General features: G+C 46.9%; 1 protein-coding gene across 1 annotated transcript; it reads right to left on the bottom strand.

The window, feature by feature from the left end:
- Positions 1-3,763: 3,763 nt before the first annotated feature.
- Positions 3,764-94,818, bottom strand: LOC119453980 (uncharacterized). Its single transcript, XM_037716002.2, has 21 exons — positions 94,779-94,818; positions 94,236-94,403; positions 92,723-92,755; positions 90,842-90,865; positions 78,614-78,652; positions 77,797-77,835; positions 69,957-69,989; positions 67,903-67,932; positions 66,582-66,599; positions 65,840-65,884; positions 57,904-57,925; positions 56,382-56,467; positions 53,654-53,674; positions 44,578-44,789; positions 42,788-42,991; positions 41,930-42,048; positions 36,789-36,924; positions 25,359-25,640; positions 15,355-15,545; positions 8,086-8,162; positions 3,764-3,924 (listed from the first exon to the last, which is right to left on the bottom strand). The coding sequence occupies exons 1-21, from the start codon at positions 94,816-94,818 to the stop codon at positions 3,764-3,766; spliced, it is 1,980 nt and encodes a 659-aa protein (XP_037571930.2).
- Between the last annotated feature and the right edge of the window lie 49,361 nt (positions 94,819-144,179).

Raw genomic sequence — 144,179 nt, forward strand, 5'->3', positions numbered from 1 at the left:
TTCCTCTTTTTTTTTTTTAAATCGTGCTGCGTGATAGCTGGACACCCTGTATATAATGTACACCCGTGAGCAAAAGTATACAGACCAGGGGTTGCGCGACAAATCGGATTTTTTTTCTCGGCCTTTGAACGCAACTTGAAATTGAGGACTGCAGTCCAAATTTGGCATTGCGAACTTTTCAGTGTACTCGTCAGTTCCAGTTTAAGCTTGTTAATTACGAAGAAAATCAGTTTTTTCGGCGACCCCGTGGACCGTATACTTTTGCTCACGGGTGTACAGTATATACAGCGCTTATATAGCCCTTGTGTAGCGCAGCGCCCCTAGCTACGGACGAGAGAGAGAGAGAGAGAGAGAGCGTCGGGAACGAGGGAGAAAGAGAAAGAGAGCACAGCTGCGCCTCTAGCGGGAGCGGTGAGCACTATATAGCGTGGCTACGACGGCGCGACAAGGGCGAAAGCTCGACCCTAAGGAGCTTCGCCCCTAAAACGTGACGTCAGGTTCTCTCCTAACACCGTTCCATGTTTCAGCAACGCCTCCTTATTCGATGGCGTGATTCGAGAACTTGACTCAAAATCTTCTCCCTTTTCCTCCTCTCCGACAGTGCCGGCTGCGGTCTCAGATTGCGGTGAACGCTTGAAAACAAAATCACACGCTCTTTTTCGCCATTATTACTATCACATCTGCTAGCATTACGCAAGCGACGAGCGAGGGATGGGATGCCAATGATATCTAGCCTCTTAAAGTTTATATAAATGAGGTTATGTTTCGGTGCATTTGAACTAAAGAAATAGAGTAAGGTGGAAAGCTGGGCGAGTTAAAATTGATGCATTCTTTTCCTTTCCATTCTTTTTCCGCGATGTTCCTAAGAATAAAAAATTGAATTTCACTTTCAATCAGAATGCTGCGTTCCCAAAGTTTAAATTCCCGAGCACGCCGGCAGTATAGGCTAGGTGGGCTTGATAGAATGCAGGTCTGTGTGCTGACATGGAGGCAACCTGGTACGGTTAAGGCTGCTCGGCTACAAGCCCCCATCTCACGACTAGAGGAACCGCCGCTCAAGTTGAACGACAAACGATGCGGCAGAGAACTAGTAAAATGAGGTATTGATACCAGCTAGTATAGCAACAAGTAATACCCGCTACATGTATCTTATTGCATGTGTTGGCGAAGCGACAAACGGGGCTAGTATTGGGTGCACATTCATGGTTCACAACACGTCCTTGCCATTGTCCGTTTACACGCAGGGCAAGAACACTGCGAGTAATATTGGGGTATAGGCAGTCCGTATATCTCAGTGAAATACTGTTCCACAGTAGCATTACTTGGCGTGAAATGCAGTCAACTACACGGATTCTCAACTTCGCTGAAACGCACTCACCGGAAGAATGTTTTCTTTGAGATGAGGAATCGGATCTGTGAGCATCTTTTCCGAAAGTAAAACTGGAACAGAGCACACAAGTTCTTTCACGTACACATAAATTGCATCATCATACACATAAAAGCGCATAAATTCAGTAAGAACATTCACGGAGAGACCAAACGGCAATCAGAACCTGTACAAGTTATGTTCTACGTTCCGCCTACATGCTACATTGGCAGCTACTTACCAACTGGAAATTCATTTTCGAACACGTGCCATCCTTAGATCGTGTTACATGGACACACAGTAGCTTCCGTGCAAAATATCACAGGCCTCTTCGGTTTGAAGGCACTTCCTGCACTATAGTTCAGGGAGTGCAGCACTTAATCGTTTTTCAAATGCAGCGCTCGCCATCTGCACTTTCCTATTTCCTTTGCGAGAGTGCACGCCGAGTTCTCGGCGAGTTTACGTCCAGCCAGCACTTGCTCGGATAGGAGGTGCAACCAAGGTGCAGCAAAATGTCCGCGCAGCAGCCGGGCCTGGCCGAGCTTCGAGCAGACGACAGCTTGAGGCTTTGTATCAACCGCGTTCGGCGAGATGATTTTGCTCTCCGCGACGCCCACAGCTCGGTTCTAGTCGCGGGGATGTATTTTTTTATAGTCCGGCGCTTCGAGCGTGCCAAGCAGCGGCCAGCGAAGTTGAATACGTTACGCCGGTGACGCCAGGATTGCCGAACATTTGGCGCCTGTGTAGTTCAGCGTGTTGGGCGTGGCAAGCAGCACTGCGGCGATGAGCTGTTGCCGCAGCGCATGCGCACACGTGAGCGGCAAGCGAGCATTTCTGTGTGTGTGTGTTTTAGCGTAGGCGCAAACTTCACGTAATCTCTTCAGTGCACCCGAACTGCAGGCCAGCGTGCTGCCGGCCACCCAAGCTAGCGCGTGATGCAGTCTGGTCTAACGACACTCGCGAGGTACCGCAACCGAACCAATTGAGCAGGCGCCACCAAATCGAAGAGACCTTACATTTAAAATGTACGATTAGATGCGTCACGAAGAGTTCGCAAGAATAGATGTTCTTACTTCAGAAACTGAGCAGAGAGAGAAACTACATAAAAAACGCCATCGTTACCGCTCACCGGAAATAACGCATAACCTGCAGAACGTTGAGGACAAGGGCGGCTTTTTCGCATGACATCCAAGATTTAGCTGCACCTGCGGTTGCCCGTGACGCACTGAAAAATCTCGGGGTCGACAGGCTTGGATACATGCGTCATAACCACTAACCACCAGGTACACGTGTCGTCAGCTTAGGTGCTATTTAAAAGCTACTAATAAGAAAATTAGATAATTACCAGCCCTGCAGCATTGCCAAGATTTCTTTAATAGTATATAGTGTACTCACGTATCAGTTAGCCAAATTAGTCAAAGAAAGATTTCATTGTCATTGCCCTTTAAATCGCACCCTATAATAGCAATATGTTAAACGCCCTGAACACCTCAGCAACACTCTGGAATGAGTATGATGCCATCAATGAAAGGAATACATTACCGAAGAAATCTTTAAAGAGGAGATATAATATGAAAGCGATAGTTAACGAGTGCAATGCTTACTTTCCCTGTTCTTGACTAAAAAGTATTGAATTCTGTTTTTTTACGTGCCATGGCCACGATCTAATTATGAGGCACACTGCCTAGGGGTAGTCCGGATTAATTTCGGCCACCTGGAGTTCTTTAACGTAGACCTAAATCTAAGACCGTTATTTTGGTTAGCCTTCAAGCAGCCGCCGTGGCCGTAATCGGACCCGTCTCCTTGAGCTCAGCAGCAGAACATGGCAGTCACTACACCACTGATCAGTGCAGCCCATCTGTACTGATAGAAAATACACTATCGGCCCGAACTGCGCAGTAAAAATCTATAACGTCACGGCTCAACGTACAATGCTCCTGTTTTGCCTATCATTTAGGTGCTAGTTCAATGGGAATCCTGTGCTTTGCTATACCATCGTATTGCTGTATTGCTTTGTTGAACGTAAGTGTAAGACACACTGTGCAAACAGCAGTGAAATGTCTTCCAATCAAGGAGACAGGCCGTCGCACGTCACCGAAACCAATCGCCGAAACTCATGACGTAACATTGTTTACAAATAGGGCCTGCACTGATGACTACATTGAGAGGTGCTGCGCTTTCCAATACGTCACTCACACAAACTTGAAAAATACATAAAATGCCTTCTAGGCTGAATTACCTATTGATACTGATGACCCCTATGAGCTCACAGCAATGGAATATAAACCAGTTATTTTGAGTTATTTGGTCAGTACCCTTTTAAGGATTTAAGGCCTATGTTGTTGTTGCTGAGTATCCGATCCTTTAGACAGACGGTGTCGACAACGCGCTCGTCGCTCACCCTTGGGCACCCTGGCGGCTGCAAAGATGGAGGCGATGAAGCGGCCAGTACGCATAGATGACTCTCATCGCCTGGGGCTCGCGCGCGTCCGCCGACGTCTCGAACTCGTACAGGCGAAGGCTTTTGTAGAATGACAGGTTCACCGGCGCCAGGCAGTCTGGAACAGGGTTGCCAACAAGTAGAACATTGTTTGACCGGCCAAGCCTCAAATGACTGATTAACTGCCTGCTTTCCAACGCCACGTTAGGGCTCTAAAGAAGGCCGTCGCTTACCGAATGGCCGTCGACTATATAATCTTTGGCGACTTGCTGTTCATTAATCATCATCATGATCATCAGTGGCATATATTTATATTCTCTGCATGAGAAAGGCATCTACCAGAGATCTCGAGTCACCACCGTCATATCAATTCTACCATACGTTAAAGCTTTTTATGTTCGACGAATTTTGCATAACCCGGCCAGGTGTAGGAGTAGACACCAGCCTTACCACCACGGCTGATTAATCTCCGGAGAAAAGGTCACGCGCGCAAATGAGCACAGCGTCTGTGGCTGCCGACGAACTGCGTCACTGACACGGCGTTTTGTGTGTACGGTGCACTGAACTTGTAAAGTTAGCTACACGACAAAGTTCTCAATGAAAATTCAACGACACAGAATTATCATTCCGAGTTTGACATATCTATCAAACGCTGCGCAGTGAACGAATCATAAAAGTGATGACTTTTTCTGCCCGTATCCGCGGTCCCATCACAAAATGCTGTCATTCTCCTCTCCGGCATATATATTCGCAGAAATTCGTAAACATATAGTGCAGGGCACTAAGTAGCACGGAAAGCTCAACGATATCACAAATACAATATCAAGCTAAGTAGAGACAGCTGTTTGCTGAGCGCAAGTGGAGCACGTGCACGCCTATTAACTGAAATCTACACAGTCATGCAACGATAGCGATAGCTGGCTGACGTGCGTTCAACCTTCTCGTTCCGGAAGCCCTTCGTGGCTTTCCGCACACGTTCCAGATGCCTCAGCAATACTGTGCTGCCTCCGAAACGGGCGTGCAGCTGCAATATCGACAGTGAGCGGTGGGAATGCCCGTCAGAGAATAACTTTATTCTCCTAAAAGCAATTTGGTCAGCTTGGCCAACGTAAAAAAAGGCCTCAAGACAGCGGTAGTGAGTAAATGGATTTTACGTTGACGAGGAACGAACTTCAAGTGATTCGTCCGCGGTCGCGTTCCTGGCGTCGACCAAGCTTTAGGTTGACCACAGATATAGCAAAGTAAGGAGTATACAGCTGCAGTTTTGTGGTACTATACAGAGTGTTCCATCTAACGTATACCAAGGTTTCAGAAAACTAGGTGTGCGCTGCGCGAATGCAACCAATTTGGTATTCATGACTGTCGCCTTGAGAGAAATTATTTTTCGTTATACGAGCAAAAGTCACAAATTACTACATATAAATAACCAACTATAAGAGCAGTGAGTTAAGCGTGAAGAGTCGGTAGATGTGCACCAATATTGAGAAATACAGATTGCATTCTTCCCATGAAGGTTTGATTTTTTGTGCCTCCTAGGAAAGTGCAAAATCTGTAAATGTGCTGTGACTAGGCAATCGCGTGCGGCGACGTTAGTGGCCTCAAGCGTGCTTCCAGCGAACGACCAATGCTGCACGTACAAGCGAATGTAGACGGTACGCGAAAATGAGGGAGGCTAGGCGCCGGCCACGAGTCGGCAATGTTTCGCCATCCGCCGACATGCCCACCCAGTCTATCGATTGTAAGAAAACTGACAGGGCTTCAATGATCGCCCCCATCGATGTGCGGCCGCGGCGGTTGGGATTCGATCCCGCGACCTCGTGCTTAGCCGTTAAGGCACCGCGGCGGGTCAAAAAATAAACTGCTAAAGAGACAAACTATTTCCTAGCTGCATGTGCTGACGTTTCGGTATATGCTAAACTCTAGGTACATTCCCATGTAGCCGATATTCTAGTTGACATTAAGTGAAAAAAGTGGAGCTGGGCAGGCCATGTAATGCGTAGGACGGATAACGGGGGGACCATCACAGTTGCAGAATGGATACCAAGAGAAGGGAAGCGCAATCGAGGACGGCAGAAAACTAGGAAGTTAGGAAATTTGCAGGCGCAAGTTGGAATCAGCTAGCACAAGACAGGGGTAATTGGAAGTCGCAGGGAGAGGCATTCGTCCTGCAGTGGACATAAATACATGATGATGATGATGATGATGATGATGATTATTATTATGATGATGATGATGACATTCCCACGCAAATTATTTACGCGTCCTACACTACGGGGATCCGCATGGTGCTCATCAAAACCTGTCTTGCCCTGTCCAAACCTGTCGAAGCCAATAGAATGCACCAAAAGCCAACGGGATTTCTTCTCTCTTTTTTTTTTGTATGCGCAACTTTTCTACCCATCACCGTAATGTGTTGGGGCAGCGGTGGCACTGTTGGCGAAAGGGAACTCGTCGGCCTATGTTTTCGACATGCGCGCCATGCCTGAGACTCACAGGTAGGGTCTGGCTTGTGCACGACATCGGCCGGGTATGGCGGAAGCTCCTGGCTCCGCGCCACAGCAAGGCTCAGCCAGGACAGCAGGAGCAGGCACGACACCACCAATACTCGAAGCCCGCACCGCCATCGAGACCTCACCCGATGCACGGCGACTACCATGAATGTCGGGAAGCTCCACCACTGACCTGGAAGGCGCCCTACCAGCCCAGGACGCCGAAACAATGTAAGCCCAACGTCGGACCACATTGTCCCTATGCAATGTAGTGCAGTGAGGTCCAGTGTTAGCAGCAAGCATTACACCTCTGGAGCTCCTGTCTGTAAATACGTGGGACATCGTTCCGCTCGGCACCGATTTTGATGAGGTTTGCAGCATACACAAGGAAAAGTTCACTCACTGCAGGACGCAACTTTTAAAGCGAAGCTTTCTCGTCGCATTACCATCTGAACTAACCAGGAGTCTGGCAGATTGTAGTGCGAGGACAAATAATATATGTACATATAAGTCAAGCGAAATTCTTCAGGCTACCTTTCAAACTTATAGAACTTGAGCAATGCTTCAAGGTAAACAGAACAAGTATTTAACATCAAGTGCCGACCGGTCTACAGGTCAAAACTGTTCAAAATTAAAAACTTATTCTGTTTACCTTGTAGCATTGCATGCGCAAGTTCTTTACGTTTGAAAGGTAGGTTGAGCTTGAAGAATTATATATAATTGAGAATTTAGAAGAATTATATATAAAAATACATATATACTGACGCGTGTACATTGTTTTTTCGGTGACCATTTCTCATCAGCGAGCCACTGTTACAACAATAATGGTGGACCAGCCTTTGACGATGAGTTAGGGTCTGAGTTGGTTGACCCCCCCCCTGTTGGTGCGGCCCTGAGTGAGATCATTTTTGCGTCTCATTTGTAAAGTCAAAGCCTCCACCCACAGGGCTTTTTATGGTAAGGAGCCCGCGATGACAACATCTATTCTTGAGCCCTTCACTGCGGCGTGTCATATCAAAGGCGCTGCCTTAGGGCTTTTCAACACAAGCATTTCACATGTTTTCCACATGATTGTGTACACTACTGCTTCCATAAAGCCACCAGGTCGTTCGAGGAGAATTATTGCACCTTTTTCTTCTGTTTCCATCCGTGCAGCGACAAACCCTGAAAGAGGCGTCACACTCGAAGCAGTATATGCCTGCCGACCAGGCTAAACGCACCTGTTCCGACATTATCACCATTAACCAATGAATCGATGTCAGGTAGAGCAAATCAATCATTAGTGGTGCTGAAATAAAATGAATTCAATTTAATATCAGTGAGCAACGCTGAGTACAAGAACGCCACTCTCACCCTCGTCTTGTGGCCGCACAGCTTGCCAGCTTTCAAGGAATGATGTGCAGCGGAATTGTCGAATGCTCATTGCAGTCGTAAAATTAACGGGAACAAAAAATGCAAATCTCACAACGTCGATAGTGTTGGGTATTGCTACTGGCAGCTGAATGCTGACGCCACGTTCAATAATGGCACATAGCAGGCCTGGCCTGAGTCTCGTGACGTGTTCTGTTCTCAATCGTCAACTTGCGTGGTGATGCGCGTCTATACATCCGAATTGATAACAGCTAGAAATCTCGGCATATATGAGCGTGTATACCAAACACGGCGAAGAACCTCGCGTGCAGTCTATGTTGATCAACCTTCACCCTGCGCGCCTAGGTGAGCGACGCCTATTGTCTCCTTGGGCTACTGACACCTCACCAAAAATGAGCGACGTTAGCAACATTTCGCACCTGCACTCTGCTGGGATGTCGATTCTTTGGCTCGAAGGGCTGGTCGGGGCAGTTTGGGCGTTGTTGTTGCTGTTCCTCTGCACAAATGGCACATACCCACCACGGGGGATCGGCCAAGACGTGGGCGGTTTGGAGAAAATGGATGAAAAATGTTTACAAAAAGAAACATACTAGGGGAAGACGAATTCTGCTCGATAGTTAAAGAGGAACAATCATCATGCTAAAGTGGATCGTAAAATAGGTAAATAATTATTGTAATTTACTGTTTTAGGAAGGCAGCCGATTGGTGTCAAGAATAAAGTCTTTCATCGCTGTGCAAGCGTTCTGGTTGCATGCTGTACCCTAACGTGGAAGCTCCAAACGAAAGCAAGACGGGGACGTTCATGCTGAGGCCAAGCTGTTTATGGGGACCTCGAGCACCCTTCTTACCGAGGGAAATCGTCGGTATGCAAGGAGAAAGTGGTCAATTGTTTCCGGTTCCCCGCACTGATACACAAAGGAGATGCCGCCAGACCAGCCCTGTGTGTATAGAAATTTAATGTCGGGATGCAGCAGCGTAGCCTCGTTAATATAGCGTCTAAATTGTGTGTTGGGCAGAATTTTCGGTTCTCGGGCAATAGTAGGGGGTGGTAGTCAGAATGCAAGCCCATGCTAGATTTATATATCTCGTTCCTCATTGTTAATCTCCTAAACTTAGCGGCAGTGATATAGGTGGTTGGGGGAACAGCAGCAACTAAAGGGCCACCCGGGGAAGCTTTTTCTAATGAGTCGGCAAACTCAAAGGCAAACCTTTGTGCCCAGGCACCCAAATGAAACGAAGGAAACGTAAATGAAACGGAGCCAATAGATATAATGCTTGCAAAATGTTTGAGTCACTACACTTTGTAAGCGATGAACATAGAGTCAGTCGATGTTAAAATATCTCAGCCATTCCACTATTGAATGTGGGCTACCAGATGAGCTGTTCTTCGGCAGTACGCACTACATGCGGCCTCCCCACACCAGCGCACGCAACATACTGCCTATTCGGTTCTTTGTGCACGCGCGGAAATCTAGCAGGTGGCTTGTTAGCAACCACCTGACACACCAACTGATCGATGCGCGCTACGGCCATTAGCGCTCCCTCGGCGCAGCCAAACCAAGCAGCTGGCTAAGTCAGGAGGTGGGGTCAAAACTGCATCACGTTCACGCTTCGCGACGTCTCGAACGTTACCAATCACCATCAAATCGTTCTCGAACCAGTCGGTCGCACACCGCACAATTGAAATCGAAATTTCTGTCCCTCTGAAATTTCGCATACGCACCCTTGTGCTCGTCCAATTTATTGGCGTGGAGCCTGCGTCGCTTCGCCGCATTCGCGACAACCGTCTTCCTGTCGAGCCCATCGCTTACGGGCAGCCTCTCGGGCAGAACCTCCGCTGCTACTCACCGCCCGTTTCCCAGCTTTCCTCTTGCTTTTCCAGGTGTCAGCACATGCCTTACTTGTTTGCTCCACCGCCTCATAGAGGGCAGCGTTACGCAGTATTGGGTAGAGTTCCCTGAAGGGACCCCAAAATTCTATCTTATCTATCCAAAGGCGACTATAATTCAAAATGTGCGAGGACAAATAATATATGTACTTATAAGTAAAGCGAAATTCTTCAGGCTACCTTTCAAACTTATAGAACTTGAGCAATGCTTCAAGGTAAACAGAACAAGTATTTAACATTTAACATCATATTGCGACACAGATCCAGCTGATCGGCATCATATTCTATGGGGTTGCGGGAATAATCCTCCCCCAAGAAATCTGCTGCGCCGAGCTCCCTCACAGGAGCCGTGGGACTCCGTACTAAAATCTACTAACCCTCAAACCCAAGCCGGGCTGGCGGACTGGGTGGCGAAGGTCGCGGCCAGCTGGACGCCACTCTAGTCCCCTCTGCCTGACCTCGGCTCCCCCCTCCCCCTCCCCTTGTCTTCAATAAAGTTTATTTCCTCCTCCTCCCTGAAGGGAGCCTATACAGTAACTGTAGTATTGGGTGCTTTCTTAGCTTTCCTCTTGCTACGCCAAGTGTCAGCACATGCCTTACTGGTTTGCTTTGCCTCTTCATAGAAGGCGCGTGAGCTTCGACGCACGGACATTGAAAAATCTATGGGAGGGTAGACTCTATGGGAGGGTAGATATAGCTACGCTGTAATAGCTACTGACGAATGAGAGGGGTTCAATCTACGCAGTGCTAAGCTACAGCTATATATGAATTCTGCTAGATAGATATGAGTAAAATCAGGAACTCTACTGAAATAGGACCAACCTAGCGAACGAGAAAAAGAATCCTACACCTGCCCAGCTAGCCCGTAGACAGCTGTGCTAGTTGGTTGTGAATATCATGATGAAACATCCTTCCAGCGCACAAAATAAACACGGACGAGCAGACGGCAAGAACGCCGGTTGTCTGTCGCTATTACAGCGTTGGTCTGAATATCACTCAAAGTGATCATCCAGCAAGTTATTGAGAATTCGGGAAGATAAACATTTTGCGTTATTTGGGAAGATGTTATCGAAAATAATTTCTAGAGAGATGGTAATAGAATTCACTGGAGTTATAGATCTTAACATTCAAGGGCTCGAGTAGTGCCTTCGCAAAAACCACCTGTGGCGTATGAAAACGGGGTCAATGTACATTAAAAATAAAGTGAGCTGAAACAGTAAACACAGATTGGTGTCGTCTAGAATGGGGTTCATGCAGTCGCAGAAAGATTTCGACTGTTAGAAGTAGAAATCTGGCCATTAACGAAGGCACTCGCGCTTCCATCTACAGTACAGCCTTCGCTACGAATTTGGGAAGGCAAAGGCAAAGGCGAAGCGCATCCCGTTCTGTTAGAACAAGGGGACGAATACTATAAGTGGCATCTCCAGAGAACATAGCATGCCCAAATTCTAATATTGGCCTCACATACATACTTGGTATCATTAGCAGCGCGTCTCTTCGCATTCCTGACCGATTATTGATGACGGTGACAAGAACCTTTATTGGTCCTGAGATACTGGCCAGGGGGAGCCGTTATAATATTTCGAAAGCATGGCTCTCTCTTGCAGCAACATATTCAATATCCAGTAGTCAATGGCGTTTGCTATCATAAATCCCCCGGAGGTACTTGGTTTCATCAACGTCGGGGGATGAATTTGTTCTGATAACAGAGATATATACACTGGACTCCTTAGCGGAAAGGCCAAAACAGCAGTTTTGTTAACGTTGAGAGACAGGTGAATTCATTCCAGCCTTCGTTGACTGGTGGTGAGATAATCGTGCAATGTCCCGTAAAAAGACTGAATTTCATCCGCAGAAGCAAAGAACGGAATATCATCTACATAAACATATGTGTTTACGTCACGATGACAAGGGGTATCGCTATGTAATATACTGAAAAACAGTGGAGACAAAACGGCCCCTTCAGGTACACCTCACGTCTGTCGTTGTTGTTGTTGTTGTAGCCTATCACGCCTGTGGCTCCTACCCACGGAGGGGGATTGGCCAAGAAATGGGTGGATTATTCCAAATTAATATGGAGGATACATTTCCGAATATCTATGAAATTAGTATTGAACAGCGTAGAGTTATATGTTAAAGTAAATCAATAAAGTCATATCGAACGAGTAATCATTAATTTGAAAGTACAAAAAAAGGATAGAATTTAGCAGGGTATTCGTTTGGAGTCTGTTAGGAACGTTTGGACGGCGAAGCAAGCATCCCTGTGGCTGAATCCCAAAGTGGACGCCCCGAACGAAATAACATTAGGTTCTGTTAAGTCCAGGCCAAGCCTTCGAAAAGGTATTTCCAACAATCGTTTTCTTGCCGCAGTAAAACGGCGACAAGATAGTAGAAAGTGGTGTATCGTCTCTTCCTCATTACAAAACGGGCAGAGGGGGGAGGGAACCAAACCCGACCTGTGTAAGTAGAAATTTAGGGAGGGTATACGGCAACGTAATTTGGTGAGAGAGACCTCAAGCATCTTTGTGTTACAGGTTTCGCTACGCCAGGGAAGTATCAGGTGCTTATAATCTGGAGAAGCAGTCAGAACTGGGTTTGATAAGGCTTTTCTAATTGATCGCATCCGAAATCTAGCCGCCGTGATGTGTGCAGTCACTGGTAGAATGGGAAGAACAGGGCCGGAAAGTGAGGTCTTAGCCAGTGAATCGGCAGTTTCATTAAAAAACAACCCTTTATGACCAGGTACCCAAATCAAATGAACACATTGCACATGGGCAGGAACTAGCAAGTAAAATAGTTTTAGCATAGGTGAATCATTAGTGGCGGTAAGGGAAGAGCATACAGAAAGGGAGTCAGTAAGGATAGCAGCTGTTGTAGTCGTTTGGTCTAATTTACGTAAAGCTAGGATTACTGCTAAAAACTCGGCCAGAAAAATAGGCACAAAATCAGGCAATCTTAAAGAAAAAGACCAGTCGAGTGCAGGACAAAATATCCCAATGCCAGTCTTTTCCTCGCTCTGCGATGCATCTGTTGCAATGATAATATTTGTTCCTAGGGAGCTCAGGTTGTCTTGTAACATGGCGTTTAAGATGCTGTAAGGTAGTTGTTTTGCGTGGTTTGGGAAAATATCGTCGAGCCTGATATCCAGGTAATTTGAATGCGTATTGTTAGGAAGCACATCGGGAATTTGCACATTTAGTGGTTCAAGTAATTTTTGCACAAATATAATCTGTGGTGTATGAAACCTGGGCCAATGAACGGGAAAAAATAATTGTGGATCGGAGATGAAAATTATTTGAGGACGGGCTTAATGGTGATTCATATAGTCGTAAGAAAGTCTGAACGGTCAGAAGGTGAAATCGGCATAGAATAGGTGGGATTCTCGCTTCCAGATATAATACGGCATTTGCGACGTATTTTGGAAGGCCTAAGCACAGACGTAGCGCCTCTCGCTCTAATAAAACTAGCGGTCGAAGCTTGTATGACGGAACACCTGAGAATAAAACACAGCCAAATTCTAATACTGGACGAACGTACATTTTATATACCATCAAAAGGGATTTTCTTCGCAGACATGTTCTTCGATTGCTTAACTTGCGCAAAATGCCCATTGTACGTGCTCCTTTTGTTGCAAGATATTCAATATGCGGCCGCCAGTTAAGATTTCCGTTATAGATAACTCCAAGGTACTGCAGTGACTGTACTTGTGGGATATCTTCGAGATGATAGTTAAGCGATATGTATACTGGGTCTTTAACGGGAAAAACAAGGATAGCACACTTATTAGCATTCAGGTTTAAGTGTAAACTATCCAGCCAGCCTTCCAGTTTCTTTAGATAGGACTGCAAAATTTCGTAAAGGGAGTATAGGTCACTAGCCACACCAAAAAAGGCAATGTCGTCAGCATAAACGTAGGTACTGACACCTGGGTGAACGGGGATTCCGCTCAGTAAAATATTAAATAATATTGGTGAAAGTACCGATCCCTGAGGCACACCTCTTGTTTGCTTGTGTTTACCAGATGAATAGCCGCTTCGAAAACAAAAGAATTCCCTGTCTTTCAAAAATTCATGCACCCATGCTACAATATATCCTGGAAAGCCATGGCCCTGTAACCGATTTGTTAAAATTGCATGTTCAACGTTGTCATAGGCTTTACATATATCTAAAGTAACTAACGCCGCATATTGTTTTTTCTGTCTGGCGATGTTAATGCGACTTTCAAGGTCTACATGCGCGTGCCCTATTGAATAGCCAGATCTAAATCCAATTTGACAAGGACTCAACAATTGATTTTCATCAATAAACTTCGTTATATGCCCGTGAAGCACTCTTTCAATAAGTTTTGCTATGTTTGATGTCAACACAATTGGTCTGATGTTGTCGATAGTATACCCTGCCCCTTGCTTTTTAAGTAACGGAATAATTTTGGCGATCTTCCATTCATGTGGAATCCATGCATTGCTAATAGAGTAATTTAGCAACTTAAGAAGCTCACGTGGGGCTTCTTGGAAGAAAATTTTTAACATTGCACTTGTTATTCCATCCGGGCCAGGCGCTGTAGTTGGTAACCGTAACATTACCTGTGCTAGTTCCGAATAGAATATCTCTTTGTAGTCCGAGAAAAACTGTCTAAACTGTCTAAACCGGCAATGCTTTACAACTCTCTTCTTCCTTCTCGGTTTCCCACGGCCGATGGCATGTACCCTTTATGGGTGATTGGTCCGATGGAATGAGAAAAAAAAAGTCGCAATTTCGCCCGCAAGGCGAAGCATCGATTGTGACAGCAAATTAGTAGACAGTTATACGAAGTAATCGGCCGTATAAACTTATAAACATTCGCTAACTAACTAAATTAAGAAACGTGGTGTACTGCGCGCACAAGCAAACATGAACACATCTCATACGATGACCGTGCATACGTGCTTTGTCAAAACGCTGGAGTGAGAAAGCGCGGCGGCAGCAGCGAACGAATTGACCTTCGTGCCGCCTCTCGCTACAACGCGAACTAAGCAGCGAGAGCACAGCGCACACGAAGCTATCAGCAATCGGCGCACTCTGTCCCCATCGCAGATTGCTTTCAAGGCTCGCGCGGCCGCGCCATACGCAGCTGCAGCCGGAGTAGAACCCCCCCCCCCCCCCGTAGAGCCGCGCACGTAGCTCTACGATTCGCTTCTTCAGCAGCGGTTCGTACTTTGCGAGGAGACGCCATAACGTGTGCCGAAGAGGTATCCAGAATATGTGGCGCACATCTCACATCGGAATCGCGTTGATTGCGCGCCTCGTCTGCATCGCATCTCGTCGTCTGCGCCTGCGCACGCTGCGTTTGAAGGCGCCTTACCTAGATGGCGCCACCATACTAGCGGAGGTTCGGGTCGGCTGAGCCTGCGCGCCTGCCTAGGAAGCGTTTATAGTGCATTTCTCCGCTGACCGATAGCAAGCGCTTGCGTGGCTCAGTGGTAAGAGTATCCCAGCGGGAACCGGGTACTTTTTTCGCATTTCCGGCGACAGCGGTTACGGTCAGCTGCGGCGGAGGCGGCAGACACCATCGCGAACCGAAACGGCTATTGGAATGAGCCAATAACAGCTTACGCTGTAAAATGCAATTATCGCCTTAATGGGAAGCGACTTATCGGGAAGCGGTTTCTATGCTGCCAGGCGACCAATTGGGGCCGAATTCAGTTTTTGTTGCAGAGGTGTCCAGCATCAGAATTGGCCGATTTTTTTTAAAGCAATTCTAGCATAAGGCCTTTTTGTAAATACAGGCCCCAGTTTTCAAACTGTTTTTTTTTTTTATTACTCTCGCTTTATTGATGCCATCAAGCTTTTCACTTTCTTGACGCGCTTCATAGGTTCGGGTGACTGTTTAATTTCGAAGGGTTTGTCCGGGGTAGCAGTCGCAGGGATTTGCAAGTTGCAGGTCCAGTAGACGTCCCGGTGTACATCAAACAGGCACCAGCCGTCCGAACTGGAGGGCAGGTACCTCTCCATCTGCAACAGCAACAGATCGAGAGGGTTACAAACACACGCACACGATAAGGAGCAGACTTGTGCAATTTCGCAGAAGCAATGCCTGATTCTAGCGAAGAAAGTTACATTAAGAATGAACTGCCTGTAAATAAAGCACACACTTCAATACCTTGCCCGCATTCATGTATTTATGTAGTTGTATTCGTCTATTCTTAATGCCAGCATGCATGTGTGCAGGCGGGCTCGGGGGGGAGGCCGTGGGTCTTGGATCGGATGCCTCACTGGCGTTGGAAGGAGGGGGGGGGGTGAGGGGGGTGAGGGGGGGGGGGGGCGTGCGAGGGCTGGCACGCGTAGGCACGCGCCATAGCCGGGAGGGCGCACGTGCCCTCCTGCGACAGTCTGGACCATTTTTTTAGATGCGAGAGCATCTTGTGCTCGGGGCAGTGTCCGTTCTGCGGCGTCCGCACCCATACTGCGCATGCGCAACTCTCCCTCATTCTTCTCTCCTACGCAGGTGTGTGCTCTCCTTCTACTCCCCCTCTCCGCCACAGGTTCGGGCGCAGCAAATCATTGCATATAACTCTCTCCCTCTCTCTCTCTAAGGGTACGCCGGTAGGCGGCGCAAGTGTCGCGGCGCAGTATAAAGCGCGCTGTGCTTCCGTTATTCTCTCTCTGTGCAACGATGTGCGAAACGTCATGAACAACGTCGGCGCTAGTTGCAGCGGCAGCGCCACCCCCGCGGAGCAGAGGAAGGCTCGGGAAGCCGAACGTAAACGTCAGCGTCGGCAAGCGGACCCCGAACTTCGGGCCAGGGAACGTAAGCGTAAACACGGGCTCGGCACGCCGAAGTGGAACGTCAGCGTTATCAAGCGACCCCGAACTTCGGGCTCGGAAAGTCGAAGCGCAACGGCTTCAAGATACCGCGCGCACCGACGCTAAGAATCACGTACGTTCTCTAAATAAAGACGCAACAACCCCGTACAAACGTCTCCTCTCTTCTCAATACATTCTCTCACTCTAACTTTCATTGGGTTGTGTTGCCAAGTGAAACGAAACGGAAACTCGATGCGCACACCCCGCGATGCTTTCGCATCCCACCATGGTTGCCCGTAGGGTGAGATGATATGACTTTTATTGGTTTTTGTTTGGTTGCCCTTCTGTCTTTCTTTTCTTTCCCACAACGTTCGTGATATTTAATGCAGAACAAGAATGATTGTGCCCTTGTCTGAATCATTCATCTTTATTTGTATAATTGCATGGATCCATAACTAGCGTATGGCTAATGATCCAGACCTTGTCGCATAACAGTCTTGTATATCAATTGTTGTTGTTGTTGTTGTTGTTGTTGTTGTTGTTGTTGTTGTTGTTGTTGTTGTTGTTGTTGTTGTTGTTGTTGTTGTTGTTGTTGTTGTTGTTGTTGTTGTTGTTGTTGTTGTTGTTGTTGTTGTTGTTGTTGTTGTTGTTGTTGTTGTTGTTGTTGTTGTTGTTGTTGTTGTTGTTGTTGTTGTTGTTAGCATTTAAGCGTCTGAACGACCGGTCTATGTGGCCAATGGGATGCCTGTTCAAGCTGTTCCGTGGGGTGCTACACGACGGCATGCTTCATGCTTCCGAGAAAACCCCAAAAGATCAAAGTGGTGTGTAATCTGGACATTTTCTACCAAAACATTCGTGGACTTCGCACCAAGGCACGTGAATTCTTCGCCAATGTCATTTCGTCCGCTTTTCCCGTTTTTCGCAGTGACCGAGACTTCAGAGAGAGAGAGAGAGAGATAAATGAGATGGGAAAGGCAGGGAGGTTAACTGGGAGGTAGATATCCAGTTTGCTACCCTGCACTGGCGAAGGGGTAAGGGGAGACAGAAAGTTAAAGAAAAATGCACACACATAGAAAGAGAGAAGCGTAACAGACACACACGCACACACACAATAGGACTACAGCGGAATTGAACAAAAAGGTGGTGGTGTACTTATTGCTGTGGACAGTTCACTGAGATGTGTAAGGCGCAAAACATAGAAAGTGTACAGGAGTCGATTTGACTTGAAGTCAGCCTAGCGCACTGTGAAAAATTGTTAATCGGAACTTTCTATGTGCCACCAAATATTTCTTGTCTTGTTCTTGGTCAGGTGATCACTTCTATTGAAAGTGCCTTATCCTCCCATATCAAGCACAGAGTAATCCTTCTTGGTGATTTTAACACACCAGTAATTCATTAGAACACGCTTATACATTCTCATTACAATCATTGCGTAGAGAACAAATGCCGTCTGTTGTTGGACTTTCTGGCCTTCTGTTCTCTTCAGCAGCACAACTTGATCGCCAATTCCTGTGGCATCGTTTTAGACCTTTGCCTCTCAAATGCTCAAGTTATAGATGTCTCCCGTTCTGACATTTCGCTTGTGCGTCCCGATAAATTTCACCCTTCACTTAACTCGTTTCCTACCATGGGGAAAATAAGTATTTTTTGCATGTAACGGCAGATGTTTTTTTTTTTCTGATGGAATTACTGCACTCAATTTTTAATGTAATACATAAACAGAAAGCAAAATGAATGCACTCTTCACGCATAAACGTTTTATTAACGAGATGCATGTAATAAAATATTTAAATTGTTAAAATCAAGATTGTGCGATAAAATTGAACAAAGTTTGTAGAGACACGCTTCCACTAAGAAAAAATGTTACAAAAATTATGAGATATATAAAATGTATTGCCGTCTATTAGGCCCTATCTTCGGGAAAATCAAACTTTTTCATTGAACAGGTATTTCGCTACAAAAATTTAACTGCAAGCATGCAGTTGGGCGTGCCGGGCTGCGGCCGCCGATGTTGCGGGCGGGTTTGCGTCGTCGTCGCTCTCAGACTCAAAGTCCGACGAAAAGTCAGCATCCTCTGACTCGCTGCTATTCGATGTATCGATAAGATCAGCCGCAGAGGCAGCGGAATCGCGATATCTGTGATCTACCGAAGCGCGCGCGCCATTTCCGGAGCCGGAAAATTTTGGGTTCTGCTTTGACGATCGCGAAACTTTGGAGCGTGTTTAAAAATCACCGCCTCGCGGGGAAAAAAAACGAACTGCTTAGAAAACTAAAATATATTTCTCCTACTTCAAGTCTGATAGCGCAGTATGTCCGTGAGCGGCGCGGAAGGTCTCTAGAACGGCGTTTCAAACCATCGATAGAGGGCTAACCATGTCCAATGAGCGCGGTACGGAAATACTTTAGATAACTGCCTCTGTGTCAGCCTTGAGGCAGAGCTCCTCCCTTGGCATTATTGAATCAATGTTCACCAAATATATCAGTTTACGAAGTTTGTTTTGAGCAGTATGCGCAAATACATTCCTCAGTACAGTCCTAAACGGTCTAAATATCCCCTCTGGTTCTCATATGAACGTGTAACTGCCCTGAAGTATAAAGATCGCGTGCACCGTAAATCTAGAAGTCCTGTGCCTAATGAGTGGAGAGAAGAATTCCGATTTTTTCGAACTCTCTCCAAACGCCTCTATAAGCGGGATCACGACTCATATATTGCATTCTTGGAGAAGAGCGCCTCCGACCGGCCGGCAGAATTTTGGAAGTATATCCGCAAGCACTCTAGTAATCGCGGAGAGAGTTTTCGCCTTCTCGACTTCCCTATCCTGCGGCCCCGATGGCATCCCTTAGGCAATTTTAAAAGCTTACGGCAGTATATTTGCCCCAGTATTGACATCTATATTTAATAACTCTATGAGTACTTCCACTTTCCCTCGCATGTGGAAAACTGCTCATGTTTCTCCTGTATAACAGCGAAGCTGTTTAAGCCAGCCGTAATTTGTGGTGCGTATTAATAAACTACCAAGAAAGAAAATAAAACAAACTTTCTTGCCGATGCGGGATTCGAGCCCGCGTGGTACCTGTCCCAGAGCGAGCGTCGTAACCACTAGACTACACAGCCACTCTTGCAGAACATGCATTTATGCGAACCATACGATTGCGTTCGAGCGTAGTCGTCTTCGTCGACAGCTGGCGCGTTCGTATACGCTCGTGCTCTGCGAGGTGAAGAGGTTTTGCGCGCTATGAGAGCGAAAGAGAGAGAGCCATTCACCGAGCGGGTCTCCTGGAACGCGGTGTCGGCATTGGAACGTGGTGTCGGTGTTGCAAGATGCGCTATGCAACTCGCAGTGACGGCTAAGTCCGAGACGCGCGAAAAGAAATTATCATCATCATGAGTAACAAGATTAAAATTTCGCGTGCACTTCCGGAAAATGCTGGGCTACGATCGCCCAGCTTCACTGTTTCGAGCGTTGCGCGGCCGAGTGCAAGGTTAAGCGTTTTTTTAAGTCTGGCTGTAAAATTGATATCTCAAATTATCGCTCCATTTCTCTTCTTGTGCCACGTCTGAAATTTTTGAGCTTGCTCTTCACAACATATTGTCTTTTACTGTAAAGAACGCACTGATCCCGAATCAGCATAGATTCCTCACCGGCCGCTCCACTATCACAAATCTCGCAAGTTTCATGACACAGATCTCCTCGTCAGTACTCCAAAGGGGGCAAGTTGACACCATTTATTATTGCGATAGCAATTATATGGACACTTCAACCGGATTTCTGCCGTCGTCGTCGCCGTCGCCGTCGCCGTGAGGTTCCCTATAGATAAAATCTCCGCGCGCCGTATGCCCGAGCGGAAGCGTGCGGGGACGCGCGCTGTCACGGAGAGCGAACGCACTCAATCACCCACGCGCAAGCAAGGAAGCGGGAAGCCAGCGCCGGAGGGAGCACGGAGGGAGCGCGGAGGGAGGGGGGGGGGGCGCACTTCTACTCTGCCAACAACCGCGCTCGTCGCTCGCTCGCCCGCACCGTCTCTTATCTCCACATGGCTCTGACCTTTATGCGCCGTGCATTCGCCGCTCAGTTTCCGTTGAAGCGATAGACCGCACGTACCTTCGCCCGCGGCGGCGTATGCGCTCGCTGCCAGCGTTTTGACAGTCGTTGTCTGCAGTCATTCAGTGTGATCTATTCATGTTTGTTTGTGCGCGCTCACACCACGCTTGTTCATTCAGTTAGTAATAGTCGGGCCACATTTTCCAACGCACACTACACATGCAATGCTGCCCGGATCGGCAGTGCAGCACTACAGGTGTGTCCCTTCGCACGCGCTGCCCACGGGAAGCGCTTCTCATCAACACCACCGTTTCACACGCGCCTTCTCGTGGTCATCGAGTCTCTCTTCATGTCGGTCTACTTACGCCGCAGCACACCTGCTTACTTAATCAGCTCATGTTTACTACAATTCATATTGCTGCCAAAGCCACTCACCTTACTTCGTATGACATTGCTGTGTTGCTATCGTATTCATTGCTTCGCCCTTAGGGCGAAACTGTGACATTTTTGTCACCTCAGCAAAGCTTTTGATGTGGTCAACCACTCACTGCTCCTGATCAAGCTTACACACTTTGCGTTGAACCAGCAATCGTAAATCTCTCGCGGAGTTATCTTATTGATAGATCATGTTATGTTAACGTCAATGGCCAAACGTCTTCTTCTTACATGGCAACTAGCAGCGTCCCTCAAGGATCAGTGTTAGGATCACTTCTTTTTGAAATTTTTATGAATGGCGTTCTTTCCGCCATTTGCATTCTTCATTCCTTGTATATGCCGATGACGAAGATTTTTAGGGCAATTTACACTGTTGATGGTTGTCGCATCCTGCAGTCTGACCTGTTTTCTATTTATAAATGGTGCACCTTGAATGCTGCTAAGACCAAAGTCATGACTTTCACCCGCAAAACACCAAGCATTTCTTTTTCTTATTCGGTAGATTCTGTAGCATTGTGTAAGGTCCGTGAGATCAATGATCTGGGTGTACTTTTTGATACAACCTTACACTTTTCAGCTCACACAAAGACTATCGAGAGAATCCAATTCTCCTACACCGTTCCGCAAGTTGTACACAACTATCTGTCTTCCTAAACTCGAATGCGCGTCGGTCGTCTGGAACGGCATCTCTAGATCCAACGGTGACATATTATAGATCGGGTCCAGAAAAAGTTTCTAAGCATATATCATCACCGCTTTGCTAACACGGACCCTGGGTCTTGCTCTAGCACTGTTGGATTATTAAAGACGATAGTCTTTCTTGGGGAACTTAAACGCTGAAAATTTGGTCTGTCTGTCTGTCTGTCACCCGATTGAGCCACCCGGCCAAAATTGGACCACTTGCTTACCGCCCACACTACTTAAACTGGTACGGCTGTTCATACTTGTGAACGTTATCGATCACAAAGTAAATATTACGCATATCTGAGGCGCAACATCACTAGGTAAGTATTAGGAGGTGTGTTCCTTTAATAGAAAATACATAGATACGTAACTCTAAAGACCCTAGTTTCTTAAGCTGCGCTGAAAACGCCATGCTATGCGCGTTTTATTTGCAGCCCGTCGCTGCAGCCTCACGTGCAAGCTCGCGCGAGCAAACGCCGCTGGCGCGCAGCGAAGCATAGACCGCTGCATATAGACGGAACGCACGGAGTAATACATTTTAATGGTCGTACTTCTTGCGCAGCTTTTACAGCGTTGTACCTGGCTGATGTATGAAACGGAGTATAGGATGGCTAATTTAGCAGTATAGAGTTTGGAGGCACATAACCGTAATCCGTAGCGTTCATTTAATTAGGAATACATATTGTACTGGTTTTTGCGTTAGTAAATGAAATATCAATGCGTTAGAAATGGCGTCGAATGCGTTAGAAATGGTGTAGGAAACGCTACGCGTTAAAAGAAGCCGACTGAAGCCGCGGCTCTGCAGCCGGCTTTAAGTCAACGGTAATAAAAGGTCCCAACAGATGGCGCGAGAGCAGGGCGAACGCGGTAAATTTGAATTGAATTCAGCAAAATCTCCATTGCATCCATCATGGGAGGAGTGAGAGGGGAGGGGAAGAGCGTGAGGGGTGGGAGGGTGGACAAGAGAGGGTGTTACTTATCAGGGGTGGCAGAAGACTATCGTCTTTCGATGTCATTTGCAGCGAAGCAAGCAGATATGCGGCCAACTTTTTGTCATTGCCCTTACTTCGCTGCCGACGTAATTGCGCTGACCTGCTTTTCCTTTTCAAACTCCTTCACGGTATCCTCATGTGCCCCGAACTCCTCAGTTGTATCATGTTTCGTATTACGTGCAAGATCACCAGAGAACACAGACCTTTCCATGTTGCTGCCTGTCACCAACAACACTCAACCGTCCACAAAATACAGAGTCTTTATAACGCCCACTTTCATGACCTTGATATTTTTCACAACTCTGTCTTTGTTCTGCTCTGAGCTTTCCGTTGTTGTGTCTTAGTTTCACCATATTGTTCAACTTCCCTTCTCCTCCTGTTTCTTATGTATGCATTTTGCGCCTACGGTTACACGTATGTACACTTTTCTTTTCAAGATTGTTATTTTTATTCATTGATTCTATGTGTACGCGTGCCAGTACCTAGACCTCACGGTTGTTCCTGGGCATGATCAATAAATGATTGATTGATTGATTGATTATTATTATTATTCATTATTCAGTCATGATGCGGACCCCTCCCCCCCTCCCCGCTTTTGTGACAATTTTAACTCTGGCTCGCATTTAGTTTTCTCGGGACAAACGAAAACCATGCGTATGACGCTTGCATAACTCTGAAATCATAAACCAAGCACATTTTAATATTGCATCCATATCACCGTGATGCTCCTCTATTTTCTCCAAATCTCAACTCGGTGTCAGCTATGGTTATCTCAGTATAAAGGGCTAAATTGTACGTGATTCGTAAAACTAGTAAAGTGTAGTAGTCGTAAGCGATCGAAGCATTCTAAAACACTTTAAAAACCAGCAAGTCATCCAGAAAACGTGGCCACGTGGTTGCACCAGACGGGCAAATTTAGCGTCCCTGTGGGCATCACTGAGTGTCACTTTGGAGGCGCGCAGCTACACGAGAAAGAAAAAGTGTGCTTTTGAATTGATGCCAGTGGCAATAGAATTATCAGTATAGGTACAACATATAATTCTTATTTTAAGCATTGTTTTGAAAATAACAGTGTGTTGTAGTAACGAACAGGATATATTTTACCACAAATTAAATAATTCATTGCAACCGCAATAACGCAATCGATCATCACGAGCCAGGACAAGAGAGCGTCGCATCCAAGGTGCCCAAGGCGAGCCGAGGAAAAATGGCGTATTCCGTTGCAGACGGCACAAAAAGAGACCGCGAGCATTTGTAGTGTTATGGCAGCGCTTATTTATCACTTACGGAACACTTCAAGACTCCGCTGGCCTTTCACGCACTCGGACTATACAGAGAATAACTATGTCCATTTTGCATATTCAAGAGCACCTGTGCTAAAGACGCAAGCGACGCGAAGTCGGATATAGCTCGTAAAACGACAAACGTTCAATGGACACACGCTGACGCTCTGCGAGATTTATTCGGCAGCTGAGAAATATATTTGTTTTAAAAGAACTGTTTGTTGACCTAGTTGGTGTTTGCTGAAGGAGATGCTTTTTGCCGCAAATTAAACGCACATAAAAGGAACAAACAGACGACGGCGCGGGCGGCCCTTCCAACTGATTTATTTTGGGTGCTGACTCAGGAATTTATAGACATGCACGCATGCGCAGGCTATTGACAAACCTGTGATATCCAGTATTCACACAATCTCGTTTTGAGGAGATTTCGGTAGAAGCAGAAATCAGACAGAACGTGAGCTAGGGGAAGCTTATTATATAAAAAAGGAAAGCTCAGGCTGTATAGCGATACGTTTGTTATCCTTTACCAATCGGAAACGAGAATGTTCGACAACTGGATATCATAGGTTTGTGAATAGCCTGCGCATGCGTGTATGTCTATATATTCCTGGGTCAGCACCCAAAATAAATCAGTTTGAAATGCCGCCCCTACCATCGTCTATGTTTCTTCGTTTTGCGAGTGTCTTAATTCGCGGCAAAAAACATCTCCTTCAGCTGGGCAAGAGCAGCGTTCCAACTTGACGCGCACTAAACGAAAGATTGCGCAGTTTACTCGCAACAGTCCAGCTATACGGTAGGAGCTTGATTTGGGCGAGCTTGTCTAGCATACTTGAAGAAAAAAACAGCGCAAAAGAGATCAGGACGAAAAGAAGACAGGTACAACAGACGGGCGCTAAAGACCGGAAAGAGCCCAGTGTAGAAGAAATCTGAATCAGCAGGAGTATGTTACACCAACTCGTCCACATCAAGCTCCTGCTGCTTCAGATTTCTTCTACACTGGGCTCTTTCCGGTCTTCACAAGTTCAACCATGTCCCATCGTAGCGCCCGTCTGTTGTACTTGTCTTCTTTTCGTCCTCGTCTCTTTTGCGTTGTTTTTTCTTCAAGCAGCTATACGGCGTTTTTGTACCACAACGACGAACGTGTCACCATCCTAAACGGCGAGAAGCGGTACTATCGAGGCACCCCACGTATGCCTTAGTCTCTTCGTCCGACCATGTCGCCATTAATGCACTACTTCCGTCCATTAAGCTCGGAACAAACGACGGCAGCTGCACAGGTGAGGTGGATGGCACAGGCATACACACGCATAAACAACTGCGCGGTCATTACACCTGAACAGCATGAGATCGCGGATAGTAAGTTAAATTTTGCAGTATAGCACATATTCTTCGCTTATAGCATTTCCAATCACAAAAAAGTGGCTTAATATTACTATCGAATCTGCTTTCAATATTAGTTATATATAAGCGCTCCCGTGTGACAGCCTGCGAAAGACACTAGTGGTCAAGCCATATCTATGCCAGCTCTCGGTGGAAAACACGCGGTCCAGCTAACCCCTACAGGGAATGCGCAGCTAAACCCACCTTCATCGTGAGCGACTTCTCATCTTCGAAGGAGAACAGGTACATGCCCTTCTTCTCAGTGGCGTACGATGCTAGGTCGCTTTCATCGAGCTTCTTCTCCAACTCGGGGTCGCAAGTGACGTCATAGTCACCCATGTTCCACGTTGAGCACGGCTGCCGGAAACGTTGAATAAACTGGCCCTGCATCTGCTTGTACACCATGACGCCCATGGTGGAGGAGAACACGATGCGAAACTTGTCTCCTAAGCTGCGACTCAAGTTCAGCGCGTGCTCGGCCACCTCCTGCGAACGATCACGCGCTTTCTTGGCCTCCGAGATCGGGTGGCAAGCGTCGACCAAGTTCCAAACAACATTTAATATATAGGTGGGGGCTATAGTGTCTGCAGGGACTGCACATGTGGCCGTTCAGCCAGTATCGGACTACACGATATTGATCAACCTGGTTTTGTCCTGCTTTCAAACGACTTTGGGACACTGCGAATTGATTTTCAACAAACTTTTGCGTTGTAAAGGCCACAATTCTCAATGGTTACGCACGTGCGAAGATATTAATGGGATTAATGTGTTTGGATATTTAAAAACCAAAAAGCTCATCCCTTTTGAATTGTGCAAATCAAACGCACATTTTGGAATCTATGTCACCTTTTTTTTTATCGTTGTCCTATTCGTTTGCTGGCATAGCATTACAAAGTCCCCCGTATAGCTTGCTCATGGAGTCTATGCGAAGCCAGGCTTTCTGAATCTTTTAATGAAATGCTATAAACTTGTGCCGTTTCATTCGTGCTTTTTTAATTGGCGTAAATGGCTCGCGAGCGTGTGCTCTCGCGCACCCATGGTATACGCAGTGCGACAACTATTACGCATTTATTCTTATCACGCTTTATGTGCACCGGCTGCTGCATGGTCAATCCCCCGTTGTTGTGGGTACCATAGTACAAAAATCATAACCAACGCGCGCGGTATCGAAGAGCTAGTTGGCCCCAGCAGAAACTTGGTTCGAGCTATAGTTGGTGGGTCTTCATTCGAAGAAATTCACGGCGCACGAGGACAAAGAACACACCGACAAGACGGGCGCCCGCCCTGTCGTTGTCTTCGTCAGGTTTGCGCCATCAATTTCTTTCAGCTAGTTGGCGTTGGTAGGATAGGAGTGTGATTGGGGTCTAATGGTTAGAGCATCGATTTGCTTTGCATGGGGGCCGAGTTCCAATCCTTTTATGTATGAGCTATTCGGCGAGACAGCTGGCAGCTACCATGCCACGGTCAGGCCGATTCGCAAAATAAAGAAGATCTTTCGCAGATTTATGCCAGTCTGAGTAAATGATACATGAACGACAGCGATAAGCGACTTCTCATACTGTACGGAAGTGCTTAACATCTGCCTGATGGCTGCTGTTCATCACTGACGTCCGGGTCATTCGGCCGCTTGGGGGCTCCCATGTAGGCGGCTTTACATCAGCCGTACCTACAGCTCGAAACGAGGTGAAGTGCGGCTCGAGAAAGAGCCATTACGAATTACTGGCTAGATGTATTCTATTAAATTACGCGAGATAATTGTCAGTATATAATCATTAATACCTACGTTTTAAAGAAAATTCGTAGTGACGCCCCCACGCAGGCTGCATTGCAGCAGCGTGGCACTTATATTCGGCAGCACTTTTGCCGCCGCCGTACAAACTCAGATTACCTCCAATGTGGAGCCCATATAACGCCATGTAAACAATGCGGATTACTCGCTAAAAAAAGTCGCGCATATAACTTATTGAAATGACTGTGGAGCGTATATGCGAGACAGATGCGACGAAACATCTGTTGGGTTCTGGGAGTGATCCCTTTTTTCTTTATTTTTATTTCACGGGTCATTGTAGGCGCGCCACTTGGATGCTCGAACCTGTGGGGTCTCACATGTGCTCTTGGGACAAACGAGCGACAACACAGTAGTGCAAACAATCAAAAGGGCATTTATTGCACCTTTCGTACACTAATACACACTAGCCGAATTACAACCAATAGAACATTCACACGGGCGCGCGACAAATCAAGGAAGTCCGACTCACCGCGACCCGATAGCGAGCGAATACGTTCGCCCCATGCTATGACACCATCGCCTAGTCATTCACGTGTACAGTCACGCGAACGGTGGCACGCTCGAACGATCCGTGTTCGTCCATACCGGTGTCCTGCTCTTAGCCTCGCGCGACGGTCGCGCGAAGCGGGCCGGGCACGCGCGAAGCGTTCGTGCGTGTTCGTCGCCGATCCTAAGCCAAAAAGAGAGCGCCTTCGACCTTTTTCTCCCAAGTGACCCCGCCGTTCGGCGGCGCTAGCATCGCGACACTCGTGCCATCTCCCGCAATGCGCCGCAACCACCACGATCGCTGCCGGGATTAGCCACGCGGAGAAGCCGGACTACAGGAGACATGCGGGGAAAACAACGTCAGGGGACGCGTGAGAGTCGCGCATCCCCACATCCCCCCAACTTTAAATCACTATACATACTCCGGCGAAAAATGTCCACGCGCTTTCCATAACATGCGAGCCGACATTGTCTCTGGGGTTCACCGCTGGCGTCCGTTGGTCCCAGCACCAGCTCTGCAGATTCGATGACACGACTCCAGCACAGGACTCCGGAAACGGCGACGCAGAAGTCGGCACGAGCAAGCGTCGCTTGCGCCGACGCGCCCTGCTGACGAGAGCCGCAGTAGCCGTTGGTGACTGCCGGCTCTTTTCCCAGCCGCCGAGCGTTGCAAGCCTGACATAGGCGGCCGCCGAAGTCGCTGCGCCGAACTGGCCACAGGCATCTCCATTGCCAGGGGTGGCTCGTTCGTGGGCCGGGGCAGCAGCGCAGATGATGTGCAGGTGACAGCAAACCAGGGGTGACTCCGCTCACGCTGCGTACACTCAACGCACTCGACAAACACTAAAGCAGTGCAAGGGAGAGGAATTCGGCACACGCATCGCCCACGTGGTACGATGTTCAATTCGGCTAGCGAAATTTCGGTCGGCATTCTAGATGCTAAGTTCAGGTGAACAAAGCTTGCTTTCTTGAGTCGAACGAGTAATTTCAATTCGTGGGAGGCTAACTAGAATGAGGGAAGCAAAGTGCGACACCTCAACACCACGGTCCACCAGGTTGTGTCCCTCCACGTGCGACAGGCGGCTTCGTAAAGCCTTAGGCCTAATGAGTCGCTACCCTGACAACAACCGGCATCCAAAAAAAAAAAAAAACATCACCCAAAATGGGCACAACAGGCAGCCGCGCGGAGACGTTAGCTCTGTGAGGCAGTCCTACCCCGCTCGGCATACACAGCATCCGAGTTGACGGCGCCCACCGTCCCAGACGGTGTCGGAGCGCCCGGTGCCAGGCCGCAATACCAGTCAGCCCGTAGCGGCACCCGTGGCCCGCGGCCACCCGGCTCCCTGAGCCGCGACTTCCGAAGTCAAAGAGATAGAAGAAGCTATTTACATAGGAAATTCGGACCACCCACAAGGCTTCCGTACTCACTCGCTTCAGGCTTGCCAATGCTCCGCGGGCGCTAGGCCTCGCTCTCCCAGGATGCAGACCACGTGGCTCTCGTACCGACGAGTGTACTTCAAAACACTCGCGAAAAGGCTTAGCATGTTGAAAAGTTCAAACACGCTACAGCAACTGTCGCCTCGCTCAAGAAAGCACACCGCCGACACTAGCGATCAAAATCCACGCTAGGACTACGCTTCGGTTTAAACATCTCTAACCGAGCAAAACTGTTAAAATTATCGTCCGATGCCCCAAGAGGTCCACGTTGGGCAGCCAGATGTGGGGTCTCACATGTGCTCTTGGGACAAAGGAGCGACAACACAGTAGTGCAAACAATCAAAAGGGCATTTATTGCACCTTTCGTACACTAATACACACTAGCCGAATTACAACCAATAGAACATTCACATGGGCGCGCGACAAATCAAGGAAGTCCGACTCACCGCGACCCGATAGCGAGCGAATACGTTCGCCCCATGCTATGACACCATCGCCTAGTCGTTCACGTGTACAGTCACGCGAACGGTGGCACGCTCGAACGATCCGTGTTCGTCCATATCGGTGTCCTGCTCTTAGCCTCGCGCGACGGGCGCGCGATGCGGGCCGGGCACGCGCGAAGCGTTCGTGCGCGTGTTCGTCGCCGATCCTAAGCCAAAAAATATCACAGCATATCCACGGGGTGAATGATGATGAGTGGGCGAAGCTCCGGAGGGAATCATCGGATCTCCAGCTTAAGGGGACGCTAGCACAAACGCGTTAGAAACGTGCAGTACTCTCTAGTAAGGGGGAGCGGCCACAGCGTCTTACGCAGCCATTTACACATGCCGGAACGTGCACCGCGTTTGCCGACGCCATCACATGACTGCTGAGAGAGTATACCCCCCGTATTCATAAACGCTCCTCGACTTGAACTTGACTTGCCACCGCCTTGGGCAGCGCGTTCGAAACGCGTTGAAGGTAAGGCGGAGAGGCCACAGCGTCTTACACCAGCTTCTTACACGGGCCGTAACGCGCTAGCACAAACGCGTTAGAAACGCGCTAGAAACGCGGCCTTTCGTTAATGTTGGGTATTTATTGCCATCGTGGTGCGCGTGTCTATGTGCGCTTCGTGGCGTAGTGGGCTAACGCCGCGCGCTTGGAAGCGATGGGTCCCTGGTTCGATTCCGCGCTACGGACACAACTTCGGAATTTTTTTTCTCATTTTCTCAGACTGGTTACACACTACTACTACGACGACGGGGACGGAACGGGTGCCGCTATAAGGAGCTTCGCTCCTAAAAGAGAGCGCCTTCGACCTTTTTATCCCAAGTCACCCCGCCGTTCGGCGGCGACATACATCGCGACACTCGCGCCATCTCCCGCAATGCGCCGCAACCACCACGATCGCTGCCGGGCTTAGCCACGCGGAGAAGCCGGACTACAGGAGACATGCGGGGAAAACAACATCAGGGGACGCGTGAGAGTCGCGCATCCCCACAAACCGTACGATCACCGGTCACTCCGATGGCGCTTCCACTACAGGGCTACTAAGGTACCTATAGATAAAACAAGTTTCATCTGGGGACCTTAAGGGCTACAGGTGAGCGGGTGTTGGCAGCCTTGGCATGGTGATAGTGGCCTTTGATGTCAATGATGACAACATCGAACCTATGGTCAGGTTTGCGGAACTTCTTGGGCACGTTGCCAAAGTGCACATGCAAGCACCCACGGTCGCGTACACTCATCCCAGAACACTTGCAGCACGATGCACAACTGCCGGGATGATGGGCAACATGGTGAAGTGCGTTGAAAAGCTGCTGCGTTGGAAAGTCTCCGGGTACTTGTGGAAGTATAGCAGACGACGTCATCAAGTACCACATTATCTTCGAACCCCAGTGACGTAGCAGATGAGCGGAGTTGAGGGAAATCGGACACTCTTCGCAGCTTTCTGCGAAGCGAGTGTCCGCACGTGGAGCGGAGCCGGATATCTGATGGTGAAGTCACGGCGTCCGCAAGGCATCAGCACGCCTTATGGTCGCTGTTGAGGTGTCGGATGTCGTTAGCAAACTTGCATATACATGAAAGATAGCGGACCTATCGAGGCGCATATGTTGGCGATGGTCTGTCAAGCGTAAGCGTCAGGGGCTTGTGAGGATGGTCATGATTTTTTACAGCGAAGCTGTTATCCTCTAGTTAGTGGGGATTTTTCGCATCCAAAATCACCAGCCCTTCCCCTGTAGAGAAAATGGGGGTAAGCGAAGCTTGCCGTGTGTGACCTTCGAAACGATTTTTTTCTTTGTTTCTCTCTCTCTCTTTCTCTCCTTCTTTCTTTCTCTTTATTTTTTTCTGTCGTTTTTTCTCTCTTTCGTTCCTTCTCTCTCTTTCTCTCCTTGTCTCTCTCGTTCTCTCCTTCTCTCTATCCCTCTCTTTATTTCTTTCTTTCTCTCTGTCTCTCTTTTTCTTTCTTTTTCTCTCTCTCTTTCTTTCTTTTCTCTCTTCTTTTTTGTCTCGGGTATGTGCCATTGATCTTGGACCCTTTCGGCACTATCGCGAGAATCGGCCCACTTTTCAGCGTGACCCCGCTGCCGCCATCACCACCGCCGACACTTGTGAGCCTATAAAGCTTCGCTTAAAAGAAAACCTTCAGCGATTGAAGCGAAAAGTGCATACATTCTTTGGTATCACGCCTATGACATACAGCACAGCATTCGTTTCAATAAAGAACAAGCCCACAACAAACATTCAAACAACATAATTGATAAGACGATCCTGCTAACGATTCGAAGCACGTAGCGCTCCCCGCATACGTCACTGTTTCTCAAGATGCCGCGGTGACGGCAGCTTGGGACGTGGGGGGTGACGTCACTAGCCGTTCATATATCAAAAAACGAGCCTAGCAACGGATTCTAGTTGCAGCACCGCTATGGGTCGGTAACGCAAAGTTAGGACTCCCGAGGAGCAGCGTGAATACGAGGAGCAGCAAAGGGAAAAGAAACGGCAATACGACCAGCGACGGCCTGCTGCCGCTGGTCATATTGCCGTGGTATTCCGGCACAGGGCTGGAGTGAGCAATAAAGCATTGCATGCCCCCCTCAGCAGTTGTTGCTTCGCTGGACATCCACCTTCGTAAGGCCTTGGTGGCGTTTCGTATTGAAGCTCACATTGCACTTCCGCCCCATCTGTCACCCGGCATAATTGTGAAATCGGCCTCCTCTAAATAGGTGGCAAATACCAGTAGCATCAGAGTGCGTGCGCAGGCAGACTTTTTGCATTTATACTTTCTTGTGTGCAATAACCCAGTCAGGTTCAGCGCCCGTCCTGTGTGCTTCCCTGTCTTGTTCTGCCATTATTTTTGCGCTGCTTTTACAATTCAGCTGTATCCGTGCCGCAAAACTTGGGCCTGACGCGAAACGCCTTGACAGCCTCCCACGTGCAAGCGTACAGTGAAAAGGGCACATGCAGTGAGAATATAAAATCGCCAACCAACACAACCAGCAGCGCAAACAACCGCCGCCAGCGTGCTCATATCACCACTGCAGTGTACTAGAAGGCTTTGTAGTGGGCTCAGAGGAGGGCGCGGGCTTAAGCGCTGCATGTTGCCTGCCGAGAGGGGTCATGGCAGACGTTCCACCTATACAACTAATCAATACAGCTAATCAAAAACCTCGGTCCAAAAAGCAAGGCACTGCTGGCTAATGCCATAGAGCAAGTGATTAGAACAAAGAAAATTCCCTTTGGATGGCATGAAAGCAAGATGAACCTTATCTATAAAGGCAAAGGAGATAAGGAAAAGACGAGCTCGTACAGGTCAGTTACAGTAACGTCAGTGATATATGGAATGGCAATGCAAGCCATAAAATTAGAACTGTCGAAGTGGGCGGAGAAAAACAAGGTATTGGGGGAACTACAGAATGGGTTCAAGCCAGGCAGACGCTTAGAGGATAATATGTTTGTACTAACTCAGTGCATAGAGATTTCAGTAGCTCAGAAAAGACCCTTATCGATAGCATTTCTAGATATTAAAGGAGCTTATGACAACGTAGACAGGGAATTGTTATGGGATATTCTTCAGCGCGAAGGCATAGATGACGCTTTCGTGGAGCTGTTGAGGGAGATATATAGTGACAACCAAGTACAAGTAGTATGGGAAGGTCGAAAAGATAATGAAATGTTGGGAATTCACCAAGGAATGAAGCAAGGATGCCCTTGGTCACCATTGTTGTTCACGCTTTACGTTAAGGGTATAGAAAGACGACTGGAAAACAGCGAATTAGGTTTTGATTTATTTGATGAGTGTAATGGACAAATGGTGCAACAGAAGGTCCCTGGACTGATGTACCCAGACGACATTGTGCTACTAGCGGACAATACAAGAGATTTGCAGGCACTTGCGAATATCAGTGGCAATACACCGACAAATCTAGGCCTTAAGTTTAGCACAGATAAATCAAGAATTATGATATTTAATGAAGAGACGAGTAACTTCGTGGTGTCAATTCAACGGCAAGTAATACCCATATTGAAGCAATATAAGTACCTCGGCGTACACATAAACGAAGGAAAGAATTACTCAAACAACCACCAAGATAATCTGAAAATAAAGGGGAAGCGGAATGCAGCAATAATGAAACACAGAGCACTGTGGGGCCACAATAAGTATGAGGTGGTGCGTGGAATCTGGAAAGGAGTAATGGTGCCAGCGCTAACATTCGCAAATGCCATTCTATGCTTAAAATCAGATATCTTGTCGGGTTTGGAAGTTAACCTAAGATCAGTAGGCCGGTTGGCTTTGGGAGCCCACGGTAATACCACAAATGAGGCAGTGCAGGGTGACATGGGTTGGGCCTCTTTTGAAGTCAGAAAAGCACAGAGCAAAATTAGTCTTGAAGAAAAGCTCAGGAACATGGATGAACATGGTCAAGGAAGTTGTCAACCAAGCACAGGATAATCGAAACTGCAAATAGACAACCAGGAGTCATCAGAAAGAAAGTGAGAGAAATAGAGACCGTGAATTGGATGCAAACAATGGAAACAAAAAAGGACAATGGAGATTTACAAGCATGAGAAGAAAGAAATGAGAACGGAAAATCTGTACGATAATACAAAGGGCAGTGCCTTGCTATTTGAGGCTCGAGCCGGTTGCCTAAGGACCAAAACATACCGGAGCAAATATTCGAACTAGATGAGGCATGTGTATGCTGCAGTAAAGATCCAGAGACCACTCAGCACATCCTGATGGAATGCGACGGGATCCACCCAGCGAGAACCGTAGGTAACGTGCAACTCCCAGAAGCGCTTGGGTTTAAAGTGGAAGGGAACATCAACAGATCAGCCGTAGAGATAAGCAAGAGACGTTTAGAGTACTAGTGGAAAAAGCAGGGAAAAGCTGGATACGACCTGATCTCTTAAAATCATAGGTAGCGCTACAAGGTAATTTTTTGAGGAAAAAAATGAATGAAAGGTATACAAAAATACTAGATAAAGAACATGTATAGTATACCTGGTTAAATCAAGCAGGCTAGGTGACTATTTGTCGCCGCCCCGTTTCGAAGGCGATACCAAAAAAATCATCACCTAAAGCAAGATACACCAAGGACGAAGACGCATGTACGTGCTTGCTGTGGTAAAGCTAGAGAAATGGTGGAACGTGTTTTATTAGAATGTGAAGAAATTACCCAGCTAGGCTCCTCTGACCTCCTTGAAGCCCTTGGGTTCAGGGATAGCAGGGGCAAAGTAAACATGTCCGCTATAGAGATTAGTAAGAGGCGGTTGGAGGTTTGGTGTCAGAAAAGTAGGGAGACCACAAACAATGGAGACGTACAGAGACAGAGTTCCCAGTAATTGTTCAAAAAGGTTAATGCTTGGAATTCTTTGTATTTGTGTGTTTGTAAAAAAATAAATGTAGGAAATTAGGCAAAATAATAACAAGAGCTTGGTGGCGCCACCCACCAACCCGTTTCAAAGGGGACGCTCATAGCATCCATCCATCCATCCTGAAGCTTCGCTCTGGGACAAGGCAGCTGCCGAGCGGGCGGAGTTACTTATACCATTTCACTACGAAGTAAACTGACGGTTTCTGCACTACCAACCGGACAATTATTTGTAGGACAAAAAAGTGCAGACCGCTCGGGGAATATTTCATGTCGTTCCCGCGATGATGGTTGAATGCCTGCGCAGTTTTTTCTTACAATCATTCCGCTTCCGCCGGACGTTTAATTTGCCTATGTCACTGCCACAGCCTAATCGTACGCAAATGGTTGACCTTTGTCATGCCCTTTGCTCTAACCGCATCGGGTTTGATTGTTAAACTGCCGTGGTACACTACGCTGCGGCCAAGCGCTCGCATAGGCTCGGAGGCCAATTTGCTCAGTAATTATAGATATGCAATCCCAATTGATTTATCTACGGGACTCGTGCATGCTGGCTTTTACAGGACCACTCCCTTACACTATAAAGCGTAAGAGTAAATGTGCCGAAACAAACAAGCAGTTTTCACAGCATGTATAAACACGTCTTTTACAGTAACAAATACAACATATTGATCAGGCGCATCTTGCAAAAATGTAGCAGAACAGCATGCAGAAGGTAATCAGCATACCAAACAACCACTCAACCCAAGTACGTAATTCTTGTTAAAATCTGAACGCAGATTTTCTCTTGCTTCAGCCTGTTTATTAAACTGGGTCAATAAATGTACGCAACTTCCTACTTGATCAAACTTCCTACTTGATTGATGCCAGAAATCGGCTAATAGCAGCCATGTAAGGGAATATGCTACATGACGAAATATAGCGCCCGAAAAGTGAGGAGAAGGCTTTTGTTGAAAAGAGAGTGCTTGAGAAAAACGTGACTTCGCGCTCCGCTTGCGAGCTCCATACGCCGCGCACGACTGCAAACTTTGGCTGAGATGTTCACAGCAGCGTATGCTATCCAAGGACAGTTTTTTCATCAAGCCAGAGGGGTGGTTCAGGACTGTGCATCAGGACAAGGACTTCGGAGAGGCACATAAACCTAACACACGATGGCAACAACCTATAACAGCTCCATTTGCAGCTCAGCCTACCATGTATGCACAGCACTCGACGTGACCGAATAATTCAAAAAGGGATAAAGCGACAATTTCAATATGTTGTGCAAATAGGGACTTACAAACAAGACGAGCCTGACGGAATCACAAGTGATCCTTCAAAGAGGACGCAATAGTTTGTTGAGTAATTGCTTAAAACAGCTTAGGTGTAATTTTATATTGGGATATGGATTCGTTAAGTGCATACGGACACTAATTTGTGCTCTAGATGTGAATTTAGGCGCCAAAGGGCATCCGTTGGTGTTCACGCCATGCAGGAATAGCAATGACATGTCTCAATGAATAAATTACACCGGTGTAAGACACACTGACCGAATGTGAAAAGGAAAATTAGCACAGCTTTCTCACGTTGGAACTGGCCTCTTTCGCCATGTGATCCGCTCATTTGAAGTGAATTGGAAAACTTATCACAAAAGAATACTAGTTGCAGGCAAGCTTATAAAAAAAACATGCAAAAATTACGGACGATGACTGTCGATGTAAGCGAATAGCCAGAAGTCTATAGGATAAATATAGAATAAAGGCATGATGCGCTTGAAAGCATATATTTGTGCCAGTGAGGATATCTACACGGAGCTTGTGTTTTCATCGTGTACTTGCGTAGAGAACAGATCCATTAACAAACACGTCTGTAGCGGCGTGTTCGACATGTGTGTTGCCCCCAAGGCTCCTCTACCACCAACGGAGGGTCCTTCCCGCATCGAAACACAGCATCCAGCGACAGCAGTTCGGCGACCAGCGCGCCGCTGCGCGAGAGTCGCCGCCTTTGTATCGGCGGGGAGAGTCCACCATATTAAAAGGGACCGTCCAAGAAAGCTTTCACGCAGCTATATTTGTGGTGGCCGGAACTCACCAGCCTGGGCACGGTGTTGTTGGCGAGGTTCTTGATGCCAACGGCGCTGATCGGGTAGGTGTGGCAATCTGTGTGGCCTCCGAGATGCGCCTCCCTGAGCGTGATGTGCGTTTGCAGGACGAGGGTGCCGATCTCGCTGCGGTCAGGGAGCAACACCGCTAAGCCACTTCGATGGGTCGGAGCAAGTACGAGATGCAAGCATGCCACCGAGTAAGAAAGCTAGTGAGTGAGCGAATGCAGTATGTTGCGCATATACATGCGTAAGCAGGGCTACTTCCCTCAGAAATCTGTCCGTCCGCGTGTAACGAGTGACACGCGAACCATAGAACCTGTACAGGAATACGTTTATCTAGGTTTATTACTCGTAGAGGACCCTGATCATGAGAAGGAAATTTACAGAAGCATTATAAGGGATCGGAGTGCATACTGCAGGCATTGCCAAATCCTGACTGGTAGCTTGCCACTGTCGTTGAAAAGAAAAGTGTGCAATCATTACATTCTACCGGTGCTAACATGTGCGGCAGAAACTTGAAGGTTAACAAAGCAGTTCGCGAACACGGACCACACAAAGAGCGATGGAACGAAAAATGTTAGACCTAACGTTAAGAGACAGGAAGAGAGTTATGGAGCGCTCCATAGGTATTCACGGGGCCCTATGGGGGTTACATATGGCAATTCCTAATGACTACGTATGATTGCAGAGTTTTATAATCATGACTATAAAATATCTACAGTTACAGTAGGCATAGAAGGAAAGTAGTACGCTACAGTCGGCGCCACAAGTAATGCTACCATGTTTCCCCAAAAACACAAAGCCGGTGTAAGACCAGCAGATTAAAAGATTTCATTTGGTTTCACTTAGGAAAGCATATCGAACACCTACAGTTGCCGCAACCATCAGCGCAAAAAGAAAGCAGGCAATACAGTTGCCAGAACAAGTAACTATACAACGCTGAATGAAAGCAGGCTACTACAGTTGCCACAACAAGTAAATATCATACTGTTAGCGCGTAAAGAAAGTAGGTCACTACAGTTGCCACCACAAGTATACCATGCAGTCCGTGCAGAAAGAAAGCTGATCACTACAGCTGCCGCAATAAGTATGCCATACAGTCGACCATACCATACAGTCGGTATAGAAAGAAAGCAGGCCCCTACAAATGCCACAACAAGTAACTATAACTTACAGTTAGTGCAAAAAATAACTTCTTCTTGGGCGAGTTGGTGTTTACTGAACGTGATACTTAGTAGCGCAACACTCGAAATAGAAGACAACAGTGAAAGTCGAGAGGAAAGGAGCGCTCGTCTTTCCTTTCCTCTCGTCTTTCACTGTTGTCTTTTATTTCTAGTTTTGCGCTACTAAGTATCATGTTAGGTCACTGCATTTGCCGCAGCAAGTATACCGTACAGTCGGCCATACCATATACACAGTCGGTGCAAAAAGAAAGCAGGGCACTACAGTTGCCATGACAAATAACTATATCATACAGTTAGTGCAAAAAAAATTAAGCCACTATAGCTGCCGCAACAACTACACCATACAGTCGGCCATACCATCCAGTCAGTGTTGAAATAAATCACGTCACTACAGCTGCCGCAACAATTCATCATCATCATACGCCTATTTTCATGTCCACTGCAGAACGAAAACCTCTCCCTGCGATCTCCAATTACCCCCGTCTCACGCTAGCTGATTCCAATTTCCACCTGCAAATTTCCTAATTTCAGCACCCCACCTAGTTTTCTGCCGTCCTCGACTACGCTTCTCTTCTCTTGACACCCATTCTGTCTGTAATGGTCCAGCGGTTATCCCCGTTTGCTCTCTGATCCACACCACTCTCTTCCTGTCTCTTAACGTTAGGTCTAACATTTTTCGTTCCATCGCTCTTTGTGTGATCCGTGTTCGCGAACTGCTTTGTTAACCTTCAAGTTTCTGCCGCACATGTTAGCACCGGTAGAATGTAATGATTGCACACTTTTCTTTTCAACGACAGTGGCAAGCTACCAGTCAGGATTTGGCAATGCCTGCAGTATGCACTCCGATCCCTTATAATGCTTCTGTAAGTTTCCTTCTCATGATCAGGGTCCTCTGCGAGTAATAAACCTAGATAAACGTATTCCTGTACAGGTTCTAGAGGCTGACTGGCGATCCTCAATTCTTGTTCTCTTGCCAGGCTGTTGAACATTATCTTTGTCTTCTTCATATGGACCTTCAACCCAATTCTTACACTTTCTTTGTTAAGGTCCTGAATCGTTTGTTCTAATTCGTCCCCATTGTTGCTGAATAGGACAATGTCGTCTGCAAACCAAAAGTTGCCGAGATATTCGCCGGTGATCCTCACTCCTAAGCATTCCCAGTCTAATGGCTTGAATACTAAGCATGCAGCGAATAGCATTGGAGAGATTGTCTCTTTGCCTGACCCATTTCTTGATAGGTAACTTTCTACTTTTCTTGTGGAGAACCAAGGTAGCTGTGGAATCTGTGGATATTTGCCAAGATATTCCCGTATGCCGCCTGTACTCCAAATGATTACGCAATGCTTCTATGACTGCAGGTATCTCTACTGAATCAAATGCATTTTCACAATCTATGAAAGCCATATAGAGAGGTTGATTATACTCCGCAGATTTCTCGATTACCTAATTGATGACATGGATGTGATCCATCGTAGAATATCCGTTCCTGAAGCCAGCCAGTTCTCTTGGTTTACTCAAGTGTTGCGCTGATTCTATTGGAAATTATCTTGGTGACTGTTTTAGACAATACAGAAAGCAAGCTAATAGGCATATAATTATTCGACTTCTCCAAGTAGTTGGTTAAGCCTAATTAAAGAAGTATTGAAGCCTAGACAAGCTTAGTAAACGATACTTAGTATAATTAAACTTAATTTCGGTTAACTAACATTAAGATGATTAGGAATAATCAGTATTGTTCAAGGGTAATTAAGATGACGTATAATTGCAGATAATTAAGAATAGTGAGGCTAATAGAATATAATTTAGGCTTAATAATTAGGCTAATAAAATAATAAAGGCAATATAATTAACCTAATCATGATTAATTAAGGGTGCTCAATTTAAGCCTAATTTAGAAAAATTAACGCTAAGTTGATTAAGACTACTGAATAATTAAGGCTACTTAAGATGACCAGAGCCTAATTATAGCTCATCACTTTAAATAATTATTTAAGATTCATTAACAGAAAACTCTTAACCTTGCACTGGGCCCCGCAACGCTCGAAACAGTGAAGCTGGGCGATCGTAGCCCAGCATTTTCCGGAAGTGCGCGCGAACTTTTCATCTTATTACTCATGATGATAATTTCTTTTCGCGCGTCACGGACTTACGGCCGTCACTGCGCGTTGCATAGCGCAGCTTTCAACACCGACACCGCGTTTCAGGAGACCCGCTCCGTGTATGAGTCTCTCGCTCTCATAGCGCTCAAAACCTCTTCAGCCGCCGCGGCACACGCACGCTGGCTGCAGGCTAGCGCACTAGGCTATAGAGCCACGCTTGCAGAACATGCCTTTATGCGAACCATATGATTGCGTTCGAGCGTTGTCGCCTTCGTCCACAGCTGGAGCGTTCGTACGCTCGTGCTCTGCGAAGTGAGAGAGAAGAGATTACAGTTGGAAAGGGTGAAAGAATTCGCTGCCCCTTCTTTCATCCGTTCCAACTGTAATCTCTTCTCTCTCACTTCGCAGAGCACGAGCGTACGAACGCTCCAGCTGTGGACGAAGGCGACAACGCTCGAACGCAATCATATGGTTCGCATAAAGGCATGTTCTGCAAGCGTGGCTCTATAGCCTAGTGTGCTAGCCTGCAGCCAGCGTGCGGGTGCCGAGGCAGCTGACCTTCTGCATAACCTCTGCTTGCATTTTTGTATTGCTTGCGTTTTGCAGGTTCCGGCTTTGTAATGGCTGGTGCAAATGAGCCGCAGTTTCAAGGTCTCTCCAAATACATCAACACTGTTACCCAAACAGGCCGTGCCAACATTGCCAAGGCCACTTACTTAGTTATAGGAACCATAGGTTTATTTTACTGGGCGAAGTCCAGTGGTGGGTCTGCAAAGTAGATGCCTTAGGACAAGCCACAAGAAAGGGTACGGGACACCTTGGCCCTGCTCGCTGCTACCGTTCACGCGAGCATGCATGTGTAACCATTTCCGCATTAATCCAGAGGCCACCATGCTTGCGGACTTAGTGTCAACCACAAAGAAAAATAATGTGATGAGAGTGGCAATGTTTAACATACATTGTTGTATTAAATAAAAAAAAAGGCTCTCTAGCCTAGTGGTTACGACTCTCGCTTTGGAACCGGGGGTACGCGGGTTCGAATTCCGCCTCGGCAGGAAATTTTATGCTTTCTTGGTAGTTTCTTCATACGCACCACAAATTACGGCTGGCTTAAACAGCTTCGCTGTTCAGAAAACGAGCACACGTCGCCGTCATATTACCAGACGCGTTCGGATAGGTATGAGCGACTGGACAGAATGCTTACGCACTTCTGACAACTAGTTATAAGGAGTTTCTGTTATGTCTTTTTTTTTTTACTTTTTTTTTAATTTCCTGCTTTCTAGGGTCGGTCTTGCACATACATATCTTCCTGTATATCTGGCCCTGTTAGACTCCTGCATAAGTAGTTAATGAACAAGCTGTTTCTTAACCTATATGTTTTATGCTTGTTTTTTTTTTTTCAACAATGTCAGTGCATGATGTTAATGATGTGACCGCTGATGTCGCAGCCATCAAGGACGGCAAATTGATGGCGACCGACTGACTAAATTGAGCGACTGAAAACAGAGTGATTGGGTGCTTCAGTAAGGGGACTCGAAGGCTATAAATTACTGTGATGAGCGCTAGGTGAGGGGTTTCGTTGCCATTCACGACCGCAGCGTTCGCTTTGGTATATAAGGGCGGAGTGCATAAATGCCCGTGCACCGTACACTTAGGGTGCTCGTTAAAGCACCTCGGCTGGCAAGTATTCCAGAGCCGTCGACTACGGCGTCTCCGCTTGCTTTTTGACATTTCACAACAAACTCAACACATGCTAGCGATATGATCGCAATGCACGAGTGCGATTTGCAAGCTGGTTCTGTCCATAATCGTGATGTGAAAAAGAGAACGTACAAAAGTGCTCACAGTATTTCTGAGACCTCAGAGATGAATGAGTCGGCAATTACGTTGGTGGCAAGGATGACGCCAAGGTAGACCATCGAATGCGGATTAATCCCCAGCGGCGGCAGCGTCTTGTTGAGGTACTGCGACGCATCAAAAATGACCACGGAAACTTTTGACGAGTTGGATGGCACAGTTGAAGATATACAGGCGTTACTAGCAACCAAAAAACTTGTATTGCATACGTTAAAAAGTATGTAATAGGTGAAAGTGGGAGCCAAAGCCAGGATAATAAAATCTACAATAGAAACAAAAACGCATGCAGAATTAGTTGGGGTTCTGCAAAACGGCACTAAATGGACCAACGGGATTAGGGTTTGTAAGAAACTGTGTTTGTGGTGATAGCAGTAATACGACAACGGTGATGGCATGACTACAGAATGTTTCTTGCACAGTCCTGCTACGACTTGAGTCGATCCCGACGGCACGACGTCGCACAGCGTTTATGTCGCCTTAGCTGCTACAAACAAAGTAGTAGTCATAGTGTGCCAACGTGCGTCACGTCGTCCTTGGCAAACCATAATTGTGCGTGCGAGCATCGGACTGTTGGAAGACTCGATCATATCATCCAACAGTGGAATTATTTATTTTGCCCCAGACAGTGCGATACGGGGACCCAACTAGAGTGAGCCATTCGTCTCAACCTCTGCATGGCGAGCACCGAGGAAGCTACGTCAAGCCCCAAATCTCGAAGGTCCTTCCAATTCATGTGTGCAGCAATGGCTTGTTTCAGTCAAGTGGACCACTGAAGAGCTTCGAATCGCAAATTAGGGCGGCGGGGGGGAGGCGTTGCTTTCTTCACTGAGTGCGTCGAAGGCTCACCTTGAAAAAGTTCTTCAACTTAGGGAGCGGAACGCCGGCGGTGGGTTCGTAGTCGAACGTGCCCAAGGCTAGCATCCCCTGGGTGACGTACGCCTTGACTATGTAGTCCCGGTCCTCGATTACATCGAATGTGCTGTTTGGCCCGATGCCTTCGGATAGCGAGAAGCTGATGCCACCGGTGCATCCTGTAGCTGTTGAGAGCGCCTGCAAGCATCGTCATCACCATCGGCATCATAAGCCTGGTTTCATGTCCACTGCAGGAGAAATGCCTCTCCCAGCGATCTCCAATCACTCTTGTCTTGCGCTAGCTGATTCCAACTTGCGCATGCAAATTTCCTCGACTACGCTTCCCTTCCCTTGGCACCGTTTAAGTAACTCTAATGGTCCACCGGTTGTTATCCATCCTACGCATACATGGCCTGCCCAGCTGCATTTTGTTTCTCCTAACCTCAACTGTTAGCGTACATGAGCACAAAACTTTTTTTTTATTTCGGTCAACACTGCAAACCGAGGAAGATTAAGGTAAATGCAACAGCTGACGAAGGTCCAGCCTCCCCTCGTTAGTTCAACCATATATGCAGCTCCAGCATAGGACTTGGGAAATGGTATACATAATTGTGTTTACAACGACAGTGGCATTCGAACCTGTTCTGTCCTATGATAATAATAAGAAAAATGCAAAACTAACATGTACTAGCTACAATACACAGGGTGTTCATTTTTAAATATTACGGAATTTTTATAAATCGCCTGTGGCAGGTAGCATAATTCTTATCGTTGAGCTGGGTTAGTCGAAGAGGCGGACATCAGTAGCACGAGAAATCGAAACACATATTCAACTAATTAACAAAAGTTGAGTGATGAACTTCTTAGTTAATTACTTTACGAATTGTAGCCGGTGAGCTTGCAAGACGCATCCACTTGAAATGAATTTCAAGAATGGCACCAGATAGCATGCGACCGTCAACGGCCGCTGCTATCTACACTGCTCGCAGTAGCGTGCGAGTGATTGCAGGGGAACAGCGTTAGGAAGAACATGGCAGCCAGAATGAGCGCCGCCCAATCAGATTCATCGGCGGTGCTTCAAAGCTTGTCGTTACTTAAAAAAAGCAAAAAATATCTAGGAACTTTAGCTTGGTCGGGTTTTTCGGGGCGTCGTCCTCACGGGAAAAAAAAAAGGGTACATTCAGCGATTGAAGCGAAAAGAGCATTGGTATCACGCATACATCATACAGAACAGCATTCGTGTCAACAAGCATCAAAACCACATGGTTGATGACAAGGCGCTCCTGCTAACATTGCCAAGTACGTCCTCACAAACGTTTCCCGGTGCAGAACTGTTGCCGCGACGACGGCAGCTTCCGGAGGAGGAAATGAGCGACAAAGCATTGCATTGTGGCGGTGATTTCCAACAGCTTCGCTGGACATCCGCTTTCGCTAGGCCGGAATGGTGAGTCAATGCTCTTATATTTTTTTTAGACCAGCACGTAAAGCAATCGATTTCTTTAAGGTTCATCAAAACCGAAGGCATGCTCACACACATGCTGTCCATAGGCGCAATCTCGACGGCTTCTATTATCTCCTGCGTGATGTTACGCTTTTTGCTCACCATAGTACGTTTCTGAAACTATTTCTCAGACACGCTCCGGCCAGTCCCCTAGTCACTAGTGCAGCTGCAGGAAATCAGCGGTGGTCTATAAATCAACTCTTGCAGAATAGCCCCCTCCCCCCTTCAGGTAACTTTCATACCGTCACCGCCTTCTAGCACGAAACCCAAGCACATGACTCACGGTTATGTAGGCATTCCAGCTTCGCAGACCGTAGAGGGGATAGAACGTCGCGTTGTGGGCGATCAAGTCCGAGTAGATCAAATAGTCGCACGGAACGGCATTCAAGTCCTTTTCGTCCTCGAAGTTGTAGCCCAGGGTGCAAAACAGCAGAGGCGGCCGCAAGTTGAGATTCACTTTTTTCACCGGCTTCGGAGTCGTGATTACTTTCACCGCTGCAGCAAGGCAGAGTTTCAAAGGCACACGCATTAAAGGACAACTTTCCTGCGCTCTTCATTAATGCGTTAGCATTAGGAGTGAAAACAGTGTATATGTGAAGTGTGGGTAGCCGGTCACGTGGCAGAGGTCCATACTGGCACGTGTTTATCCTTTTGACCGCATTTCACCCGCTGACCACGTATCGCTCGGTTCAAGACGCGACTGCATGATTTGGAACTTACTCGAAAGTTATTGTTGATTCTTTGTCCTCGCTGAAGCTTGCGTAATCAGATTGTGGGCGCGACGGCAATAGTGTTGTACTGTCTGGAAAGTATGCGAGCCCCAGCAGTTACGCTGGTAACTTCGACGTGTCATGTGTAAAAGCCGATGCGTTTGACCCGCCGATTAGATTTCAACGATCGCCGAGTGTGCTCGCCGCTATCGTTGTGCTTTGAGTGACACTTGTTTTTCTAGGCACTGGTTCGCTAAATAAAAAGTGAACGTTTTGAAGTCATGCTTGTGACAGTGTCTTATTCTACGCTGTCACGACAACGTGATATATATATATATATATATATATATATATATTATATATATATATATATATATATATATATATAGTGTGTGTGTGTGTGTGTGTGTGTGTGTGTGTGTGTGTGTGTGTGTGTGTGTGTGTGTGTGGTGTGTGTGTGTGTGTGTGTGTGTGTGTGTGTGTGTGTGTGTGTGTGTGTGTGTGTGTGTGTGTGTGTGTGTGTGTGTGTGTGTGTGTGTGTGTGTGTGTGTGTGTGTGTGTGTGTGTGTGTGTGTGTGTGTGTGTGTGTGTGGTGTGTGTGTGTGTGTGTGTGTGTGTGTGTGTGGTGTGTGTGTGTGTGTGTGTGTGTGTGTGTGTGTGTGTGTGTGTGTGTGTGTGTGTGTGTGTGTGTGTGTGTGTGTGTGTGTGTGTGTGTGTGTGTGTGTTGTTACGTAGGCCCTGCTTGTCATGTTGTCACATATATTGTCACGTTGTTGAACAGCACGTTCGATGAACATCTCACCCGACTACGAAGTGTCCTTGCCGCAATACGCAAGGCAAACCTCACCATCAAGCCTGAAAAATGTTACTTTGGCTTCCAGGAACTCAAGTTTTTAGGCCACGTGGTCAGGTCCCAAGGAGTACGACTAGACCCAGAAAAGCTCGCTGCCGTTGCCAAATTTCCTCCCCCTAAAGACAAGAAGGCTGTTCAGTCCCACCCATCAAGCCTGCCGGCCTCCTTCAGCCTTTGGATCCGCCTCCGGCGCCGTTCCAGCAAGTGGAAATGGACGTTCTTGGTCCGTTCCCCACGTCTTCCTTGCAAAAAAAGTGGACAATCGTGGCAACCGATTATTTAACTCGCTATGCGGAGACAAAAGCTGTGCCGCGGGGAACTGCTGCTATAGTCGCCAGCTTCTTCGTCCACAACATCGTGCTTCGTCACGGTGCACCCGCTGTGCTCATTACTGACCGCGGTGCAGCGTTTACAGCGAAGTTGTTGCAACAAGTCGTCACGCTGACGCATACCGACCACCGATGGAACCACAGCCTATCATCCCCAGACTAACGGCTTGACAGAGCGCCTGAACAGAACATTGGCCGACATGCTAGCCATGTACATTGATGTGGAACACAAGACATGGGATGAAATTTTGCCATACGTGGCATTTGCTTACAATACCGCTGTGCAGGAGACCACCGAGTTTACACCATTCGAGCTCGTTTACGGACGTCGCATTACAACCCCCTTAGACGCCATGCTCCCGGTAGACCACGGAACCACAAGGAATGACACCACTGAAGAGTTCGTCGAGAAAGCAGAGGAGGCTCTCCAGCTTGCTCGGAATCGCATCCGCACCCTGCAGGATACCAACGCCTGCCTTTACAACCGTACCCGACGGAACGTCCAGTACTCGCCAGGCGACCACGTGTGGGCATGGACACCTATCCGACACCGTGGGCTCTCGGAGAAATTGTTGCGCCACTATTTCGGCCCCTACGAAGTTGTACGCCACCTCAGTGATGTGAACTATGAGGGGGTGCCTCAAAGCTCTGATCCTAGTTCGAACCGACGCCGTCCCCGTGCTAAGTCGTCCACGTAGTACGGTTGAAGCCGTACCACGCACGCGAGGGATAAGCAACCCTCACAACCCGCTTCAGCATTGTGCACATTCCTGTATGTCTTTTTTCATATTGGCACTCTTGCCCATAGTGCTCACCCGCTGCCCTTGAAGCGACCGGGTCGGTCGCTTTTGAGAGGGGAGCAATGACGCGAATTAAGTTGGCACGGGGTGACACTGGCCCCTTGAGGCGAGAACGACGAAGTTCGTGGTTGCGCGCGCGCTCTCCGAAGTCCAGCCATGATTACAAGTGTTTTTTTTTTTTTTTTGCCTATCTGTTGCTGGTCAACTATTCTAGCTGTACTAGCTGGGTGACAATATATATATATATATATATATATATATATATATATATATATATATATAAGCATATCATAATGAGCCAACAAACAATGACACCAAGGAAAACATAGGGGAAAATTACTTGTACTTAATAATTGAATTAAAGAAATGATAAATTAATGAAAATGAAAATGGATGAAACAACAACTGTCCGCAGGTGGGGAACGAACCCACGTCTTCGCATTACGCGTGCGATGCTCTCACCATTGAGCTACCGTGGAACCATTTTCCCATCCACTTTCTGGGGTATTTATGTTTTACAACTAGAACTAACCCTGGGAGTGTTAGCCAGCGCCACCACTCACAAGCCATAGGGTGGATGTGGAACATCCTTTCTGCCGCAGGCGTCACGAGCGCGTGATCTTTTTGGGTGATGGCAACTGGTCAATAAACCCACATATGCTACCTGAAGGCATCAGGTAGCATATATATATATATGAACGAGAAGAATGGGAACCGAGGGGCTCGATTTTTAATAATCACATCATAGAAGCCAACAGACACCAAGGACAACATAGGGTAAATTACTTGTACTTACTAATTGAATTAACTAAATTGTAAATTAATGGAAATGAAAGTGGATGGAAAAAACTTGCCGCAGGTGGGGAATCATCTCACGTCTTCGCAAAAGTTGTTTTCTCTTCCACTTTCATTCCCATTAATTTATGGAGACAACAGTCAGAGGACGGTGACGGCTTGCTGGGCGCCCTTGCTACATCGGACTTGGTCAGGCGGCAGCGTGACGACGCCGAAATTCGACCTCTCATCAGCCACAACCATACCACGCCATCTATGTCGCGTATTGACGTCCGATCTATTGATAAAATACATCGCAAGAGCTTGACTTACGCAACGCTATAATGCAGGTAACAGTGCATGCATATTAGCGCGACGAGAAAAACGCTTAAACAGGAGGGAGTAGGAAGCTTTATTCGGAGCGCGAAGTCGAAGAAGACCGGAGGCATGCAAACTCTGGGTCGGATACTTGTGTCGCCGCGAGCGACGACAAGGAGAGGTCGGCGAGACTTGTCATGGTGTTGATGCGGTTCAGAGCGTCAGCTGCACTGTTGAGGCTGCCTATGACACCGTGTCTGTCTGTCGTGAATTCAGCGAGGAAAGCAAGATGATGGCGCCCTCGGTGGCGGTGAAGGAACGTATGGCGGAAGCGAGAGGCTTGGTGTCGATAAGGATGACAAATTCTCGACCTTCGAGGAAATGCTTCACTGCAATGTAGGTGGCAAGCAGCTTCCGTCTGAAAGTGCTATATTGGCGCTCACTGTGGTGAAACTTCCGGGCGAAGAAGGAGATGCGAACCCATGCAACGTTAAGCCACTGATGATGAGCGGCTCCTACGGTTGCTGAAGAAGCGTCCACCATATAAGGGCTAGTGGCAGCAGTCTGGGAAGGGTGGTGCAGGAGTGTGGCTTGGCAGGAGTGTGGCTTGACAGCGGAAAAGGCCTGATCGGCGACAGAATCCAAAGGAAGAGCGGCGGACTTGCCTTTGAAGTGGAAAGCAGCGCTTCAAGAGGCTGCAGTAGTGTAGAGCATGTAGGAATGAAACGGCGGTAAAAATTGACGAGACCGACAAAACGACGACGCCTGCATAGTATGGACGTCGGAGGCGGATAATCGGTGACGCCCTGTTGCACCTTGTCAAGCAGCAGAGTGCTGCCTTGCTTGGTGATGCGATGTGCTAGAAAATTGATCTCCGAAACTCCGAACTAACATTTGTGAGCACTGACGACCAGATCATATTCACGCAGGAGAGCAAACAGTTGACGTAGATGTGCTTTGTGCGCCTCCGCACCATTACTAGCGACAAGGCGATCATCAATGTAAGCAAATCAAAACGATAAACCTTGGTGACTTCGTCTATAAATCTCTGGAATGTTTGGGCGGAATTACGCACGCCAAAAGGCATGCGCCAGAACTCGGAGAGACCAAACGGAGCATTTTGGGCAAATCAGATGGTTCAACAGGGATGCGACAATAAACCTTCACGAGGTCTGTCGTCGAATCTATCATAGCCCTAGATAAGGGCAGTGCAGTCCCATATGTTGGGTAGAGGGTAGCGCTCAAGGACCGTGACCGCGGTCAGTGCGTCGTAGTCGCCGCCGGGTCGCCAATCACTGTTTCATTTAGGCAACATGTGAAGTGCCGAGGACCAAGAGCTTGATGACGGACGAATGATATTTAGCTGCAGCATAGGCTCGAACTTGTTGCGAGAAACACGGGGCTTGTCAGGACCGAGTCGGCGCGAGCGACAGAGCAACACGTGGACCTGTGACGACAATGCAGTGCGTCACGGTGTGGTTTAAGACGCTTGTTCATCGGGGTCTGATTTCAGGAAACTCGGTCTGTAGAACTGTATACGCAGAGGCAGGTGTTTGACGAAAGCTGGCTTTAGATCCATAGCAGCCGACACGAAAACCATTGACAGTCAGACCGTGGTGATGCTATCAGCCAGGCGACAGCGCTTCATGTCCACGGGCAGCTGGAAATGTCTCTTAAAATCGGCTCCTAAGACTGCATAGCGGACCTCGTCTATCCAGAATAGCCATTTAAACCATCTTTTCAGGCCGAAGTCAATAGTGAGATACTTCTGACCGTAGGTTGCGATGACCGATAACCTGAGCCTGAAGGGAGGGGGGGGGGGGGGGGGGGGTGACTTTGCACTGAGACGCCGATCAGTTTCGGACCGGTGTCAACAAGCAAGCGCAAACCAGTGATATACGGTCGGGGATGTAAAGAAAGGCGGCTTACGGAATGACCGTGGTCGCCCACCGCTGTTACTGATGACCGGCCGCAGCGTTTGCGCAAAAGGCCTGATCGATGACAGAATCCCAAGGCAGAGTGGCGGACTTGCCTTTCGAAGTCGAAAGCAGCGCTTCAGGAGAAAACATGAGACACGAGATGCTCTACTGTTTGCTGGAGGGAATCGACCTCTGACACCAGAGATCTACGCCGGCAGCGTTTATGGCTGCCAGCGCAACGTCCATCATGTCATCGGCCAGTTCTGACAGTGAACCTATAATGAGCATAGACGATAGTCAGTCAAACCTTATCCAGAAGATGCCGCAGGAACAATCACGTATAGTACGGCCGTGTTGAGGGAATCTGCCGTGTCGCCGAGCAGGTGCTGAAAGTGACGCAGAAACTGGGTTGGACGTCTGTCACCGAGCTCCTCGGAGCTGCTGCATACGGCGATGTGCAGGCGGTGCGAGGCGGCGAAGAAGAGCCACTTTGATTTTCGTGTACGGAGCTACGCCAAGCGGCAGCACGAGGATGTCACGTACCTCGGCCATTGTCTGTGGTGGCGGCGTTTGAAGAAGCATCGCCTACTTGCGAAATTCTGGGGTGAGGCGACTCATGCGGAACTTTTTCTCAGCTGAATGAACCACAATGCTGAATCGGCGACCCACAAGTGCGGTATACGTTAGCTGTAGCTCCTATCACACTAGCGGAAGGTTTAGAATCGGTTTCAGAGGTGGTACGAGCGGAGTTGCTGGCCTCTGTGGTTCCCCGTTGATCCATTGCAGGTCTTGTTCGGCTGGGCCACCACTAACTGCTGCTACTAAGCACAGTTCAAAACTTGGCGACGTTATTTTTATTGCGACAGGAATTATATGGACACTCCAAGACCATTTCTGTCGTCGTTGTCGCCGTCTTCGTCGCCGTGATTTTCCGTATAAAGTCCAAACCCGATAACATAGTCGCCGCGCGCCGTACATGTATGTGCGAGTGAAAGCTCGTGAGGTGGAGCAGCCGACGATCGCGGCTCAATATCGCGCGCGGGACGGAGGAAGGCGGGGTGGAAGCGCGCCGTATTCTTTCGCGCACCAGGCACGGGGGGGAGGCGATGGAGAGGGGGGGAGGGTCTCTCCGGCGACTGCTGCTTACGGCGCGTCCGCGTGGGCGCCGTATACCTTGAAAGCGATCTGCGTCGGTGAGAAAGTGCACCGACGACCGGTAGCTTCGTATGCGCTGTGCTTTCGACGTGTAGTTCGCGTTGAAGTGAGACAGCACGAAGTTCAATTCGTTCGCTGCTGCTGACGCGCTTCCTCACTCCAGCGTTTTCACAGCGAGTTTCCGCGGTCATCGTGCGAGACATGTTCATGAATGTGTCCAAGTTTATAGAGCTGATAAATCTACTATCCTTACTTCGTATCATCATCAGCCTATATTTATGTCCACTGCAGGACGAAGGCCTCTCCCTGTGATCTAGCTGATTCTAATTTGCGCCTGCAAATTTCCTAACTTCATCACACCACCTAGTTTTCTGCCGTCCTTGACTGCGCTTCCCTTCTCTTGTTATCAATTCTGTAACTCTAATGGTCCACCGGTTATCCATCCTACGCATTACTTGACCTGCCCAGCTCCATTTTTTCCGCTTAATGTCAACTAGAATATCGGCTATTCCCGTTTGTTCTCTGATCCACGCCGCTCTCGTCCTGTCTCTTAACGTTAGGCCTAACATTTTTCGTTCCATCGCTCTTTGTGTGGTCCTTAACTTGTTCTCGAGCTTCTTTGTTAACGTCCAAGTTTGTGCCCCATATGTCAGCACCAATAGAATGCAGTGATTGTACACTATTGTTTTCAACGACAGTGGTAAGCTCCCAGTCAGGCTTGGGCAATGCCTGCCGTATGCACTCCAACCCAGTTTTATTCTTTCTCATGAACAGGGTCCCCTGTGAGTAATTGACCTAGACAAACGTACTCCTTTACCGATTTTAGAGGCTGACTGGCGATCTTGAATTCTTGTTCCCTTGCCAGGCTATTGAACATTATGTTTGTCTTCTGCATGTTCATCTTCAATCCTACTCTTACACTTTCTCGGTTAAGGTCCTCAATCATTTTCTGTATTTCGTCCCCATTGTTGACATGAGTCATAATATGACTCCTTACTTCGTATAGATATCTACTAATTTGCTATCGCAATCGATGATTCGCCTTTAGCGCGATACTGTGACTCATTAGAGGCCCAACCGGCCCAACTTCGGATACACCTGCCGTCTTCTTTCTTGCCTATCTTTGCACCAGATCACGTGGTTGACAAGGGTCGCGCCAATAGAAGAAGAAAGACGCGCCACAAGAGCATGCGTACTTCGTAATTTTCGCCATTCGGACAATCTTGCCTCGTGATAAGCGATCGAAAGCGTCACGATGGAAAGGCGTCCGCCACTCGTTATTAGTCTGTCTGTTCTGGCGCTGCTGCCAACTCTCGAAAAGCCCAGAGTTTCACTCGTGTATGGCGCAGAGGTCGCGCAGAAATGCACTGCTGGTTGCCTATAGGAATCTCAATTTTTACATAGGGCATCCAATTTTTTTTTTCGAAAAACTTCGTAACTGTGCACCAAACAGTTGTGTAAAGTACATCTTTCAAAGAAATTGGACGTTTAAGTTGCAGTCACGTGAAACTGTTAGAATCTTTACGAAAGATTTCGCGCCACCGGTAATATCTCGGAGATTCGCACGCTCGCCGCTAGATGACGCATTTTCTTCAGACACAGAAGCCCGGCTGAAGTGCATACATGGGGCGTTTCAGTGGTGGCACTTTCACTTCTGAATGAATCTCCCACCACCTAATTACATGGCAACACCACTTAAATACGAATCGAACTAACCGCGATAAACGTCTACCAAGGGATGGGATCTGCCTGAAATTTTATTGGAAAGGGATGACCTAAATAAAAAATCTGCTCCCTACAGCTGGTAGATCTTTAACCTTTTCTTTTAAATGCAACTAATTTCTCACGTGCAGCGAATGCCGAACAAAACGATTTGTGTATGTCTACGTATTTAGATAGATGTCTCTCGAATTGTAACCTGATTTAGCTCATTCTAAAGAAATTTTGAAACGCTGGTTAACAGATTTCAGAGGTATGTGCTCCTGAAGCCAAGTCATTGGTTGTAGTATCTTTTAAACATCTACACTTCTTTACTGACTATTTTTAAGACTGCCCTTGACCGTTTCGCTAAGAGACTTTATTCAATGTTTGACCTGTCACTGTTTTCCTTATAGCTATTACTATAAACGACTCTGTTCACGTTAAACCTTTTTGTGAACCTTTGTGAACCTGAATCACTGTGTCAGCGACGCTGAGGACGCAAAGATGCGTGGAGCTGTCTTCGCGCTTCATCGACTTGGCGGCCAAATCATGGCGACAATGAGGTGTTTCCGGCTCCTGCAATCGTTTCCGGCGCATGCAGCTCCCAAAACCACAGCCTATGAGAACTGTTTCTAGCTGTTCCTTCGAAGAAGCAGTCATCGGAAGCTGGATTTGGACGCTACCTATTTAGAAGACATTTACACTCGCGATATCCGAGGATAACCCGTGCGCTCAGGAGCCCTCGTGGCAAATTATGCGCAGACGACGAGAATCGCTAGCGCGCAGTTTCATCCACTTACCACCCTCTGTCCTCTTGAGAACTACAGAGAAGAAGAAAAAAAATAGAGAACAAGTAATTACCGAAGTCCGATATTCACAAGACGGAGCAGTCACGTGACAGACACCACAGTAAATGAAACTACAGAGACCTGGCACTCAGGATTGGGTGATTGTCAGCAGATAAAACAATAGACTTATCGAGTTTTTCGTTCGTCATAGCTGCGTCAGTGGCGCCAACCAGCTAGTTTTGTGCTAAGCAATCGCATGAATGGCTACAATAATAAAATACACATTAGCAGCGTAGAAATAAACGACAAAATTCCGCGCGACTGGCCGGTCGAGGCACTTTGCGTGTATTCGCGGGCTGCTTTCACGCTCGGAAAAACACTTATGTATAGCACGTATTGAGCAACAGAAAGCTGTATCGGGAGTTAGCTGCTAAATGACTCAATAGGAAGTGATGCCCGCCCGTGTTGCGAATCTTGTGCTGCAGAAAGTACGTATTATTCTGTCTTCGAATCGCCTATTTTTATTATTTAGACACAGACGTTGCCTATAAAGGCCAACTGGAACAAATTTTAAATTCGGCTAAATTGATTATAGGTGAGGGAGCATACACCGTTAGAGCAATTTTAGCAAAGCTGCAGGACTTGTATTTGCGTGATTTTCTTATCAGTGGAGACGACGCGTGCGGAGCCACGCGCTCTATGCCATGCGTCACTTCAGACAAGCCGTAATGGCGTTTTTTCTTTGTTTTTTTTTGTTTTTTTTTAGGGGCGAAACTCCTTAGGGTGTGGGTCTGTCCCTCCTCTGTAGTATGTAGTAGTAGTAGTAGTAGTAGTAGTAGTAGTAGTAGTAGTAGTAGTAGTAGTAGTAGTAGTAGTAGTAGTAGTAGTCGTAGTAGTAGGTAGCCACGTCTACTTTTATGAAAAAAAAAACACCGCATATCCACGGGGTGAATGATGATGAGTGGGCGAAGCTCCGTAGGGAATCATCGGTAAACCGTGAATCTTCCGTGTAATTCGCCCAGTCTCGCCGCACTAAATTGAACGATTGACTTCCACCAATGACACGCGCCATATGTGACGTCATTCCTATTTTATAACAGCACCTTTCATTATAATTGCACCATCTCCCGCTTAAGGGGACGCTAGCACAAACGCGTTAGAAACGTGCAGTACTCTAAGAGGAAGAGGCCACAGCGTCTTACGCAGCCGTTTACACATGCCGGAACGTGCACCGCGTTTGCCCACGCCATCACATGACTGCTGAGAGAGTATAACCCCCGTATTCATAAACGCTCCTCGACTTGAACTTGACTTGCCACCGCCTTGAACGCGTTTCGAACGCGCTGCCCAAGGCGGTGGCAAGTCAAGTTCGAGTCGAGGAGCGTTTATGAATACGGGGGTAAGGCGGAGAGGCCACAGCGTCTTACACCAGCTTCTTACACGGGCCGTAACGCGCTAGCACAAACGCGTTAGAAACGCGCAGTCTTTCGTTAATGTTGGTTATTTATTGTCATCGTGGTGCGTGTGTCCATGTGCGCTTCGTGGCGTAGTGGTTAGCGCCGCGCGTTCGGAAGCGAGGGGTCCCTGGTTCGATTCCGCACTACGGACACAACTTTCGGAATTTTTTTTTTCATAAAAGTAGACGTGGCTACCTACTACTACGACGACTACTACTACAGAGGAGGGACAGACCCACACCCTAAAGAGCTTCGCCCATAAAAAAATTCCGCAAGTTGTGTCCGTAGTGCGGAATCGAACCAGGGACCCCTCGCTTCCGAACGCGCGGCGCTAACCACTACGCCACGAAGCGCACATGGACACACGCACCACGATGACAATAAATAACCAACATTAACGAAAGACTGCGCGTTTCTAACGCGTTTGTGCTAGCGCGTTACGGCCCGTGTAAGAAGCTGGTGTAAGACGCTGTGGCCTCTCCGCCTTACCCCCGTATTCATAAACGCTCCTCGACTTGAACTTGACTTGCCACCGCCTTGGGCAGCGCGTTCGAAACGCGTTCAAGACGGTGGCAAGTCAAGTTCAAGTCGAGGAGCGTTTGTGAATACGGGGGTTATACTCTCTCAGCAGTCATGTGATGGCGTCGGCAAACGCGGTGCACGTTCCGGCATGTGTAAACGGCTGCGTAAGACGCTGTGGCCTCTCCCCCTTACTAGAGAGTACTGCACGTTTCTAACGCGTTTGTGTTAGCGTCCCCTTAAGCGGGAGATGGTGCAATTATAATGAAGGGCGCTGTTATAAAATAGGAATGACGTCACATATGGCGCGTGTCATTGGTGGAAGTCAATCGTTCGATTTAGTGCGGCGAGACTGGGCGAATTACTCGGAAGATTCACGGTTTACCGATGATTCCCTCCGGAGCTTCGCCCACTCATCATCATTCACCCCGTGGATATGCGATGTTTTTTTTTTTTTTCCTTTTTGTTTTCCTTCATTTTTTTTTTGTCTTGTGTGTGTTTTTCGTTTTTTTTTTGGTTTTTCTTCTTGGTTTCTTTTTTTTTTTGTTCTTGTTCTGTTTCCTTTTTTTAAGTTTCGCTATCAAAAAAAAAACTAGTTTAGCGAACTGTCTGAGACGCATCCATGTGTATTGCAAACGTAAATATCGCGCGAAAGCTCCTTTATATCTGCGCCATGCGAAACTAGGCTTTATTACGTGATCCATAATTTCGTTGTAGTTGGCCGGCTTGGAGTAGGCGGGTCGCGTACAGCAAAAGCAACTCACGCAAAAGCTTAGCGGCGATGACCAGAATGATGCCGATGAAGACAACCGTAGCGCCGCCCAGCATGAGGGTGAAGGCCCGCTTCGCACTGCGCGCACGAAACACAGTCGAGGCTTATTTAAATGCGGCCACTGCAGTTACTATATCTTCCTGAGACCCGAACACAGCTATGGGACATAATCGCACTTCAGGGTTGTTTTTATTGTCTACTGTTATGTTATGAACATAAAAAACAATTTTCAAGATTTAAATACCACAGTTAGACGCCAAAAGCTGCGTCTCCATGTACGTGAAAAAAAAAAAAACATCTCCATCATCCCTTATGTTTGCTATGGTAAGAATTGCATTCCATTGCTTAAACACAGAGATGAAGATGGAACTATGTGCTGCATCGTCCAGTATTTTCAAGCAATCTCAGCGATTTCGAAACACCTCAAAATTGCTTTCGGCCGTTTGGGACGACACAGAGGTATAGACTGAGTGTCAAAATTCTTCGAAAGCGGATGGCAAGCATACGAGTAAACCACTTCTTTGCAGTTACACTTGCACCACACTTAATACCCAAAACGAATATTTTGCGTAACCACTTCCGAGGGAATTTCGAAAAAAAATGGTGAAGGCAATGTGCAATGTATTGTACAAGAAGTAATTAGCAGGAGACCATCGATGACTGACTAAGTAGTCTAACTGACTGAATAAGTAAGGAGTCTCATATCCTGCTAAATGAGCCGATGGTCTCCACTGCATTTGATTAATGGACGGACCACGTTAACGTGACGCGGTTTTCAAGCAAAAAAAGTTAAAGCAGAAAAAAAAAATATCGCTACGCCACGCTCGGTTCCCGCAAAAGTGTGCACCGACAAAGGCCGAAGTTTTCCATCGGCACAAAGCTTTCACTTTCGCGAGATTTCGCGGGATGCTGTCGCCCATCTAGGGGCGACACCATTCCAGGCGCATTATTGTTTGTATGGCGCCATATTTGAAAGAAACTAGCGTAGCTTGCATTGGAGGAGCAATGCTAAAGAGACAGCGCAGCTGATGGGCACATAGCTAGTAATGGCTTTTAGGCTAGGCTAAGCACTACCAAGTCATTCCCATAATTTCCCGGAATTTATTGATTATTGATCCATTATCTATTAGCTATTGATTAGCCATCAATTGGCTATCGATGACTGACTAAGTAGTCTAACTGACTGACTAAGTAAGGAGTCTAACCACCCATGCTTATCTAGACTAAGCCAGGCTCAGCTTCGCTAGTTCACAGGTTTATGTGCCATTGCGCTTGTACCCTTTCTGCACTGCCGCCAGGATCGACCCACATTTTTTGTGGATGACTAACGGAATAACGGCCGGCTTAAACAGGTCCGCTGTTAAAGGGGCCCTGAACCACTTTTTATCGAAGTGAAGAAATACATTTGAAGTTAAAATAAGCTATTTCATAAATACTTTGCGGCAAAAAGTACTGCAATGCTTTCCGCAGAAGCGGAGTTATTGGCAATCAAACACGGCCTACGCTGTGCTCACCTTCCTCCTTCAATGCCTTGCACTGCGAAGGATACGGCGGAGTGGGGCGGGGCCGCAACGCTCCGTCTCCGAAATGTCACCGTGGCGCGCAGTTCAAATTTCGTCTTGGATGTTAACGTAGACGCCAGGACTTCCGATTTTGGTGGATACGACGCACTAAGCGTAAGCCGTGCGTCGTATTACGCGTGCTTTATTACGTAATAAAGCACATAAAAGAGAGTGAGAATCATGGCTTCTGTTTAAACGAGGGCGTTTAAGAGAAAGGTAACTTCGCGCTCCGCTTGCGAGCTCTGCGAATAGCCTTTGACAGCAAAACTTGGCTGAGATGTTCACAGCAGTGTATGCTACCCGCGGACTAACCAAGCCCGAGGGGTGCTTCAGGGCCCCTTTAAAATATAGGAGGCTCCCATCTAAATACATGGCAACGAAGAAGTTAACTCGGTGTCTATTGCACCGAGTTCGACGAGTTGTAGATTATTCAAGCAACATTTTTGTTAAGCACGAATTATCACCTAATTGTGAAAAGGAACCGAAACCCTAAATCAGTTTTATTTCCTACAGTCGGTATAATTTCATTTTTTTTTCATTTTTTTTTCTTAAATGCAACTTGATTCAAATCAGTTCAGCGGTTATGTGATGAGAGCATTGTTGCGTTTTCACATCTATTCATCCATTTTAATACGGAAGTCGTAGTTGTCACAAGGGTAAAATTTCCTCCTATTAAGTCTCATAATACGGTGAACGCTGTAATTATATTTATTAAAACTTGCAACTTGCCCGCTAGCTGCTGGCGCTGAAAAAAAGAAAAGAAAGAAAGAAGAGCATTGTTGGCGTGCTAAAGCGCGGGGCTATGAGAGGCGTCACACTGTGTTCTCCCGCACACGAACCTCTGTAGACGACATTTCTCAGGGCTTATTTACACGGGCACTCGCAGAGGTCGTGCGACTAAGTTGGTCGCAAATATTTGAATACACTCAAGTCGCAAATAGTCGCATTTTGATCGTCGCTCGCTGCTCAATTTTCCACGTCGCGCCACTGGAAAGTCGAGCAGTGAGCGCTTTGCGATTAAAGTGGCCATTTGCGAGCCGTCGCTTTGCGACATGAGCATACTACAATATTTGGTCACGCGACCTCTGCGAGTCGCCGCTGTGAACATGTCCTTACGCTCGCTCCCGTTGGAATGCATTCCGAGGCATTGTACAGCATGGGAATCGAATCCGCGACCTCGCGCTCACAACAGCACAGCGATTGAGCCACTGCTGTGAATATCCTCTGTTTAGCCAAATGCGGACAACTCGGCATTACTTTCCAAGGTTGGCATCGACAGAGCCCTTTTACCACTTCATTTTATATTGAACTCTCGTAAGGACTGTGCAATGCGGTGTGCTAGTGTATTCAAGTTTGTTTTTTCCCGACACCATTTCTCTGTGGAGAATGCACGCAAACCTTACGTGAATGCACGCAAAGTGCCTCGATCGGTCAGTCGCGCGGCAATTTTGCGTGTATTCACGGGCTTCTTTCACGACTGGAAAAACACTTTTATGTAGCACGTATTGAGCAACAGAAAGCTGCATCTGCATGTTGCTGTAAAATTTTCTCAATTATACTTTTCATCTAGTTAAAATACTTGAGAAGTTGATTGATTAATTAAGACTAGTTATGTAATTGGGTGCAAGGAAAATTGCGATAGCAAATTAGTAGAGAGCTATAAGGAGTAGGTATAGAAGTTTTATCGGCTGCATAAACATGACACATTCGCTTACTAACTGAATTAACAAGCGTAGTGTCAGCGCGCACAAGCAAACATGAATAGATCACACGCGATGACCGCAGACAACCACTGTCAAAAGGCTGGCGTGGGGAAGCGCGGCCGCCGCAGCGAGCAAAGGTTCGTGCGGTCTATCGCTTCAACAGAAACTTAGTGGTGAATGCAAAGCGCATACAAAGGTCAGAGCCGTGTGGAGATCGCTTTCAAGATACGGTGCGCGCGACAACATCGACAGCCTGCACCAGCGCAAAGTACAAGAACGCATTCGTTGGCAGAGTAGAAGCCCCCCTCCCGCTCTGTCTTCCCGCTTTGCTCATTTCGCGTGGGAGATTGCGTCGCCAGTGCCCCTTGCGCCCGGTTGCAAGATACGCATTTGGTGCCGCAGCCCAGCGTCGCCCCCTCCCTCCCATACCCCGCCGTCCCCCCCGCGCTTTCACTCGCACATACCGCGCGCGACGACGGCGACGCCGATGGCAGAAATCCGCTTGAAGTGTTCGCAATAAAATCTATCTCCAAGCGACGGCAAGCAACGTTATCTTGGTTCTGCCCAGCTACATGGCATTTGCATATTTTTAACGTTTGGCCCAAGGTAAGTGAAACATCCTGTATACGGGCTTGTTGGTATTGCAACCTTCTATTCGTTGTAGCGCAAGCTGAACGACAAGGACAACAGAAAGTTTGAACGAGAACAGGAAATAAATATGTTGTTGAAAGTTAGCCCTGAGCGGTTGTCAAATGTGCATTTCTGCTGTACCTGTCGTTCAGCTTGCGTTACGACGAAACAGAAGGCACCTCTTCGCAATGGCGTGCGTTGAAGAGTCTGCAGCGCAGCGGTGGAACACACTAACCTCGACATGATCACATGTTGGACCGACTTTTCTTGGCTTCAATGTTATCGCCTTAAGCTCCCTTGTAGTTCTTTCATTTATTCTTGTCCTTACTAGTAAGGTCTATAGAAATCTGCCATTGGCCATGGTGTTCGTCAGTGCGCTTTTACAAGCACCAATAGATTTCAGGAACGTCAAGAAAGAAGCAGAAATTCCTCAGCAGAATTGCGCGTTTTCCTGCCTCTAGTCCCGAAATAATATTTGGTTCGAATGGTCGGGCGGTCTTGTGACTAAGCAGGTATATTTATCTTCCAAAGGGATTCGCCGCGGTGGCTATCTGGCGTCGCGCTGCTGAACTCGAGGTCTCGGCTTTGATCGCGGCCAATGCGTGTCAATGGGTTGAAGAAGCTCAAAATTAATCTGGAGCGGCGTGCCTCATAATCAGATCGTGGTGGGGTCACGTAACCCTATTAGGTTCAGAGCTGGGCCGATTTCGCGCTTTCTTGTGAAGGGTAAGAGACGGGGAAATTTTATTGGCTTTGCTTCCTGCCAAATCCGCTTGAATCGCTGAGCGTGAATCGAACAAACCAAATAGAAGCAGCACAATTCATGTATAATAATATTTTTCGTACATCGTTTAATGGCGATCGACGAACATTTAATGATACAACTGGCCTCACATGCGAATGATTGTCACCGTGACTCATCAAAGCCCTCTCAAGGGTTGGCTTCGGAGCATCACTTCTCTCGTGTCGTCTACCTTTTAATCATTTTCTTCTGCAAAAACAACAAAGCATGGTCTCCATCTGAAGGCCAACATAACTTAACAGCGAAAGCTTATAGTTGCAAGTAGCAGATCATGGGAGGATATAAGCTGATGTCCGTAAGCAATAAAGATGTATAAAGTCAATGTACAGCTTACCTACAACTATTGCTGGTGATTCAACGCCTGAAATAAAAAGATTATGATTATGTTTCTTTTATCTCGTTTTCGGCATGCCTTCGTGAGGCATCGTGAGGCATCGCGAGTAGCCAAAGAAACGGACCATCTGTTAAGTTCGAAAAAATCTCAGCACCACATCTTGATCATCACAAACAACATTAAGGGGACGCTGTACCTCTGGCCTCACTCCAATTCGCCTATTTAGTTGCATGTGAAATGTAGCAATAGTTTCTAAATAATTTAAATGCAATATGTTGCATGTAGGAAAAGAAACCGAATTATACCAACATAACTGTCAATTTTTAGCCACGCATTCTTTACAAAAAATTGTCGTAAGTTGTTAAGTTTCCAAGAACTGGAAGCACGAAGTTTACAAATCCGTAATTCCGCATACACCATCGCTACCGCAACTCAGGAAATTGAATTTCTTTTACAGCATTTGAAGCGCGCAAATTTTATATACAAATTTACAGCTTCCGCGAAATTGTAATGCTTACGAGCTATGTTCATAGCTGTGTAATTACATCTATTTTGTTCGATTTAGAGATGTCCCAATAGCCACGTTTTATAGAATTCTGATAGTTTCTTTTTTTTAATACGGCTAGTTGCAGTATTCTTTTTTTGTAAAAGACTGATGGCCGCAATAAAAAATCTGCCTATTAAACTTGGCAGATGTCTTTTTTCTCTTAAATGCAGCAAACCTAATCAAAGTTGGTACAGCAAATGCCAAACAAAACAATATTTGGATTCCGGTACATTTACACAGGAGAGTATCCGATGTGAATCTCGCTCTCAAATATAATATATACTGCTCTCAAATACAATGGTTATGCTTAGCGGAGGTGCCGCCATGTTGATATTAGTACCAGTGTAGAAAACTTATGCATACGCCCGCGTGCTTAATATGCTTGTATGCTTTATATATAGTTATAATGTCTCAGCACTGCAGAAGTATACAATACAGAAAACTTAACAATACGTTTCACAGCTACCGTTAAAGCTCTTACTTCTCGAAACTTATGCTACCCCTTCAAGCAATTCTCTATGTCCCATATCGAGTAGTTTAATTTGAACATATGCCGGTGCCACATCAAAACAGCTATGTTTCCATATATAATATCCCACAAAGATTGTAAAAAAGTTGTACTTTGAGTACTGGTTGACTTGAGTTCTCCAATTAGAACATGCCGCCTACAGGTCATTAGAAATTAATTTAATGAATTCTATTGACAATTGTTTGGCAATTACCGTAAAAATTCACGTAGCATTACTGCATGAACGTTGTTCAAAAAAAAGTTTTCATTTTTCCTCTAATCTCCTATATTTGATAATATTAGTCTGTCACTGCAGAAACAGTAGTGGGCTAAATATGATTCCTTCCGAATAGACCTGGCTGCCTTACTGCCACGCCTACTCCAATTGAACATGTGCCCTTGGGCTTCACACAACAGGGTAGTTTGTGCAACTTAATTACCTGATTGACCATCATGTTCTACCTTTAACATATTTATTCCTTATTTTGCTTTTTTTTAAGAAACGTTGGCGTCTCCAAAAAATTCACCATAAAAAGCCACGCCACGGAGTGGCTTTTTTCCCCCAAGGTTGTTCGGAATAAAATACGCACGCACGCTCTCACGCACATACACGCATACATTTTTTTTCGCACGAAAAAGCATGATAGGAAGTTTCAGTGCTAAGTGAGTTTCTTACTTCCAGCCCCTCTCCCTGAAAACAAACAAATACAAGCAAGAATCAATCAATGAGCGTCAACAACTAGTGGGCTGCAAAGCCCACAGCGCCACGCCACGCTACGCTAAATGTCTTACAAATCGGCAGTGTACGCAGGAAAATGAACGTTACGCTAGTCATAGAAGACATTTTTTAAAAAGTCGCAGTTTTGCTTCAAAGGCGAAGCATATTGATTGCGATAGAAAACAATAGACTGGCGCACGAAGTAAGCTTAGAAGCTTTGTCGGCCGTGTGAACTGCTCCAAACGTTCGCTTACCAACTAAATTAACAAGCACGGTGTCACGCGCGCACAGGCAAACGTGAACACATCTCCCTCGATGGCCACATACACTTGCTGTCAGAACGCTGACGCGATGAAGAGCGGCAGCAGCGGTGAGCGAATGCCCCTTCGTGCTGCCTCGCGCTTCAGGGCGAACTAGGCACGCAAGAACACAGCGCGCACGAAACCATCAGCTATCTCGGGTCTGCTAACCTTCGAACCCACCTCGGATTACCTCCAAGATGGTGCGCGAGCGGCCGCGGCCGGAGTAGAAGCGGAAACGCCCCCCTCGTAGCGCACGTACATCACCCCGCTCCCTCTCTAGCACGCGCGAATTCGGCTCGCCCCCTCCCCGCCTACATCCCTCGCGTTGGCGAGAAGGCGCCGCCGCATTAAGCCACCATCCTTCTCAGCTCACCCTCGCATCTACAGCATACGAAGCACGGCAATCTTACGCACTTTATGCGGAACCTCACGGCAACGACGCCGCCCACGGCTACGGCGGAAATTCGCTTGTGATGTTCATATCATTGACATCGCGATAACAGTAATCAAAAGGCTTTTCACAAATCCAACCAAAGCGACGTGCGATACGAAGCTCTTGCACACGGTGCACATGAGGTATGTGCTCACTAATGAGAACGCTGTATAAATACCGCGAGGTCGAGCTACAGCTGGCAGCAGTGTCGCCGCGTTAATATATAGGCGGTCGACGGCACGCAGTGAAATGGACGCGGCGGCGCTTCGCTGTGAGCCATTTGGCCCAATTTTCTAGTGAGAAAACACCCCGATTACAGTGAACTGATCATATATAGCCCTCCAATGCCATCTTTTTTTTTTCATGAACAGAACACTCCTATTTGCTTGAAAGGAGCACCGTCATTCGACGGGGGACTGGCACTCAGCCACACAGTCCCTGCTTCGGCACTTCCCTAGTGCTTTTTGTGGATGTCTCGCTGCGAAAATTACCGCATTATCTGCGAATCTTGCACTGGAAAAACATTTGTGTGTTCCTGTACAGCGAACTTAAAATAGCAAGTTAATGGCGCACTCTGCTTCACCAATTCTACGCATATACATATCCGTTTCATTTTCTATATAATAATTTGCTGGGAAATGCAGACAGCCAATAAATTCAACAAACTAGGCCACTGTGAGTAAGAGCACGTTAGTAGGATCGTCAGGTGTCCTCAAACGAGATTATTTGTATTGTCGTATCCCTAAAAACGGATCATCTAAGCCCAACGATGCTCTTGCACGGCTACGCGAACGACAGCGATGCGACAAAGTTCCAAGCTTTAAGGGCTAAAACAATGAGGTTGTTTTAGTTCAGCTAATAATGACCATGGCCTTCCATCATGCTAATGCCACAACGAAGAGCGAAATGAAATTATAATAGCCGCGTTTCAACTCAGTGTTGTGACATCCTGCGTCAAGAAACTCCCGTGTCATGCCTGATCCTCGTATAACTCATTTCAGCTTTCTTTTTGTGGCCGTGAATCAAAGTACAAAAGCTCACAATTATACTGCGACGCAAAATTAATTCACCGTAGGGGCATTAGAGCCACATACTAAACGGACACCTCAGGCATATAGCTAATTAAGGCTTGTCGTGTCTAAGCGAGAGTCACGCCATAATGCGGTTGTCATGAGTAGAGTTTAAGAATGTGATGCGTTATGGTCTGAGTACATGGTTACGGCTCTCTTTCCTACTGCTGAGTGATGTTCACGACACTTCGTTCCTGTTTCGTGGTGTCAAAGAAATTGCGCAATGATCAACACATCGTGACAAGTCACTAAGGCGCGGCATAAACGTCTCGCTACGACCATTTCATTTGTTTAAACCCAGCACAAATGCTTTCTGTGACGTACTCGAAACATGAAGTCCGCCGTTCTTTTAAAACTCTCAAACCTCATAAAAATCGGCTTTGTCCGCGACGAGAAAAAAAAATATTTTCTGTTTTCCCGTATTTGGGTGGGAACTCCCGAGATTATAATTGTATTCAAGGAGATAGATATTCCCCTTGTTGAATACTTGTCAGATAAAATATCGGCTATCCAAAAAAAATATTTTTTTTTTTTCAGCTGGGCACTCCTCGCTCTCTCGCACTGCTGAAACAGTGAAGGCGGACAGTATTGAAACTTATTTGGAGGAACGCTAAACGACGGGACAAGGAAAAATAACACAAGGGGGCATACAAAAACTGCACACAATAGCAGTTTTTGTTTGGGGTATACTGAAAAAACATCCGTCTTTTGGTACCATATGTTCCTCCATGTAAGAAACGTCTGCATCCGTGAGTTGTTATTCATTGTGCCGTCGTTTAGCGCTCCTCCAAATAAGTTGTATGAACAAGCTCAATTTTCGCCACTTCTGTGGACAGTATACCTGTTGTGCTCACTCCAGTCCGTGATGAAGAAGTCGGGTGCGTAGCTGCAAGTACAAATACATCCTTAGAAATGCAATCAACGCGTGGCGCAGTAAGGCAGAGCACACCACAAACGATGGGAACAGCACACTCCCCAGACCCCATGTCTCTACCCTTGCAGACATCAGTTTCTATTTTTGCATTTTAACAGCGGAGCTGTTTAAGCTTGGCAAAATTCCGGTGTGCAACACCAAAGCTAGTTGAGCGAGCCGCGCGCTCCTCCTCTCTCGCGTGCATAGTGCTAGCGAGAGAGGGGCCTGGTCATTGACGTCATAGCTGCGCCGAGCAAGTGTTCAGCAGAGTCACATGACCACGCTAATGATAGCATGCGCGTGGCGGCGCCCGGGCATTTCTCCGCTCTACCGAGATATGGCTCGAGCTAAGTGCACCTTGACGCCGGAAGAAGAGGCTGCCCGACGAGCGAAGCGCCTTCAAGCCACGCGGGAAAGGAATCGCCGATCAAGCCTACCTCGCCAACAAAGCCGCCGACATGCGACGTCGCCGAGCCGATTTTGGATTTCGCCGAGGGCGAAATGCAAAAAAAAAAAAAAAAAAAAAAAAAAAAAACGGGTTTCATGTATTGGGGGCACGTTAAAGATCCCCTGGTGGTCAAGATTAATACGGAGTCCCCCGCCTATACGGCGTGCCTCGTAATCAAATCGTGCTTTTGGCGCCTAAACCCGCAGGATTCATTCAACTCACCTGTCGTCATCTCGCTCACTGGAACAAGAAGGAGGGAAAACAGTTGCCACGCATTAAACACGGAGAAAATCTCGCACGCACATACGCAAACCACGATTCGACATCCACTGAAACCGAGAACTATGGGGACAAGCACCAGCGACGCAGAACTCGATCACAGTCGAGAAACACCGCCACAGAAAGCAGCCGGCAGAATTACTGCTTTGCCATCGACTTCACAGGTAATCGTGAGAGCTCCAGTAGAAGTTCAGTTTATTTACATCGCAATGATGTGTGAGCTAAAATTGAACAAATGTCACTTGAAAGCGGCCAAGCCGGTTCTCGGTTTACAACATGAACAATTTGCATTCAATTTCGGCACAATACACAGTGAACATACAACAAACTCAAATAAGTATTGCAAGTACAAAATATTTCGGGGCCCAGTAGATAAGTATGCGTATAGAAAATACCCTCAAATACCGTGCATGCTACATTCTTCAAAAAGATGTTCCTAGACATCGCTTTATTTAATAAACGCAGGACAGTGTGACGTAACATTTGGTGCCAGTATAAATAAAGACAAAATGGAGCACACCATTATGTTTCTATACGGCTGCACGTTCGCTGATGCTGATATGCAGCAGCCCCGGCAAATTCAAATTACGCGATTATGGCATGTGGATGGCAGACTAACACATATTGCAATATTATTTACAGAAGTCAAGAAGATTGTATAATCAGTTTCATGCGCATGCATGGTGGGACACAGTGGTTTAATGACTCGACGCTTATTCGGCATGCAATCGCTTCCTCGATCAGCCGTGATAATTTTCATGTCATCTGGACATTTTGCGGTAACACAATGTAATAACGCGTTACAGTGTCAAACGCAGTTCTTAATTTCGATTCTCGATTCTTATTTTCTAACTTATTTCAGAAAAATATTGTGCACCGATTAACCTGCTTTGCAAGCCTGTCTTTTAATGATACTGGTTCACAGTGCACATTTCGTTCTTTTGTTCTTCCTCACTAGTTACGCGGCAATTATTAGTTTTATTTCTTTTTTCTATTTGTAGTGCCGAAACTTCTGAATATGCATATTTATATAAATTTCCATTTCTGAGCCTGTAAGGCATAATTAGTTCAAGTAATTAGAAATCAGATTTTGCAGGATTATTGCGGGAACTGTTGGATCACACCCTCCCCCACTCACACGCGCGCACACACGCACGCCCACCACCCCAACAGAAGCATTTCTGCGCTCATCGAGTTATTTAAATAGAAAAATCAGTTCACTTCAAGCTACATGTTAAAAAATTAAAACCTCCAGTGCACTCACCGCCAGTAACGCCGTGCGTCGTCATACCAGCTGAAAAAAAAAAAAAACGGCAATAGCATACGGGCCGTAAGTTGCCACGAAAGCCGTACAGGTCTACCAATAAGTGCGTTGCACGTGGACCTCAGGTCAGCTGCACAACTTAGTCATTTCGAAGTAAACGGGCGGCAGCTCTAGTAGTAGTTACAGTGGTAGCTATAGTAGCTACAGCAGCAGTAGCAGTAGTGCGAGTAGTAGTAATATAATAGTAGCATAGTATAATAGTAGTAGCAGTGCGAGTATAGTAGCCCAGTAGTAGTAGAAGCAGAAGCAACAGTAGTTGTAGTAGTAGTAGTAGTAGTACAATAGTAGTAGCAGCAGTTTAATAGTACAGTAGAACGCCTCTACAGCGAAATGGCCTTTATAACGAAGGATTGATTATTGCCAATGCGATAATCTGCGCCAATGCTCATCTCGTCTCTTCTTTGTGGTTTGTCCTGGTTGTCTGCGCCTAATTTTTTTTCACCTTAAAATACTATGTACCAACTAGCCCCAACCGAAGTTTTATTGATTATGTCTCGGCGGAATTCCTATACTTCCATATGTGTTGTGAACGCCTCTACAACGAAGACCACTGCAACGAATTAGCCTCTACAACGAAGGAATTTAGGCGTCACCTACGGCCGATTTGTAGCTTTACAATGAATGCCACGTAGCGGTGACGCCAATGCCCTCTGAAGAAGTCGCCAAGGTGCGCTTGCGCTCACGGCAGCTACAGCGACCCATCAGTAGCAGTCCTGCTGCTCTGCTCCAGGAATCGCTCAGCTCGTACTAAGCTGCTCATTGTAAGGCACCAGGGGGTGCGACGGCTGACGAGTACGTCAAAGTTGATGATGAAGAGATTATGCAATCGCAACTGACGACCAACGACGTCTCCAAAGTCATCTAAAGCGCAAAGGACGCGAATGTCAACGAATACAACAGTGATGAATATTCTTCAAGCGACCCAAGAATCTTGACGTCAAGGGAGGCGACAGAAGAAATCAACGATCTGGCGCTTGATGCGTAGCTCCGGCGTTTCACCCTGGAGCATGCTATAAACCTCGCTGAAATAACACATTCGGTGTGCACAAAACAAAAAAAAAAAAAAAAGGCGACGCCTCTACATTGAAGTGCACTGTATACGAAGAATATTTGAGGTCCCTAGCATTTCGTTATAAAGGCGTTTGACTGTATAATAGTAGTAGCAGTATAGTAGCACACTAGTAGAATCAGTAGTAATAACAGTAGTAACCGTAGTTAGTAATAATAGTAGTAGCAGTAGTTACTAATAATAGTTTATATATATACATACATTGTATTAGCTAATATTGCATATAAGTTATTGAAATCATGTAACGATTCTCCTCAATAAGCCTCTAGGCCGGAAAATATTACCAGGGTCCTCGTATTACCAAGATAAACTATGCCGCGGTGGCTTTCTGTAGTTCTAGCTGGTTATTACTTATTTGTGGCAACGCATTACTAGAGGGGGAGGACATCAGTATAGCAACGACGAATTTAGGAAATAAAGATCTTGCTGATTACCTGTTTAATTAGGGCAGATGCTGCAAAGTCTTGGGCCAGTTTCCAGATACGCTTAAAGGCTTACGGGAAAATGAAGCTGGCGTTGAAGTCAAAATTTTCTTAAAGAGTATCCTTCACTCAATACAGGGCAATTATCAGTAGAAGATCAACGTGTATTGTGACAATGGATGAGGATAAACGCATCTAAACTGGCACTAGAGAATATTAGCACCAAATGGACAGGCCTTTAGACCTGACTGACTTCAATTTCACAGTCACGGCAAATCTGCTATAAAGCAGGTAATTAAGAACCCAGTCAGTAAAACTTAATTAGAACCCAGTTTTATTCGCCCGTTTACAGAGGCTCACCACAAATACAGCGTTCCCGAAAAGGCATCTTTACCTCCCACTTTACAATGCGGCTCTTCACACTTGCAACAGGTGCCATAAGGAGCAAAGGCGCACCTGCTCGCGGTATCTCCTGGTGTGCTAGGTAAAACAGCAACACTTACATTGTGACTCGTACTCTCCGCCTCCTAGCTGCGCTGCAATAAAGAACGTACTTGCAGTAAGATAACTGCACGTCAAACTGTATCATATGAAATCCAATTTATTGAACACCTCAAGGATGTCGAGGGACGCAGACAAGAAGCCTGTGCACAGGCTTGAATAATGATATATACACAACAGCTGCCATGCGATTTACACACACTGTAGAAGAACCATGCAGCAAATATATTTGAGGACCCTCTCATGCGGTCAAAACCGCATGGGAGGGTCCTCAAATGCGCACAGCAGGAGGCCACTTCATAACCCCGACGGGGCGATGCACTGCGCGAGTGGCATGGTCACACCTACCCTGTGAACGTCATCATCCTACAGCATTGCTCTCGCGACGTAATCCTCGGGATGGACTTCCTAAACGAAAACGGTGCGGTGATCGACCTACAGACCAAAACCATAACACTGACGACAAAACAGTCAGAAACAATGCAAAGCAATCATTATCATCGCGCCGCATTCACCATCCTCGACGATCAAGTGAGCATCCCGCCAAATGCGAGCGTCATGGCAGTTGTCGAAACAGACGCGTTCTCAAGCGGCGATGCAATTGTCAAAGCGAACTTGCAGCTGCTAACGACAAATTTGCGTCGCACGCGGTGTCGTCCATCTCCGTGAAGGCAGAGCGGCTGTGCTAATAACCAATTTCAGCACGGCGGTCACTTTACACGACGGTCACTTTCTTGGAGGAGTTCGCCGAAATAAGCGACGCCTTATAGCGCTCTCCGACTCGTCCCATGAGGCGTCGTCGACGGTGACTGATGAGGTGAACTTCGAACCTTAATCCCAACCTGCCTCAACAAAAGCAATAAAAACTACGATATTCCGAATATTTTCAAAGTCATCGAAGATCCGGCAAACGCAGTTAGCGAAGCATCGCATTATAACCGATGAATCGGCTTGTCCGGTCCGCCGAAGTCCCTACCGTGTTTCTGCGCGAGAACGTGAAACAATCCAGACACAAGTTGAAGAAATGCTTCGCGACGACGTTATTCAGCCGTCCAAGAGCCCGTGGTCTTCACCCGTGGTGCTCGTAAAGAATAAAGACGGTACCCTACGATTTTGCGTCGATTATAGGCGTCTCAACAGCGTCACGAAAAAAGACGTCTACCCGCCTCCGAGAATCGACGACACGTTAGATCAACTGTGCGGTGTCAAGTATTTTTCGCAGATGGACCTCCGGAGCGGCTACTGGCAGATTGAGATCGACGAGAGGGACCGTGAGAAGACTGCCTTCATCACGCCGGACTGTTTTTACGGATTTAAAGTTATGACATTCGGACTATGCTCAGCGCCAGCGACATTTCACCGTGTCATGGACACCGTGTTGTCTGGGTTGAAATGGCAGATATGTCTCGTACATCTCTACGACGTAGTCGTTTTCGCACCCACCTTCGACGAGCACCTTAACAGGCTGCAGACAGTGCTAGAGGCACTTAAGGCGTCGGGATTCACTCTGAAACCAGAGAAATGTCCTTTCGCCTACGAAGAGCTGCTGTTCTTCGGCCACGTAGTTATTCGCGAAGGCGTGCGTCCGGACCCCAAAAAGACGGCAGCCATCGAAAGTTTCCCGATACCCAGTGAAAAGAAAGCTGTTCGTAGATTCTTGGGACTCGATGCGTATTACAGGCGTTTTGTCCAAGATTTATCACGAATCTTCGAGCCTCTCACTCGTCTTACGAAAGCCGACGTGCAGTTTACATGACAAAAGCTACAAGAAGACGCTTTTCGCGAATTTCAAAGACGCTTGCTGTCACCGCCAGTACTCGGCCATTTCGACGAGAGCGCTGACACCGAGATCCACACGGATGCAAGCGGCTTAGTACTCGGTGCTGTGTTTATTCAAAAGAAGAACGGCCTCGAGCGAGCCATCGCCTACGCGAGCAGATCCCTCTCGAAAGCCGAATTGAACTATTCGACAACCGAAAAGGAATGCCTTGCTGTCGTTTGGGTGGTCACAAAATTTCGGCCGTATCTTTACGGGAAGCACTTCAAGGTCATCAGTGACCACCACACTCTGTGCTGGCTCCCTAACCTGAAAGACCCGTCAGGTCGCCTCGCTCGTTGGAGCCTGCGACTACAGGAGTTCGACGTCACTGTCGTTTATAAGTCAGGCCGAGAGCACACAGACGCTGACTGCCTTTCGAGAGCCCCTGTTGAATCCGCCCCGCCCTGCGACGATGCCTTCCTTGGGCCCATAAGCTCTAAAACCTTCGCACAAGATCAACGTTCCGATCCTGATGTACGCTGTGTCGTACATCAGGCAAGACCGATTCGGCGCCAAAGGCATTCATGCGCACGCTTTCGTCGCTGTGCCTACGCGACAACGTGCTTGTGGAGAAAAACTTCGCGCCGTACAAAGCGGCATACCTACTCGTCGTGCCAGTCAAGCTACGGCAAGATATTTTAGAAGCGGCTCACGATGAGCCGACAGCAGGGCATCTGGGATTCACTCGAACTCTGAGAAGAATCCAAGAAAAGTACTACTGTTCTGGCCTGAACGCAGACGTCGCACGCTACGTGAAAACCTGCCGAGATTGCCAACGTCGGGAAACACCGCCTACAAGGCCAGCCGGCCTCCTGCAACCAATCGAGCCCCCACGGAAACCATTCCAGCAGATATGGATGGATCTGCTTGGCCCCTTCCCGACGTCTACTTGCGGGAACAGGTGGATAGTGGTAGCAACGGACTACGTTATGCGATATGCCGAGACAACGGCTTTACTATCGGTAAATGCAATCGAGGTCGCCAGATTCTTCGTAAAGAACATCGTTCTCCGTCATGGTGCGCCCGAGATCCTGATTACCGACAGAGGTACGGCATTCACAGCAGAACTCACGCAACAGATTCTGCACTTGAGCCACACGAGCCATCGGTGCACTACAGCATACCACCCGCAGACAAACGGCTTCACGGAGCACTTAAATAAAACCCTCGCCGACATGCTCGCCATGTATTTCGAGGTCGGGCATAAGACTTGGTACGAAGTCCTTCCGTACGTGACGTTCGCATACAACACCGCGCCACAAGAGACAACGCAGATGACGCCATTCCAGCTTGTCTTCTGTCGCCAAGTCGCGCCACCATGCTGGATGCGGTGTTGCCTCACGTCGAAGACAACATCCCTGCAGACGTTGCCGGATTCCTTCAACGCGCCGATGAAGCTCGCCAGCTTGCCCGAATGCGTATTATAGAGCAGCAAAACATCGACGCCCGACTCTACAACCTACGACGATGAGAGTACGCACTTTGCGACCGCGTTATGGTGTGGACACCGATTCGTCGCCGCGGGCTTAGTGCCTGCGCCGTTACTTCGGGCCCTCAAGATCAACTGGACGACTTGGACCGCTAGTCTACGAGGTTGTTCCCGATGGAGTGACACAGTCACAGCGACGTCGCGCGCCTCAAAAAGTTCTTTGAGCGACTAACGGACATTTTTGTTTTAGGGGCGAAGCTCCTTAGGGTGTGGGTCTGTCACTCCTATGTAGTATGTAGTAGTAGTAGTAGTAGTAGTAGTAGTCGTCGTCGTAGTAGGTAGCCACGTCTAGTTTTATGAAAAATAAAAACACCGCATATCCACGGGGTGAATGATGATGAGTGGGTGAAGCTCCGGAGGGAATCATCGGTAAACCGTGAATCTTCCGTGTAATTCGCCCAGTCTCGCCGCACTAAATCGAACGATTGACTTCCACCAATGACACGCGCCATGTGTGACGTCATTCCTATTTTATAACAGCGCCCTTGATTATAATTGCACCATCTCCCGCTTAAGGGGACGCTAGCACAAACGCGTTAGAAACGTGCAGTACTCTCTAGTAAGCGGGAGAGGCCACAGCGTCTTACGCAGCCGTTTACACATGCCAAACGTGCACCGCGTTTGCCGACGCCATCACATGACTGCTGAGAGAGTATAACCCCCGTATTCATAAACGCTCCTCGACTTGAACTTGACTTGCCACCGCCTTGAACGCGTTTCGAACGCGCTGCCCAAGGCGGTGGCAAGTCAAGCTCAAGTCGAGGAGCGTTTATGAATACGGGGGTAAGGCGGAGAGGCCACAGCGTCTTACACCAGCTTCTTACACGGGCCGTAACGCGCTAGCACAAACGCATTAGAAATGCGCAGTCTTTCGTTAATGTTGGGTATTTATTGTCATCGTGGTGCGTGTGTCCATGTGCGCTTCGCGGCGTAGTGGTTAGCGCCGCGCGTTCGGAAGCGAGGGGTCCTTGGTTCGATTCCGCGCTACGGACACAACTTTAGGAATTTTTTTTCATAAAAGTAGACGTGGCTACCTACTACGACGACGACGACTTCTACTACTACTACTACTACTACTACGACATACGACAGAGGAGGGACAGACCCACACCCTAAGGAGCTTCGCCCCTAAAAAAAATTTCGAAAGTTGTGTCCGTAGCGCGGAATCGAACTAGGGACCCCTCGCTTCCGAACGCGCGGCGCTAACCACTACGCCGCGAAGCGCACATGGACACACGTACCACGATGACAATAAATACCCAACATTAACGAAAGACAGCGCGTTTCTAACGCGTTTGTGCTAGCGCGTTACGGCCCGTGTAAGAAGCTGGTGTAAGACGCTGTGGCCTCTCCGCCTTACCCCCGTATTCATAAACGCTCCTCGACTTGAACTTGACTTGCCACCGCCTTGGGCAGCGCGTTCGAAACGCGTTGAAGGCGGTGGCAAGTCAAGTTCAAGTCGAGGAGCGTTTATGAATACGGGGGTTATACTCTCTCAGCAGTCATGTGATGGCGTCGGCAAACGCGGTGCACGTTCCGGCATGTGTAAACGGCTGCGTAAGACGCTGTGGCCTCTCCCCCTTACTAGAGAGTACTGCACGTTTCTAACGCGTTTGTGTTAGCGTCCCCTTAAGCGGGAGATGGTGCAATTATACTGAAGGACGCGTCACATATGGCGCGTGTCATTGGTGGAAGTCAATCGTTCGATTTAGTGCGGCGACGTACGCTAGGGGAGCGTTGTAATAAAACCCGCTCGCTGTTGGCGCGCTTTCACTTTCGCTCGGAGTCACCGGATGGAGGCAGACAAGGCTGCGGAGCGGCGAGCGCACAAGGCGGCGGCAGCGCGCGCTCGCAGACAGAATCCCGAGGTGCGAGCCCGTGATGCAGAAGCGCGTCGTGAAGCTGCGCGACGCCGCCGCCAAGATGCTGCCGTACGAGAGCGGGCATACTCGTACGGCAAGAGGAGCGGGAGAACAAATTAAAGTTGATTTTGTATATATACACACACAGTGTTTCTCACGTCTTTACATGATGATCGACTGGGCGAATTACACGGAAGATTCACGGTTTACCGATGATTCCCTCCGGAGCTTCGCCCACTCATCATCATTCACCCCGTGGATATGCTGCGATTTTTTTTTCGTTTTCCATGTTCGATTGCATGTTTACAAGTTTCTTGTTTTGTTTAGCATCAGGACGATGCTTTTTCACCCGGGGGCGGAAGGGGGGGTAATGCCGCGTGCGTTTATTTTGGCTTGCAGAGACGCGAGCGACGCAGCACGCGTCGCTTGACGCGTTTCGATCTTGGACGCAAAAGGTATAAATACGGGACCACCACTTGCGCTGGCTCAGCCCGACGAACGCCGTAGGCGCGGTTCCTGCTTTTGATGATACCGAGTTGTTCGCTTGCTCTAGGGCACAAGTTCGCCCAATAACTCTCTTTAAGATTACCGCCGACGTAGTGTATGCCAGGCAGCTCACCGTCACCCACGTGACATTATATAATATATGTATTGTGAGACGTCTACCGATTCCATGCCTTTATTTCCGAGCAGCCGCCCGCAGCAGAGACGAAGCACCGCGCGAGACAAAAGATGATAATGAGTCGTATGTACAGATGACGACGACGATATGCACAAACAGCGCTCACACAAGATGATGAGTTGTTTGTACAGATGACGACGACGATATGCACAAACAGCGCTCACACAAGATGATGAGTTGTTTGTACAGATGACGACGATGATATGCCCAAAATTCGCTCACAATATATATATATATATATATCAACACACACTCTGTACGCGGTAAACAATTGCATTGCAAAACGGAATAAACACAAACAGTAATCCTGGTGCTTTTTCTTAATATCGCGCACAGTGGTAAGCGCAAGAGGCTAATCATTGGGCCATCTTTGCCGACCACAGTAAGTACAAGTTATGATAAGAATCACTGACTGCCGATGCGACTGTCGTGTTCATGGTTTCTATTTCTCAAATTTGCCAACATCCGAATAAATAAGTTGCCTCCCGGTCACCCCTAATTTGTACTTGCTTAGTAGTATGTCATTATATAGGCCTGTGATTGAAATTATGTCGAGGGTGAGAAAAGCCTGTGCGGTATGAGCATCGTAAGGAAAACGGAGAATATGGCGAATAACACGCTTCTCAATTATGTTACATAGTTGTGTCATGTTACTAAATGTGGCAGTGCTCCAAACTAAGAAATAATAACTGAGTAAAGAAGAGCATTATATAGCAACTTTTTAATGTTTTGATGCAAAACGTATGTCAAGCTTGATAATATATCCGATACTTCTGGCACCTTGTCGGCAATTTGTACATGGTCATTCCAAGATAAATGTTCTTCAAAAAAACAAGCCAAGGTTCTTCACAACAGGAACAACTTGTGCAACAAACGAATCGGTTTTGAGTGTCGGAATATATAACTGCGGAAAGTCAGCAGCATTCAAAAATGAAACATTAACAACATTAGCAAAGCATCCCAAGTCTCTGATTCGAATCTAGCATGGGCGTTCTAGTTAACTTTGTGCTTCAATGCATAAAACAGCGTTTTGCTCAAAAAGTTAACTGGAACGCCCATGCATTTCGTCGGAAACTGAAAATTAATTTCTTGAAACTGGTTCAGTCCTGAGAATTCAGTTATTTGTTCATCTCAAGCGGATAAAATTTGTATATACGTATAATATGTCTGATGCCTGTAGGTATACCGAAATATACATACAATTTGCAAGTGGGACGTGTGCAAAACTGACGTAAACAACGTAACATTATCAAATAACTTACGAAAGCGTTCGTCCGCTCTAGATCTAAAGTGTACCATTCACATGTTATGGGGCGCTATAAGATAGAGGTGTTCTAACCATTTTCGGTTCCATTTCCGCCATTAGTCCTCCGCTATTGGTCGACATTTCTCGGGTTGCGCCCACTTCGCCTGTGTCCCACTACGTAATCAAATCGCAAAAGCTCCCCACGTCAAAGTGTCGTGTACGCACTAAAGATGCATTAAAATGCCGAACAGAGCTGAATTTGTCTTTCTAAACATCCAGAGACTGCCTCGTTCCGAAAGGAATAGAATACGGCTGCCCGCCTATTGCTCTGGCAGTGGCTACTCGGAGCTGCCGGCGAAAATTGATTTCCTTGCGCATAATAAAAAAAAATTGCCTGCATGTATAACGTTGTCGAGCCCTTTTGGCATAGTGCATGTTGTTGGGCGAGTCGGTCGTACATCGTTAAGTAAGGCGCTACGTAATACAAACATGGACGAGCACAAGGCCTATAAGGAACAAGAGTGATGATTGTGTCAGTGATACCTTGATCAGATTGTATCAGAAAGAAAGCAGGTTTGTAGCATGCGTGTAGGCGATGAGCTTGTAGACATGAAGATATCAATATGCGTGTTCTTGTGTTAACAAATTCTTGTCTCGATAATAACTACACCCCTAGCTCAAACATTTGGCGTGTCGCACGTGCGAAGAAGCCTTGCGGCACCCCAAAAAAATTGCTTTACTTACTTTGTCCGGGCATTGCACCATAGCCTTGGGCGCCGTAAGCTAAATGCAGAGGATGGAAAGAAACATTGCACAAACAAGCGCTACAGACAGGCGGGTACACAGCATCCGCCGTTAACGGTTACATCGATGTTCTGCTTAAGTGTCCATTCATATTTTTTTTTCTACAATGCTTTAACCTCCTCAGTCCCACCATAAGCACTAGTGTATGCGAATTGTTCCGGTCAGTTTTGTTCAGTGGTTGCTAGGAAGGGTAATTTTGAACCACCTGCACAATGCCTTGTGAAGTTGGGGCCCCCTCAGTATGACCGCAGTGCGACTTCCTTTGATTCGGTTCGCCAAGTGCTCCTTCCACGTTTGACTGGACATCAGCAAGGACGACAGCCTTTCTCATAGCGCTTGCAGCGAATGACCAGCTTCTTCGTGTTCTGTGAGCTGGTGATAACATCACGCAAACATTGAAACATTTATCTACAGTAGCAAATCAGTCTTGCGTAATCCCGCAAGTTGGATGAAGGTTCATGAAATAAAGAAATATTTCATCCACCGACTGTGACACGAAGCTTGAAGGAAACCCACACGAATTTCTCAGCAGATTTCGCAGTTGTAGAAAGATACGTTTCCGTACTAGGGCGAATTTTTTCTTTTGTTCAGCTGCAAAGCTTTCGTTCTGAAAGAGCTATATTTCCCCAATTTTGCCGTTCCACTTATTTCCAGTTCGCCGTAATTGGTTTCCGAAGGAGTTAAACAGTGCGCGCATGTGTCTGCTGAGCATAAACAGTCGGCCAAGTGCGAGTCGCGGTTACAGCGCATTGCTCACCCTGCTGTGGCGCAAACTGGTCCGTGTAGTAAGGTATCCCTGAAAAGAAAAACGGGTCTGCTTTAGAATCGATCATCATCATTTATTGAAGAAAAATAATCATACAAAAGTGTGTGCAAACATCTCCTAACAAACAGATTCTTCGGATCCATACTGTATGTCCTATCAGGCGAGTGCATAAGTCATGTATCGAATCGTCACTGTCAGGATGCCTTATTCGAGCGAACAGCTTGGCCATTCATGGGCGGCATTCAATTCGCGGCGGACCTTGCGGCTGAACGCTTCCTCGTCGAGCGAAGCATACAGGAACTGTGCAGATGATGAGGTCAGGGGGTACGACATTTATTTATTTATTTATTTATTTATTTATTTATTTATTTATTTATTTATTTATTTATTTATTTATTTATTTATTTATTTATTTATTTATTTATTTATTTATTTATTTATTTATTTATTTATTTATTTATTTATTTATTTATTTATTTATTTATTTATTTATTTATTTATTGCAGATCGCCCTTCGCTATCTCTACGCTCTCTTAATTTACGAAAGCACTATGTGCTAACGTATCGTAACTAATAATTTTACGAAAATAACACATTCGAATTCAGATCGCCTCCCAATACACTCCAAATAGCCACAATAAACCGTGACGAATGTGCACTATCCTCTCGGCCTAACCTTATACATTTCAGACCATCATTAAATATCAGGAAGGGCCTCTCTTTTGTATTACAACGGACATATAGCAGTGTATGAATGCTCAAAGCTGCGGCTTAGTGCACAGCTGCACCGTAAAGGGACACTAAAGAGAAACCGCAAGTTGAGCTTTAATGGTAGATTATCCTATTACAATCACAGTCATATCATTCTTACGGCGAGCAGATGTTTAACAAGCGAGAAAATAGCGAAAAACTGAAGGATAGGTGCTGACGCCCCTTCGAATTTCCCGCACTACACGTTCGTGACGTCGGAGATAACAAACGCTGGCCGGTCGCGATTGGTCGAGATCGATTTATCGCGGTTAATAAAACGCAAAATGAAATACACCTTAAACGTACATAAACAGCATTTGCCAACTTTTAAAACCGTTTCAAGCGAGGAAGTACAAGTTTAGCGCAAAATTAAATAAATAAGAAAAAATGGCATCGCGCTACATGCGGTCGTGATAGTTTCGTAGTTTCGTTTTTGCTACATGCGTCATCGCGCGCGCCTGTTCCGCTCTACAGTGTTTGGTTGCGTGTTGCGTGGCTCGAAAAACGTTGACTTCGCGGGAAACAGCCAGAAAATGTCTCGTGCGTGTAGTGTTGAGGGCTGTAAAAACTGCCCAAGGCGCTTGATCAGGGGCAGCGGCAGTGTTGACCCGACTGTGTCCTTTCATGTGGTGCCGTGCGATGAGCCCCGGCTCCCCTGCGTTCGCAATGACTCAGTGCTCTGCCGATGATAAAACAGCAAAATAGCCAGAGAAACCGATGGTGTACTCTCTGCATTTCTCGCCCTCGGATTATATATATAATTCTGCCCTCAAAAAGTATCTTGGCGTGCTCCAGAGGCCAGTCCTTTCTCGAGCAGCTGTCCCATCAATATCGCCTTCATGAAATCCCCTACTGATGCCCCTGCAGCAGCCAACTGGCGGCTCGGTGAGTGCTGAATGTCATTAAAAAAAGACACCAAAAAGCCATACCGAGTACGTGCGCAACTTTCTACGCTTGTTCTGTCGGGAACGTCGTCGCCTGGCGGACCGGACGCCTGGCATTCCGTTGACGAAAACGAAGCTCTGCTTTCCGCCGGCGCTGCCGGCGGCTCACCGCCATCGCACGCGGAGACACCTACCGCTCGAGCACGGAGGATCGTTTCGCGCTCAGTTTCACTGAATATCGATGAAATGCAGTCCTGCTTCCCTGGCGAGCTCTTCGTTGCAAGGTTCAGTGGCAGCAACGGTATCTATCCATCGCGGCGAACGCAAACGCAGCGGCCATGCAGCCATGATACAGCCAGCGCCTCGGCCGTTTACGTAAGCGGTTACGTATCATGGCGTATTCTGATTCGCTGAGAGCGATGAAATCTGCGACGACACTGCTTCAGCGCCAAATCTGGGGAGAGAGAAATTGAGGAAGAGAAATTTGGTCTTTGTTAACGAATTTCTCCGCTAATAACTCATATTTTGCACCCAACAAAAACCGCATACATTCCTGAAGGCCCCTCTTTTATTCCAGCTGAACTTCCTGTTTCTCTTTAGTGTCCCTTTAATATGTGCTCCTTCCGTGTCTTCCGAGATTGCACCGATGAGCAAAGGTGTGCGGCCTCAGAGGGCACGCTCATTCATCCGTGCTACCAAAGGTCAAAGACGCTTCCCCACAACCGCCCACAACTATGCAAAGACCCATGCCCAGGAACATCGCCCCAATCTGTTGAACTTCACCGCAATACACCAGCGTAAATCAAAGGGCAGCATCTAACAAAAATTACATTTCAGTAGATCGGTCGCGTTTCAACCAGCTTCAGCTAGCAACGTCGACGGTGTGCTTCCGTCTTACACCATACGCATTCACGGCATTGGGTCGGCGCGTAGTGCTGGGCATGTAGCAGTGTTTTGGTCCTGACGAAAACATTGTTATAACGCAGGTGGGAATTGCGACAAAGTGCCGTGAATGCGTATGGTGTGAGAAAGAAGCCCACTGCTGACGTTTCTAGTTGAAGCTTGTTGAAACGCGACCGATCTTCTGAAATATAATTTATTAAGAATACTGGCCATTGAGTTACGCTGGTATATTACAGCGAAGTTCAGGGGACATATTCTAGGACGATCACTTTCGGCGACACTTTCGCCTCGGTCATCAGGCTCGCGCTGGTTGGCTGGTTGAGAAAAACCGAATGAGCAGATTAGCTGGTTGAGCACGTGGTCACGCGAAAACGATAGTATCGCCGAAAGTGATTGTCCGAGAATACATCCCCAATACGCAGTCGATGTCCACAATTCCTGGGCATGCGGTCATTGCGTAGCCAATCTGGGAGGGGGGGAGGAGCGGCTGAGGCAGGCGGGTGGTGTTGTACGTTGCTTTATGATTGATGTGTAGTTTTTATTGGCGCAAGGGCCATATATGGCCAAAGAGCGCCATGCACGTAGTGATAAGTAATGAATGGTCTGTTAATAAATGATGAAATCAGTTAATAATGGTGGATAAATGTGGCTGTAAAGGAGCCTAAAATGAATCGCTGTAAAATACTGAGGATATAAATATACTAAAATGATCACAATGATTTGTGACGTGCGGTATGATAATAAAATATGTGCGAGGAAGAATCTTTGCATGTCGTGGAGGTTACAGCAGCACTAGTACCTCAGAGAGCCCTTGGGGGCAAGGGCTGGTAGGCACGTGCTTGCAAATGCGCCTGTATTGCAGCTGCAACCTCCAAGAGGAAGTCGTGCTACAAGTATCCGGGCCAAATGACCTTTAAGATGTTGGTTTCGGCTAAACATTTCAATACTGTTTTAAAATCAAAAAGCGGTTCATTGCTCAGAAAAAATGCTGGGTGTAAAGGTAAGTGGTGACGATATGCGAAACCGAAGTACTTTTTCCTCTCTGCTTCTACCTCGGGGCACTCGAGAAGAACATGGAGGACTGTAAGACTATCGCCACACTTTGTACATGTCGGAGGATCGCTTCCATTCAGTAGCAAAGAGTGAGTGCCGTAAGTATGCCCTATTCTTAATCTACAAAGAAGCACTTTGTGTCTTGTTGTTCTCTCAGATATCCAGTTCCCTAATTTTGGTTTTATGATGTGCAGCTTATTTAATACTTCGGTATCCCATTGGCTTTGCCAATACTTCCTCAACTGATGTCGAATGAAGGGTTTGAGGTCTGTGACTCCTATGGGCATATTTATATCAGTATCACTATAGGCTACTGGCGTAGCATTTTCGTCGGCAGCTACATTGCCTACTATGCCTCTGTGGCCCGGCAAAGAACAATGACTTGGTTGCACATGTACGCTGTACATAGCAATGAGTACAGTTCATTAAAAACAGGGTTCCAATGTTTTTGTAAGCTCATTAAGCCTGCTCAATGAATCCGTGAACACAATAGCTTTAGTGGTATGTGTCTCCTTTTACGTCGTGAGCGAATGCTTCTGCAGTACTGGTGTGTGGATTTAATGCACCCGATTTTAAAAAACGATGCTCCCAGAGCTGCATAAGCCGCACCAGACGGAGACTTTGAAGCATCTGTGTAAAATTCTTCGCAGCAGTATTTCGCTTGAAGTTCGAGGAAGTGAGAACGTATATGCGCTTCAGGTGCATGTTTTGATACTTGTAGAAAAGAGGTGTCACACTGGATGGTCTGCCATTCCCAGGGTGGTGGAAAGCGATTGGGGGCCATTAGTAAGCTTTCTCTAAGTGGGACACCCGTTTCCTCTGTCATTGCTTCCAAACGCAGGAACAGAGGAGTCCTCAAAGCTGGGCGGTTACGAGAAAGCCTGGCAGTGGATTCGTCGTAAGTAATTGAGTGACATGGGTGTTCAACATTTGATTCTACCTTCAGGAAGTACGCGAAAGCTAAATAGGTCCTTTGGAGATGTAGGGACCATTCATTGGACTCAACATACAGGCTTTTTACAGGACTAGTCCTGAAGGCACCTGTAGCCAGGCGGATACCCAGATGGTGAACATGATCGAGAATCTTTAAAGCACTAGGCGCAGCAGAGTGATAAACTACTGCGCCGTAGTCAAGGCGCGATCGTATCAGACTCTTATACAAATTCAAGAGGCATCGCCTGTCACTTCCCCAGGATGTGCGTGACAGAAGCTTCAGTAGATTCATTGTTTTGAGACATTTCTCTTTAAGATGTTTCAGGTGAGGGATAAAAGTGAGTTTAGAATCTAAGATTATACCTAAAAATTTATGCTGAGAGCTTACAGATAGACGTTCTCCATTCAGAGAGATATCGGGATCCGGTAATATTCCTCTCTTGTTTGAGAAAAGCATGCAGGTACTTTTCTGTAGGTTTAGACTAAACCCATTCTCATCCGCCCACTTACATAGTTTGTTTAGGCAAATCTGTACTTGTCGCTCGCAGATTGCCAGATTACATGATTTGAATCCAATCTGCACATCGTCCACATATCTCTGTGAACTGCAATTGGGTTCCCTGCACTGCTGAATTATCTACTAACCGCCATTCTGACGCGTCTTAACAGCAACGCAGCCAACCTTGTCGCGATTTCTCTTTTTTATTGTCGAATGTGCAGTCAATAAACGTGAAGCTCTTGCATCTATTTTTGATTCGTGTGCCGCTGACGTGGTTGTATTGACGGAGACTTGGTTGACCGATAAAATTCTTAGCGAAGAGCTCTTCCACTGTGACAAGAATTACGTTGTTCACCGTCATGACCGCGACCTAAAATCAGGTGGTGGTGTATTAATTGCCGTCGCCGACAATTGTGTCTTATAGGATTTCACTTTTGTCGTCTTTAGAAGTGGTTTCTGTTCGTATTGTTATAAACCATCAAAACATATTGCTTTGTGCGTGTTATCGGTCGCCAAGTGCACCATCTACTTTTTGCGATGACATCCTGAATTTTCTCGTCTCAGAATTTCCACACTCACCGTTATTCCTTTTAGGCGATTTTAATTTCCCTAAAATAAGGTGGACTTCGCTATCGCCTTTCGTTGTCGGTACATCCGCCGAAAGTCAAATTTTCCTTAACTTGTGCCTCAATTTTAATCTTACGCAACTTGTTTCTGGGCCTACTAGAGCTGGCACTACTTCATCTAACACTCTAGAGTTGATCCTTGTCACTGAACCAAACTTGGCACATTCTTTAACTTGTTTCCCCGGACTAAGCGATCACTGTTTTTTACATTTTTTTGTAACAGTCCCCGTTAGATGTGAGAAAAACAATGCAAAATTTATCAGAGATTATGCGAGTGGTGATTACACTGCAATTAATAATGAGTTTGCCGTATTCATTGACGACTGTATAACAGAATTTTTCAGCCGTACCGTAGAAGAAAATTGGAACTTGTTTAAAAACAAAGCCACGTCACTTGTTGCTAAATACGTGCCACTGCGCAGACTTTCCGGAAATAAACGCTCTCCTTGGTTTTCCACGACATTAAAAAGACTGTCAAACAAGAAAAAACGGCTTTTCCGTCTTGCAAAACGCAGGCGAACATCTACTCGTTGGAATGATTATTCTAATGCGCTGCATGCTTATCGTACCGCGTTAAAAGAAGCGAAGGATGTTTTTTTTAATACCCATCTTCCCTCACTTCTTTCTACAAATCCATCAAAATTTTGGATTCAAATAAAAAAGAAAAATACCATATCTCTTACAGATAACGATGGTAACACCATGAGCAATGCAGAATGTTGCAATGTCCTAAATGATACTTTCGCGAAATCATTTTCTGCTTGCTGTATTGATACAGAGCCACACATGCGCAAAGAAGATTTCTTTCCCATGGATCCACTTGTTGTCGATTTTGCGGGGATATTGAAGTTCATTCAAGATTTAAAACTATCGTCTTCCTGTGGTGCCGACGAAATTAATCCGAAAATTTTGAAGAATACTGCTGTCTACTCCTCTATATTTTTATGTACCTTTTCACCCTATCTATTCAGTGCTCAACTTTGCCCGCAGACTGGAAGGTGGGGAAGGTGGTCCCTCTGTTGAAATCAGGTAACCCGCATTCCCCTCTCAATTACAGACCCATTTCACTTACCAGCGTCCCTTGCAAAATCCTTGAACACGTCATATTTTCCAATCTTGCCTCATTTCTGGAGTCCAACTCTTTCGTCACTTCATCTCAGCATGGGTTTCGCAAAAACTACTCCTGCGAAACGCAACTAATATCGTTTATACACAACATTTCTTCCTCTTTAGACAAAGGCCAGATCATTGATTCGATCTTTCTAGATTTTGCGAAAGCGTTTGACAAGGTGTCTCATTGCTTATTGCTTCTTAAACTTAGTACTCTTAATATTGATCCTAATATTCTGAAATGGATAGAATGTTTTCTAAACAACCGTAGCCAATTTGTAACAGCTAACGATTCTGCATCCCCGCACTACACCGTGAAGTCGGGTGTTCCTCAAGGCTCTGTCTTGGGACCATTACTATTCCTAATTTATATAAACGACTTGCCTGCCGTAATTAACAGTTCTATTAAACTTTTTGCCGACTATTGCGTTCTATACCGTGAAATAACTAATCAGCATGATAACTTTATGCTTCAGTCAGATCTAGGTAACATTTCAAGGTGGTGCTCACAATGGCTAATGTTCTTAAATCCGACTAAATGCAAAATTATGTCTTTCTCGCGTCGGTCAAACTCACCCACTCCTTTCGGCTATATTATCAATGAAACCAATCTTGAGCACGTGACTTCCTATAAATATCTTGGAATTCAGCTAAGCAGTAACCTTTCGTGGCATGCGCACATTGAACACATCACTAACAATGCAAACAGATCTCTTGGCTACGTTCGCAGGAATTTTTCTAAAGCCCCACCTCATTTGAAGTTACTGCTCTACAAAACACTAATTAGACCGAAGCTAGAGTATGCGTCATCAGTCTAGGACCCTGGTCAAAAAACATTAGCAGACACCATTGAGTCAGTTCAGAACAGGTCAGCACGTTTCACCCTATCAAACTATTCTCGCACAGCTAGCGTTTCTTTAATGAAGTCAAACCTTGGCCTTGTTAATTTGCAGCTTCGAAGAAAGATTTCCCGCCTCTGACTTTTTCAAAAAATCTTTTATCAAAATAACTCACTTAAACAAGAATTTATTTCAGAACCTTCGTACATGTCGTCGCGTCTTGATCATCGGCTTAAAGTGTTCATTCCTTTTTGTCGCACAAATGTTTTCTCCGATTCATTTCTGCCAAAAACCAGTGCCGAGTGGAACCGTCTTCCCCCCTCCATCGTCTGCATCGAGGAGGCATCATCTTTCAAGATTGTAATAACTGATCATATTTTGAGTTTATCACTCTAAATACTACTAATTGTTTGACCATGTTGTTTTGTTATCGCTTATTTTACCCACCCCCTCTGTAACGCCCTTCTGGGTCCTGAGGGTACTGTAAATAAATAAATAAATAAATAAATAAATAAATAAATAAATAAATAAATAAATAAATAAATAAATAAATAAATAAATAAATAAATAAATAAATAAATAAATAAATAAATAAATAAATATACCGAATAAAACATTGTGCGCGGTATAACGGTGTGCAAAGAATTCATTTTGACGATGAAGGGAGTACAGCTGAGTACCCCACCTTGAGGTACACCTGTCTCCTGAGTGAATGACCGTGACAGGACGTTGCCAACTCTCACACGAAATGTTCAATTGCAAAGATAATTTTCGATAAAGCTCAGCAAGTTACCGCGGATACCCATTCCAGACAAATCTCGGAGAATTCCAAAGCGCCACGTAGTATCGTAGGCCTTCTCCATGTCAAGAAATACTGATAGGAACATTTGCTTGTGTATGAAGGCATCCCGGATGTTCGCCTCCATACGGACAAGATGGTCTATAGTAGATCTACCTTCCCTGAATCCACATTGCAGAGGATCTAGTATTTTGTTATTTTCAAGATAATGAATCAAGCGTCGGTTTACCATTTTTTCAAAGAGTTTGCACAAACAGCTTGTCAACGCTATGAGTCTGTAGCTGACGGCTAAAGAAGGGTCCTTGTTCTCTTTGAGAATTGAAATTACGATGGCTTGTTTCCAAGCGGACCGGATGTGACCTGTAGACCACATGGCATTAAAAAGCGACAGGAGTGTTCTGTGAGTTTCATGGTTTGAGTGATTAATCATGTTATATACTATTCCATCGGCTCCTGGCGCAGACTTGTTGCAACATTTCAGTGCAGCCTGAAATTCAGCCATGCTAAATGGGCGATTGTAAGGTTCCTTTTGCGTGCTTTTCCGATCTAAGGGCAGTCGCTCTGCTTGTCGTTGATATCTTAAGAATGTGTCGGAATAGTGGGATGAACTGGAAACATGTTCGAAGTGTGCACCTAGATAATCAGCTTGATCTGTGAGGGTACCTCCCTGGATATTTACGTTGCTTTATGCCAGCTATCACAGTTCACAGAAACTTCAGGGGGGCGGGTAGTGCCCTCCCCCCCCCCCCCCCTCCCTGACCGTGGTGATGCACGCAGTGACGTATATCCCTACGCTCAACCAACCGGTTCAATGAGTGGTACGACGGAAAACGTAGCAGACCCTCGCCGAATTCAAAGTCAGCGAGATCGAATTCTCCTCATTTCGCAAACTTCTGATTTACAGAGCCGGTTGTGAATGCGAACCAACTAGCTCGCCAACATGCTTTAGCGGTCGACAACCACATCAGAAACGTTTCGTGAAGGGGGTGGGTTTATAGCTACACTTCCGCTTAACTTTGTAACTATAGGGACTGCAAAAGGCGATGTTGAGAAAAGAAAAGTTCTGCAGTGTGGGCTGCGTGAAATAAGTGAAATCAGTCCTTGATGCAGCTATCACCGCTTCCACATTCTCATTCAGCACTTTCGCTGCAAGTAGACCTCTTGCACTCAAGATTTGTAGGTTATTTCCACAAGCTCCCGCGCGTATATTTACACATTTGCATGCATTTGTCCCAAGAATGTCGGCTGCATTGCACGTGGATAGAAAGACTTGTAAAATATATTTCCTTCTGTGACATTCTTATATCTGGCTTGTCTAGTTGGTGCATTTCCTTTATGAGTTCGGCAAGCCAGCTATACAAGCAAAGATACATATGATTACAAATAACAAATCATACAAATAATTCGACTGTGTCGGTGCACTACAGCTCTTAAAGAGGCACTTTTCGAGCCAACGTCTTTCTGTTGCAGGTTGCGTAGACTGCGTAGACTGACGGTTGGAGATGCTTCTAGCGTAGGTCAAAGCACTTATATCAAAATATTCAATATTTGAATCACGCAAACAAATCGCTACATCACTGCCGACGGCATCATCGCCCAGTTGCGCTCACCAGAAGCATCATCGACGACACCACTCATTCCTTCGTGATTGGTTGAAAACAACCATCGGTGAAAAAAACAGAGTGAAGAAGTGTACCAACTGTAGCTCGCGTTCATGCCCTTTTAAGTTAAAGAGAAAGTTTCAGATAATCATTGCATGGCAGCAAAAACGTGATAAATCAAAATTCTATTTAATTTTTGTTTGATGTAGCTTTTATATTACCACGGCCACTGCCATAAAAAAAGAAAGAAAAAAATTGCTGAGGTTGAACTCTTGCAAACCTAGTAATCACGAGCGAAGGTCTGTTTGGCTTGGTTTTGCTAGTATACACACAGTGTTTCAGTAATGCACGCTTCCGTGCTTGGTAAGCTTCTCTACAACGTACTAATCTGGCCTCCCTTTGCTCCGGTGCTTCAGCAGCCAAGTTTGCCCTTGCTTGAGATTTCGCAGCCTGCCGTCTAGCTATATCTACTGGATGATTGGATTCAGCCTGTCACTTGCACTGAAGCGCACGCACAGACAGCCCAGCCGGCTACTAAATGGTTCGTTTGAGAAAGGAAACGTTGGCGCTATCTTCTGCAGCCCTTGAGGGAGCACGGCTCAGCGGAATTCCAGCCGGCGCGCCGACCAAGCACTGGCGAAGCAGCCGTTAAACCCTCGCCTAGTCACGTGGTACCGCAGCGGCGAGGCTCCGAGTGAGCGCAGCTGCGATGCCTGTCCGCAGTGGATCACGTGGTAAGACGTCACACATGACATACTTGCGCTCTGGCGGCTCAAGGTCATTGCGACGCGATGAATGCCTTGCGAGACATGCCGTAGTAGAGCTCTCGCTCTAAAAAGTTTCTACGGTTGCGGTGGCAAACACGGTTGAGGCGCTGGCTGCTCTTTCTCCTCTGAGCCCTCTTAACGATTGTGCACACTCGTGAAAAGCCTTGTCGCCTCCCTGCCTCGTTTTGCACTCGCGTGTTCGCGTGGTGCAGTTTTCTCACCTAGTGGCAGCGTTGTTGCCGCACGACTTTTGCTGATCTGAACTAACTGAACCGAAGAGACGTTGCGCAGTCCCAAGTTGCTCGACCAGTAGTACCAAACATGAAATGTTCCTGCATGCCCAAACCTATTTTCACCCACGGTAACAGCGTCATCAGCACAATGGAGTAACCCGAGTCCCTGAGCATAGAATTTGCTGGCAACCATGGAGTGCCAGCTTCCGCAACGTAGGCGCGTCGGGCTCTTACCATTGGCAGCGACGGGTTACGTCAGTGCGTGAGTGAAATGACGACGGAAGACCGCTCAAAATTTGAGTTGACGGCATGCGTTTCTTTTCTTGTATTGTGGCATTTATCTGCTGAATAACTTCGGACTGCGTACCTCTATCACTGCCATTCTTGTTGCTTTTATCTCTCCAACCGTCAATCTACGAAACCTGTTACCGAAAAAACGGTGGCTTCAAAAGTGTTCGAGGGGTCCTTTAATATTCTGGTCAAAAATGCAGTTTGTTGCGTCGGTGTGAGTGGCGGTTTTCGGCTCGCTGCCGCTTGTTCACGCCCCAAGCTTCATTTCTATTTATACATAACGCACTTTTCTCGAAGAGGTCCTGTCAGCAATCTAAACATCACATTTGAGTACAGGTCCACGCAATAACGCTGCAAAAGGGGTAAACGCAAATATGAAGAAAAAAATTCTCATTGCAACTCAAAATGCAGACGTGGGTAGGAAATTCATTCATAAATAAAGGATTCGCGATACATATTTTTCAAGCGCGTGAAACTTCTGTGTAAAGGTAAGACCGATATAATGAACAAAACGATCAATGCAAAAGCGAAGACTTTGTTACATTGTACTATATATCACCCCGTAAATGACAAAATAAATATATACAGGAATTCGGAACAGCTGGAAAAACATAATACGCGATTCCCTACCAAAATTTTTGCAATCAAGAAGTCGTGCATATTGTTTTAACCATTCATAAACAGGCCACCTAAATTCAGGAAAATGGTCATAGCTGCAGGATACTCAGCTTAAAAAAATAAAAACTCGAGCGGAATGCTAAGCAAGCTTGTTTCACCCTGTACCTTCCCGCGGTCAAAATGAATACCACGGCCGCTGGATAAAAATATATCCAGTGGCTGTACGTATAACAGTGGAACCTGTATTCTGTAAGACGTGCTTATTTCGCGCTCTTACATCTGCCCTTAAACAATACAGTTGAATTGCGCTTACCCGAATCATCCATGTCAGAGGAAGCTGGAATGAAAGGGAAGCTCTCCTGTCATCGACGCACGACACGTGACAGCCAGTATGCAAACGAGACAGCGCTAAAACGATACGGGTGACAAATGTCGTTCCTGATTTTATTGTGTGCGTTATTTTTTTACCCTTGATAACAAACAATAATGCACAACAAACGCTGACTTTAAAATTTCATTGGAACGAGAAATTGAGCTTGTTGTAAGCGGTATTTCATTAAAAAAAGGAGAGACTCGGAAAATGTCATGGCAAAACGGGACACCTGCACCAACAGCAAGGAACTACTAAAAAGTATGAGACAGCGCCACTCTAGACAGTTGCGACACGATACCAAATTCTACTGTCACCCGTGAGCAGCTGCCTCGGATGTCGATATGCATCACGTGACGCAGTTAACTTCAAGGAGCTGCTGTCACGTGATGCAGTGGCTTTTGTAGCTCTCTTTGCCACTCTTGGTTGTTACAAAGAAAAGCGCAAAGGACCACCGCGTTCGCAGCTCCAACCGGTCCCATGAGAATTTCCCGCTGCGCACTTCGTATACTAAATGGAGTGACTGCGATCAGGACCACGAAAAATTCAAATAACGCGTTATTTTCAATAAAGCAATTTTGTTATAAAAATGAATTGTTCTTCATCACGCCTATTCCTATATCATTTAAGAAGCTTTAACTCTGACCTAATGCCTACTATTCCAGCAGAACGCGCGTGAAATGCACAAGCACTTCCGATTGCGCAAGCTGCTGAATCAACTGCAATAGCATTCGTTTGAATTGTGAAAGAAAAGTAGTTACGACGCAGCGATAAATAGAGCATGATTTGAGTTATGCATCCGATATGCCTAATAAAATTAACAGAAATAGCGATTTCTTGGGGGAAAAAGGCTGGTGAAACAAATTTCGCAACAAAAACATCGTTTCATTTGATAGACTGCATCTCAGTCATTATGAGTGAAGAAATCTGATGGAATAATTTACAATTTATGTGAAATTCTTACTTCGTTGTTACTAACCTTTGTGAAACTCGTATTCAGAATCATCAAGGTTCACGTAACATATGACAATGCCCAGATCTATTTTCCAGTATCTTGATGTCTGTCTTCTTTACCTAATTACAAAGCACTAAGCTAGGTCTCTCTTTCAAAAACGTTGCAATTCTTGTCAGCTTGGCAGAACATTTATAATACAAAACCCAAATTTGTTTTAAAGAATTTTCAATGTTCGTTTATTTTCAATTGCAACCAAATATATAGACCGGTCTGATCTCCCGCTTTGTTGAGAGGAAAAAAGATATCGCCTATGCTTTGCACCAGTGCAACAAGTTTATCTGAATGTATTGCCGAGGGTATCTATGCAGACACCTTATCATATAGCTCTGAATACAAGCCACGCTTCACACTGTATTGATGACAACTTAAAGAAGCTCCCATTTCTGACTTCTGACTTCTTTTATCAGCAACAGCATTACAGCTACAGCCTTGTTCATGACATCACGATAGTGTCTGTGACGTCAGGTCTGGAATTTCGAGAGAACGTTAGCATTAAATGCAGGAATCTTATAAGAGTTTCCTAATCATCGTAGCTGATGACCTCATTACGTGCGAGAAACGTGAACCTTCGAAAGTATGCAACAGTACTGCTTTCAAGAAAATAAGAAACGGTACCTGTGCATGACAGTCCTAGGTGCATCTACGGCTTTGTCGTCGTGTTACATCGTTTTAAATTTACTGCGAAGTGCAGGCAAAAATAAATAGCTTTCGAGTGAGCTACAAAAGCACTGCAGCAGCGCTGCGCCAGACGCATTGTTCCTCCGAGAGTAGCTTCAAAAAAGGAAAGTAAACAAAGCCGAAATACTTACGCTGTTGTTGGTATCCTTGGTATCCGCCGTACGCTGCTCGAAAAAAAAAGAAGGACATGGTCAAGGCTCTTAATGTAAGTGCCGACGATGCTGCGTGATCAAGCAGCCGGCGACAGTCTCATACATGAACAAAATTTTCCTATAACCGTGGCCGAGCAAGAAGTTCGTTAAGTTAAAACATGCAGCTAAGAAGTGTAGCGACAGTGTATGACTTTTGCCGGTTTTCGACTATAGTTCAGGGAATTTTGTGTCTGCTTTTGGTGCATTGTTACGGAATTGTTTCTTCCCGCAATGTTGTTTCCATTTACTAATGATCGGTACTTTCTGCAAGGAAACTGATTATCTGTATCCAAATTCTGTGTTTTACGGTTGGTTTAATTGGGCTCTCTAGGTTTATCAACATGCTACCTAAATACGTGAGAAATGCAAGAAGTAGTTTAGCACGGCACCCACTGCCTTGAATTTGATTATGCTTGTTGCACGTAAAAGAAAGTTATGTACAGATTGTAGCAACTATATTTATTGATAAGATTTTTTATTATTTTAGTCACCGCTTTTTTAAGAAGAGAATGTTGGAAATCTCGAAATTAATCAGCATCAAGGTTAAACTCTAATTATGAATACAAAAAGACATAAGAATTCTGTGAATTGCATCTATTGCGACATCTAAAGCAGAGTAAATTTATTCAGCATCGCCTCTTTGAAATGTACCGCAGATTAATGAGTGGGACTTTTGCAAGCCCCTCGCAAACATTGCAACTATTCCACTTAAGCTGCTATAAAGTTACATCAAGCTTACCCGCTTTATATGCTACCTTTTTAGTTCAGAGGTACGGGCTTGTGAACTTTGTGCTTTAGTTATTTCTTTTTTTACTTACATAATTCGGGCAACATTATAAAAATACGTTTGAAGTCCTTAATCAAAATCATCCCTCCAGCGCCGATAAAATTCAGCTTTCTCTACTAGTTCAAACAAAATTTAATTTCATCGGTTAGTGATTGTCGAATAACAGCATCCCTCCCTTTCGCGTGGGAAATGGAAGTTGGCTCCGATCTATAGCCTCCTCCTAAATGCGATAATGGCAGATATCATGAGCAGTTCTTTAATTATAACATTTCTGTGTTTTACGTGTGTTTCAATAGGAAGCTAGAAGTTGGAGCTAAGCTATCGAGAGCTCCCTGGCAGCTAGCAGCTGTTCACTGCTCTTTGGACACTCTTTGCTCAAGACAGTAAACAAAAAAAAATGTGTCTATAACACTGCGCCAGAGCTCATAGCAGTACGCATAGCATGAATTTATGGTAAAACAGTAAAGTAGTAAACTAAGAATGATTATCATTCGAAATTATTTGTGTGACATGCAACGATTTACATTATGCTTATTACAACTTTCTTTCATTCCCGTGTGGCAAATTCACTGTGCCACCAGGTCGGTGGGTTTGGCTAGGCTAAATTTAATGTGGCTATGTTTGCCGAACGGTGTGGTGTGTTAAGGTGGAACGCAATAGACTTACGATCAAGCTGCTGCCCACCGTAGGCTCCTGGATGCTGAGGCATACCGTAAGAGTCTTGTGGGCTGAAGGCTACCTGCGGTGGAGCTCCACCGTAAGCTCCTGGGTGTTGCATTGGAGCTACGCCGTAGTCTCCTTGGTATTGAGGTGGCATGGCGCCGTAACCGTAGCCTGAATGAGAAAACAGGAAAAGAGCACCTCGAGCAGCTGTCGCACGATGGTGCATTCCGTGCGAGTAATGCCCTCCTCCCCCCATCCACGTTAGTTCCTTACATTCCCATAGATGACGTCTTTACACACTCCATAGGTTTGGAGAACTGTGGTGGATCACATATCGGCCGATTGATGGACAAGCCTTAGAATCGGGTGGCTTCATACTGGCTTTTTATTTTGATAGCAATACGGGGACACTGAAAGTGCACTCATATCGTCAGTGCCATCGCCGTCGTGATGTATCGCTATCGCCGGCGCATTCCCAAGCCCGCGCGAGGAGGATTAGTGGGTCTCCCGAGACACCTTTGACTGAAAAAACTGAAGCGGACGCACCGTGATCGCACCGCTCAATGGGCTGGCTGGTGGACAGCATCCTGCCTGCTGGCACGAGCACTGTGCGCACGAAATTGTGTGTCCGGCACCCTGTTTCCTTGTCCGCGTCTTCTAGCGCAAAAAATTCAGAGCCCTTCCACTACTGTGAAGATGGAATCCAGCGAAGCTGTGACTATAGGTGGGTCTACTGTAGAGAATATTGCTATAGTGAATTTATATGTTATCATTAGTGACTATATTGAGCGCCTTCAGCATGTTCGTCGAAGAGCAAGTACACAGGCGTCTTGTTTTCGCCCGGTGCGATGGCCAATTAAGCAGTGCGTTTGCTGCACCAAGTCCGCCCCATCGTCATAGGCTAGCATATGAGCCACAGAGTTCATAGCTGCTGCACGCTGCTCGGCATCGTCACGATCCTGTAAGGTGTGGTTAAACCACCGTCCGTCCCATAGCGAGTCCCAAGGGCAACTGCTGATAACAGAGCTAGCGCGATCTCTACGTCACAAGACAAAGGGGCACAACGATTGGTGGGACGTGCTGCCGCCGAAAATCGCGAAATTTGTGAAAGAGGTATCGGCGGCAGCGAGGGGTATAACAATGGGCCATTCATCATTCGTTTTGGTGGGAAACCGCCATGCACATGGAGCCAAACTCCCACGCACTTGGAGCCGAAAATTGTTCTACGCGTCGTCCGCGATCCCCCAGAACCTAACCATATCGCCGTAAAACCGTTGTCGCAGTGTAAACGCACACCATTACACGCTTGCATTCATTCTGACCTGCTATGTGTGTACAGTGGCCTGAGCGGAACGAACAGTGAACGCTACGTTACCTAAAGCTTCACTGAGCGCTGAGTACGCCAGCGGTTTCCCGTTGGTCTCGTCTCTTGCAGCTTTATCGCCTGCAATCCTCATGTTCCTCACTTAGCCTCACACACATAACACGCCGGCGTTGTTGTCAGACGCCCCGTAGCGCGCTTTCGTGTGCCCAGCAGCAGCAGCAGTTGCCTTGATATACGTCGCCGCAGCGGGCCGCAGCCACGTACAATTAGAACATCGTCCGAGGAGTTCAAGCGCAACGCTAGACCTTGATATCGTTATCAATGCGTTGCTGTTCTTGGTGAGAAACTGCCATAGTCTTTTATAGATAGATAGATAGATAGATAGATAGATAGATAGATAGATAGATAGATAGATAGATAGATAGATAGATAGATAGATAGATAGATAGATAGATAGATAGATAGATAGATAGATAGATAGATAGATAGATAGATAGATAGATAGATAGATAGATAGATAGATAGATAGATAGATAGATAGATAGATAGATAGATAGATAGATAGATAGATAGATAGATAGATAGATAGATAGATAGATACGAAATATCTCTGGATGCCACTTGGGAATAAAGTTTTGGGGCGGGGCATTGAAAATTAGTTGTGCAACTTCTTTAGAGAATATTTCGCTTTGTTTTTGCGGTAGGTTCTTCTTTAACGCGATAGCGTTAAGGTCCCCGTGTCGCAGAAAATCCGGCGGCGGCAGCGGAGAAAATCTTCCCGAACCACTCCGACCAGGCAGGATGTCCGCGTGGCGCAAAGGCGCTGGTGAACTAATTGAATTTGAGATCTCAAAACAAAATACGTCAGGAAAATCGTAAATGGTATTCAGGCGGACGTCTTTACTATGCGCGGCTTTCACGTTCCGCCCATATCGTAATGAAGTCGCACGACAGGGTATCGAACCAGTGACCTAGTACTGTACAACAGAACATCGAAGCATCGTAACGGAAGCGTTAATATTTTTAAAAGTACGACTTAACCACAATCTACAGGCATGATAGCATCGTATTGTAATTTGAATATACGAGCAAACATAATTCTGTTACGAGGAAGCTCAAACACAAACCCCTTTTCACAGTGGCGCGCCCGGTTATGTTACTTGCAGAAACACCATCCAGATGGCGCTCACCTCTTAGGCAGCTTAAAATGGCAGCGGCGCGCAGAGGCGAAAGTGGAGAAAAATAAGAACTGCAGTTGCCGGGAAGCCTGACAAGCATTCAGGGATTTTGAATTATCATTCAAAATCCCTGAATGCTCCTCCTCCGGGTTTCACTCTTAAAGGCGAAGCTAAAGCGTCCTCCGTGTTTTTTTTTTTTTTCTTTATTGCGACAGCAATTATATGGACACTCCAAAGCGGATTTCCGCCATCGGCGTCGCCGTCACCGTCGCCATCGCCGTGAGGTACCGTATGACGTCAACGGCGATGAAATCGTCGCCACGCTCCGGACGCTGTATGTGCGAGTGAAAGGGCGCGAGGGACGCGCGCTTTCACGGGGAGCGAACGCACGTCGGAGAGCAAACGCGCGTTCTGCGCCGTGCTCCCTGAGGGCTGCAGAATTTAGCGTCTCTTTCCTCCTTTACAATCGCCATATATATAGAGACCAAACGCTACTTCCTCCGTCACGCGAAACGCATGGGGGGATGGGAGGGAGGGAGGGGAGCGACGTTTAGCTGCGGCACCAAATGCGTATTTATATAAAAACATTGCGAGGCGAGAAGGTGGGTAAGATTTCCGACGCTGCTCGACGAGTGTCCCATTCTTGGGCGCTGAGCCGTGCTCCCTCAAGGGCTGCAGAAGATAGCGCCAACCTTTCCTTTTCCCTCAAGAACCACTTATCCATTCTGATCTCGTCGAAAACCTCCTAGCCACCACCAGAGGAACCGGCAACAGTCACCAACGCCGCGCGCGTTTGGTGCGAACGCGGGCAAAACGCCCACGCCGTCGACAACAGTTCTGCGCGTTGCTGGTGCTGCTGCATGTCCAAGTTTATACAGCTGATAAAACTACTATCCTTAGTCCGTGTAGCTCTCTACCACGGCTCTCTACTAATTTGCTATAAAAATTGATGCTTCGCCTTTCGGGTGAAACTGCGACAATTTTTTAATTACTGGAGACTTCGCTGCTCATGTATTTTGCTTTTTCAGCATGCACTATCTGTACGTTTCGGCTGAGCTGTATTTTTCTTTTCAATCTAAACCAATAGTTGCCACTACAGTCAGCTATGCGAGAAACCAGGGAGCCACCAAAATTCTGCATAGTTGTATCTATTGTACGACTTACGACAAGTATCGCGCAAAAATAAACTTCAATATGGCGTAATAATGCAACGAGCACACAAGTTGACAATAAAATCTGGAAAGTTTGCACTCGGTCGTGCAAAGCTTAGGCACAGCGAAGCTTACTGGCTGCTACTGCTAGGTATTAACTTGGTTGCCTGTTAGGTCTTAACTTGGTTTAACTTAACTACGCATGTAGGGAAGGTATTCTCGAGCGATCATTTTTGGAGGTATCTTCCCTTTCGCGACATTTCGCGTGACTAGCGCTGGACGCGTGTAGGCCTACGAGCGACAGCGCTCCTGGCATGCCACAAACGCAGGCAGGCGAACCAAGGTTGGCACAGTGCCAAGAACGCTGCTGCTTGCCGACGCCGAACGCGTTGGAGGCTAGGCGCTCGATATCAATCGTCCAGCTTCGCTGTGTCTTTAGCTTTGCGCGGCCTAGTGCAAGCTTTCGCCTTTCTTTTTTTAGGAGCGAAGCTCCTTATAGCGGCACCCGTTCCGTCCCCGTCGTAGTAGTAGTAGTGTGTAACCAGTCTGAGAAAAATGAGAAAAAAAATTCCGAAGTTGTGTCCGTAGCGCGGAATCGAACCAGGGACCCCTCGCTTCCGAGCGCGCGGCGTTAGCCCACAACGCCACGAAGCGCACATAGACACACGCACCACGATGGCAATAAATACCCAACATTAACGAAAGGCCGCGTTTCTAGCGCGTTTCTAACGCGTTTGTGCTAGCGCGTTACGGCCCGTGTAAGAAGCTGGTGTAAGACGCTGTGGCCTCTCCGCCTTACCTTCAACGCGTTTCGAACGCGCTGCCCAAAGCGGTGGCAAGTCAAGTTCAAGTCGAGGAGCGTTTATGAATACGGGGGGTATACTCTCTCAGCAGTCATGTGATGGCGTCGGCAAACGCGGTGCACGTTCCGGCATGTGTAAATGGCTGCGTAAGACGCTGTGGCCGCTCCCCCTTACTAGAGAGTAACTGCACGTTTCTAACGCGTTTGTGCTAGCGTCCCCTTAAGCGGGAGATCCGATGATTCCCTCCGGAGCTTCGCCCACTCATCATCATTCACCCCGTGGATATGCTGTGATTTTTTTTTCTTTTTTTTTTTTCTCCTGGCTCAGAGCGCCGCGGAGAGAAGAGGGGCAGGGGTCGGGAAGCTGAGCACGAGGTCGCGGGATCGAATCCCGGCCACGGCAGTCGCATTTCGATGGGGGCGAAATTCGAAAACACCCGTGTGCTTAGATTTAGGTGCACGTTAAAGAACCCCAGGTGGTCCAAATTCCCGGAGGCCCCCACTGCGGCGTGCCTCATAATCAGAACTGGTTCTGGCACGTAAAACCCCATAATTTAATTTTTTTAGGGGTCGGGAAGGCAGGTAGTTGGCGAGGAGGAGACCGCATGCGCATGCACGCCGACTCCTCCTTCTCCGGGTTACCATGGCTACCACGGCTACGCACCACAAATTACGGCTGGCTTAAACAGCTTCGCTGTTAAAAAATACTGACGATTGATTAAACACCGTCCATTTCCACGTGTAACAGCTGCTGTCCTTTAAAGGGCAGCATTAAGATTACATGGCCTGGAAAGCGAGCGAGCCAGCGGGAGGTAGTTCCGGCCCGGCCGCTCCATGAAGAAACACCTTGTGTGTTTTGTAGAGCGGCCGTGGCACAATCATATTCTGGCCGTCTTTACAGCGAGCGTGTGGTGTCGTTCCACACCGTCCCTAAGTACTCAACTGTGCTATCATCTAACATGAATGCTTACCCCGTATTCATTCCAGATCTCGAATTGGATTTGCCCTTAATTCGCTTACGTAGAGCGGTGTGACGGACAGCAGTTATTAATGGCTAACTGCAATTTGGCGAATATAATCGAACAATTCTTGGCAAAGCTGTAGAGCGTATTAAGCTTAATATTTTTACTAACATCCTTCAATAAATAGCGTCTAAGCATGCGACGTGGGATGGTTGGCGGATGTGGCTGAGGCACATGGCCTCCGAGACTTTCTGCGTGCCGCGGGTCGCGCGCGATCTCGTAAACCATGCGCCGAGCTGGTCTTCACCATTCTGCGTCATTTACGGCAAGCACTAATGGCGGCTCATTTGTATTAGTTCCAGTAGTAAAAAATATTTAATTCTGCAACATTTTCGTGAACCATTCGCAAAGATATAGCAGGGAGTACACTTGCACTATGTAGGTTTTTTACGTGGTACACTGTTTCGTCACAGTTTGCCTTTCAGAGAGACCTGCATAAGCAACCATTGAATAATAGAATCAAATATTAAGATACTACGCTCTGCCCGCTCTCCCACGAACTTTCCCACGAGATTTGAGGAACCGGTTGACCAGGACTGCGACCACCCGGCCCGCTTATGTTATACTCGAGAATAGACAGCTGAACCACGGATATCATCGAACATTATATTGAACACCGTGCCGCCTGATGGATAGTTAGTCCTCCCCAGTTGACTTGGAGTCATCGCTGTATTTTCTGTGTTTCTTTCCCTAGGTCTCAGCCTTGGCCTCTCAATACAACAGAAAAATACGAAGCAATTATTTTCTTTTTGCGCAATGTTAGCTATATAGATTCAATAATTTTTGATGATCTTCAGTAGTTGATTACTGGTGATTGGAGATGATCCAGACTGTTTGGATGTGCATGGTAAGAAGTGAAAATTAGGTAATCCCACACTGTGACCTAGTCTGCGCGAGATGTGGTCGAGGCTGGACGATTGTCCGGGAGACATGACGAAAAGAAATAAAGATGCTGGTCAATTTTGGCCACATTCAAAATGTGTCACATCATGGCGTGAGTTGAATGCTCGCAATACGCCATGTCATAAGCGTTCGGGTAAAGACTTGATGTGTGGCGCAATTAAGACGCCGGTGCGAAAGTGGTCGTGCCATGCTCGGTTTTTTTTTTTTTTTTTCGTTTCCGCACCGACGGAGAATGTCACGCGAAAAGAGCGGCCAAGCAGAAAGGCTACTGCGGCAAAGTGCGCACTTAACCGAGCGTCATCTACTCCGGGAGAACGGGAGATGGCTGGGTGGTGTGGTGATAACTCTCGCTAACATTGGTATATGCCTGCTAATGGGTTCATAAATATGCTGGAAGTTCCTTGGAGTTACCATAGCATTTACTTATTTAGTTAGAGCGTTCTACAAGTAAGTGTTGGTAACTCAACAAAAAGGTCGCTAAATTTAGAGAGTTTTTATGACACCTTAACGACCATTTTGCCTTCTTGCGTGGAGTCTTGGCAACTTTCGTGCTGACTTTTCGTTAGTGAAGCAAATAGCCAGTAAATTTCCACGGTAAAAATCTTGCAGGAACTTTAGCCGCATCCTATCTATATTACTCCAAGGAGAATATGCATGCGCGTTCTGCCACTGCACCTAAGGTACATGCCGGATAGCTTAAAAGTGAGCCATGTGGGAAAGCTGCTTTTCTAGTCAAAGTAGGACCTTGAGATTTGACGCTGTTTTAGAAAACCGTAGTTTTCCTTTTTCACACTCCGACCATTGACTCGCCATAGCAGGAGGTAGTTCAAAGCCATAGCTTAAAAGCAACCAACTATTAAAACATAAAAAGTCAGGATTTCAAGCGAGTCGTCATCATTCGGCGACATTTAGCAAAAGATAGAGTGTTTTGTGCCGCTACTTGGGGACCTTGTACAAGTTGTAGGGAACACTATTTTATTGCTGTCAGCTGAATTACTTATGCGGCTTCTACGGCATATTCACAATGTGAAATGTCGTGGCTCATTTCATTTACGAAGAGGCATTGAGGCACCCGACAGTGGTGTAATTCGTAGAGCAATTTTATGCGCTACTTTCTCGAACCTTTCCAGTAGAGGAGCCGTTTTTAGTAATACCAAACTTACCATGACCCCCCCCCCCCCCCCTAGCTTTATTTAACTATTTACACTATTTATTTAATATGCTTTGACTGCAGCAGAGAAAGCTACCATAAATACTTGGTAATGTGTTTTTTCTAGACTTGAAATAATTATTTTAATGAGAAGGATGTGTTTGCTTTTTGATAATACCACCACATCTGTTGAACTCGAATTCTACAGTTTCGGCGAGACAAAACTGGCTATGGCTGGGAAGCCGCGTTCGGTGAAGTCGTCTTTGTGGCGACCAAAGGTTTAGATCGCCGTTTGTCTTGCCGTTTCACCGTCCATCCTGCAGCCAAAACTAATATGACGCTCTGAACATTATTTCAGGGGTGATATACATATTTACGCTTCTATTGCTGTTAAAGAAAATGGTGTAGAAAGATTATGGCCACCAAGACTGAAAATTCATCTGTTCCGCCGAGTAGAATGCACATATAGCTGTACCCTCCATGACCCCCAGAAAAATGTTCATGACCGATTTGGGAGTCATGACCTGCAGTGTAAGAAACACTGTGTCAGTCCGAATGTATATGTCGGAGGCAAAGGAACACGAAAGCAACTACATGATCTCCTCTCGGGATACAGTTGGCTACAAATGTCACCGAAGAAATTCTGGCCCTACATATATATATATATATATATATATATATATATATATATATATATATATATATATATATATATATACCACGAGATGATGCATGGTTGAGCCAGCATGGGAGCGATGGTTAGCGCACATCGATTTGCCTAAACTTTATCCTTCTGGATCCAGACGGCTTTGCGACTCTGCTAATTGATCGTATTCAACACAGTACTACACAGTTATGAGCGCCACGATTCGTAAGGAATATCCACGTGTGCAGAAACCCATTGCCTCGCTGTGTTGATAAAACTACGACTGATTTGAGATTTAGAAAGACGAAACGTAATAGATAACTCCACAAGAATATGTTACCCTACAAGCACGCACGCATACTAAACCATCATTCACGTACCCGCCGTGGTTGCTCAGTGGCTAAGGTGTGGGGCTGCTGAGCACGATGTCGCGGGATCGAATTCCGGCCACGGCGGCCGCATTTCGATGGGGGCGAAATGCGAAAACACCCGTGTACTTAGATTTGGAGGCACGTTAAAGAACCACAGGGGGTCAAAAATTATTCCAGAGTCCCCCACTGCGGCGTGCCTCATAATCAGATCGTGGTTTTGGCACGTAAAACCCCATAATTTAAACCACCATACACGTGGTTTCCGAACAATGACGGCGTCGGCAGAGTTGCACTGTTCGTAGGAAACCCTGTGACTTTTGAAATACGAGACACGCTGGCAACCTACCTTGATGGGGCTGCATGTTTGCTGAAATATATAGAATGAAAACAAAGTATAAGCACAAAGGAACTCCTTGAACGACATAGAACTACTGTGCGAATTTGATCAGTAGGTTTGAAAAAGTAGGCGTTGTGAGCAAAAGGAGACAACAACTTTTTCGAACGACGAAAGTGAACTCAACACGAAATCTGTATAGTACAGATACAGCAACGGGGCGCGTCATCCAATCAGGAGTGAGAGCAAGCTTCGTGCCACAGAGTAAAACGATAATCCTTCCCGAATCCTTCCATTCTCCCAGTATCCAATACGAAGGGAGTAGCGGTATACATTAGAGGACCCTTTTTCTTTTTTTCTGACTCTCTCTACTGAGTGTGGTTGATGCGAACCGTAGCTTGCCTGTAATGCGTGGATGACGAATGTGCTGAAACGAAATTAAACACGTGTCGTTAATCCCACCTTTTGCCACGTCTGTCGCTCCCATGAGTGCTGAATACATATAGAACTTTACTCAACGGCCTGCGTATTTATCCATGCATTCATTAATGACACTTCAATATCGCTGTTGGGTAGTGTTTTACATGTACCATGCGTGTATAAGGCCTTACTTTCCTACGGAAGAATAATATCCGTGCAACACGGACAAATAAAATGTCAGTCAAGCATCTTAATGGCATTAACGCCATTATATCAAAGGTTCGTGCTACACGCGAATTTTTTATACATAGGGTTTTATACTATGGTAATGTTATTAATTACATTAAACGCCGCAATGATATCTGCGGCAAATGCAGTAAGCTCGCAGTCGTGATATATGCACCCAAGATATATATCGGCCAATATAGAGCAAGAAATACCCCTATAAAAACTTTAATAGGCGTGTTTTATGTAGAATGGCGCAGTCTACTTCAGATATTTTCATTTCGTGCGCGAAGCCGTAGCAGCTCACATCGTGAGCGTTAGTACGCACTCTATTTGAGTTGCGAGAATTGGCACCGCGAGACTGGCATAAAATACATTAAATTCATCCAGTAGTTAACGCAATTTTGTGCCACTGCCTTGATGCCGGAGCAGCAAGTGCCAGGCGCATCTTTTTTTTTTTTTTTTTTTTTTTTTTTTTTTTTTGTCCCCTCTGGGCATTCGACTCAGCCACGAAGCACCTGAAAAATGGTAGAAAGCCGATTCAACAACGGGTGGTAAATACTACTGCGCGAACCTGTGGCCGTGAAGAGAATGCCACAGGGGCTTCTGCGCATGCGTTGCTGCGCCCACTATTAGGCAGCGATAACTGCGTTTCTGGGGCCAGATTCACAAAGCTTTTCTTTTTCGCTTTGCCATTGGCTGGCCGCCTTCGCTAATATGTCTGGCATCCGGATTGGCTAAAATTCTTTCTTGCGAAAAATTCTAGCGTGAGAAGTTTTCGTGCATTCGGGCCCTGGTTCCTTGTAACAGACGCTGAATCAGCGTAGCTTCCACACACGATGGTTTCGCGTTTTCCCAGATGTGGGAGAGAAAAGTAGGGAAATAAGTCAAATTGAACGCTCTGTAGTGTATGTTGTCTTACTTTGCGATTGTATGTTTAGCTCTTTTGTTCCCCAGATTAAACTTTGCTCTGATTGAGAACCGATTTATTTTTGCCACAGATAAATATTTCATGCGCTGTAATAGCTCGCCAAACGCACGAAGCATCAAAAGAGATGCCTCAGTTGTGCATGCGCGCAAGAATTCGCCTCGTCGTAGCATTGAGAAAAATCAATTGTCGCTTTTCTCCCTTTGTCCTTAGCAACGCTCGCGCCTGAAAATAACCAGCTTGACGATGTTTTCGCGTTGATAGCTATAACAATGGACCTTTGGCTTTACCAGCCGCATCGTGAGAATCGAACCGAATTTCTCAAGATTACGCTGTTCAGGCGCGAGCTGACACGTGCGTAAGCACTTGATCATTATCATTATATCAAACCGAAATATACCCGTCAGGGTGAACGCGTAGTGCACCTTGTCACGGGTTGGCGTCTACGTGTTTTTCTTTCCTTTTTTCTATAACATATGTACGCCATGAATATGTATCCGCATTCCGGGCAATCAAATTAAATAGCTGTTAGACATTGCGTAGTTCTCTCGCCTTCGCTCTGTTCGCCAACACAGAATGAAAGCATACTAAGCACAAGTGTGCTTTCTTTAATTCTACTGGGAAACTTGAAAACAATGCGATTGGGCTAGGTGGCACTATTCTGTGGTTGCTGGCATTCCGAACACTTTCCCGTTGTTTGCTGCTTTGTCCGTGTCATGTTCGCAGTGCCTGTGACCATGTTCCATTTTATAACCTTGCAAGATGTTTAGAATCTTCCAGTGTTTTCGGCATACGCGAGGGGGCCTAGGTGGGCAAGGCAAACAAAATTCACAAAGTATGCTTTAGCTTAGGACTCGCTCGAACTCGAGACTCCCAAGGCTGGCTATCGCAAGACTTGAAAGGATTGGACATTAAGCAAGGTGAAGTTTATTTGGACAGCATATAAAAGCTATGGCCGAGGAGCTTGCCATAAAGGCAAATGAATTCCCGACAAAGTGTTAGGACCCCCTATAGTAGCGATTCACGTACTGAAAGGCAGACGCGCCAACGCGTGCGCTAGAAGGAACGAAAAGAACAGAAACACACTCACAATCACGCACCCACTTGGGTTCGCATTCACTCGGGCTTACTCAGGTTCAAGTAATGATGGGCCAAGACTGAATACAATTAACTAAATTGCAGATTCCCAAGATCAGGGACTCTAACTCGGCTCATAACTCATCTGGACTCGGAATGCAGCAATCGCCGCCGGGATCGACCCCGTGACCTCGAGCTCAGCAGCGCATAGCCACTGAGCTACCACGGCGGGTCGGAAAGGGAGTTCGAGAAAGGATTTTGTGCTCATAAGAGGAACGACGGCAAGTAAAAAAATGGTTCTCTTGATTACCGAAGAAGCAAAGGTCACATATCAGGGTATTTTGGCATAGCGTATATAACTTACCAATCCACCGTTACCGCTACGAGTTCGAACTGCGCATGCTCAGCCACCAGCAGGCGGTATCGGCAATGGTACATTGGTAACGCTTTGTAAAATTTCCTATTGAAGAGTCGTGGACCGATAACGGTAAAAATTTAGGGGCACGACTGTACAGGTAAAGCTGGTCAACGTCACCTGCTTTATGAAAAGCGCATTGATCTGCATACCGCGCAAATCCTGGAAATCGACCGAAGACCGTCAAGCGACTCTGCCGAAACATTTTTTTTTTTTTTTTTTGCTTCGCAGTCGACTAGGGACCGCGGCACTGTCCGCCCATTAAGAATAGCCAACGGCCTTACCTGTTCAGAGAACACGTCGATCGCAGGGAGCTCCAAGCGGCTGGCTTGTTGCCTAGCTGTACCGAATCCCGAGAACGTTCGAAGCACGAGACAGGGTGATCACGAGCTCGCGAGGACCGTTGGCTGTTCCAATTTGAAAGGGCTCCACCCACTACAGCGCATATGCTGAGTCTCGGACTCACAGAAAAACACAAATATAATAGCTAGCAAGACATGACAAGAACTTTATTTGAGCCCTGATGAACTGAGATCTAGGGGAGCAGAAGGCTCCCCCAGATTATGTCGGTGGCTCCGCCCACGATGGGACCGGGAGACCAAGTCCCGTCGCGATGTTGTGGGCCCTCTGGCTAGCCTGAAGTTGAAAGCAAGAAGAAAGAAAAAAATGTCACAGTTTCGCCCTAAGGGCGAAGCAATGAATGCGATAGCAACACAGCAATGTCATACGAAGTAAGGTGAGCGGCTTTGGTAGCAACAATACGCAGAACTGTTGTCGACGCCATCGGCGTTTTGCCCGCGTTAGCTCAAAATGCGTGCGGCGTTGGTGACTGTTGCTGGAGCCTCTGATATAAATAGGCACTTGGTGCCGCAGCTAAACGTCGCCTCCCTTCCCTCCCCCTCCCCCACGGCCTCTCGCGCGTCCGAAAAAGGCGCGTTTGCTCTACATATATGGTGATTGTAAAGGAGAAAAGAGACGCCTACTTCTGCAGCCCTTAAGCGAGCACGGCGCAGAACGCGCGTTTGTTCTCCGCCGTGCGTTCACTCCCCGTGAAAGACGCGCCCCTCGCGCCCTTTCACTCGCACATACAGCGTTCGGCGCGCTGAGCCGTGCTCCCTCAAGGGCTGCAGAAGATAGCGCCAACCTTTCCCTTTCCCTCAAGAACCACTTACCACCGGCGACGATTTCATCTCCAAATGACGTCATACGGAACCTCACGGCGACGGCGACGGCGACGGCGACGGCGACGCCGACGGCAGAAATCTGCTTTTGAGTGTCCATATAATTGCTATCGCAATAAAAACACCGCCAAAGCACTCCGTCCAGATGGTTAACCAGCGAAGCTGAAACGTGCGGCCCCGGTGCTTATCAGTGGGTTAATCCCGACCATAGCCTCCTCTATAAGTTATAGAGGAGGCTATGTCCCGACGCTGTATTGAAGCGTTTCTCAATTATTGGTTACATGGTTGTGTTTCTAGTGGAACGCAAGTGCCAATGGCGGGTGGATGCTGCTAACCACGACGCCGGGACAACTCGAGATATTATTGAACGCATGCGACAACGGCGAGCCGAGGAGGAGGCGTTGCGGGCAGAGCAGCTCAACGTGGCAATGGCGGGAACGCGTTCGCCGGGGCCAACGCCCGCTTTCCGCGGGGGTTTCTCGGCCGGCACTTCGGCTTCAGCTGCGACGAAGCGTCAACGTTGAAATCGCGAAGTGGAGCGCAAGCGCCAATGGCAGGCGGATGCTGCTAACCACGACTACTAGAGTGTACTAGACAATGGTCGAGTGGGCCGAACGGCGCTCTCCCGCTGAGACGCCGCGTGTGGAAAAACTGTGCGAGGGCGCTAGCAGCGAACCGAATTGGGGCGGAGACGCGCTCCGCGGCATTTTCAGCGTGCTTTCGCTGCGGGCGCCGAGGCCCATTGTGCTCTTAAAATAGTGCTTTATTTCAACTGCAAAATAATGTTTACACCATTTTGCCAAACATATATATTTGAGGCATAGATTATACTACGCGACGTCTTCAATTTTGCTGTCGTTGTCAAGCGCGTCGTCTGCTAGCGAGCGTGCGCTCGCTACGCGGACACTAGACAGTTTTAGTTTAGCGTGGTTACCGGAATAGCGGGCGTACCGGAATAGCGGGATCGAAATGCGCATGCGCAGAACGCTAAACGACCCATATCGTTTACCGTGCGCACGCTATTTCTCATAGTTAACAGACAGTTTTAGTTACACGCACGTAGAGGCTTTGCGTACGTAAAGCTTCTACGTGTAAGCAGTGCGCATGCGCAGAACGTAGCGGCCGCGCGCTGGTCTCACGGACGTACGTGAGATTCGATTTTTTACGTGCGTTTCTTGCGCACGTAGACAGCTTCGCGCGGGGGTTTCGCGAGACCACGAACAAGCGATAGCGTGCTGAGCGCGCGCAGATGGCTTGCATGGAAACACGGCGACAGGATGACTGGTCATCTATTTCATGTCAAGATGACAGCAGATAACGCTTGCACAACACACTTCCGGGCATTGCGGAGACGATGACCGGCACGCATCAATGCACATCACTGGCTTCGCTGAAATACTCATCTTGAATTGAATTGTTCATATTTCCCGATAGATGTGGCTACGTGGTGCGTCGCGTACGTGTAGCTAAAAGCGTTTCAGATGGTACGTAGACTAAGATGGTACGTAGACGCACGTAAGGTACGTAGACTGTTCACGTTTGCGTACGTGAAGTCTCCACGTACGTGTAACTAAAGCTGTCTAACGTTACCGTGTTAGCGTGTTTACGTAGTCTACGTAAAACATGGCGGCGGTCCCGGTCGCCCGCTTCGAGCTGAATTTGGCGTTGTTTTTGTAGAATTGGCTTCGTTCGTAGCAAATGACTGCGTAAACGGCTTTTGCTTAGTCTCATGCCGCTTCGACGAGAGATTGTTATGGCTAATCATCAGGAACTTTCGAGATCGCTTCTCGTTTCGAACGCGCCTAAGCCTAACGAGAGAAATTTTCTCCTAGGGTGCCTCGATGCCAGCGCCGCTGTTCAGGGTGGTGCCATTCTTTGACCGCACCCGCGCCGCCGCTTTCTCGCTGCGACGCCATCTTGAGTCACAGCGCGCGGTTGCGAGTGTTTGGTGCCGGTGCTTAGTTCGAGACACAGTGCGCGCGGATGCTTCGCTGACGCTTCTACTTGCTGGACAGTGTTCAGCCGCATGAATGACAAGCTTGTCAAGTGCATCGAGTCGACATGACGGGCTGTTGTGTTCCCAAGTGCACCGGATCGACGCGTAAAGGGCTTCGTTGTTTACGCTTCCCCCGGGACCCAGAGCGAAGGAAGAGATGGGAAGCCCAAGTAAAGCGGTATCACTGGAAGGCAACGGATAGCTCCTACATTTGCGAGGTAAGTGTCAAGAAAGTTTAGACTATCGCATCGTGTTTTTCATAAATAAGAAAGTATTCTCTGATCCTCGCTCACGTATCTACGTTCGCTCACGAACTAAGCACTGCACCGATGCTGAGTAGCCTATGGTTTGCGAGCGCGCGTCGCATAGGCTTTTGCCGTTTTGATCAGCGCAGTCTATGCGAGTAGTATCCTTATTTTAAGAACTGACGAAAATGCTTCGCCGCGAAATAGCCATACATTAGCTACAAATCGTCATGTAAACCACCTATTTTACTTTTTCACGGGAAGCATCATGTGTCTCTTGTGTCTTTTTTTTCCCCCAGTTACTTTTTTCGCTACTGGTTATTTGGGACTAAAGAACGCAGTACTTCTTCTGGGGAGAGCGGCTGTTGTGTATACGTGGCAAGCGAAGCATTGTGATTTTCTCTGATTTCTCAGCAAATGTCTTGCGGATCTCAGGTTGTTACGTTATATAGCTGATTTTTTAGACGAATATATTTGTAGCGTGGTGCTCATAAGCCGATGGTCATTCGTGCTCATTCCCGATCGTAGTGGGTACTGTGACGGTCTTTAAATGCCTGTGCACGGTATGCCCAGGTGTAGTAGAGTTAAGGGGCATCATGGGACCAAAATGCTTCGGCGCTTTCTGGCATGGTGTCTGTTGTAGCCTGTGCATTTCTTCGAAACGTGTGAAGCGAGGTAATACAGCATTACTTCTGCGAAAATTTATTTTAAGCACTGTAATGGGTTCTCTGTATTTACAAGGCAACTTTTCATATCAATAATCACTTTTGTTGTTTTACTTGTACTTAGAAACACTTTGAAGAGAACCAGTACGAGGGAAATCGACAGGATGGGCGCCGTCTGTTAAAGTCAACAGCCCTACATGATCATGGACTATATTTTCGAAGTAAAAAACATTGCTAATCTGTATTTGACTGTTTTAGTTTCATTTACGGTTTTTGTACGCGATATGTATGCAGTGTTTATTTTTTCAATGTAGTTATCAGTGTTCTAATGGTTATTTATAAAATGTTCTGTACTCGCCATCGATGTGTTTGGCTGATGCGACGTATTCGATGGTAGCTGATGTATTCTGGCTGGATATCTTGATTAATATTACCCGCGGTTGCGTTTTCTTGTTTGTATTCTTGTTTTCGATTTATATTGTGTGTAATAAGGTTGATATACTCACTTGAACCCCCCCCCCCCATGTAATGAATAAATTAAAAAAAAAAGCTCCCACTATCCCGAATTGTGTGTCGAGCCTACCTTGCGAATTTTTTTTATCTCGTCTTTCAACATAACCACAGTACATATAATTTTTCATGTACATATCTCTTTCATGATTGATTGTACTAGACATTATAAGTAAATGTATTTTGTGCATCATTTGGTTTCTTGTGTGTACTACGCAAGATTGACACAGACAAGTTACGTTACATGTTTCTCTACAGCTCTATCTAAACCTTATTTTCACATCGCAGTTATTTTTACACCAGCTTAATCCTGTCAGCACACAGTTTTGTGGGCAAAAAAAAGCAAAATTGCGAGTAGATATCGTCAAATAATTGCAACGAACGCGAAGAGCACGCGCAACGCAAGGGAAACTAACCGCCGTGCGCGAGTGGCTGGCTACGGTAAAGGAGGCGTGACGTGTAAACCAAAATACAACAGCGAAAAAGAAAAACTTCCACACACAGGGGGTCGCAAACCTTATATACCAAGCATCGAAGCGCAAAAAAAAAAATAGTGCGTATTTCAAACATACACACGGCATGTTAAATGTAAATTGAATTAGGCAACTTGGGGCATGTTCCCGGCGCCATACATTACGTCTTGGACCTTCGACGAGTTAACGGCTATTGGTTATAAAGATGTGGAGATGTGATACCGATAAAAAAATCCTCATCAAGGCAAAGCACTTGGAAGTGCGCCGCGAGTAACACTATTTATGAACGCAAGCGTAGCTGAGTCTCAGCTCGTGTGACTCAATATGGCGGCGCCAGCGGGGTTGTCTCCACCCTGGACGGCGGCGCTGACCATCGAGGCACCTTAATTTTCTCCGAGATGCGCGCGCCACCTGTCGTTAAAGTCGGGAGATAGGCGCGACGACGGCATATGGCCTCTGAGATAGGCACATTTAGGAGGCTATGGTAGACAGCTTGTATTGCTTGTCTGTTTCGCTGCAGATCGGCGGGCATGGCAAGTAAAAATACAACGCGCTCCTGGCTTTCATTGCGCTGCCTCTTGCACTTTCCGGACGCACACACACACACATAGACTTAGGTGCCCTATGTAAGCGAAATTCAAAGCGTAATGGAATAGCGTCCCGCACGTAAACTACGCTATCACGCTATACTAAAACTCTCTTTCTGCAAAGTTCGTTTGCGGAACGGTAACGCTATTTTGCTTAACCTCGCTATTGCGCTAACGTTAAACTAAAACTGTCTACTGGCGGACGCCCAGTTTTTCACGCGGAACGTCTGTGCAGTAAATTTTTTTAATGCTTTAGTTGCTTTGGTGCGCCCATGACTCTTGACGGCCGGTACCAAATGAAGTTTTAGCCAGGTGAACTGCTGTTTTTAACACTGTCTTCTAAAAGTAACTGGTATCTCTGCAACATGAAGCTACGTAAGAACATTTTATTATTGATATCGTGTCATTTAACGCGCGCTTTTTGTTGGTGGATATTGATCAGGGACAATGATTGAAGAAAACAATATTAGAGTGAAATAAACAAGGTTTATTAACTGCGTGGCGCGAACAATGACGAATGTATTTCTAGGCAATTAAATCAAAGGGTACATATATATATATATATATATATATATATATATATATATATATATATATATTGTCACGAGCCTCGAGTAGTAGTCCTGAAGGTTTAATAAACGTAGAGCAGCTGGCTCTTGGAAGACGCGACCGTCGGGGCTGGCTCGGGCAGAGAAGCAGCGCGCGGTCTTCTTTGGTCCGTCACTACTTTGAAGGGACGACCATAGAGATAGGGGCGAAACTTGATGATCGCCCACACGACCGCGAGGCACTCTTTCTCCGTAGTCGAATAATTCGCCTCGGCACGGGACAGGGAGCGGCTGGCATACGCTCCCTCTTTCCACTCCATCTTGAAGCTGGACGAGCACTGCGCCAAGGCCAATGCTGCTGGCGTCGGTATGCACCTCAGTATCAGCATCATCGTCAAAATGTGCAAGAACGGGTGCTGACTGCAGGCGCTGTCGTAATTCAGCAAAAGCCGCCTGTTGCTCATTATGCCACACAAATGGCGTATCGTCCCTCGTAAGGCATGTCAGGGGTTCCGCTATCTTCGAAAAGCCTTGCATAAACCGGCGATAGTAGGCGCACAAACCCAGGAAGCGCCGGACGGCCTTCTTATCGGCAGGAGCTGGAAACGCGGCCACAGCGGCAAGCTTGTCGGGATCGGGTCGGACCCCTTTGGCGCTTACTACATGCCCGAGGAACTTGAACTCTTCGTAACCAAAGTGGCACTTTTCGGGCTTAAGTGTGAGGTCTGCCGATCGGATGGCTTCTAGCACACTCCGTAGGCGGTGAAGATGCTGCTCGAACGTTTCAGAGAAGATGACCACATCATCCAGGTAAACAAGACAGGCCTGCCACTTCATTCCAGTAAGGACAGTGTCCATCATTCGCTGGAAAGTAGCCGGGGCTGAACACAAGCCAAAAGGAAGCACTCGAAATTCATAGAGCCCATCTGGAGTCACAAAGGCTGTTTTCTCGCGGTCGCGTTCGTCTACCTCGATTTGCCAGTACCCGCTTTTTAAATCGAGAGAATAAAAATAGTGGGCACGCCGTAGTCTATCTAACGAGTCGTCGATACGCGGCAGCGGGTACACGTCCTTTTTAGTCACGTTGTTGAGCTTGCGGTAGTCGACACAGAAGCGTAGCGTTCCGTCTTTCTTTTTGACAAGAACGACCGGAGACGACCACGGGCTGTTGGAAGGTTCGATGACGCCATCGTCAAGCATCTCCCGGACTTGCGTACGTATGGCTTCGCTTTCTTTTGCCGACACGCGGTAACGCTGCTGGTGTATCGGGCGTGCGTCTTCGTACGTGATGATCCTGTGTTTAGTGATGGAAGTCTGGCGTACCTTGGAAGAATGTGCGAAGCAGGTCCTGAATTCAAGCAAGAGCTTGCGCAGTGCTGTCTGGCTATCGGTGGACAGTTCAGAATTGATGTCGAGATGGCCCAGAGACGTGTCTGCTGTCTCCACTACTTCTGACGTGAAGCAGTTGTTAACGTTTGCTACTGCGTCAGCAAACGCTAACGAAGTGCCGCGGTACAGGTGTCGGTGCTCGTAGCTAAAGTTGGAGCAAGCAATTTCGAATCACCAGCACGAATCTGTATAACATTTCGAGGCACACAAACACCTTGCTTCAGTAGGTGTTCCAAGTTACTTTCGGCCACCGCTTCGCCATCGCGTAAGCCACAGCATGTAACGTCGACGAGAACACTGGCTCGTGGAGGAAGCGTTACACTGTCTGCCGAAACACGAAGTACGTCGTCGCGCCGTTGGCCGTCTTGCACGTCGATTGCTCGTGCGGCAGAGAAAGTGATACGACGCTCTTGCAGATCGATAATCGCGCCGTACTCCTGCAGGAAGTCAACCCCAAGAATAACGTCGCGGGAGCATTCGCGTAAGACAAGGCAGCTCGCAACGAATGTAGATCCTTGAATCTCAACTCTAGTCGTGCAGGCGCCCAGCGGAGTAACGACGTGGCCGCCGGCCATCCGAATCTGCGAGTTATGCCAGGGCGTGATCACTTTCTTCAGCTGCGTTGCTATTTTCCTGCTTAGTATCGTGTAGTCTGCGCCGGTGTCCACTAAAGCACTCACGGCATAACCGTCAAGAGTCCCGGCGGGGACTCGTCGACCGCTCGGGAGAATAGCGCTGGGGCGGAGGTGAAAATCGTCTGGGAGACGGCGATCGCGACTGCCGCCTGGCAGGCGGTGGCAAGCACTGCTGAGAGAGGTAGTCCTCAATGTCCCGGGGTCGCTGGCCGTATCGGGGTGGCGGCGAGTATGCGGAAAAGCCGCGAATCACAAGGCGCCGGTATGGGATTCGCCTTTTGCAACTCTTCACGCACGACAGAGCGGATGAGTTCTCGCAGACAGTCACCGTTGCTTCCTATGGCCGTGAAAATGTCAGCAGCAGACATGCTGTTCGCTTGCCGCTCATACATGTTCGAGCGATGCAGAAGCATCTTTTCCATAGTCACGGCCTCGGACAAGAACTCTGCGACCGTCTTCGGAGGGCTCCGTACGAGGCCAGCGAAGAGTTGCTCCTTGACCCCGCGCATCAGATGACGTAACTTCTTCTCCTCCGTCATTCTTGGATCCGCCCGTCGGAAGAGGCGCGTATCGAATATACCGAATATACCTACCCGAATATACCACCACCACCACCACCACCACCGGTGGTGGTGGTGGTGGTATATTCGGGTAGGTATATTCGATGTATAAAAGCAACGGAATTAATTATTTGAACGCTGGAGCTTAAAAAGTAAGATTTTGTGAGAGAGGGGATTCTGATCACTTCACTTCATTCTTCACATTCGGCTGTTTTTAATGCCGATCTTTTTTTCTTCTTTTTTTTCTTTCTTTTTTTAGATCGCACGATTTGCCACACGATGGACCCGTTTACAAAAGCTGAGTCCTTCTATAAGGAGTCCTACGTATATAGGTTCTTTACGTACAGTATCTTATAAGCAAGCGTACCTGGCTTCTCTTCTGATTCCTTCCGTATCATTTCAGTGGATTTTCTTTTATGGCTATTAATGGATCTCCACAAAAACGTCGGAATGTTTTCATTCGCGAGTTTTCATTCGCAATGTTTTCATCATCAATGTCTCGTTTGCGTTGCCGACCCCCAACTCTTCTTTTGTTATTTTCGAAACTATCTTGAACTTCTCACAGGTCTAACTTCATGGGATGGTCTTCAATTGTCTGTAACGCGCTACGTAATCTATACCAATGTCCTTATCACGTAGCTCTGACACAGTCGCTATCATTGCCTTTGGTGATATATTTCCAATTAACGCATATAGGAAATGGGCGCACGGACCAGAGGTTGCCGCGTCATCTTCTTCTTTCTGGGGTTTTACGTGACAAAACCAGTTCTGATTATGAGGCACGCCGTATTGGAGGGCTCCGGATTAATTTTGACCACCTGGGGTTCTTTAACGTGCACTACAACGCAAGCACACGGGTGTTTTTGCATTTAGCCTCCATGTCGACGGTGGCTACAGTGAAGAATGCGAGCATGTTGTACCCAGGACTCACACCTTCTTTAAATAGCACTGGAAGGATACAGAAACAAAACAGGTAGGACAAGAGTGTCGTGTGCGTTTCTGGTTTAGTTCCTGCCTCCTTTTGTCGCTAGTTAACAGTACGTCTTAATCCTGGAACACACACCAACTAGGCTAACTTTAATTTTGAATTACGGCACAGCACATTGCCTCTTTACATCAAGAGACTTTTCCTTGTTAAGTATCTGACGCGTTAGTATTTTTTTATTTATTAGAAATGCTGAAAGCAACCTAATGCAATGTAAACAGCCGGCATTGAAGTACGCGCTATAACTGGTTCTTTACCATTCTTATTGTGTTTCACCCAGTGATTAATGAGGGCCAAACATAGAGTCATGAAGCATTCGGTGCAGGCTGTCGGCCAGGAGGAAATATTGATTGCGCAGATATCTTCGCGATCAATCTTTACTGGAGTTCTCTCTATTCGGTGATGTTTCCTGCGCTTCCGTTTCCTTTACCGCAGACGCCTTGCGTAGATTCATCCGCACGGTAAGGAAGATTGCTGTCAGGACATTGGACTTCCCAACATTAAAGGAAGAATTAATTGATGTTTCAAGCAAGATCCCCCCCGCACGGCGTCCGCAGCGAAGAAGGGGCAGCCGCGGGAAAGAGAGAAAAAAAATACAACGTTGTGAAGGAAACGTATAGAAACATGGATCGAAGCTTCCTGTTTGCGCAACCAAGAAAGGAAAAGAAAGAGAAACCTCAAGCAGACGATTTCGTACAATCCGGTAGCAGAAGAAAAGGCGGGGGTCATTTACTGCTCACTTCCGGCGGCAGAAACGGTGGTTATTGCTACGCCGTAACAGTCAGGCCGAGCTCTGTGCGCAGACTTCCTCGTTCGACCCATTTGTATCGGTTTATCTGTGTGCATGCAACTGGCTCTGTTTTGCATAGTTCGCATGTTCTTCCAATAACTGGGGTTCCAGCTGGCAAGTGTATCAGTACTTCAGTTACCTGAAAAAATCAACAAACTCTCGCAACAGGACGCGATTCCCTTGGCTTCATATGTGCTTTCAGACAACTAAGGGTATGCGACTAATAATGTTTGAGACCGAATTGAGTACGAATCGAATAGGGTCAGAAGAAAATACCGAATACGTTTTGAATAGCTTTCAAATAACGAACAACTGTCTTCGCCACTATTATAAAACAATGTTCACATCCCAGCATTAATAAAGTTTCTGTGATTACATTGCAGGTTACGAAGCCGTGCTTAGTAAAAGCACAAATTCAGCATTCGGTACAAATAAAGTCTTAGTTCGCATACGTAGGAATATTCGGATAGTGCAAATGATGGTGGTTTAGCCGGTAAAGTATGGCTGCCTGAGCGACGTACGTAGCCTGCTTCACCATGTAACTTCTCATGTTTTATGCCTACTATATTTCCGCGAGGTTATATCTGCCGTGATTTTGCTTTAATTTTATGTTTGATGGAGCGCAACTGACGATTCTGAAATATTCAAAGACTATTCGAAAAAATATTCTCACTTACGAATAGTGATCGACTTCGGTTCTAAAGCCGAATAAGATAAGACAATATTAGATTCGTTGTTCGAAAGTTTTGAATATTCGCACACTCTTACCGATAATGCATTACTTTAGTACGCCACTTGCGTTATAAGTAGTTGTGGTTGTTTCCTATCAAATATGTGGCTCCTACGTTATAAGTAGATGTAGATCCTTGTTATAAGTACATCGCATGCTCTCTTCTCTTCAGCTTTCTCTTTCCCTAGTTCATAATGCTTATTTGTTGCTTCTTCGTGGACTCAGATGTACACATGCCTAGCACAACTGTAAGATTTTCAATACACCTTTACCAATTTACACTTCGCCTCACATTTTGATTTCGTCTATAATAATTTCTTCTTCCCTCAAAACTGCACATTCGTGGCGCTACAGGATTTCCTACAAAAATTACTAGCGGGAAAACTCCGGTGCTAATGTAGAGTACGTATCGGTAAATGTATATTTCTCGCTCAAGGTGATTGATTGATTCATCCATTCATTCATTCATTCATTCATTCATTCATTCATTCATTCATTCATTCATTCATTCATTCATTCATTCATCGAGCTTCAGGCATCAGTCCAGCACCGAATGCGAATCGATAGTGCCAGACGCGAATTGAATTGAGTATAGAACACCGTCGGAATAATGTACAGCCTTCTCACCATTCATATTAAGAAATTTTTACATTCTGGTATTCCCAACACTAGAATGTTTCTACCGTTACAATGCACATTATAAAGCATTCATGCTTTATTTAGAGCACAAAGGGACCATTATGAACAACATATACAGTATCTTCGCAAACTTACAACATTTCGGAGCATTTATTTGGTCATACATAATCGCACAAACTTTACAGAAAGACAGATTGTTGGCCAATTATTAATTCTGTATACCTTCGCGACTAAATCAGAAATGTTTGCCGTCTGCGGCAATAGTATAGAGCGGAGAAAAAAAAATGTTGTCTCTAGTTCGAATTGTAGCGGCAGAGGGCGCCACATTTGTGTGAAGTATGTCGCTAAGAAACGTGTTCATATTTAATACAATGAGAGGACCGAAAAATATCCACTCCCCAATGCACCAATGCCACCCTTAAACAACATTTTATGGCGAGTGAACGTGTTTATCGGGAAAAGTAGCGGTCTGAGTGACGCAGCGTGGTCTAGTACGGTATGATGACTGTATATAGGATGAAACTTTAATTATATCCTGGGGTTTAACGCGCCAAAACCAAGATCTGATTATGAGGCACTCAAACCGAAGTGGTGGACTCCTGGTTAATTTTGGCCACCTGGGGTTCTTTAACGTGCACCCAATGCGTGGTACACGGGTGTTTTTTTGCATTTAGCTCCCATCTTGAAATGCGGCCCCCGCAGCCAAGATCTAAACCAGCGCCCTCGGGCGTATACGCCCGAGGGTGCTCGAGGGTCCTTGAATCGATTATTCGAAGCTATAGCTTCGGATAATCGATTCGAGGACCGAATCGAGTAGGACAATATTCGAGTTGATATTCGGAAGTTCCGAATATTCGCATACCCCTAATATTTGCATTCTGAGGAACAAAGTATGACCTAATAACAAATACATTAGCAAAATTTCCTTAACAGGAAATGTCGATATTCTCCGTACTTATCAAGGTCGGTATCAGTGCCAGTCTATTTTCGTTCGAAGTCAGAAAATCGATTATTAGGAGTGGTAGTGTTTGCGGTGTTAACGAAAAATGTTAAGCCTAACGTTAAGAGACAGGGAGAGAGTGGTATGGATCGGAGAGCAAACGGGGATAGCCGATATTCTAGTTGACCTTAAGAGAAAAAAATGGAGCTGGGCAGGCCATGTAATGCGTAGGATGGATAACCGGTGGACCATTAGAGTTACAGAATGGACACCAAGAGAAGGGAAGCGCAGCCGAGGACGGCAGAAAACTAGGTGAGGTGATGAAGTTAGGAAATTTGCAGGCACAAGTTGGAATCAGGTAGCGCAAGACAGGGGTAATTGGAGATCGCAGGGAGAGGACTTCGTCTGGCAGTGGACTTAAGTACAGGCTGAAAATTATTATTATTATTATTATTATTATTATTATTATTATTATTATTATTATTATTATTATTATTATTGTTGTTGTTGTTGTTGTTGTTGTTGTTGTTGTTGTTGTTGTTGTTGTTGTTGTTGTTGTTGTTGTTGTTGTTGTTGTTGTTGTTGTTGTTGTTGTTGTTGTTGTTGTTGTTGTTGTTGTTGTTGCAGTGTGCTGCAAGGGCAATGCATGACTGTGCATTATTCTCGTTGTCGCCGTGGTATTGTTTATAAAGGCCGCCAAATAGGCGTATTTCGCTCTGTATTTAGGAAAATATTGCAGTGCAGCGAGAGAGAATACAAGAGTCAGCAACGAATAACATTATGAAAATAAATATACATGGCAGAACAAAAAGTAACGAGTCAACGAAGGCCCGTTATACATGTTTCCATAGCTAACCTTGGTCAATCCTCCCTCGTGCAGGGGTATAGGTATATCATGAGTTAAAAGGAAATAAAAACAATAACAGAGGGGTACCAATCCCTCTTAGTGGGTAGGTACCAGTGTCTTTAATGTTATCCTTATCATCATCACCATCATCAGTACGCCACAGCAAAGTGAAAGCTCAGCAGAAGAAGATGTGCTAACAGAAGACGTTCTAATGTAACAGTAACTAATCGGCACGTGAAATGCACTATACGTACGTCAAAAGCGTGTTAACATGCACGACTACGGTGAAGCGACTATGCGCATACTCTAATTCGAACTCATTAGGTTTACTGTCGAAACGAGAGTTAACTTAAGCAAGCCTACTAATGGAAAACGCACACAGGAGTCAAGAACCCGAATCCGCAGCTGTAACGTAGCGCGCCCGATCAATTAGGCTCATTATCAAAGGTTAGTTTAAGGAGTAGTTTGTACAGGTGCTTTGTAACTGTTTCTAAACGTGCAGCTGCCCACTCCCATCTGATGCCATTCAGGTTCATGCCCGCGGTTGGGTGCGCTTAACGAGTCTAGACGCGATCATTGACCGGACCCCGGCCTCGGAGGGCCCGAGCATTGACCGGGTGTCGGAGTGCTGAGGAGGAAGAAAAAGGTCGCTCCGCGTTTTCCCGCGCCGTTCATTTCCGTCTTCGAAGCTGCGCCTGCTACTTTTTTTCTCGCTAAAGCCACGGTGTCACGTGGAAGCTTAGAGCTGACGTCAGCCAATCGGCAGAGTGAGCGCACCATCCGTGGTACGGTATTTCTCCACGAGGCGTCAGCATCCGCGCCCGCGTCGTCTGCGGTCGGCAAAAGGTAGCAGACGACGCTGCGCAAACATTGTATGTTCTTGACGTTTCGTATGTCCTGCACAGTTTACCAGCCCACTCAGTAAAGTGTGCTGACCATTTTAACTAATTATATTATTAACGACACTGTTAGTATCTCTAACAAGAAGATTTGCTGTCGGCACGTCAAAGAGAAATTTATCCGCGCTTTTCTCTTATTCGTCTCAATCCCGACTCTATTGTTCTCTTCTTATCCAAGTTCCGAGGCACGTGTGCTGGTTTAACAAAGGAGTTCCGCATAAAACGCAAATACGTGGAGCCGGGTAGAAGAGTGCGGTGAACAGATAGAGCATGCGCTTGCGGGCGGACACCAAGTACCTCCATCTGTATCACATAGCGTCCGCAGGAATCGGTATGCATAGCTATCGAATTCGTAAATATGTATGAAAGTGTGGGTAGAATACGAAGGGCTCCCGAAAGACGGCGCTACTCTCTAGGCACAGTTGCGCACTCGCTATAGCTAGAGATGTCAAATTTCACGAAATTTTGAGGGGGGTGAAACAAAAAACTGGTTTCTTACATATTTTATTTTTTTAAGAAAATACAAATAATTACAGAAAAGACGATTGCGCCCAGATCTATGAAAAACCCGACACATTTATTTCTTTAACACTGATAAGAGTATAATTGTTACATTATCGCCTCACAAAAGTCCCAGCAGAGCTTGCGGGTTCAAAATCTAGGCACGATTTCACGTCAAGGCATTGATTACACATCAAAGCACCGCGATGTCACAGTCACTTTGAATCAATTAACATCGCGCCCGATCCGAATCAAATTCCCCAATTTCGATCAAGCGTGGTCGCTGCTATACGATCCAACAATCCGAATCGAGTTAGTGTAACCAGAGGTATAGTGCCTAGAATATACTTACTAGTGTGCCGACCGCCGGGCGTTTTCAATGGGAGACGCTGGCACCACCGGTGATGCCTTCCACCGGAGGCCACCAGACGGCGACACTGTTTGGGACCGTGCTAACCGAGTGGCGCATCACGCGTTGCTTGCGCTTCGGATGCACTTCGGATGCGCGTTCGTAAGCGCAGTCGGTTGCGGCGCGTTATAGCTTTCGAGCAAGTAGCATTTGGTGCCTCCACATGTCATTGCTGGGTTTCTTTTCTGTGCGCGTGGTTCGCACTTGTGTCTGTTCACGGACTGAACCGAGATGTCGTCGCAGAAAACGAGGCGTAAAGACAGCACCTGTTTTGTCCCATATTGTACAACTGGATACCGCTCAAACAACGAGCAAGTCTCATTATTCAGCGCGCCTGCTGACGCAGAACGTTTTGCCGAGTGGGAGAAGAATATAGAGGGCAGATCGAAGGCTAACTCTGGCGGCTGTCGCTTGTGAGAAACACTTTAATAATTGCTACATTGAGCGCTCGTTCAAAATTAGTCGACGGTGTTTCGCCCATGAAAATGTGCCCTGTTTAATTACCGTCATTTATGGTAATTAATTTAATTTATAGTAATTAGATACAACTTGGTGTGAATTTAGCATTTGTGGACATGTCTCGCATATAATAGTTTACTGTGGAAAAAAAGTTACACTTCTTCGGAAACCACGTATTTATTTATTGGTACTTTTCGCAGAAACACCCGGTATCGTGTAGCGTTATAATGATAACTGTGCGTACGATCGTTTGTAAGTGCAACGAAACCATATTCTTTCGATTACACTTTGCACATCACCCAACGTTCCGCAGAGCGAAACGGGCTGGGACAGCCCATTGGATTCTGTCGCACAAGCGCGCGTTGGCTAGAGACGCCGCTCGGCATAGCACGATGGATGGATGGATGGATGGATGAGGCTGAACCCTTTAAATCGGGCGGTGGCATACGCCACCTAGCCATGGCTATTAACATAATTTGTACTTTGTGGTGGGTGAAATTTCACCCCTGCCTTAATTTTATCCACCAATCAGATAACCTCTGTTTGGTTATTTCTACCCGCTTAAAGTCTATTTTGCCTTCACTGTCCCTAAACCCCAATGCTTTGAAAAAATCAGCCCCGTTGCCTTGCACTGTAGGGTTAAGCCCCTTACAGAAAAGTACGAGGTGTTCAGCCGTTTCCTCTTCTTCTCCACACGCACAGCACAACGTGTCTATACCTTGGTACTTGACTCGGTACATCTTAGTCCGCAATACTCCCGTCCTGGCTTCAAACAACAAAGAGCTTCCCCTAGAATTATCGTAGATATTTTCTTTGGCAATTTCTTGCTTGAAAGTTCGGTATGTGCCCAGTGCTGATTTCGTCTGCATCCCTGTTTTCCACAGACCCCTCTCTGTTTCCTTAACCTTTTTCTTAACCGCTGTTTCCTGGTTTGCACCCCTCCTGCAGTCCAAATATTTGATTGACAGTTTTCTGGTCAGCTTCCTCCATTTTGTATCAACATTCCTCATGTACAAATAACTGAAAACTCTCCTTGCCCACCGCTTTTCTGCCATCTCTCTCAATCGCTCCTCAAATTCTATCTTGCTGCTGGCTTCCCTGCCCTCGAATGACGTCCATCCCATGTCACCCTGTACCCCCTGATTTGGTGTATTTCCGTGTGCTCCCAGAGCCAGTCTACCTACCCCTCGCTGCTTAGCTTCCAACCTTGCTCGAACCTCTGATCTCATGCACAGGACCGCATTGCCGAAAGTCAAACTAGGGACCATCACCCCTTTCCAAATCCCTCTCACCACTTCGTACCTATTGTAATTCCACAGTGCCCTATTTTTCATCACAGCTGCATTTCTGCTACCTTTAGCCGTCACATATTTTTCATGTTCCGTTAGGTACTCAGCCCCATTGTTTATCCACACTCCAAGATATTTGTACTTATCCACCACCTCCAGCGTAACCTCCTGTATCCTATGCTCGCTGCCCTGATTATCATTAAAAGTCATGACTGCCGATTTTTCTTTACTAAACTTCAAACCTAAGCTATCTCCCTCTTTACCACAGATGTCCATTAATCTCTGCAAGTCTTCCTTGCTGTCAGCCATAAGTACAATGTCATCTGCATACATCAGTCCTGGTAATGACTGTTTAATCCATTCTCCCTGCTTGGAATAGGAAAGGTTGAAGCCAAGTCCGCTCCTCTCTAATTTTTTCTCTAATCCTTGTAAATACAGCATGAACAACAGAGGTGACAGAGGGCACCCCTGCCTAAGCCCCTGCTGTATCTCTATAGGCCCAGATACCTTGTTTTCCCATTTTATAAGCACCTTGTTACTTTTATAGATATCTTTTAAAAGATTTCTTACTCCATCTTCCACCTCTAGAGTGCCCAGTATGTCCCACAAATCCTTTTGGATTACACTGTCATATGCTCCCTTGATATCCAGAAAGGCAAGCCATAGGGGCCTGTGTTCCTTTTCTGCTATTTCAATACACTGTGTCAATGAGAACAGATTATCTTCTAACCTTCTTTGTTCTCGGAACCCATTTTGTAGTTCCCTCAGCACCTCCTCGCTCTCCACCCATGCCTGCACTCTGTCCTTTATAATCTGCATCACCACCCTGTAAACCACTGACGTCACTGTTATGGGACGGTAGTTGTTTATGTCGGCTTTGTCCCCCTTTCCCTTATATATCATGCTCATCCTGCTCAGTCTCCACCCGTCAGGGGCTTTACCGTCCATTATCATTTTGCTCACTGCCTCTCTTAATGCTTTCTTAGATTTTGGGCCCAATGTCTTATCAACATAATTGGGATGCCATCAGGACCTGTCGACGTGCTACTAGGAACCCTCTTCTCTGCCCTTTCCCACTCGCTTTGTGCCAGTGGAGCCACTGCACTGACTAGTCCATCCTCACCTGATTGAGCACATGCTATGTTTCGTTCTTTAAATTTTTCTGTCATCATTGTTCTTATATGTTCCATTGCCTCATCTCCCTCTAGTCGAACACCTTGAGCTGTAACTATAAACCTCTGCTCTAGGCTAGTCTTATTACTCAAGGAGTTGAGATGTTTCCAAAATTTCTTTGCTGCTTTTCTATCCTTTTTGTTTACTTCTGACAACCATTGGCTCCCCTTTCTTCTGATCTTCTCATTGATCAAATTGGATGCTTCCCTTCTACAGCTTAAGAAGTTGTTCCATTTTCTGCCTACATCAGCTTCTGGTTCACCCCTCTGCTTTGAATATCTGTGTTCCCTGGATGCTTCCTGGCGTTTCTCTATGGCCTTCTTAACCTCCTCATCCCACCAGCTCTTGGGTTTACGTCTTCTGTTCCCTTTTGTCCTGACTCGTACCTTAGTAAGCTCTAGCTCAAATAGTCCTGTTAAATTTGCATATGTCCATTCTGTTTTTGTGTCCTCTGAAATTACTTTCTCAATTTGCTGGGTTGCTATTTCAAGCTGCTTTTCCGAGTAAAATATCCCACCTGGTTGTTCATCTTGCCTCCTACCTACTTTCATTTCCCTTCTAAAACTCACCTTAATACGTTTGTGATCACTACCTAGACTTCTGGAGCCATATTCATCTATGCTCATTACATTTAGCCTATCGTGCATCCTATCTGACATTAGTGCATAATCTATCGTCGACTGCAGGCTCCCTACCTCCCATGTTATGTGCCCTTCACAGCACGGTCCGTACGGCTATCGCCGTCTGGTGGCCGCCAGCGGAAGGCATCATTCTCCGTGCCACCGGAAAGCCCGCGGTCGGCACACTAGTAAGTATATTCTAGGCACTATACCAGAGGTTTAGCTCACTCGGCATGCGCGAGATTAAATACCGACCACAACATCGCCCAAAGTTAGCGGTATAGAAAACATTATGCTGGCAACTCTGGCCTGCTCTCTAAAACTAGCTCTTTCATGTACCCAGAATGGAGGCCGAAATTCTCTAGTCAAGTGGACCAGTTGAACAGGCGAAGTGAAACTCGCTGTGCATTTTTTTTCGCTGCTGCCCATATGATTAACGATGGACCCGCCAATGCGCATTGTTCTGTTTATAATATTTTCTGTGTTTGTTTGTTTTAGCCAGGATTGCGTTATTTCGCGAGCGCTCACATGAATTCACCCGTAGATTGTTAAGACTGTCAACAATCTTCGGCGATGCCTTATGTCGTGTGTGGCATGTGCGATCATTTGGATGAATCGTCTTGGTGGCGACGATTGTTGACCCTTTTTGTGTATGTAAGTGGTCGATTGTGCGTAATAAAGAATCGGTTAGTCGCATTAACCTGTGTGTGTGTTTATTTGACTAGAAATTTAGTTCGCTCCGCCGTAATGTTTCAGGCTCTTTCTATGTTCTCAAATTGCGCAATCTGTTCACATCTGTGCGCCCACTAACCTCATGATTCCAAAAAGTCACGTTAGAAACATGATCTTTCCGTTTTCTTGAACCAGTAAGCTGTTGCCGGTTAGAGCTACGGGAAGTCCGTGTGGCAGGTCGAAAAAGTAAGGCGACTGTTGCAATGCACCTGTAGATCGTGAGCGCGTTTGTCAACGCAGATTATAGGCTGACTTTATTTGAACTTGTGAATTGATAAGTCGCGCAGTGTGTGCTGCTATGAGATGCAGAATATGCAAAGGCACAAACGGAACCGAGATCGAGTTTTCTGAGACGTGCAAAATTTTTACAATAATCGGTTCAGGTCAGCCTGCTAGCTGGAACCATGCAGTGCTGATGACATGCTGATTGCAAAATAAACTGCACCACCATAAGCTTAGCAACTGCCTTGCGGAATAGATAGCATTACATCTGCTAAATGTTTTGAGCATCGACAAGATCGAACGACCTACAGAACGCTGATTTACGCACAGCAAGATATGTCAAGGACGGGTGGATTGGGCCAGGGAAGCTAAGAAACCACCACAACAAACAGGTGGGAGGGCAGGTAGGTGAATGGCTTTGAAGTCCACGCAGAAACAAATATAGGAATGCTAGGCGCCGCCACGCCATTCAAAAATCAGGTGAATGTTGAAGGGTGCGACAGTGACTAACGTAACAGAAAATAATTTTAAGAATGGGGGGAGGGGGGGGGGGGGACCGTATAAAAGGCGTCAAGAACGATTCGAGAGAGCGTCTCGTCACTGCCCGATCGCTCAGCACCAGACGGCCGTGGCCAGTCGCCTAGCTGAGGCTCACCTACCCTGTCGTTACACGTGCTAACTTAGATTTCTCATAAATAAATGCAACATAGTTTCATTTCTCTTCAGAATAAGCTGCAAGTGTAAACCACGCGCCCACGTTCATCTCCTGCGTGCACACACGTTGAAATCTGGCGTACGCACGTACGAGGAGGGGGAGGCGATAAGAAGGCGAGCGCGCACGCAGTCGCGTGACTTCACTAGGGACATCTCCGCCTCGCAAATCTAGGGAACCGCACAAGACGAGATCTGACAACACTGGTGTGTTCTGGTGGGGATTTAGTCGCTCCCCACTCGGCATGACGGTGCTGACGACAGCTTTTTAAATAGAAACTTTTAGATACATCGAAAGGAGTTGCATCGCAACAAACGAATTCCGCGGGAAAGCTCTGTTTTCTTTTTTCTTTTTTTTTTCAATTTTATCTTGGTTGAAAAACAAAACAGTTGTTTTCCGAAATTTTCAATGTTGCTTTCAACCTTACATCTCAGCCATAGCGCACAGCCTGCATGACTTTGAGCCGCTTTCTCCAAACAGAAACAGTCGCTTCGCACCTCTTGGGCGCAAAGCCACACAACTCGGCCCCCTCGCTTCAACCATGGCGTGTCGTGCATCCTCCGGGCGCGTCTCCACGCCCCGAGCCACACTTTTGCTATGACCTCCGAGATTCATGTGGCAGAACACCCTCCGGCGACAATTTTAAGTACCCCAAAGATGGCGATCCTGGCTCGGAGAAAACGAGCATAGAACGGAAGTGCATTCGATAAAGCGCTACACCGCTAGATATGGCGCTTATCTGAACGCTCGTGCATGTTCATAAGTTCGTCAAATTCACGCCACGAAATCACGCAGTTCCGAATCTCGAAGGCGCTGCCAGCCTCGCTTACTCGTCAGTTCAGACCTGTTGCCGCACCGCGGCGCGACTCGCGCTCGCAGCTGGGGGTCCTTGAACCACGACACCCCGTGCTCCATTTCCTTCATTCTTTCTTATTTTTTCAGCCCCTCCGCAGTCACCGACGCCAGCGTTTCGAGAGGCCCCGGGCTCGAAGAAAGCCCGGGGCCCTGACCGCTTTCTCACTCACTCTCTACCTCTCGGTGTCACCGCATCGCTGCCACGCCTCTCCCACTTGAGAGCGCGGGTACCGGGCCCGCGCCCGAGAAGTCAGTGGGAACAAAGAATGCTGGGGACGCTCGCGGAGTTTGCACAGATGCGATCTCCTACGATATACTATACGCTGTGCTCCATTTTAACGCCTTTGGGCGCCTCATTTGAGCTGCGTTGATAAACGACATTATTAGCCTTCTATATAAGTGCTTCGATTGTCATCTGCCGTGGCTGGTTTAGAGATATTTCATCTTTATGGGGCGCTATCTAGATATCTGAGATTCGCAGCTTCATACTTTATTTCAATGTGAATTCTCTTCCGAGCCGTGCCATAAGCGATGCGGAAAAAAAGATAGAAATCGTTTTGAGGCACAACATGGTGAGAGCTAAATGTTGTGAGAGCAAAATTAGCATTTAGCATAACATGTATGTTGGTGGACCTCAAGGTCCGCCGGCTACCACGCTGTCTTGATGAAACAGAGGCGGCACATCTTAAGCGCGTACTCTTCTTTTAATGGAACAGCGAACTATGAAAAGAATGGCTTCATGCCCTCGAGCGAGCAGAGCTCGTGAGGCGCAAAACGATGATGATGAACGATCGTCTGCTAGACGTATGAAAGAGGAAGTTCCAACATCTTCCTGCGCCCAGCAGATGGCGTTGTTCAATTTCCAATGGGTAGAGAAGTTGAACAGGGCGTCTGGCTTCAGATCCGCCCGGCAAACGCAGTGAACAGGAGCAGACCTTTCCATCACGTCCGTTATGTAGTTCCAATATTCTTGCCATCATCCAAACTTGCCGAGGAAGTTTTTTTTCGCCGACGAGAACTAAATTTCCTTCCTTCAGCAAGTCGGTGCGTTTCGCTTTGTTAACGGCAAAGTTTCTCAATTCGCCTAGGTATTCTTTCTGCCAGCGATCACAAAAGGTTTTCAGGTCTTCTCGTTTTTTCGACAGTCTGTTCAGCTGGACTTCGCTGTTAGTATCCACCGATGCTTCCTAAGGTGGTATAGATGTAATTCTTCGACCTACTAGGAAGCTTGCTGGGCAAAGTGGGTAAGGCTCATCAACATCATTATAGACGAAGGTTAGAGGACGTGCATTCAGCACGGCCTCTACTTCGGTTAAAAGCGTACTGAGCTTAGTATAGCCTACGAGTCTTCTTCCGAGCATTTTTCGCAAGCAGTGTTTCACAGAGCGTACTAGTCTCTCGTAGAAACCTCCCCACCAAGGAGCGCTTGGGCACAGAAACTTCCACTGCATTTCCGATGCTGCTAAAAAAAGGCATTGTGTCTGGGTTTCTAATAGTTTTCCAAAGCTTCCCAGTATTTTGGACGTCTTCACAAAAGTACGGGCATTGTCGCTGTACATGATCTTTCATATTCCTCTTCGTGAAATAAATCTCCTGAATGCAAAGAGGAACTTTTATGTATGGCCCGAGTGACAGCGCAAGTAAATAGTGCAATATAAGCACGTCGATGACCACTTTCCTTGACGTATAATGGTCCAGCAAAGTAAACTCCTGTGACCAAAAAAGGGTCTGCTTTGGTAAACCTGTCTTCTGGTAAAGGAGGTGTTTCTTGCTGTACTGGTTTTGCTTGCAGCCGCTGACATACCAGGCATCGACGTATGGTTTTCTTGACTAGTTGTCTGGCCTGTGGAATCCAAAATCGTTCACGAATCTGAATCAGTGTATCTCATACGCCGCCATGGAGAAACTTCATATTTGCTTTTTGGATAGTCAGCGTTGTAAAGTGAGTGTCTTTCGGCAAAAGAATCAGATTCTGACTGCCATAGTTCTCGTTTTTGCTGTTAGCACGACCTTGTACACGAATTAATCTGTCCTTGTTGAAGAAAAGTTGTACGTGCTCAATCTGGCTCAGCAAGGGAATAGACGTTTTCCGAAAGGCACGTCAGTTCGTTGCTGAAATGTCTCTTTTGCTCGATACGTATCAGGTAGAATTCTGCCTCTTGAAGTTCTTCATGCATCCCAATGGCATCTTCTGTTGTGTCAGCTCCAATCAGAAGGTCGTCCATGTACATGGATTTCTGAAGAAGTAGAGCTGTCGTTCCTCGGCGCACCGAAAATGATGTTGCGACGTGGCCATCAATATAAAAGGACTTGAAGTGGCCCCAAATGTTCAACCTCCACATTTCTTGTTCTGGTGAAGGTTGGTTTGTCCGAGGAGGCTCTGTAAACCAGATGAATCGCAGTGAATCTGTCCTCCTCGTGCAGGCCGACTTGAAGGAAGACCTTTTCAACGTCTGCTGTCATAGCGACCTTGTATCGCCGGAAACGCAAAAGTAGGGCGGCTACGTCTGGGTTTAGGCTCGGCCCGGATTACCCATTTTTGTTCAATGATGTCGCTCCACGTTCATGCGAGGATGCGTCGAAAACGATGTGAATCTTTGCTGTAGTCCGGTCCTTCTTCCAGACATCCACGAATGGTCTTGTCGTACCTTTCCAACAGGCTGCGGTCCTTGCTGAGTTTGCGCATCAAAATGCCAAGGCGTTTAGTGTCGACAGAGAAATTGTCTGCTAAGTCCGCCGTTTTCTTCCAAGGAAGTCGAACTTGATAACTACCGTCCCTTTTAGTTATATTTTTGTCGAACTCTTGTAGCGTCAGTTCACTATCGAGCAGGCTTTCCTCATCAGCTCCGACACCTACACTTTCCAGGTCCCAAAATCGCGAGAGAACCTCCGAGACAGTGTCCTCTTCTACGCAGGTTCGGAGCACAATGACGCTGTAACAGTGAACAATGCTGCCTGGGAAAGGAAGAGGACCTTGTACAGCCCATCCTAATTTAGTGTGCACCGCTTTTAGATGCTTCTATTTCTTCCACACGGTTTTCACGTCGCCAGTCGCAAGTTGCCAGTAGCAGTCTGAACCTATATCTACAGAATTTCCGTTATCTCCACCTAAAGAGAGGGCTCGTGTATCGCATCCAGTTTCTTCCATCTTCTTTATAACTTCTTCATCTGGAATGGGAATGTGCTCGCTACAGATGTCTTCCACTTCTAAGGCTTCGATTTCAATAAGGTTTTTCTGTCTTTTCTGGGAAGACGATCACGCGAACTCTTCTCATTGTTTTCTGAGTCTTCCGTCCTCCGAAAACTCTTACATTCACCGTTTCCTCTACCAGAAACTGACAGCCGAGTGCGCGTGATACATCTATAGTAATAAAGCTGCGCTGGCTTCCACCGTCGAAGAGTATCCTGTAATGCTTTGAAGTTGCCTGCCACTCTTGCTGTCAAGGACTGCAATAATATAACTGGGCTTGCTTGTTGAGAAAGAAGGTTAACTGCTGTCATTCTCTTCCTTCTTGAAGTCAGGGTTACACATCGAGGTGACATGACGTCGAGAACATCGGTCACATCTTCGTCTTCCTCTACAGTCCCTTGCCATATGACCTTGTTTTAGACAACGAAAACATCGTCCGGTCTTGGTGAGAATCTGCTTCTTGTATGTCAGACTCACTTCTTTGTTGTCGCAGACTTCAGCACTATGCTTAGATTATTTGCAAAACAGGCACAGGTCAGGCTTCTCCAACACACTTTGTAAAGCCGCTGTTGATGACACGTTGCGATGCTGAACAGTTCACGATGTCTCTATTTTTCTCGACTACTTCTGGCATTTTCGCAGACGTATATGTTGTCAGAGCTTCTCGGCACTGAAGTTGATGATCTAAGTACTCCAGAAGGCTTTGTAACTCTTTCTCTGCTTTCGACATCCGGTGCTCTGAGTCAACTTCCACTTCATTCGTTGATACCGCTGTGGACGCTTTCGTCGGCTTGTAAAGCTCATGAAATTTAAGCACTAAGTCTGGCGGTAATACTCGTAAAAAAATCTCCCCTAACATGGAACAGTACGTTGAAGGGCCCGTTCCAAGAGCTTTGAGGCTCCTTACATGCACCTGTACTTGATCATAGAGATCTCGAAGTTGCGTGATGTTCGAAGACGACGAGATAGGTCTCAAATCTAAAAGGCTTCGAAGGTGCTCTTGAACGATCATACTTTCATCTCCGAAGCGTTTCTTGAGAATATTGTTACGTAAAACGACACAAGGCGGGACTATTTACACTGTATTTACACTACACAGACACAGTAGCCAAGATGGTGGACAGCCACCAGCACCCGACAGAACCGTCTTCTTTGTCGTCTGCCCCTGGCAGAATGTGTCTCTCGTAGCATTACCCCCGGCGGTAGAAGCGCCGTCTCGGCGCACTTCAAACATTGTCGTCAGAAGGAGGGTGGTATGCTTTCAGTCTGCTGACGTGAACTATGTCACTGGGAGCGATCGCAGGTGGCAAAGTCGGAGAGACGGGAACAATCTCGTAGGTGACGTCCGTGACCTGGCGGATGATTCGGTAAGGACCTGTGTACCGAGATAACAACTTCTCGGACAGGCCCACACGACGGAATGGACACCACAGGAGAACTATAAGGCACCGGGTGAGAAGCGAACGTCGTGATGCCGTCTGTCATAGAGGTGCTTTTGGGTCGCTTGCGAGGCCGACGGCCTAGAGCTGGCGATCTGACGCACATGATCGGCACGAGCGATGGCATCACATGCATATTCGCTAGGCGGCGCGGCAGCAGCCGGAAGTAGGGTGTCCATTGGTAACGTCGGTTCACGGCCAAAGAGCATATAAAAGGGTGAATAACCGGCGGTATCGTGACGCAATGAATTGTAGGCGAAGGTCACGTAAGGCAGCGACAGGTCCCAGTCACGGTGGTCGGAGGAAACATACATTAAGAGCATGTCCGTGAGGGTGCGATTTAGGCGCTCGGTGAGGCCATTTGTTTGAGGATGGTAGGCGGTGGTCAACTTGTGCTGCGTTGAGGAGGAGCGCAAAAGATCGTCGATTACTCGGGATAAAAATGCACGGCCTCAAGCTGTGAGCAATTGGCTAGGGGCGCCATGGTGTAGAATAACATCGTGGAGCAAAAAATCGGCAACGTCAGTAGCAGTGCTGGTGGGGAGCGCTCGAGTGATTGCATACCTGGTCGCATAATCGATAGCAACGGTGACCCACTTGTTGCCGGATCTTGACTCAGGAAAAGGACCGAGAAGGTCTAAACCAACACGGAAGAATGGTTTGGTCGGGATGGAGAGTGGTTGAAGTAGACCAGCAGGGGGTGCAGCAGGACGTTTCCGACGTTGGCATTTATCGCAGGAGGTCACGTAACGTCGAACAGACCGGGCGAGACCGCGCCAAAAGAAGCGGCGCCGGACACGGTCGTACGTGCGGGATACTCCAAGATGACCAGCAGTTGGTTCGTCGTGAAGCTCATGCAGGACCGTTGAACGCAGATGTTTAGGCACAACGAGAAGCAGCTCAAGGCCATCGGACTGGACGTTACGACGGTAAAGTGTGCCATTCACGAGGGCGAACATGCGCAGTGAGGCGTCGTTAGGTGCCGATTCCAGCCGGTCAATGAGCGATCGCAAAGAAGCATCATGGCGTTGTTCGTCACCAAACTGGAGAAACTGAGACATGGACATAACGCAGGGGCTAGGTTCGGTTTCCGATCCGTCTGGTTGGTCAACAGGGTAGCGGGACAAGCAGTCCGCGTCCAGATGGAGGTGGCCAGACTTGTAGGTAACTGAGTAAGAGTACTCCTGAAGGCGCAGCGCCCAACGACCAAGTCGTCCAGTAGGGTCCTTCAGTGAGGAAAGCCAACAGAGAGCGTTATGGTCTGTGACAACAAGAAAAGGGCGGCCATAAAAGTAAGGACGGAATTTCGAAACCGCCCAGACAAGGGCAAGACATTCCCGTTCCGTAATCGAGTAACTGCGTTCAGATTTCGAAAGGAGACGACTTGCGTACGCAATAACACGATCAGTGCCGCGTTGGTTTTGGGCTAAAACTGCACCGATGCCGTGACCACTAGCGTCTGTGCGCACTTCTGTGGGAGCAGCTGGGTCAAAATGGGCAAGAATAGGTGGAGTCGTTGGGGCGGCGATGAGCTCAGAGAAGGCGTTAGCAAGTAGAGGACCCCAACAAAACGGGACGTCTTGCTTGAGAAGGTCAGTGAGTGGACGTGCGAGCGCCGCAAAGTTTTTCACGAAACGGCGAAAGTAGGAGCACAGCCCCGCGAAACTACGAACGTCATGGACAGACCGTGGAACGGGGAAATTCCTGACAGCGCGTACCTTCGCTGGGTCTGGTCGGACACCGGAAGCGTCAGCGAGGTGGCCCAGCACAGTAATTTGACGAAGAGTGAAGTGGCACTTCGAGGAATTGACCTGCAGGCCAGCTCGTCGGAAAATTGCTAGAATGGTCGAAAGCCGCTCAAGATGTGTTGCGAAAGCGATAGAGAAAATTATCACGTCGTCCAGGTAACATAAACACGTCGGCCATTTAAATCCTTGAAGCAGTGTGTCCATCATTCTCTCAAAGGTGGCTGGTGCGTTGCAGAGACCGAAAGGCATGACCTTGAATTGGTAAAGGCCGTCAGGGGTCACGAAGGCGGTCTTCTCGCGATCCAGGTCGTCTACAGCGATTTGCCAGTAGCCAGATCAAAGGTCCAGGGGTGAAAAGAAGGTGGCACCATGGAGGCAGTCGAGGGCGTCGTCGATACGTGGAAGAGGGTACACGTCCTTCTTGGTGATTTTGTTGAGGTGCCGATAACCAATGCAGAAACACCAGGAGCCGTCTTTCTTCTTTACTAATACGACGGGGGAGGCCCAAGGACTAGATGATGGTTCGATGATGTCCTTCGCAAGCATTTTCGCCACTTCTTTTTGAATAACATCGCGCTCTGGTGCGGACACACGGTAAGGTCGACGGTGAACGGACAAAAAGTCGCCAGTGTTGATTCGGTGGGTGACACTCTGTCTGACTCAGGGGTCGATCACGAATATCGAAAATGTCGCTGTATGAGGCCAAAACCCGGCAGAGAGCGTCGGCCTAGTCAGGCGAAAGGTTTGATCCAATAATTTTGCAAAAAATGCTGTCGTCAGAAATTGGTGACCGGGAAACTTCAGCTTCTTCAGGAGCAGTTATGGCGACAACCTTGACGTCATGGTCTCTTATAGCGGTGAGGTGGGCAAGCGACATCTTGTGGGGCAACACTTGGGGGGTCAGACCAAAGTTTAGTAGCGGGAGGAGCACACAGTTATCAGCTAATGTCGCGATGGTATGTGGCACAGTAACATTGCGCGTCAGGCGTACGTCAGTAATCGGAGTGACGATATAGTCGCCGTCAGGAACGGGTGGGGTCAATGACAAACACACGTACGTGACGGCTCGAGGCAGTAGGCGAACAAAAGCGGTGGGGCTTAAGCGGCTGACGGGCGTTTCGCAGGCATCTGATACAAGAGGAAGATCGAGACAGAGTGTTTCAGAAGAACAATCAATTAAGACCGAGTGTGCCGAAAGAAAGTCAAGGTCAAGGATAAGGTCATGGGGGCAGTGAGCAAGGACGGCAAAAAGTACGGCAGTGTGACGACCGGCAATGCTAACACGGGCGGTGCACATTCCGATCACGTGAACAGCACCACCATAGGCAACACGTATTGTCTGTGTCGTAGACGGCGTCATATTCTTCTTCAGGCGGCGGCGTAAAGGGGCGCTCATAATAGACAAGTGTGCACCAGTGTCGATCAGGGTGGACACAGGAACATTGTCGAGTTTGACTTCTAGAAGGCTATGGTGAGTGGGGAGTGTCAGCAGAGGATTTGCAGGGGACGACGGCATTGCAGCTTCACCTCCATAAGCTGCACTATCTAGTTTTCCGGCGGCGTGCTTCTAGAGAAGGACGGCGAGGAAAAGAGGCGAGGCTGCGGAGAGCGGGATTGGCGGCGTTGCGGCGACGGGGAGCGGGAGAAGCTGCGAAGAGGAGCAGTGGCGTCAGAGGGAAGAGGCTCGTGGGAGGACGACGAGTAGTAAGCAGGGGAACCAGCGGTTGGACGTCTGAAAGGAGTCTATAGAGTGCATGGAGGTCTGGCGAGATGCTTAGGTCCAACGGCGACGGCAATAACGAGCAATGTGCCCGGCCTGGTGACAGGAGAAGCAGATGGGCTGATCGTCGGGCGTTCTCCATTCCGCAGGGTTGCGGAAGGAGACAGGAGAGGTGTAGGATCGTCGAGCAGGTCCAGAGGAATAAGGCTGAGCGTCAGGACGAGTAAGTGGGCACGCCGATGGAAGGCCGTGATTGGCAAACTCCTGCCTTACTACAGCTTGAATGAGGGACTCTGATGGCTGCGTTGGGTCACTGGCGTGGGATGTAAACACGGGTGGTGGAATAGGTGCACGACAGGCAGCTTCAATCTCGCGACGAACAATACGCATAATGTGGTCACAGGTGGGCGGCAGGCGAACGGCATCACACGATGAACTTGCAGCCGTATTGGGCAGCCGGGTGAATCTCTGGGTTATACGGCGGCTCTTGGCATGTTCAAACCGCCGACACTCTTTGATGATTGTGTCGACGGTATCAACGTTGGTATACACGAGCAGGTTAAAGGCATCGTTGGCGATACCTTTGAGCACATGAGAAACCCTCTCGGACTCAGGCATGTGCTCGTCAACCTGGCGGCAAAGAGCGATAACGTCCTGGATGTAAGAGACGTATGACTCGGAGGATGTCTGCGCACGAGTCGCAAATTCATTCCGCGCAGCATGCTGCCGGCCAGTGCTGTCACCGAAAAGGTTGCGTATCTTCTCTTTGAAAGAGTCCCAGCTTGTAATGTCCGCCTCGTGCGTCTCGAACCACACCCGTGGTGGGCCATCGAGGAAAGAAAGCACGTTGGCGAGCATAAGGGTTGGGTCCCACCTGTAGCTGGCACTGATCCGTTCGTAAAGGTTGAGCCATTTGTCGACGTCAACCCCATCCTGGCCGGAAAAGACGCCAGGATCATGAGCAGGAGGCAGAACGATGTAGGTGAGAGCCACGGGAGGGGCAGCGGGTGAAGACGTTGTGCCTGCACCGACTGACATGGTCGGAAGCGTGATGAAGCGGCCGTTGCGGAGCTCCGTGATGGAAACAGGGAACTACCCAGCACTTCCACCACAAAGATGTTACGTAAAACGACACAAGGCGGGACTACTTACACTGTATTACACTACACAGACACAATAGCCAAGATGGTGGACAGCCACCAGCACCCGACAGAACCGTCTTCTTTGTCGTCTGCCCCTGGCAGAGTGTGTCTCTCGTAGCAATATCTATCGCGTCCTGATTGCAATCTTCAGTTTCCTGGAGTCCAGATATGGCCGAAGCGCCTGCTCCACTGAGTAGGGTGCTCAGGTAATTGAACTTGTCAGCAGTGCTGAGCTCTTCGTTATAGTGCACTGCCGTCGAAAACTGTGTCCAAAAATGGTGCCAGTGTTTTCGGTTACCATCGAATTTCATCAGTTCCAACTTCGGCAGTCTAGACTTGACGCTGACTGAAGTTTGGCTGCGCGTCTGGCACGAAGCTTGGGACGTACGGCTGTTCTGAAGCTCGAAACGAAGTTTTGATGCCATTGTAACAACCTTTTCTCCATATTTGCTCGCGTCTAACGTCTCACTCTCGATTAGATCGTCAGGCGTCTCATTTAAAATGCTCTCATCTGTTTTCGCTATCTGCAGGTAGAGTGCGTCAATCCGATCACGTAAAACGCTGACCTGTGATGTTGCTGGCTCTTGCTGCTCTCGTAGAATGCCTTCCGCTTCTTTGACGATGTCATCCAATTGCGAGCGTAGGCACTTGCGTCGTCGGAGTAGCCGTTCCATGAGTCAGTTGGCAGCCGGAAACTCTTCGCCAAATGCACAGGTATCGCAGCGCGATACCGTGAATCGATGAGGTTGACGTCGTTCAGAAGATCCCAGGGGGTTTCGGCACCATGTTAGTGGACCTCAAGGCCCGCCGGCTACCACGCTGTCTTGATGATGATGATGATGATGACCTTTTCTTTGGCGCATACCCACTCACGGGGATCGGCCAAGAGTCGGGCAGATTTTATATACGTGCTAAGTGAATAAATTTAGCAAATGTCTAATTTTGGTAAATATAATAAAGCGAATAAATTCTAATACAATTCAGTGGACAATAAATATATAAAAAGTAGGCATACTAGTACAAGAGGGAATAAGGTAATGATAAATGGATTAATATGATTAACAATGGAACCGGTTTGATTCAACAATGAATTTCTCTATGGTGATGCATACATTCCTGTGTGAGTGTCCAAGCACAGAAGCTCCGAAAGACAGCAGTTCCGGAGAGTTCAATGGCAGGCCGAGCTGTCGCATTGCAATTTGCAATGTTCTTTTTCTTAGGGAGGAGAAACGCCGGCAGTCCAGTAAGTAATGGTCGATAGTTTCGAATTCGTTACAGAAATGGCACAAAGGGGAGATCGCCAGACCAGATCGAATGCTTGCTTGCTTGCTTGATCCTCATCCGTGGCGCTTAGTCCGCTTACCCACTACGGGGGATTGGCCAAGAAGCCGGCGGTTAAAGGGAAGGTGGAGATGGGAAAAAAAAACTAGACGAAAAAGTAAATCAGGGTGAAGTATAGCGTTTATGATAATTTGGAAAGAGATTTACAGGGCAGAGACAGAATTAAAATCATTGTAATTGTATATAAACAGCACAAAATTTTGGTGGTATTATAATAATTTCGAAACAACAATTAGCGATTTAATGAGTTATCCAATTATTTATTTCGAGAATTAACTGGGTAGTCTTTTTGTGTCACAGATATAGTCACAGAGGGCCACGCAGATGTTCCTGTGGCTAAAGCCCATTGAAGAAGCCCCAAAGGATATTTGAGTAGTTAGAGAAACACCCAATTGATGCTGTCTTGATGAAACAGAGACGGCACATCTTAAGCGCGTACTCTTCTTTTAATGGAACAGCGAATTATTAAAATAATGGCTTCATGCCATCGGGCGAGCAGAGCTCGTGAGGCGCAAAACGATGATGATGAACGATCGTCTGCTAGACGTATGAAAGGCGAAGTTCCAACAGTGTATAATTATTTTTATGTGCTTATTATTAGCATTTATTGGCAATACCTACATCGCCCGAAGGCATTGTTGTAGGTGGGTAAAAAAAAAAAAGAAGCAGGTACAAACATCGGCAACCAGGGTCAACCGCACTGAAAACAACCTATATGAAAGCACTTTTGAAGAAACAGGACAAGTGCCAAAAGAAAAAAGAAAAACATCGACGTAATAGAACAGAACCAGGACAAAGTGCTGTCAAAACGGACATGTGGCCTAACAAACAGACTCAATGGCACTTATGCAATAAGGCATCAAAAATATATTCGCAGGGAGCTCAGTACAAGCACTAATAGTTTGGCGAAAGAATGAGTACTTGAATTACAAGTACGAAATAACCTTACCGCATTATTTTTCAATGCGTCAGCTTCATTTAATTGTCGCGGTCACGGTCAACGCTAGCTCCCTTACGAGATATTGTCAGAAATATCTTCCTGTACGACCGTAAACATTTTTTTTCTTTCAGTGAGAAGGCGCAACTCTTTTATAACAACGCATTTAAAGATTCTCTCTTTTAAATCGAAGCTTTATTTGCAAGCCCTCCCGGACGTTTCTAACCGTAGCTGCTGGGTGCTGTCTTGCCGAAGCGCTCATACTTAAGGAAAAAGTCACATTCGCAGCGGATGTGCGTAAGCAGTTTCAGGGAAGTGGTTCGAAAGCTTGCGAAAGTCACGATGAAAGGTTTAGGTTAAAAGTCAAACGCTGCCGATGAATTTCTTTGGAATGGTATGCTCTCACGCAAACCCTAAGCACGGCCAACAAGTGCTTTGACTCAAGTGCAGGAATGCGGCCGCAGTGACCGGGAATCGAACCCGGGACCTCGTGCTCCACTGAACCACCGTAGTGAGTCTCAACGTTATCTCAATGCTATTCCGCTATCTTTGAGACCATTTGTGACATAGTTCGATGAAGAGTCCAAAATATCATTTTGTATACCGTAGACCCTGGACTGAAGTTGTGCCTATGTATCGGAGGCAACCGCGAAGTGTGGGCACCTTGTTTCACCACTTTCGCCTTGGTGTGGCCGAACAATAAGGACTTTCTTTTTAATCCATCGTGCGAGCTTCGCGTCCTGTACGCATGAAGTGGCGGCACAGCCCACGTGATTCTGGACTGTCCCCTGCATGACCGGAGCATCTACGCTACAAATTTGGGGCACTGGACAAGCACCTATTGTACGTACATGAGGACGATGTTTGGACAATGGCCTGTTAGTAGCCTTGAAGTAGCAGCTTTCAGGGCAGAGAAGTACTTTTACATTATTACGGTTGATTATGTGTTCAAAATACTAGGGACTATTTTATGCAGTGATCGCGTTTGTTGTTGAAGTATTGTCTTTTCCCCCTGTTTTGCAAGTTTTAGTGCTTGCGCGTGCTAAAGCGTAATTTTCTACATATTAGTCTTGTATTTTTTTCTTCGTAATTTATTAATTTTTGTAGAGAAAGTTTACATTTTTCATATAAGCGAAATGGAGTAGCCGGAGGCGTATTTCTTCCAAATTCAGCATCTTTAATAAGCTCTCTACAGCAGTATTTTTTTTTTCTAGATCAAACATGAACTAAAGTCGGAAGCATTCGAGAATAACCCTAACTTGACCTCTGCAGACGGTCACTAATCTGACCTCTGCCGCGCCGACGATAGGCCTTGCTCCACGACACACGTTCCATTGAACGCTCGTAGCGTTGGACGGCATATCCTATGCTGTAGTTGGTGGGTGTCGGGCAGTACGCGCCAGGGTCAGAAAGAACAAAGCGGCGGCACCTTGAATGGTTTTCTTTCGTTTCTTTTTCGAACGACCCCGCAGGCCGTGACAAGATGCTTGAAGAGACGCCCGTGCGGCTAACAAACACTCACGCGGGGTCGTTACAGGTCAAACACACAAATGCTGGTTACGACTGGCTCACGTAGACTAAGAGATGTCTGCGATGCCGCGCTGCTGGACCGACAGCTATGGTATAAGCTATAGAGACATGAGCGCGGCGCAAGAAAAAGGCTCGAAATGGCACGCACCGCGCCACCTGGAGGCGGATGATCGAATGACGTCCTGATATAAATGACGCCGTAAATCCGCAACGTCGCAGACGCCGCCGAAGCAGACGACGTCAACCGCGGCAGTTGCGTGCTGAATAACCGTGCAGTACTGAGGAGGCGCCTTGTGCAGTTGCGCTGCGCGATCTTCATCGGGACCCTATAGTCCTATCCTTTGAAATCATACGTGGCTTAGAAGTGCAAATTGGGATCAGCTGATAAAACAGCGATGGTGACCAACTTCGAGCCTATGCATTTCAGCTGTCTTTCTATTCTAAAAGCAGTGGACGTCCGGTGTTTGGCCGTTGGGACCATTAATAAACGGATTATTTTCGCGGATTTACGCCTGTCCTCCTCTGCAGGCATTCGTGATAATGTTATAGGAAATCAGTGCTTGAGTAGTGATTTGGTATTCCCTCTGACTTTGGCACGCGCTGTATAGGGAATAAACGATACTGAGCCCGGCGTGTCTATGTCGCGCGTATGTGTGTCTTTTCGTAAACGAGCAGCGCGAAACGGACGACGAAGTCCATCCTTGTGTGCTCTCCGTTTCGCTCTGTTCGTTTACCCATTCGTCTACCAATTCTCTGTTCGCCTACCAATTCGCCCAGCTTGCTGTAAAATTTTAATCCAGTGTACCTCTAGTTGCTCAGCACATGCACCGAGCAGTGCAATTCTACAAAAAACAAGCTCGGCGCCCCACCAGTCTTTCAGGAATACTTCGGTGTCACTGCCGTACTGGCTGACGTATCTCTGTCCTTTCTGCACCGATTCCATAGTTCGAAACCAGCTCAATACACATCACGCTTCGCTTTTCGAACTGTAGTTTTCTCTCGCTTTTTCCCTCGATGCCGTGGTCGGAGTATCCTGGCCTTCGTGGAATTTCCCCTTTTCCCGCGCGGTCTGCACAGACAATCCGCTGCGGTCATACTGTGTTCTCCGTGAAGCCGTCATCACACCGTGGTCGTCGCCGTCGTCATCCCAGTATTCCGTCGTCGTCAATTAGAAAGGACAAATCGGTTAGTTGGTCCTTATTACAGACTTGAGACATCATTAACTAGCGCGAAAAAGACAACGGACGAGAGCAAGAATCACACAGGCAAGAACGCAGACAGGACATGATAGCGTTCTGTCCTATGTGCTTCTTGGTGTCATCCGTTGTCTTTTTTCGCACAAGCTAATGATGTCTCAAATCGTCGTCAAACCGTAGTCGACGTCATGCCGTCATGCCATCTCCGTCAGGTCATCGTCTTCACGCCATCTTCTTCACGCCGTCGTCGTCAAACCGTCGTTATCATTCTGTCGTTTCCACGCACCGTCGTTTTGTCAACCTCATTACACGCACGCTCGCATCACTCATATGGATATCTCGGCAGTCTTGCACCACATAGCTATCGCTCGGCTTGGGCAATCGTCCCCCGATGGTTGCTGCAGGGTTTCTTTCTTTTTTTTTTTTTTTCTGTGCAAGTTGTGGCCCAGACTGAGACCATAATCTTCGACGAAGTTCTATGAGATCGGTCCCACAAGAACCAGTGCTTAACCAGACATCTGGAATTGCTGCGGGAGCTTTAGAACTGGTGTCAACTAATCGACAGACAACGAGCGCGTACGCTAACGCTCACAGCATTTCCCGCGCTGTATGCTTAAACCGATTTTCAGTTCGGCTGCTTTGTTGAACAGTCAGAACACGGTGCGGTTCAGCGACCTAAACTGTACCATGTTTTGGAATGAAAGAGTAAGTAATCTTTCTCAAGGCGTTCAGACGTTTGCTTCACCCAATTAGCAGTTACGGTGACTAACTAACGAACACACACCGAAACGGTTATGGCATTTGAAATAACCTCTGTGAAAAAGCTTTTCTGGGTGTTTTTCCGTGACCTCCGCGGTAAACTGTGCGTGCGTGCGTGCGTTTATCTAAGTAACGAGAGCAGTTCGCCCCTTCAATATGTCGCCAGCGAGGCCATGATGTTATTGGGTTTCTGACTTGGTCATTTGACTCTTATTTGCAAACATAAGCCCATTACGTGATGCTTAGAAGATGTTGGCGCCTTTAATTGGCACACAAGAACCCTCACCATAACCGTTCTTTTTTTCTTCATTATTTTTTGTAAAAAGTGATGATGGAAATAAATTTGTATTTATGAGGGGCATTCTCGCCTTTGTAGATTTTTTCGCATGAAGAAACTTTGAGGTGGCTCAACCTGGTACATATCCTAGTATGCGCACCTGCCATTATAAACGAAATCAATCGACTTAAAGGTTATTGCAGCACAGCTCAAGGGTAATGCGTGCCGTTGTTCTAGTTTAATTGAAGGTAGAGGCATCTTTTCCCTCCTAAAGATTTTCAATATAACAGCCACATCCATAACTTAAAAGGAATATAGGCAATTCATAATTTTCAAAATTGTCTCAGATTTCAGGACAGATAAGGTGTTCCGCTTGTTCTGGGTTGTTTTGCGGAAAAGCCACGCGTGCCGCTTATTCCGGACTGTTCTTGGCCCGGACTCAACTTGCCACCCCTTAAGTAGTGGCTGCGGAAATTGGGCCGTACACCTCAGGCCTCGCTACCGTACAGTGCCGCAGCATCGCTTCCACTGCACGCATCTAAGCTGGTACAAAGTGCGCCGGCTCCAATGGCGGCGGCCTCTCTTCTGAAAAGCAGCGACATCTGTCGGACGATGCCCCGCAGCAGCACCGCCGCAAAGCGTGCAGGTTGCGGCCATTCTCTCTCTCTCTGCTCCGTATCCTCTCCCACTTGCTTCTCGGGGCTCTCTTTCTGCGCGCATTCTCCGAGCCTCGCTGGTGCGCGGTCTGTCTGGCCGGTTAATTATGGGACTGTTAACTCGGGCGCCTGCAAACGCAAGTTCATTCCACCCCCCCCCCCCCCCCCGGACAACAACGGCCCCTGCACCAGCACCTTCATACACTACTCACACACACACACACACACCTTACCGCCCCGACGTTGCGACGTGTCTGCACAGTTTTATACACGCGCCAGTATACGAAAGCCAAGTGCACGCAGACGCCGTCCAGGCACAGAACGCGTCTACCGTGCCTCATCGCGAGGTGCGCGGGGAGCGCATATCGATCCTTAAATCAACGCTGTCCCACACGTTCAAGATCAAACTTATTTTCAGGCCCCTTCTGTTTTTATGGACTTGCTTTTTCTTCCTTTTCTTTTTCTCTACCTTTTC

The sequence above is a fragment of the Dermacentor silvarum genome, chromosome 5 (genome assembly GCF_013339745.2).
Source record: "Dermacentor silvarum isolate Dsil-2018 chromosome 5, BIME_Dsil_1.4, whole genome shotgun sequence".
In the NCBI taxonomy this organism is placed as follows: domain Eukaryota; kingdom Metazoa; phylum Arthropoda; class Arachnida; order Ixodida; family Ixodidae; genus Dermacentor; species Dermacentor silvarum.

Bases quoted from the DNA above. Each gene is read 5' to 3' on its own strand.
- LOC119453980 (XM_037716002.2), bottom strand. From the start codon at position 94,818: ATGCTGTCCACCAGCCAGCCCATTGAGCGGTGCGATCACG. The intron at 92,756-94,235 runs GTAAGTCTATTG...TTTTTCGAGCAG, and splicing joins CGGTGGGCAGCAGCTTGATC to CGTACGGCGGATACCAAGGA. The intron at 8,163-15,354 runs GTAATAAAAAAA...CCATTTGTGCAG, and splicing joins ATGGCATCAATAAAGCGAGA to AGGAACAGCAACAACAACGC.